Genomic DNA, 144,179 nt, shown 5'->3' on the forward strand with positions numbered 1-144,179 from the left:
TCCAATTGTACCACTTGCTTATCCTCCTCGAGTGCCGCTCCCTAGCTCTTATCCGAGTGGACCTATGCCCGGTTATGTTCCATGTCCTGCATCATCCACACATATGCCAAGACCGGTACCCGTTCCTCTCCCACATATGATTCCAAGAGTACCTCCACCGGCCGTGCCTCCTCACATAGGTGACTTGGCAGCGTTTGCTCAAACCATAGGTCGATCTATCGCGGAAAATATGCATCATGCATCTGATAGAGAGCCTAGAAGTAAGGCAGTACAAATTTCCAAACTCACGCAAAAATTCAATGGGGACGAAGATGCTAGAAAACACATTGAAGTGTTTGAACAAGTATGTGATTCCTTAGGGGAACGCAACAAACTACATAAGTGCAATGCCTTAAGCTTGACATTAAGTGGGAAGGCTGGAGATTGGTATAGGACCCTAAGGGTGGATGAGAAAACAATCTACCCTACCCTTCGAAGGTTGTTTCTAAAGGAGTACATACGAGAAGGTGTGCTTTGGGGTGTAGCATCTCAGCTACAGAAGGCCGAACGTAAGGAAGGAGAGTCAGTAAGGGACATCATTAGTCGTCTAAAGCACTTAAACTCTTGCTGCCCTGTAAATGAGCGCTTCAACAATAACCAACTGCTTGATCGATTCATTCGAGGGTTGAGGAATGAAGGAATCTATAATGGACTAGTGATTAGAGGTATCACAACCTGGGAAGATGTCATTGCCAATGCAATCCAACTAGAGGACAACTTGATGATAGCAGGCATGAGGGTGTCTACCGACACGAGATCCACTAGCTCACAAGCCATTGAGTATGAACCCATGACTGCAAAGCCCATTGCCAATGAGCCAAAGGTATTTGAGACATTCTTGACAGACCTCACCAAGGCAATCCAAGAGTCTCTTAAGGATAATCGACCCCCTCAAAATAGTCACATGTATCCAAGAAGGGAGCAACAATGGTGTTCCATTTGCTTGGGTCCACATAGCACTAGTGAGTGGCCTACGTTTAGAGTAAAATTTAATGGAACTTGCAACGCATGTGGTAGGTATGGTCACCAAGCTAAGGATTGTTTAATGATCAAACGTATGATGGCAAATAGACCACCTGTAGCCTGGACGGATGCACCTCGAGCTCCTGTATTGATGCCTACTCCACCTGTTGAGCAACTACCGCAACACATGGTCCCTAGATCTCAAAATGTTGTACAAGCTACACCGCTGCCACCTCTTGTGCTAGGACCGCAGCCCCCGCATCCAAGAGTCGCCCCTATGAACCAAGTGGGTTGCGAGCCATCAAATGCTTATCCAGATGGCTGTGAGGAGGAAATAGACACTAGTATTGCCTACGGACTTGATACATTGGAAGAGTGTCCTATATACTACATGGAAGATTGTTGGGGACACGTCAAGCCGGTTTATCAAGCTGCTGCTCTCGCATCCAGAGGTCAAAATATCAACACCCAGGCTAGGAGGCCACCTCTTCAATGCTACGAGTGTGGTGGACCACATCGAGCAGCGGAGTGCCCTATTAGGCTGCAAAAGAATGCTGCACAGATGCAAATGAATCAAGGGAGCACGTCTGCAATGCCAATACTCACATGTAATCGTTGTGGCATAGATCACTTGATTGCCCAATGCCCCTATAACCCAAATGCGCCTAAAATCACACCCCTGAATTTGGTCGAAATTGCTAGTGTGACATCGCCAATACCACCCGTCGCACCCGCTTATGCGATTACACGGTCCATGCTTCAAGGGCCAGGCCATATCCTCGAAGAGAGAGATACCGCGTCAGTTATCCAAGCAAAGAAAAAGAAGACACGAAGGAAGAAGTCGCAGAATACGGAAAATTCAAAGCCAAGTTCCAAAACAAACATAGGAACAGGAGATGACCCCGTGTATATGAATGACCTCGAGGATGATTCAGATTCAGTCGAGACAATGGAGACTAGAACCAATACCACAAAGAGAAAGACCGACAAAGAAAACCGTAACATGGAACCAAATGAAAACCGAATAAGAGAAAATCATAAAGAGCCTCTGAAAACACCACAAGTGTTTCCAAATCCAATCCAAGACCCCCAAGATAAACCGCAGGGGCAAAAAGGAAAAATCGTAAAAAGAAGATTGGGACGTACCCAAACCCAGTAGACGAGATTGAGCAGGTGAAACATCTAAGAGGTTTAGTGGAGGAGACTCAAAGGAAACTAGAACCAGAACCCATGCATGTCAAAATTCATGACACAGTGTTTCCCACGCAAGTTCATCCACCCCACATGAACCATAGACCGTTAGCCATATCTAGTATCATCCAAGAAGGGAGTGAGGACGGGACATCAGAAAGTGAGCATACACCCTTCTTGTTGGAAAGGATGTTTAACGAAGGAATACCTGATCCCATTGAGGAATATGAGATTCCATCCTCACCAGTTCCTAGTCAAGGACCTACACCCTGCAAAACGCCAATGAATGTTGCCAAACTAGTGGACTTCATGTCTTCTGAGGTCCGAACCACGATCATAGCAAAGCTGTATGGAGATCCTGAGTTATTCCTTGCACTTCGAGCATTCCTTAACGGAGAGCTACGAACGGGATTACCGCAGTTTGCGCAACCAAATAGGCCTGACTCGATTATGATTGATGAGGAAAATCATGTGCAATCACTTGACTTAGATGGACACGAGTCTGTGATCGAGGTACCCATTAACGAATTAGGGCAGTATTTTGAAGGCGACGAGTCTAATGCGACCCTACCCATCACTACCAAGGGATTAACTATAAAGGGAATTCTTGATGGTGGTGCGGGAGTTAGCATCGTTACAAAAGATTGTTGGGAATCCATGGGAAAACCCCGCCTCAGTGTTACTAACATTGTGGTAAAGATGGCAAATGGTACCATAGCCAAACCTATGGGGATGCTCAAGGATCTTAAGATCAAAGTTCTAGGACACAAGGTACGACATACGTTCATTGTAATGGATTTCTCTAAACACCTTATGTCATATGAAATGATTTTAGGACGACCATTCATGAGGGAAGCACAAATGGTTCATGATTGGTCTAAAAATCATGTCTATTTGCAATTCCAAGACTCTGTCCTTAGAGTGGATTTGGTGACTGGTAAGGTACACCCCTTAGGGAGTAAAACCATTATTGATCATCGCTCTGACACCACAGTTCACTCGGCCCCACTACAATATTGTTACACTTGTAAGAAGGATACAGACATTGGCCAAGATTCTCCTTATATGGATATCCTACCTGGGATGACTGAGTCGGACAATGTGGATTGGGTCCACCTAGCATCAACCATAGACACTTGGGGAAATAGGGGGACGACCTGGGTAACACCTGAGGGGGATGAAATTCCTGTACCCTTAAATATGCTACAAGCAATGCATATCGCTTTCGACAAGACTCATCCTAATGTAACGAAGAAAACATACAAGTGGGTCCCTAAAGCTTCTTTAGTGACCATAGCTAGTGCTAAAAAACAGAAGCCTTGTAAGAAACGTACCACTCGCTCCAAGAAAAGTAAGAAAATGTTGCGATGGATCCCTAAACGACTATTGGAAGCCCAAGGCTACTATCAAGGAAATGATCAAATCTGGGTGCCAAAACGTAGATTGTGCTCTTACCTATCACCTGACCAAGTGAGCCCAACCCGTAGCTCCAAAACGAATCAATGATCGTGGAAAGAAAAAATCACAGAATGCTACACACCCGCTCCCGAGCTAGTTTGGGTACCAAAGAAAGAACGATTTGTTCCACCTAGCTCAGGAAGGGGGGAGTCCCATGAAGCTTCTAGCTCCTCATGTAATACATCCATAGAGGTAAAAGCTTCTACACAGCCTCCATCTATAGTAGTGGACCTCCATGAAGCTACAAAAGAATCCACACCTCCCAATGTTCAAGAATCACATGATGAACCACTTCAAGTTCGATCGTGGGAGAGTACCTTACCACCCTTGCAACTCGACAAGGCGCCTAGGGTAATAGAAAACTAATGGCAAAAATCCTCACCTATTACCAATTGGAACAATTGGTTTCAAAGGGTGACAAGCTCATTTCAAACGGTATGATCTACCCAAGGAAGGGGGGAGTGTTTGCTGACTGTCATCATTCATTTGTTTCCCTCTCAACCTTTCTCCCTGACCTCTTAATCTCCAATCTTAGGGAATGTACACATAAAACTTTATACTCACAAAAAAAAAAAAAAAAAAAATAAAGAGCAAGAGCAATTAGCAAACGAGTATGCACAATAAAAGTCAAAACATTGACTCAGACCTACACATGTCACATCTGGTACAGTGAAACAGAAACCTATGCCATAAAACACCTTTGATCCTCATCACTTGGGAGGGTAGGTAAGATTAGTACGATAGGAGTGTTTCTGTTTTAAAGTTGAGTGATTAGCAAGATCTCTTTTCCCACTAATGTGCCTCCTGGAGGTATTCCTTTTGTTTCCTAGTGTGTACAGGAGCGTGTTGCTATTGATAGGATTTGGACCTTCATGGAACCTTTCTCTCGTTCACACTTCAAATCAAGCGCGACCATCGACACAAACAGGAGTTTTCTGTCCATTAGCATTGCCCTTATCTTTTTGCATCCATGTTTGTCTGCTTTGATTGTGATTGGTAGCATAATATTCACCGCATTTGCTTAGTATCAAACATTTAATTCAATGTAATGTTTTGTCATAATCACTTGTCTAGGTGTAAAAATCAAGCAGTCCGACTAAGCTAGTTTGACCAAGCTAGGTATTAGAAATCTTCTCTTAATACCATGGGGAATGCCTTCCTAATAAGCAATGGTTACTTAGGTTCTTAATCTGATTTAGGCAGCATTGTATGAAATGTACTAGGGCTTTCTAGTGGGCTTGACCCTATTGACCTTTAGCTTAAGTATTATAAAGGGAGTTTACTAATGTGATGAGCCTGGGGAGGGTAACAGTGTTATATGACCCCCCAAAGTTACAAAATTTAAATGTTGAAAATGAACAAACAAAAAATCAAAGTGCCACAATGTAAAATTTTAAGCTGGAAGAGAAATCTCAGCTTGATTTGGTACTTCACTCACATGTATCGCCTATGGTACTAGAGCCCTAGAGGTTCCCAGTGTGGGCGCTTTTCCTTGAAAAGCAAAAAACCCAAGGCATACAAAATAAGCACACACATCATAATTGAATCAATGTGAAAAGACTTTGGGGGGTCAAAGAAAAAGTAATCAATCAGGCGATGATTTCATGAGAAATTCCTTTTATGGTAGCTTAACTACAAGGTTTTCTAGATATAGCCTCTAGTCAGCCCTCGAACATGAATACTTGGCTCTCACGATTAAACAACTTAATTGACCACTGAAAATTAAGAAGCTTACCCATGGTATTAATATTCGATCTCTAGTGCCTTTCGACCGTCAAATTAGCGACCCCAGACTTGTTTAATTTTCTACCTGTACATCTGTTTTTGCATTTGATTACATTGCAATTTAATGTTCATTGCTACCAAATTGTTTGAAATTCTTTGACCAATCAATGTGTCTACCTAAAACTGCATATGCTTTTTAAGAGAATGCAATTACTGTGCCAATGTTGTTTGATTTTGCAGTGACTGAAGAAGGCTAAGGACATTCATCTCAAATGCTCTTCCACCTCGACGAACCAGCTTCAACTCAATAGCTTCCGAGGACGGAATCTACATCAGAAAGGGGGGCATGTTCACCCTCACGGCACATGGACACCCTATGATCTATAAACGTTGTATTATTTAGAGTCAGGTATCGGGCTTGTCGGACCAATAGGAAAAGGGTAAGAGTGATCGCCGATGAGAGGCGCACTCTAACTGGGACATTCAAGGGATTAGTTGGCTAAGCATGGGCGCCCAAGTGTGAATGGGGTGAGCTCATATAAAAGCCAACTAAACCTAATTTTTACTCATTCTCTCATTTGTGCAATAGAAGAGTTCTCTTGCTCCATCTCCATCTTCTTCTTCTTCACCTCCTCGTGTGTGTGTGTGTGTGTGTGTGTGTGAGAGAGAGAGAGAGAGAGAGAGAGAGGGAGAGTGTGTGTGCGATCGAGCATTACGAAGGCACGACGGCAGCGAAGCGGTTGAGCGCGGCACGACTGCAGCTTCTTCTTCATCGCGGCGAGGAATCCACCACGAAGGCGAGCGTAGAGTGGTGAGTGACACACCCTTTGCTCTCTTGAGCTTGCTAGTTTAGGCTTGTTGTGTGCTTGGAGCCGTTTGTGGCTCGCACACGGTGTATTGGCAAGTCCCTTGCTTCGACAGTGCGGCAAGGAGCGCACAGTCAGGAAAGGTGAACACTTTGCTCTCCCAATCTTTCTTAGCACCTTTCACCAAAAGCCATGGCCTACCCAAAATGATTGGATAAGCATTATTTCCTGCCTTCATCACAAAACAGTCTATCAGGCACTCTATGCCCATCACCTTGACCTTCACAGCCTGAGCCACACCTAGACATCTGGCCTTAGTATGGTTGGCCATCCTCATGCGCACATTAAACTTGACTATTGCGTGGACTCATGTCTCTTTCATGGCTGCTTCTGTCATGACGCAAACCTGCGCTCCACCATCTATGTAGGCCTGTACCTGCATCCTCTTTTCTATAACAACATCCACCAGCGGAAGAACATCAGTGGGGTTACCTACCCTCAAAGCCATGTTTTGCATTGCTTGCACATTTCCCTTAGCTCTTGGAAACCTGGTGCTAACACTTGTGGACCACTGTCTCCTTAACTTTGGATCCAAAGCTAACAATTGACCAAAAGTAATGTTTGCTTTCTAATTTTGAGCATCACTTACAAGATTGTACTCGAGATAGCAATGCCCCAATTGGAAATTCGGCTGCTTGATTTTACAACGTCTCCTTCTTTTGCTAGGCTCAGGCTGCTCTCTACCTTCGTACACCTTAGCTTTGCCTTTGCGAGCTCTGGTTTCCCACTCTATCTCTATCTCTATCTCTTTCTCTCTCTCTCTCTCTCTCTCTCTCTCTCTCTCTCTCTCTCTCTCTCTCTCTCTCTCTCTCTCTCTCTCTCTCTCAACTCTCACTCTCTTCTGGCCAAAATCTGGACATCCTGCCTATCCACCCCGATGATGTTCACTCTTGGGACCTTGCCTCCGTTTGGTGGAGCTGGCTGCACAGGATTCTCCACTGCTTGCTCTCTTGGACCATTGAATGTCCTTGACCTCGATCTCTACCAAAAAGCGGGTAAATGCCTTCTCTTTGTCTCTGTGGCTGAGGACGATCGGGTGCATAATGTCCCTCTTTCTCACAATTGTAACACCTACCTAGCAGCGGCCTTGCCCTGCCCTTTGCTCCTCTTAGCTATCCTCTATCCATGACACTGAGCCGCAACTCCTGCATTTGCTCGGACAAATCTTGCACCGTGCGTACCCAATTTTGCGGCACAACAGCTACACCTCGGTTCCCATGATTTTCTTCATGCATAGCCTCCATCGAACTTTGCGGTTGAATAGGGCCCATCGTCTCGTAGCCGGACACACCTTGCTCTATCTTTGTCTTTATCTTTTTGCTCTTTGACCGTGCAATGGCTACCGCACCATTGTAATTCTGTGGGCTCTCAAAATTGACTTTCTCTCTCACTTTGGGGTGCAGACACGCCATGCACTTATCTAGATTGAAGTAGTCTCCATTAGCCAATTGCATGGCCGTCGCTAATTCGGCCCATCATTCTTCAAAATGACCAAAAACAAATTGAACTCTTCACTTACATCTTGCTTAAGCGCCTTTAGCTTCGCATCCATCTCAACTGAGGATGCCTCCTTATGAAAGTCCTGAAGTAATCTCGCCCGTAGATCCGGCCATGCTTACCTCGGCTCAACTTCCAACGCTTCATACCATACTTTAGCTTTCCCACGCATCACCAAAGGAAAGGTCTGCATCTTGCTATCCTCGTTCGGCATACACAACCATAGCATATACAACACGAAATCTGACATCCACTTGTCAGGGCCCTCCTCGCCTGTGAAAATTGGTCCACAGCTTCTTGCCGCCATGACTTCCAACGCGAAAAATTGCTTCTTTTCAATCAACTGGGAGAAATTAGTGTGCTCCTTCATGGGGGCACTAGAAGATGGAGAGGGGGAATGGGGGAACACACCCGACACAACAACAAAGGACTCACTATAGCTCATAGTATCCACAACATCCCTATCCTCTCAGAAAACACCTTCAAAACACACTTTTCACTAGCAGACCACCGCCTGCTCAATTTCCATTGCTCACACACTCCACAAATCCATCGCACTACGCACACCTACTGCCACGTCTGTCTCCACTCTTACACATGCTCATAGCCACTCAATCTCACTCTCTCACACAAAACACCGTCGGTCCGGGGGGGCAAACACATCCAAGCTGCTGACACAGAGGGGAAACATGAAAGCAGGAGAAAGAGAAGGGGGGAAGGGGAAACAACAACATTATGGGGCAATAGCGGTTTGATTGCACTTCAAAAGGCATGTACACAGACTCGCACTGCCATCAACATGGCCATTTTCAAGAAAACGTTACAAAGGGGTTAGCTTGTCAGAGAAATCCACTTTGCAAGCTTAAAACGGCACCAAAAAAGCCCCTAATTTGATTAGAATTTGACTTTTATAGGGGGGGCTTCAACTTTGGAAATTATCCTTTCATAGCTCATTTGGCATCTTATTTTAGCATCTTTGGAGAGGGGGAACCGCTTTGCTTCATCTAGTCTCTCTTGCTTTTCTTGCACTTGGAGGGAGGGCATTAGCGATGTCGCTATTGCCCCCTAGGATTTTTATTTTTTTATTTCTTTCCTTTATTTTTTACCTCTTTAGAAGGTTTATTTTGCATTTCTTCTTTGGCCTAACTTTGAGCCTCTTTGTCCAACTCCCTCTAGCCTTCTCTCTTTCTATTTCTTTCTCCTCTTTCTATTTTTGGTCCGGCCTTGAAATGGCTCCCTTGGTCTCTTACACTGGGCGGCCGTCGGGCTCTTTCTCTCTCTCTTTTCATTGGTTGCGGGATTGGCCTCTTTTTCAGCTTTGAGATTCTCTCCCCCTCTCTGGCTCATTCTATTGCAGGACCCTCGCCTTGCTGAGCAATAGCGATGTTGCTATTGGGGGGGGGGGGGGGGGGGGGGGGGGGGGGGTGATTTATCTCCTAAAAATGGGGGTCCCCTTCAGGCGCGGGCACAAGGCCTTACAGAACTGTCACGTCATCAGGCTGTGGCCGCCCTGTAAGAACCGCCGATCACCTACCCTTCCTCCTCACGCGGGCACGCGCCCCTCGTCGGCCAAAACTGCCTCGAGTGCCGCCGCGCAGAGCTGCAAATGGCCTCATCACCAAACTCCATAGCCAACGGAGCATCAAGCCCCTTCGCCCTCTTCGATACCTTCTATGGGTGCCCACTCGTGGCCCTTATACCATGAAGCCTGCGGCCCTGTCATTGCATGTGGGACAATTCCGTCCACGTGGAAATCATTGGCCCCATGGGCCCTCGAGCTCACAAAAAACCCCCCAAAAGGGTATAAAAAAACCTCCATCTTGGGCCTTCTTTCCCCATGCACCCATGTACTACTCCAATGTCAGACTTCCAAGCCACATAGCTGGACCGATGGAGCTTGTTCTTGACTTTGGACTCCCGTACACTCACGGCACTCCAAATTCCCCGGGCCCGCGATTCGAGGCCGCAAAAAAGGTAAAAAACACCTACCAACTCCTTCCTCGACATTAGCTCCCGACTTCGTCCTGCTGTATCGTGTTGACCGAGTATTCGATTGACGTGCCGTCAATTTGTGCTAGCCCCACATGATACACACTATCACCAAGAACCTTGGAAAGGCCAAAAATATGCCAGATGGTGCATCCTCGGATGTGGTCAAGTGGGCTCATAGCTGGCCCCCGGAAACTCTTCAACTGATCACAACTTGCTATCTAGAGCTCCGATCCACAATCCGAGAAAACATGCATGATCCATAATTGGAGCTCTTTGCATGCATCCACTAACATCAGCATGGGCCATCTGTCCCTAGCTTCCCTACCTGTCAGGGATCTGCAACACCTTCTATCTTTGCACTGCGATATCTTGAGCACCGGGGCTCTGTTTGACAAGCCATTTGGATTGGCTTCTAGAGAACATTGAACACTACATTCTGGGGCACCAACTTGGCACTTTGGACACCTTCATTTTCCATCCCATCTGGACCATCCCTCAGCTAGTTTGGCCTACAAAACCGCTTTAAACATACACTTCCACCACCCTTTGGCTGCCCAGGACCTTGGTACCTACCTTAGCCTTTTGCAATACACCTGCCTGCAGCCTTTACATGACATAAACCACTTTCCACCTCGGACCAATTTTGGCTGCACCAACGCTGAATTTCATCCTTTGTCGACTCCGAAGTGGATGTCATGGCTTGATCTACAGATTCTTGTGTTCCTTTTCCTGTGCTGGTAGTGGGCACCTCTTCTTGATGAGCCTCAGACGTGGAAGGTTCAAATCCTCCTTCCTACTCAAATTCTATGGGGGACCTGCTGATGCTTTAACTGATTGGCCCTCAGAGTCTCTAAGTTCACTCTTGCCTCAGCCAACTGCGTCCTTAATTCTTGTATCTCTTCATCCTTGGCTCATTGTAGGGCTTTATGTCCTGCTCTCATGATCTGTCTATCATATTTTTCTTGAGCCAGGGCTTCTTTCAAATCTTTAATCTCTTGATTCGAGGAGGAAGATCTTGCAGTCGTTGTTGAGGAGGAGGGGTCTATTGTATTGCAAGGAGCTAAGTGAGAGATTTTCTAACCACAACATACAAGCCTTGCAGCTTCTCATTTTTCTCCCTTTCTTTGGTTAGCTCCTCCTCGAGATATTGCTGCTCGACTTGCAGTGCGGAGTTTGCCTTGTTAAACTATTGCACCTCTTTGTAATAATAGGCTGCATTTTCTCGTGACCTTTGCAACTCCAATTGTGCTTGGAGTTGCACCTTCTCTAATTCCTCTATTCTTTGGTTATCCTAGATGGAATTTGCTGCTATCCTAGATGCTTCTCTCTTTGTGTCTTCCAACTCCAACTCTCGCAGATTGTAAAGAGCCCTTTGACATTGAAACTGTAGCTTGATCTACTCTAAGTGAGCATCAATGCCAAAGGACTTGACTATTTCCACTCCTTCCTCCATTGCAGCTTATGATCGAGGCGATCTTGGCCTCTGTTGGTTTTTTGGCCCTAATCCGATTGTTCAGCCTCATAAGTTTGCTTTTCTCTCCATCTTTGATCTTCTAGAGCAGCAGAAGTTGTGGTGGGATTTGTTTGTGTAGCCTCCGTTTTTTGATCTACTTTCAATTCTGACTGCCTTTTCTCCACTCCTTGTTCTAGCAAGTCGTCAATTTCTTCTTTCCCTTTTTCCATAGTCTTTGGAGGTGCCCCAATGTCCTTGGAAGAACCAAACTCTTGACCTTGCTAGTCCTGTGTGTCTTGCCATTCCTCCCCTTGCGAGTTACTTTCCTCTTTTTGGCTTTGATTAGTTTCATCAGATGATTCGAGATCATCGACACATGGCTTCTTGATTCTTCTTTTTTCCTTTGCTCCATCTTTTCCTTGAGTTCATTATGGATTTGTTGCCACATGGCACTGGCAATCTCACGTTTTTCTTTAGCTTCCTGCCTCTTCTGCTGCTTGATCCTTTCTAAAGCAGTTGTTTGCCTGCATAGTAGTGGAATGTTTTCTGCATCTTCCTCCTCTTTCTCATCATTGGCTTTTGTTCCTTGGGTTTGTTTCTCATCATGCTTTTGTTGGCAGAGCCTTTTCTTGAATGCCTGAGCTTCTTCCATTGTCCTCCTGGCATGAGTAATGGGAATAGCCTCTGCCACATGCACAACTTTCTTTTGCAATCGTGTATATCCAAGCGTGTATTGGCTGTCATGCTCCTCCTCCAAATACTGGTACTCCGAAGGAGTCTCTCTGCTAGGACCCCACTTCCTGGATACTCCAAGCATCTGACTCTGTCTTTATACTGTCAAAATCTTTTAAAGGTGCACTTTACCTCGTCTGCTTAACTTCTAGCTTTGGCCTTGTGGAAGGTCCTACCACTGGTCTTACTGCTCTTTTGGATCTGTGGATCAGATCTATCTCCACGTAGATCATCGATCATTCCCAGTGCCTGATAGGCAATATGCGTCAGCATTGGTTCCCTGTTCATGTAGGCTTTGCTTCTTTGGCTTCCCTTTAGGTTTTCTTCGACAATATTGTCAAGAAGATAATTGCCAAAGTCGCAAGTGACCACTCTTCCCTCTGCCAAGCCTATTGCCATTACCATGGCCATGTGCAACAATGGTTGTGTATATCTGGGCGGCTTCTACACTTTGAAGTGTTGTGATATAAGGAATAATGGCAGTTCAATTTGTGAGTATATCAAATCTTGATACGCCATCTTGTCGCCTCGTTGCTTCAGGAAGGCTTTATCATATCTATTGCCTTTTTCTTTTGCAAGAGATTGTGCGTCCCTTGCGGTAGGTAGAGGGCTTCATTGATATATTTTGTAGTGATCTTTACCTTGACTACTACTCTATCCTTGTTAATTAGAGTTGCTTTCCCATTGTACTGAATTGAACTTATGAGCTTGTCTGAAGTTCGTTCTTCAAGGAGGCAATCGTAAGAAGCTGTCTAATTGTAGGCACCTGCCCCCTCCTTGCACTTATGGCTTTTGGTGCAGTGTCCACATTTCCTGTGCAAAGATTGTGGCCTTTACTATTTCTTCGTCTACTGCTTGAAACCTTCCGATGAAGATGTTAGCTGGAATTGCTTCAAGTACCTGTTTGGTGATGTGAGCTTTCTGTTAAGTATGGAGCCTGATTTACCCTTGTAATTTTCTGTGGTAAAAGCGCACATTTGTAAGGCCCCCATTATGAGGAGAAGCCATCGTGCATGAAGGAAAATCACTCACCGGAAACCAAAATTTTCACGGACAAGAATCAGGGGCAACTTTTTTTTTCGCCGGAATATTCCTTTTCGCCCGAATATTATGGCCGGACGGCGGCCGAAAAGTGGTCGGAAAACAACCGGTCGGTTGGCCGGTGGCCGGTAGTCAATGGCCGGTGGTCGAAAGTCAATGGCCGGTGGCCGGTGGCCGAATTCAAAAGCGGACTTGTCTTCTCAAGGGTGGCCACACATGGGCGGATTGGAGGGTCCGATTTGGACTTATTCGCACAAGGGCGGCTACACATGGCTGTCTCTCATAAGAGAGGGCAGCCCTTTTGGCCTGTAAAAGGAGGCCATTTCTACACACATTTCATAGTGTGAAGTTAATGCAACAAGGTGAGTTTGAGGTTGTGAGAGTGAAGCAAGGCGGGAGCTCTATCAAGGGTTTAATCCCTTTGTAAACTACTTCTTCTCTTGAAGTGCTAAAGCCATTGAGTGGCTGCTTTCCCGTGGACGTAGCCCACACTGGGTGAACCACGTATATCGTGTGTACTCTCTCTCTCTCTCTCTCTCTCTCTACTCTATAATCTCTTGTGTGTGAAATCTATCTCTCTCCATTAAGTAATCTACTCAAAAATCTATTTAGCTACGTCTTATTTCCTAACAACTGGTATGAAAGCAAGGTTTGCTCGTAGCTAAATTATCGCAAGGAAAGGATTCCTTGAATTGAGTGGGAGTTATGGCGGAGGAAGGGAAGCTCAAGATTGAGAAGTTCAACGGTAAAAACTACCAACATTGGAAGATGCAGATTGAACACTATCTCTACCAGAAGGACCTCTATTTGCCACTAGGCGGTCTTGCGAAGAAGCCCGCAACAATGGTAGATGAAGCATGGATTGTCCTTGATCGAAAGGCACTGGAAACAATCCGGTTAAGCTTGGCGTCAACGGTGTCCTTCAATGTTTCGGAGATGAAGACCACGGAGGACTTGATGAAGTCACTTGACGACTTCTACGAGAAACCATTGGCATCCAATAAGGTATTTCTTATGAAGCGCTTGTTCAATCTAAAGATGGCAGAGAATGGTTCAGTTGCAGAACACCTAAATGACTTTAACACAAACATAAGTCAACTTCAATCAGTGAAAATCAATTTCGATGACGAAGTGCGAGCTCTCCTTATACTATCATCTCTACCGGATAGTTGGGACAACCTTGTGATGGCTGTAAGTAATTCTATCTCTGGCACAAATACTCTTAAGTTTGATGATGTTGTGGGTGTTCTCCTAAGCGAGGAAATGCAAAGGAGAAGCACACGAGAATCATCAAGTGTTGCACTATCAGTGGAAACAAGAGGAAGGCCTAAGGAGAGGTTCAAAAACCAAAAGCGTCATGATCGCTCAAGGCAGAGCAAGTCACGCACAAAGTCAGTTCTTGAATGTTGGAACTGCGGCAAGAAGGGCCACGTCAAGAAGGATTGCTGGTCCAAGAAGAAGAAGGAGACAGAGTCTCAAGACAACAAGCCAACATCGGAGGCCAATGTGGCAGGTAAAGTAGAGCAAGATGCTCTAATTCTCTCATTAGACAATGTGTCTAATTCCTGGATAGTAGATTCCGGGGCTTCATTCCATGCGACACCACATAAGCAACATTTCCAAGACTACACCAAAGGTAATTTTGGGTATGTATACTTGGGAGATGATGAAGCTTGTGAGATTGTTGACAAAGGTACAGTTTCTGTCAAAACTGCTAACGGAAATGAATGGAAGCTTAAAGATGTTAGGCATGTTCCTTCTCTTCGCAAAAATTTGATCTCTACAAGACAATTGGACGATGAAGGTCACAACATTGCATTCGGAAACAAACGGTGGATGATCTCAAAGGGATGTTTGGTGGTTTCCAAGGGAGAAAAAGTCGGTACACTTTACTTGTGTACTGTTAGCACGCAACCTTCAGCTTGTGCAGCAACTACAGAAGTTGACAGTGCGGTGTGGCACTACCGACTTGGACATATGAGTGCCAAAGGAATGCAAATCCTTCAAACAAAGAAGCTTCTACCATGTTTGAAAGAAGTGGACTTAGAGTTCTGTGAAGATTGTGTTTATGGTAAACAAAAGAGGGTAAAATTTCAAAAATCAGGAAATGAAAGAAAAAATTAAAAACTTGAGTTGGTTCATTCTGATGTTTGGGGTCTTGCAAGTACACCATCGCTTGGTGGCTCATTGTACTATGTAACATTCATAGACGATACGACTAGAAAAACATGGGTTTATGTCATGAAGAATAAATCCTATGTATTTTCCATATTTCAAAGGTGGAAAGCCTTTGTGGAGAATGAAACAGGTACCAAGGTTAAATGCCTCAGATCCGACAATGGAGGCAAACATTGCAGCCAAGCTTTTGAAATCTTTTGTGCTAGCAATGGCATTCGGAGGCAAAGGACAACCCCAAGGACACCTCAACAAAATGGGATTTCGGAAAGGATGAACAAGACAATCATGGAACGAGCACGAAGCATGCGGTTACATGCAGGCCTACCGCTTGAGCTTTGGGCGGAAGCTGTAAGTACATCTGTGTACTTAATCAATCGGTCACCCTCAACGGAATTGGATGGGGGAGTTCTAGAAGAGGCATGGACAGGTAAACCGGTGAATTATGCATTTCTCAAAGTGTTTGCGTGTGAGGCTTTCATGCACATAGATAGAAGCCTAAGATCAAAGCTAGATGCAAAGTCCAAAAAGTGTTTCTTCATTGGCTATGGAGAAGGAGACTTTGGGTATCGCCTATGGAATCCTGAAGATGGTAAAATCTTAAGGAGTAGGGATGTAATTTTTAATGAACAAAATATGTACAAAGATTACTTAGAAAGAAAACAAACAAAAGAAACAGGTGATGAGTACATGGAGCTTGAGGACGGTGAAGACTCAAGGACTGCAAACGGTGACAATGTGCAACAACGTCAACCAAATGAGGAGCCTCAACCTATTCCCCGAAGATCTACAAGAGCAAGTAGACCTCCAGAAAGGTTTGTTCCTTCCTTCAACCATCTCTTGATCTCAGATTCTGGAGAGCCGGAATCATACGAAGAAGCTATGCAACATGAATCCAAAGAAGAATGGACGAAGAGCATGCAATTGGAGATGGACTCACTACATCGCAACCAAACATGGGAGTTGGTTGAGTTTCCTAAAGGTGAGCGGGCACTTCAAAACAAATGGGTGTACAAGCTGAAGGAAGAAGAAGGTGGGAAGAAAAGGTACAAGTCTAGGCTTGTGGTAAAAAAAATTTCTCAAAAGAAAGGTATTGACTTCAATGAAATATTTTCTCCTATTGTAAAAATGAACTCAATTAGGCTTGTCTTAAGCCTTGTGGCTACTCATGATCTAAATCTCGAGCAAATGGATGTAAATACGGCATTCCCTCACGGTGACTTAGAGGAGGAAATCTACATGCTTCAACCAAAGGGGTATGAAGTAAAAGGTAAGGAGAAAATGGTTTGCAGATTAAAGAAGAGCTTGTATGGTTTAAAGCAAGCATCAAGACAATGGTACTTGAAGTTTGATCGATGGATGTTGGATCATGGATTCACAAGATGCAACTCGGATCACTTCGTCTACACGAAGAATTTGAGAGATGGGAAATTCATCATCCTAATGTTGTATGTTGATGACATGTTGATTGCAAGTGATAACATGCAGGACATCAAAGACCTAAAAGAGGAGCTGTCCAAATCTTTTTCAATGAAAGATTTAGGTGCTGCAAAGAGGATACTTGGTATGAAAATATGAAGGGACAGGACGAAGAAGACAATAAAGCTATCTTAAGAGGATTACATCAAGAAGGTACTAGAAAAGTTTGCAATGCAAAATGCAAAACCAGTTTCTACACCTTTGGCTGGTCATTTTAAACTAACGAAGGATATGTGTCCAAAGACACAAGAGGAGATAGCCTATATGTCTAAAGTTCCATATGCTGTAGCGGTAGGTTCTCTAATGTATGCTATGGTCTGGACAAGGCCAGACATTGCACATGCAGTGGGAGTTGTGAGTAGGTTCATGGACACCCCAGGTAAAGAGCATTGGCAAGCTGTGAAGTGGATACTTAGGTATCTAAAAGGGACAACAACAAATGCTTTGCATTTTGGAGGAACTAATATTTTTCTAGAAGGGTATGCTGATGCAGATATGGGAGGTGACAAAGATACTCGAAGGAGCACTAATGGTTATGTGTTCACGGTTGGAGGCACAACAGTAAGCTAGGCTTCAAAGCTGCAAAAGGTGGTTTCACTTTCTACCACGGAAGCAGAGTATGTAGCAATGACGGAGTCAAGCAAAGAAATTCTGTGGCTTCACAGATTCTTAGAAGAGCTTGGATTCAAACAAGACAATTGTGTCTTGTACAGTGATAGCCAAAGCGCTATCCATCTTGCGAAGATCTCAGCCTTTCATTCAAGGACAAAGCACATTGAGGTGAGATATCACTTCATACGCACTGTTTTGGAAGAGGGACAACTAAAGCTAGGAAAGGTGCATACAAGTGAAAATTTTGCAGACATGTTTACAAAGGTGGTCAACAAGGATTTGCTCATCTTCAATCGGCATTCAAGGATAAGAAGCCAGAATGGAAAGCAGTCATAGGTTTGGTTTGGAGATCAGTCTCCAAGTGGGAGATTGTTAAGTATGGAGCTTGATTTACCCTTGTAATGTTCTGTGGTAAAAGCGCACAATTGTAAGGCCCCCATTATGAGGAGAAGCCATCGTGCATGAAGGAAAATCATTCACTGGAAACCAAAATTTTCACGGACAAGAATCAGGGGCAACTTTAGAATCGGAATATTCCTTTTCGCCGGAATATTATGGCCGGATGGCGGCCGAAAAGTGGTCGGAAAACAACGGGTGGGTTGGCCGGTGGCCGGTAGTCAATGGCCGATGGCCGGTGGCCGGTGGTCGAAAGTCAATGGCCGGTGGCCAGTGGCCGAATTCAAAAGCGGACTTGTCTTCTCAAGGGCGACCACACATGGGCGGATTGGAGGGTCCGATTTGGACTTATTCGCACAAGGGCGGCTACACATGGCTGTCTCTCATAAGAGAGGGCATCCCTTTTGGCCTATAAAAGGAGGCCATTTCTACACACATTTCATAGTGTGAAGTTAATGCAACAAGGTGAGTGTGAGGTGAACCACGTATATCGTGTGTACTCTCTCTCTCTCTCTCTCTACTCTATAATCTCTTGTGTGTGAAATCTAACTCTCTCCATTAACAAATATACTCAAAAATCTATTTAGCTACGTCTTATTTCCTAACGCTTTCTCCTTTGTGCTTTCCTTTGAGGCATCTTGTGATCAATTTTAGCATTGAAAATAGGTTTTAGCCATTGATCAGAACTATCAAAAAGTGTAAACTTGACCATAAAATGAAAATTGAGCATAACTTTGTCAAAACTACCCAAATTTGACCAAATTTCACCAGTCGATCTAGGATTACTATAGGTACAAGAATATAATGTAACAGATGAATTTTGGCAAAAAGGAACATGGAACGCGATCCATGTTGGAAAGAACTTTGAAATTCCAACTAGGGAAAATTGTCCCTGGGCATATGGGGATGCTATTGTGCAATTTTTTCTGGATTTAGAGCTAGAGGTACATGGATCGCGATCCATGTTGGGCAACATTCTGGAAATCTGATGATACCATTTGGTAGAGTTCATCTAGATGATGCCTTGGTCCAAAATTTTTGGGATTTGGATCAATGGGTTGACACTTGGACTAAAGTTTGGAAATCTTTTGTAGACTTAGAGATTTTTGGCATTTTGAAGTGGATTTGGGATTCAAATGGCTTGAAACTTCATGGCTTGGCTTTCTTGAACATACTGGGTTGGATGTCCTGGATTTTGCTTTGATTGGGTAAAAAGATACATGAATCACGATCCATGTTGGACAAAATTTTGATATAGTTCTTTTGCACATATGCTCCTATAGGTTTTCCTAGTACACTGGTGAAATATTTTCAAGTTTGGACATGTTTTTCCTTAGTTTGCTGCATTTCCTAGTTTATGGCCATGTTTTTTTCGTTTTGACCATATCTGTTTCTTGCAACCATTTTTGGACACATGTTTTACCTGAGATCTATCATTGTCTTGGTTCCCGATGATTTAGGTATGTAGTTCATAGCTTTGCTTGGCTCCATGTCAAATTCCATCAGAAATTGAATCCATTTGAGTGGACAAATTAATTCCTGCAATTTTCACCATTTTGCAAGTAGTCCTTTGCTTTGTTTTGATCTTACCACCATCCTTAAGTTACATTTGCTTGTTGATAGGCTCCGACGAGAGTGTGAAGTCCCCCAATTGGCTTTAGCAGCAATTTGGAAACTTGTCAAGAACTCTGTCTTTAGCCCTTCTTCATAAGTCTTGCTGGCATCCCAGCATTTGACCTCTCATGAGTTTTTTTCAGGGACCTCACCTTTTTTTTCCTTTTGAAAATGATCAAAGGACCATTTGCAGACTGAAGGTAGCAAACAAGGAGGATTTGATGATCTTAAGAGCACTTTTTGTGATCATTTTTGCAACACCAGTACTATTTTTGCATTGCCCAGCTAGTGAGCCACTTCTGCCCTGATTTTGGCAAAAAGGAACACGGATCGCTGTTAGCAGCGGCTAACACAGGCTACGCCAAATATGCATCAAACAGGAGATATCTATGGTTGTGCATAATATTTCCAACTCACCTTGTATAAGTCTTGGGATCACTTGGAGTTCCAAAGTTATATATGGTAGTTTGAGAGCTCAAGCTTAAACCCATAGTAGAAGGGATTGTGGTGAAAGCCTTTAAAAGGAACCTTTATGCAAGGAGGCTTCATTCTTGAGTATCCACTCTTGAGGATCCACTTTTGAGAGCTCCCTCTCTCTAGAGTGTTCACTCTATGGCCTAGCCTTGAGCTTAATGTCCATGCTTAAGGGGCTAATGCTAACCATTGTAATTAAAGTAAGCTATTCTTGATTAATCTAGTCCTTATTTTCTCTTTAATCTACTTCTTCTCTACATTTCATCTTGTCATGAAGTAGTATTACACTTTTATTATTCTAAATCTGAGAGATGTATGTACTTATTACTAGTAATCACTCCTATTATTCCATAAGCATTCGATTTGTGATATTTAGCATCACTAATTAGGTTGATTAAGTTGGGTCTTAATCTTGTAATTAGTGTGTGTGCCCTACTATTTGCTTGTGTGTAGATAGGGTTTATGAAGCTCTAGCACCATTCACCTTGTGTGTGTAGCTATTGATGAAGTGCCGTGATTGACATATGGTAATTAGTGTGTGCTTATCATTAGTGTGCTTGGGGTTTCTAGTTTATGGTAAGTTGGACTTTGGCGGACTTGATGTGTGTAGGAGTTGTTAGGTTAGTGATTAGAGAATGATTAGAGTTAGTCTTGCCATGGATAATCTCTACTTGCTTTGGAGAGGTGATCTCTTGAATCCTCTCTTTCTATTCATCCGATGCTCATGCTTCCATGCCCTAGCCCGGGTTGCTGATCCACGGATTTGATAATTTTGTGTGGGTTGTGATTAGGTCGTGCTACAATGCCTCCCAACAATTGTGATCTATGTTGGGATGCATTTTGAAAATCCAGTTATAGGAGTTTTTTCCTAGCCCTCTATGGTTGCTCTTGTAGAAATTTGTATGATTTTAGGGTCTGAGGAACATGGATTGCGATCCATGTTCCACCACCTTTTGTTGCTATTTTTATCCTGCTTGATTCTGTCAGCTATATTGGGGTCTACTGGTGAAATATTTTTGGTTTTTGATGGGTTTCGGACTTTCCCATTGGCCTGCTAGCTTGCCGATTTTGTGACTTTGTAATGCTCTGATCTGTTGTTTTGACAATGTTGATGCAGTATCGGGCATGCACACATGCTCTTGCAAGGTTAATGATCATACATGTCAAATATGGTGTAGTAAGATCCACCAAGGTGGCCGCAATGGTGGAGAGGGGGAATGGGGAACCACGCCCAGGCACAAACACAAGGGCCTCTCTATAGCTCAGGGTATCCACAACACCACTATCCTCTTGGAAGACACCTTCAAAGAAACACTTTACACTAGCAAACCACCGCCTGCTCAATTTTTACTGCTCACACACTCCACAAATCCACCACACAACGCACACCTACTACCACGGCCTGTCTTCACCCTTACACACACACACACACACACACACACACACACACACACACACACACACACACACACACACACACACACACACACACACACACACACACACACACACACACACACACACACACACACACACACACAACCACTCAATCTCACTCTCTCACTCAAAAACACCATCAGTCCGGGGGGGACACACACTTTTACACGACCGGCACCGAGGGGAAACACCAGAGTAGGAGAAAGAGAAGGGGGGAAGGGGAAACAACAGCAAGACGGGGCAGCTGTGGTTTGATTGCACTTCAAAAAGCATGTATATTGGCTTGCACTGCCATCACTATGGCCATTTTCAAGAAAAAGTTACAAAAGGGCTAGCTTGTCAGAGAAGTCCACTTTGCAGGCTTCAAACGGCATAAAAAAAGCCCCTAATTTAATCCAATTTTGACTTTTATAGGGGGGGCTTTTAATTTTGGAATTTACACTTTAATTGGTCCATCTGGCACCTTGATTTGGCATTTTTGGAAGGGGGAAACCGCTTTACTCTATCTACTCTCTTCCTCTCTCTTTTGCACTTGGTGGGGTGCAATAGCGACGTAGCTATTGCCCCTTGGCTTCTCTTTATTTTTTATTTTTTTCCTCCTTCATTTTTACCTCTTTGTGGGGGCCTAGCTTTGCACCGCCCTTTTGGCTCCTCTTTGACCCTTGGCCACCCTTTGTCCGACTTCCACTTTGCTCTTTCCTTGGCTTGCCTCCTGCTGGCCCTTGCTCGGACATGCTTTGGAATGGGCCTCTTTGCTTTGCCCGGATGGCCCTTGAAATGGGCTCCTTGCCGCCCTCGGGCTTTTTTACTATGTCTTTGGCTCACTTTAGTGCTTCGGGAACTGGCCTCTCTATCGGCTTGGGAATCCCTCCCCTATGCTGTGGCAGCTTCTTCCTCGCGGGACAGTCCCCTTATCTCATGTCTCGGGGAGGGGGGCATTAGCAATGCCGCTAATGCCTCTCCCACCAATGGCCTTTAAAAGGGTCCCTCCAAGGACCGTGGGATTGGGCCCCCTGTCGGGCGGCCACGTCAGCAGTCAACCCCACCGATCGCCGTCTCTAACCCACGCGGGCATGCCTGCACCGTCTCCTCGTCTGGACAAAATGCCACTGTCTCCGCCCTGCAGGGCCGCGTGACGCTCGTCAGAGCGCCCGCCGGTTTGAGCCACAGCCAGGCACCACGAGCTCACGGGGTGAAGGAGCTCCCCTCTCTCTCCCCCTTTGTGTTCTAATGGGCTCACGGTCCAGGTGAAGTAGTCATATTATCCATTCCTGACATTGCATGTGGGATGACCCATTGCCATGTGGCAACAACAGGGGTGTTTTCCTCTTAGAATGGCTTCCAAGGGCTCAAAAAGACCCCCCATTTTACTTTAAAAAACCCTTTTTTTCCTTGCATTGGATACCATGCCATACCCTGCTCAGTTGGCCTATGCATTGGCCGTCGAGCCCGACCGAAACCTTGCATTCCAATCTTCAAGTTCCCATACGGATCCCGCAAGGCGACTATTAAATTGACCTTGATCTGTGCACCCCAAAACTGGAAAAAAACATCTAACTCCTCATGTTTGCCAGAAACTTCTAACTTTGGATGAGCATATCTCCGTGCTCCGGACTTCGATCCACATGCCATCACTTCCTGTTAGCATCATATGGTGTATACTACGCACCAAACACTTGGGAAGCTCATGAAAATGCCAGATGGCACCTTTCCCAATGCGGTCAAGTGGGCACAGACCCGGCCCCCGGGAAAATTTCAATCGACCATATCTTGCTAACCAGAGCTCCAACTCGCAATCTCGAGCACTACACATCCATCCACTGACACTTCCCTGGGCCACCTGTCCCGAGATGCCCTGTGCATCGGGGATCTGTTACACACTCTACCTTTAAACTTCAGTATCTTGCACACCGGGGCTCTGTTTTACTAGCCGTCTGGACTGGATTCAGGAGCACACTGAACACTACATTTTAGGACACTGATAGGGCACTTCAAACATCTTCGTATACCACCCTAACTAAGCCCTCCCACAGATCATTTGTCCTAAAAAACCGCATGGAGCATACATTTTCGCTTTCCTTTGGCTGCCAAGGTCCTTGGCACCTGCCCTAGCCTTTTGCACTGCACTTGCCTGCTGCCTCTACCTGCCATAAACCATTTCCTATCTTAGAACAACTTTGGCTGCTTGCACCATCATTGCCCAACCCCCTCGTCAAACATTTATGTTCGACCAAAAGCATATGTACAAAACTTTAAAACTGACACACTAAATTGACGATTAAGAGCTGTGGCAAAACCATAATTGTATGTACAAGCTATGTACAAAAGCTTTATCTCTTTCTCTCGCACACCGCATGCTTTAGGTGGGTTGCCCACCCCACTTGACTACAATTTGCTGCACCTCGGGCACTAAATCCCTCTCAAAATACAGTTTGAGCCGCACACCATTTACCCTGTTCCTGAGAAGCTTGGCATTTGCTCTTACCAGTTGATAGGTCTCATTCGGAAAGGCCTTCTGCACTTTATACGGACTTGTCCACTTCTTCTTGAACTTCTTCTGGAATGTGAAATCTAGGTAGCTTTTGTACTTCATGACTAGGTCTCCTTCCTCTATCTTCTTGTCTAGCAGGTTCTGATTAAAGTTGGCAATCCACTTTTCTCTCTGCTTCACATAGTAGTCCACCGTTGCCTCTCTAACCATCTGCAAATCCTCCAAATTGGCTATCCGATCCTGTAGAACTTCTTGTTGGGTGGCATTGACACGCCACATACCCTTCAAAGCACCTAATTGTGCATGCACCGAAACACAGCCTCCTTACCATAGACTAGCTCGAATGGAGTGAAGTTTGTAGCCACTTTATAGGATGTTCTATACGCCCACAGACACTTCTCTAGATTTGCTTCCCACTCAGATTCCTGCTTGTACACGTACTTCATTAACATCTTGACGATTTGACCATTAACACTCTCGACTAGACCATTGCATTGGGGGTGATAGGGTGAGGAAAACTGATGCTGAATCTTTAGCTTTTCCACTAATGCACTCATAAGCTTGCTTGTAAACCCCTGACCCCTATCAGAAACTAACACCCATGGAACACTAAAATGGCAACATGTGTTATCAAACACAAACTGAGCCACCACATTAGCATTTACTTCCTTCATAGCTTTGGCCTCGAACCACCTTGTAAGGTAGTCAATGGCTACCACCACGTACTTGTTAGGAAATAAAACGTGGCTAAATAGATATTTGAGTAGATTACTTAATGGAGAGAGATAGATTTCACACACAAGAGATTATAGAGTAGAGAGAGAGAGAGTACACACGATATACGTGGTTCACCCAATGTGGGCTACGTCCACGGGAAAGCAGCCACTCAATGGCTTTAGTACTTCAAAACGAAAAGTAGTTTACAAAGGGATTATATCCTTAATAGAGCTCCTGCCTTGCTTCACTCTCACCACCTCACACTCACCTTGTTGCATCAACTTCACACACTATGAAATGTGTGTAGAAATGGCCTCCTTTTATAGGCGAAAAGGGCTGCCCTCTCTCATGAGAGGCAACCATGTGTAGCCGCTCTTGTGTAGATAAGTCCAAATCGGACCCTCCAATATGCCCATGTGTGGCCGCGTTTGAGAAGAGAAGTCCGCTTTTGAATTCGGCCACCGGCTACCGGCCAACCAACGAACCGACCGGTCATTTTCCGACCACTTTCCGGCCGCCGTCCGGCCATGACATTCCGGCGAAAAAAATATTTCGACGAAGCCAATCTCGAGCACGATTGGCCGTGAAAGTTTTGGTTTTCGGTGAGTGATTTTTATTTTCAGCGAGTGATTGTCCTTTACGCACTATGGATTCTCCTCATAATGGGGGCCTTACAAATGTGCGTTTTTACCACAGAAAATTACAAGGGGTAAATCAGGCTCCATACTTAAACAATCTCCCACTTGGAGACTGATCTACAAACCAAACCCATGACTGCTTTCCATCTTGGATTCTTATCCTTGACTGCCGATTGAAGATGAGCAAAAGCTCACCTTCTCCTTGTTGACCACCTTTGTAAACATGTCTGCAGGATTTTCACTTGAATGCACCTTTCCTAGCTTTAGTTGTCCCTCTTCTAAAAGAGTGCATATGAAGTGATATCTCACCTCAATGTGCTTTTTCCTTGAATGAAAGGCTGAGTTCTTCGCAAGATGGATAGCACTTTGGCTATCACTGTACAAGACACAATTGTCTTGTTTGAATCCAAGCTCTTCTAAGAATCTGTGAAGCCACAAAATTTCTTTGCTTGCCTCCGTCATTGCTACATACTCTGCTTCCGTGGTAGAAAGTGAGACCACTTTCTGCAGCTTTGAAGCTCAACTTACTGCTGTGCCTCCAATCGTGAAGACATAGCTAGTAGTGCTCCTTCGAGTATCTTTGTCACCTTTCATATCTGCATCATCAGCATACCCTTCTAGAAAAATATCAGTTCCTCCAAAATACAAGGCATTTGTTGTTGTGCCTTTTAGATACCTAAGTATCCACTTCACAGCTTGCCAGTGCTCTTTACCTGGGTTGTCCATGAACCTACTCACAACTCCCAGTGCATGTGCAATATCTAGCCTTGTCCAGACCATAGCATACATTAGAGAACCTACCGTTGCAACATATGGAACTTTAGACATATAGGCTATCTCCTCTTGTGTCTTTGGACACATATCCTTGGTTAGTTTAAAGTGACCAGCCAAAGGTGTAGAAACTGGTTTTGCATTTTGCATTGAAAACCTTCTAGTACCTTCTTGATGTAATATTCTTGAGATAGCTTTATTGTCTTCTTCGTCCTATCCCTTGATATCTTCATATCAAGTATCCTCTTTTCAGCACCTAAATCTTTCATTGAAAAAGATTTAGATAGCTCCTCTTTTAGGTCTTTGATGTCCTACATGTTAGCACTTGCAATCAACATGTCATCAACATACAACATTAGGATGATGAACTTCCCATCTCCCAAATTCTTCGTGTAGATGAAGTGATCCCAGTTGCATCTTGTAAATCCATGATCCAACATCCATCGATTAAAATTCAAGTACCATTGTCTTGATGCTTGCTTTAAACCATACAAGCTCTTCTTTAATCTACAAACCATTTTCTCCTTACCTTTTACTTCATACCCCTTTGGCTGAAGGATGTAGATTTCCTCCTCTAAGTCACCGTGAGGGAATGCCGTATTCACATCCATTTGCTCGACATTTAAATCATGAGCAGCCACAAGGCTTAAGACAAGCCTAATTGACTTTATTTTTACAACATAAGAAAATATTTCATTGAAGTCAATACCTTTCTTTTGAGAAAACCCTTTTACCACAAGCCTAGATTTATACCTTTTCTTCCCACCTTCTTCTTCCTTCAACTTGTACACCCATTTGTTTTGAAGTGCCCGCTCACCTTTAGGCAACTCAACCAACTCCCATGTTTGGTTGCGATGTAGTGAGTCCATCTCCACTTGCATGCTCTTCGTCTATTCTTCTTTGGATTCGTGTTGCATAGCTTCTTCGTATGATTCCGGCTCTCTAGAATCTGAGATCAAGAGATGGTTGAAGGAAGGAATAAACCTTTTTGGAGGTCTACTTGCTCTTGTAGATCTTCAACGAATAGGTTGAGGCTCCTCATTTGGTTGATGTTGTTGCACATTGTCACCGTTTGCAGTCCTTGAGTCTTCATCGTCCTCAAGTCCATGTACTCATCACCTGTTTCTTTTGTTTGTTTTCTTTCCAAGTAATCTTTGTACATATTTTGTTTGTTAAAAATTACATCCCTACTCCTTAAGATTTTACCATCTTCAGGATTCCATAGGTGATAGCCAAAGTCACCTTCTCCATAGCCAATGAAGAAACACTTTTTGGACTTTGCATCTAGCTTTAATATTAGGCTTATATCTATGTGCATGAAAGCCTCACACCCAAACACTTTGAGAAATGCATAATTCACTGGTTTACCTGTCCATGCCTGTTCTGGAACTCCCCCATCTATTGCCGTTGAGGGTGACCGGTTGATTAAGTACACATACGTACTTACAGCTTCCACCCAAAGCTCAAGCGGTAGGCCTGCATGTAGCCGTATGCTTCGCACTCACTCCATGATTTTCCTGTTCATCCTTTCCAAAATCCCATTTTGTTGAGGTGTCCTTAGGGTTTTCCTTTGCCTTCGAATGCCACTGCTAGCACAAAAGCTTTCAAAAGCTTGGCTGCAATATTCACCTCCATTGTCGGATCTGAGGCATTTAACCTTGGTACCTGTTTCATTCTCCACAAAGGCTTTCCACCTATGGAAAATATATCGGACTTATTCTTCATGACATAAACCCATGTTTTTTTAGTCACATCGTCTATGAATGTTACATAGTACAATGAACCACCAAGTGATGGTGTACTTGTAGGATCCCAAACATCAGAATGAACCAACTCAAGTTTTTTATTTTTTCTTTCATTTCCTAATTTTTGAAAATTTACCCTCTTTTGTTCACCATAAACACAATGTTCACAGAACTCTAAGTCCACTTCTTTCAAACCTGGTAGAAGCTTCTTTGTTTGAAGGATTTGCATTCCTTTGGCACTCATATGCCCAAGCTGATAGTGCCACACCGCACTGTCAACTTTCGTTGTTGCTGCACAAGCTGAAGGTTGCGTGTTGATAGTACACAAGTAAAGTGTACCGACCTTTTCTCCCTTGGAAGCCATCAAATATCCCTTTGAGATCTTCCACCGTTTGTTTTCAAATGCAATGCTTTGACCTTCATAGTCCAATTGTCCTGTAGAGATCCAATTTTTCCAAAGAGAAGGAACATGTCTAACATATTTAAGCTTCCATTCATTTTTGTTAGCAGTTTTGATAGAAACTGTACCTTTGCCGACAATCTCACAAGCCCTAGAATGTTAGAAATGTTGCTTGTGTGGTGTCGCATGGAACGAAGACCTAGAATCTACTATCCAGGAATTAGACACATTGTCTAATGAGAGAATTAGAGCATCTTGATCTACTTTACCTACCACACTGGCCTCCGATGTTGGCTTATTGCCTTGAGACTTCGTCTCCTTCTTATTACCTTGGACCAGCAATCCTTCTTGACATGGCCCTTCTTGCCGCAATTCCAACATTGTAGAACTGACTTTGTGCTTGACTTGCTCCCTCTTGAGCAATCACGACCCTTTTGGTTTTTGAACCTCTCCTTAGGCCTTCCTCTTGTTTCCACTAATAGTGCAGCACTTGATGATTCTCCTGTGCTTCTCCTTTGCATTTCCTCGCTTAGGAGAACACCCACAACATCATCAAACTTAAGAGTATTTGTGCCAGATATAGAATTACTTACAGTCATCACAAGGCTGTCCCAACTATCCAATAGAGATGATAGTATAAGGGGAGCTCGCACTTCATCATCATAATTGATTTTTGCCGATCGAAGTTGACTTATGTTTGTGTTAAAGTCATTTAGGTGTTCTACAACTGAACCATGCTCTGCCGTCTTTAGATTGAACAAGCACTTCATGAGAAATACCTTATTGGATGCCGATGGTTTCTCGTAGAAGTCATAAAGTGATTTCATTAAGTCCTCCGTGGTCTTCATCTCTGAAACATTGAAGGCCACCGTTGATGCCAAGCTTAACCGGATTGTTCCCACTGCCTTTTGATCAAGGACAATTCATGATTCATCTGCCATTGTTGCGAGATTCTTTGCAAGACCGCCTAGTGGCAAATAGAGTTCCTTCTGGTAGAGATAGTCTTCAATCTGCATCTTCCAATGTTGGTAGTTTTTGCCGTTGAACTTCTCAATATTGAGCTTCCCTTCCTCCGCCATAACTCCCACTCAATTCAAGGAATCCTTTCCTTGAGATAACTTAGCTACGAGCAAACCTTGCTCTGATACCAGTTGTTAGGAAATAAGACGTAGCTAAATAGATATTTGAGTAGATTACTTAATGGAGAGAGATAGATTTCACACACAAGAGATTGTAGAGTAGAGAGAGAGAGAGAGAGAGAGAGAGAGAGAGAGAGAGAGAGAGAGAGAGAGAGAGAGAGAGAGAGAGTACACACAATATACGTGGTTCACCCAATGTGGGCTACGTCCACGGGAAAGCAGCCACTCAATGGTTGTAATACTTCAAAAACAGAAGTAGTTTACAAAGGGATTATTGTAGAAATGGCCTCCTTTTATAGGCCAAAACAGCTGCCCTCTCTCATGAGAGGTAGCCATGTGTAGCCGCCTTTGTGTAGATAAGTCCAAATCGGACCCTCCGCCCATGAGTGACCGCCCTTGAGAAGACAAATCCGCTTTTGAATTCGGCCACCGGTCACAAGCCATTGACTTCCGACCACCAACCACCGGCCATTGACTACCAGCCAACTGACCAACCGACCGGTCATTTTCCGACCACTTTCGGGCCGCCTTCCGGCCATAATATGTCGGGGAAAAGGAATATTCATGCGATTGGCCGTGAAAATTTTGGTTTCCAGCAAGTGATTTCCTTCACGCACTATGGATTCTCCTCATAATGGGGGCCTACAAATGTGTGTTTTTTGCACAAAAAATTACAAGGGGTAAATTAGGCTCCATACTTAACAATACTTCTTACCGCTTGTAGACTTTGGAAGAGGTCCTATGGCATCCAGACCCCACTTCTCGAAAGCACTTTGTGCAATGATGGCGCCTTGTGACTCCGCTACTAGTCATCTTTCACCTATAGTTTGACACTTGTGGCATGTCTTTCACCAGTAATGCACATCCTTCACCATGGAAGGCCACCAAAAACGTGCTCTAAGCACTCGAAACAGACCCTTGTCTTTGCCCTAGTGTATGCTCTCTTCGTGGCATTGCTCTAGTACCATTCCTATCTCTTCTTTGTACAACACCCTTCTAAGCACACCGTCACGCCCATATTTTATGAGATCTTTACCTACCAGTGTGAATTTGCGGGCCTTTTGCACCACTCTTCTCTTTTGCAGCTTAGACAAACCCTCCGAACATTGCCCTGTACCCAAAAAAACCTTCAATATCCTTAGAGTCTCCCTACATGCAAAAGTGGTTGGGGCCACATATAAACTTGCAACATGCACCTGCACTCTACTACTTGCTAGTTGATCCGCCTCTTGGTTTTGCTCTCTTCTCACATGCTTGAATTGGACCTCTTCAAAAGAGTTTAGCATCTTCTTGATGGAAAAGAACCAATGCTTCAGTGAGTCTCGCTTTACCTGCCATTGGCCTAACAGTTGCTTGATGACTAGCAACACATCTCCCTTCACTACCAACCTTCAAATGCCGAACTCTATGCACTGCTTCAAACCGAAATGCAAAGTGAGATACTCTGCCTTGTTATTGGTATGGACATCCTCTAGATCATATGCCTTCAAAAATATAGCTTTGCCATGTGGGTCGTGTATCACCACACCTCCTCTTGCTTTCTGTACTACCCTTTGATATGCTCCGTCGAACCACATTGTAAAAGAATTCTCCAAATCCGGCTCCTCCTTAGTTCTGTCTCGCACCACTCTTGGATAGGCCGGCAAATTGACGTCCTTGCTGACAAGAATTTCCGCCAAGTGAGACCGACTCATGTGATCTACTTTGAGCTCAAACTCGAACTCTTTCAGCTCCAAAACCCACTCATAATCCTTCTTCCCGGCTTCAAATGTAACACTACCTCTGGCAATAGATTATTAGCTGTAAACACAAAAAACTTGCACACAATTAAATGCACCTTGAACTTCTTGCAAGCAAAGACTAGAGCCATTACCCATTGCTCTGCCTCGGTGTAGGTAGCCTCTCATGGGCTAATCACCCTGCTCTCGAAGTATATCGGCTTGTTGCTTCTCCGTACCTTTGGCAGTAGAACCGCTCCAATAGTAACTGTGCCCACTGTCATAGACACATAGAAGTTGTCCTCTTGATTGGGGGGACATACCGCTGGCAACTGACACAAAATCTCTTTGACCTTATCAAAAGCCTCATGAGCTTCTCCATCCCACTCATATAACCATGCACCTGCTGAGCTCTCTTTTGAAGAGGATGCACATATTGTGACAACATCCAAAAGAAACGTGATAGATACTTCAGCTTATGAAAAAACAAAGCCAAACCTTGAGAATTTGATGGAGGCTCCATCAACACCAACGCATTTACCTTTTTGGGATCAGCCTCTATACCGTTTTGCGACACCACATGACCTAACAGCTGCACTCGAGGCTGTGCTAGCTTGCACTTCTTGGGGTTTAGCTGACCTCCTTCTTCATCAAGCCTTTGAAAGCATAACTATAGCTTTGATAGGTGCTCCAATCTTGAACTATAGCAGCCTATATCATCCATACAGACCCTGATAAATCGGCCCAAGTATGGACCAAACACCCTGTTCATTTAATCTTGGAAGGTGGCATACACATTCACCAATCCGAACGGCATCCAACGGTAAGCAAAACAACCCCATGGAGATATGAATGTGTTCTTCAACTGATCTTCAAGTACAATCCCTATCTAAAAGTACCTTGAAAAGCCATCCATAATCGAGTATCTCTCATGCCTAGCCACCTGGTTTAGGATCTTGTCTTGAAACGACAATGGGTAATGATTCTGCTTAGTCGCGGCATTCAGTGGCTTTTAGATGACACACACTCTCCATTTCCCATTCTTCTTAGGGGTTATAACCACTGGTGAGACCCACTCTAACTCTTTTACAGGGAATATGATGCCTGCCTCCAACAACTTATTGATCTCCTGCCAAAGGCCTCCTTTTGGATTTCCCCTAGTCTTCTCAGCTTCTGTGCTTTAGGATTATGCCCCTCATTAAGAACAATCTTGTGCTCTATCCCCTTTGCACCACGCAAATGCTTGTATTCCGTTGAAAATAGATTTGGATAGGACTCACAAAGTTGAACATAACCTTCCTTTGGTTAAATCTTAACTCAACATGCTTGAAACCTCCTCTATGCTTAAACCATGATCTTGAGGCTGCATACCTTCTTCTTTAGGTGGGGAGTCATCTATGGTGACTCCGAATAGGTCTGCATCTATCTTCAGCATGTCTTCCTCGCTCTCCTCTTCCTCTGTGCTAGTGTAGCCTTCATCATAGCCCGTTTTCATCTTGTACTTGTAGCTCATCGTGTCGCCCTCATCTTCAACTACCATAGGATGAGAACTTCTCTCCTTGGTCTTCAGATCAAGCACAATCTTCCTTCCTCTCTCTTTGTCAGGCAAGGTGAACACTTTGCTCTCCCAATCTTGCTTAGCTCCTATCGCCAAAAGCCATGGCCTACCCAAAATGATAGGATAAGCATTATCCCTTGCCTTCATCACAAAAAAGTCTATCAGACACTCTATGAAGTCTATCAGACACTGTATGCCCATCCCATTGACCTTCACATCCTGAGCCACACCCAGACACCTGGCTTTAGTATGGTTAGCCATCCTCATGTGCACATTCGACTTGACTGCTGCCTTGAATCCTGTTTCTTTCATGGCTGCTTCTGTCATGACACAACCTGGGCTCCACCATCTATGTAGGCTTGTACCTGCATCCTCTTTTCTATAATTGCATCCACAAGCGGAAGAACATCGGTGGGGCTACCTACCCTCTAAGCCATGTTTTGCACCGCTTAGACATTTCCCTTAGCTCTTGGAAGCCTAGTGCTAACACTTGTGGACCACTGCCTTCTTAACTTTGGATTTAAAGCTAATAGCTAACCAAAAGTAATGTTTGCTTTCTATTTTTGAACATCACTCAACAGATTGTACTTGGGATAGCCACGCCGTAGCTGGAAATTTGCTTGCTTGACTTTGCGATGCCTCCTTCTTTTGCTAGGCTCGGGCTGCTCTCTACCTTCACACACCTTCTCTTTGCCTTTGCGAGCTCTGGTTTCCCGCTATGTCTCTGTCTCCCTCTCAACTCTTGCTCTCTTATTGACCAAAACTTCAATATCTTTCCAGGGTGTCTAGTCTCTATGATAGCTCATGGCCCGTCCATCCTAATTGTGTTGCCACTCTTAGGGTTTTGATTAGGAATTCCAATAATAGGATCACATTAATTCCCAATACTAGGTTAAAGGGAGTCGTATCGATGGAAGTTTTAAAAGCTACTCTATAAGCCCATAAGGCTCTGTGTAGCTTTTGATCCCAATCATTCCTTGAGTCACAGACTATTTTGGTGAGTACTGTGCATAAGATTTTGTTGATACTATTTGCCTACCCATTAGCTTGCGAATGATAGGGTGCCGATGTCGTGCAGCTCCGCTGCCATAATGTATGCCAGATGCGGCTTAAAAGGGCCTACAGATGCCTTAATGATGCCAAAAATGATTATGCTTGATGTGAGCATAGATGGAAGATAATGATCTAGGACTGCAGTGCTTGAAGTGCTCTATCGGCCTGTCTTTACGGCTCGTCGATTGGAGCTACGGTGAAGAAGTTATGGCAGTTCAAAGTTTGAGTCGATTGCAGATCCGTACCGGATTGGGCAACTGCAGCTGAGGTGACAGAATTGAAGTGAATGCGTCGGGCTGGAGTGCTCAATTTTTGGAGCATGTCGGTCTTTTCAGATCAGTGATCGGAGTCCCGATCGCCAAGTTATTAGCCATTAAAAATTCACCGGGGGCCGGTTCTGCACCAATCCGGTCCACTCGGTCGGTGTGCCATCTGGGAATTTTACAGCCTCGGCAAGGTTTGTATACGTTCTATGCAGTTTGAGAAGTTTACGGCTTGGCAAGCAGAGGCCGGTGTCAGCTGCCGGCACTGTGCTGAGCTCGATAATTTTGGCATTATCTGGTAATCCGATGCAAGCTATAAACAACCGAGTGCGAAGAGAATTCCTTTCGGCAAGTGCAATCACCTATGCGTGCATCTTAGAACCATGTGGCATTATTTGAGATGCTGGTATACACAGTAAAATTTACGAAGAAATTGTTAGTTAATGACTGTTGTGGGAAGATGTCGTGCTTGGCGATTTTTTTTTGATGTTAAGTTGTAGTTGGCAATGCTTCGGCCGGCATGCGTACCAAAGGAGGTGCCTTAATGTATGTTTAAGGAGGGGACTTGGCCGCCCAAACTCGAGACAAAAAGGGCTTGGCCGCCCAAAAACCAATGCCCGCCCAATGAGAAGCTTGGCAATGCCTTGGTAGAGATGTATGCCAAATATGGCCTTTACAAAGGCCGGCCGCCCAAAGGGTTTTTAATATGGCCGCCCAGTAAGGGGTTTAATAAGGCCAATGGGAAAAGGGAAGAAGGAAGAAAAAGCAAAGAGATGGCGTGCAGGCAGAAACGGGCGCAAGGGAGAAGAAGAAATCCGCTCGCGCTGGCTCGTAGACTGCTCGGATGAGCTCGGCGAAGAGACGGATTCTCTTCAGTAGGCCTAGGTGCCCCCTTTTGGTCAGTTTCCCCGGCGGTTTCCGCGCTACCTCCTCCAACCAGTGCCACGTCATAAATACGACTCCCACGCCACGTCACCGACGGCGCCGTCGTTGCAGGTTGTGGGTAAGTGAGACGGGGGAAGGAAAAAAAAAAGAAAAAGATAGGGTTACGAAGGGATTTACAAGCAAGGGAGGAGAGGAAGCTTGAAAGGGGAACAAGGCTCGTGACGAGGAGAAGCAAGAAACATAGGCCAAGCAAAGCAACGAGGGGTTTTGGTGGAGCCAAGCAAGAGGCAACGAAGAGAAGAGGAGGGATTGAAAGCAAAGGAGAGAGGAGGTAAGAAGAAGGTAAGTAAGAAGAGTTCATCAGGGAGGGCTTTCCGCTCTCTACCTCAAGGAGGGGTTGGCCATCTCTCTTGCTCTCGGCAATCAAGCTCCATCTCTTTCGAGCTTGTTCACGACATCTTTCAAGCTTGTTTACGGCAACTCTTCGGGCTAGTTCTCGGTTAGTCTTACGTAAGCAAATCAAGAAATGGAAGGGAGAAGAGGAAAATATAACGAAGCCGAAGGCAAGCTTGGCAAAGGAATTTGAAAGGAAGGCAATAAGCGAAGGAAGGGCAGAGGGAGGAGATAACGAGGATTGCAGAATTGGAGGCAACGAGGAGGTGAGGGGAATCAACAAGGACTCCAAGGAGGGCAAAGCTTAGCAAGGCGAAGAAGAAGAAGGCTATGAACAAGGAAGGAGGAGCGTGAGGGCAAGTGATGGCGAACATGGAAGGAGGGGGAAGAAGAACACAAAGCAAGCTCTAGCTCTCGAAGCTCAAGGGCAATATCTCTCATTCTCTCTCTCTCTCTCTCTCTCTCTCTCTCTCTCTCTCTCTCTCTCTCTCTCTCTCTCTCTCTTGTATGGGCTCTCTCCCTTAGAATTGGGGAAGCTCGATCTCTCAAAAGTGAGGACTTTAAGGCATCCTCTCTCTCGACCTTGGCTAACGGGAGAACGAGAAGAGGCGAGAAGCTCGAAGGCAGGAAGAGGTGAGGGTAAGCAAGAGAGTTCCCTCTCTCTCTCCCTCTCTCTCTCGACTATGGAGAGCAAGCTCGAGGCTTGAAACCGGTGAAGCACTTGGTAAGGGAAAAGATTCTTGGCAAAAGCAGGTAAGGCAGATCTTGACAAGGGAAAAGATGCTTGGCAAAAGCAGGTAAGGGAGATCTCGGGAAGGGAAAAGATGCTTGGCAAAAGCAGGTAAGGGAGATCTCGACAAGGGAAAAGATGCTTGGCAAGAGCAGATAAGCAGATTTCGGCAAGGGAAAGTTAAGGCGAAGGAAATTTGACAAGAGCAGATGTCAGAGCTCGACAAGCATTCAAGGAGTCTAGGATTAAGTAGCAAGATAAGGGAGCAGTAAAGCAAAAAGGAGAGAGGGTAACCTCGCTCTACCATAATTGGGATTTGCAAGGGCATCAAGCAGGAAATTTCACCAGATTGTAAGTCATGATCAGCTTCAAATGGCTCTAATGGCAGGCATAAGTGAGATATTTATAGTCGTGATCTAATTTGAGAGCATTAAACTCTCTTAACACCATCAGTGTCGTTAACGGCAAACATTTGTAATCAAATTTCACTTCGGCTGATCATTAGCAGCTTAAAACGTTTCGGTTGTCAAATATTAAGCATTTAAGGTGTTTTCAAACTCTTTTGCTTTGTGTTTGGCATCTAGTCTCTCGCACCTCCCACAGTCAGAGGCCCGGCGCCTGCCCGGCTCATGTTTCGAACACATATCCCCCAACATCTTTGGTGAACCTGACGCGAAACGAGCCGGGGTGGGAGGTGAAGACGGAGATGCCAGAGCAATTAAAGTAGTTTATTGAAGATTTCAGTGCCAATGGATTTGATAAAAATCTACCAGTTGAAGATTTGCCAAAAATGATGGAATTAGTTCAAGGATGTTCGCAGGAAGCAAAAGCCATGCATATAAAAAAGCAGATTGATGATGCTATAGAGCTAGCGCTTGATGCTGTTCGGGAGCAGTATTATAATTTTCACGGAAATGATCCAGAAGGTTTTATTGGATGCTACAAAGCTGAGATGAAGAGCCGAAATGTTCCAAAAGATCGGATGATTGCAGCTTTTGAGGAGGTTGTAAACTCGAATTTTAAGAAGCAAGTTCAAGAGCTGGTAGAAGAATATCCCACACGGTGGGAGTATTTTGCAGAGGAATTTATTTACGAAAGCTCAAGGATTCTAGATCGGGACATAAAGGAGATTACTGAACGAAATAAGGTTGTCTTCAGTAAAGGTGAAGGGGATCAGATGCATATCCTCAACTATGATGAATTCTGGGAGCATATTTCTACAAGAAGTAAAGCCAAAGAGAATGTTAAGCTGGAAGTAGCAGATTCAGTTTTAGAGGAGCTTAATTTGAGCAACGAAGAAAGGGTAAACAATGAATTTAATGCTGGAACAGATTTATATGAATTTTTTACAAAGATTGCTTGTATGGACGCTACCTCTAATAATGGTTCCAGGGAAGACATAGACAGTGCAGCAAGCGGTTCGCAAGCTGTTGATCTTGACATGGGTTATCTGAAAGAGTTTATCAAGCAGATGAACCTCTACAAGATGTTACTAAAGCTATTTGCACTATAGCTGCCGAGCAGGATGACATGTCTACTATAGATGATTGCATAAAAAAAGCTATTATATACACAGTGGTAGCTGATGAAGTGACCAAGATTGTGGACCCAGCACAGGATGAGCCTGAGGATGTCAATGAACCTATGATTGCTACTAACAATATGCTTGCAGATGTTGCTATCACAGAAGAGGATGCTATAATCGGTGAATTCTTGTCTAGATCTAAAGGAGATGTTTATGGCAGTATAGAAGAGCTTTCTGATGCATATACCTCTTTAGAGGGGGTGCCAGATGAGCCTTTGCAGCTCTATAATGTATTGCTAAGTAACATGGATGCAGAAGAGGAAGCAGAGGATGACATGGATGAGTATGAAGATTGCTTGGATCATATTGATTGTGAACAGGTTATCGACAGGGATTTTACTTATACGCTTGTACATGGACAGCATGAGGAGATAACTCCTACAACTTTCAATAATGTTGAGACTTCCAAGGGTGATTTTTTCGAGGATGCTATGGATAAAGATCTACAGGATAAAGCTGTTTTTCATGATCAAGATGAAATCCCAACAGGTGAAAATTCATTTGATGATACAAGTAGAGAGACTCCCACAGTTTTTGTTGATGGCTATGAAGCTAGAGGGGGTGATGATGCTAAATCATCCTTGCTATGGCATAAAATGCACAGGGTTTTTTATTTGCTTGGACAATGTGCCAGATGTGGCTGGATTTGGCTGCTATGCCTATTAATGCTTATGTCAGTGATGTCTTGGCTGCCAGTAAAAGGGAGTCAGATATCTTTAATGCTTTCTGGTAACGAGCTTAAGTTGCCAACAATTTACGGGATGTGGGTGTTGCACTATGCTTCAGGTGAAGCTGTAGTATATTGCGGAGCCCATCAATGCTATGTGATCTCGATGGTGTTTGATCCAGGAGATTCTAAGGATATTCATAAGCAAATTCAATATGGATGGATGCTGTTAAGTATGCATAGTAATTGCGTGCTATTTGAACCAAGGGCAGCATATTTTCACCGAAAATGCTTGATGATGATTGATACAGGATGCTGCCCTTGGTTCAAATAGCACGCAATTACTATGCATACGTAACAACATATTTTCACCGAAAATGCTTGATGATGATTGATACAGGAAATGTATGCTCATGTGGATATTATGATGCTTCAATGTGTGGGAAATTCCTTATTATCCCATTTGATCCTGGGAGTTACTAAAGTGTAATTTGCAGATGTAGAGGATACCAGATGCCTGATATAGCAGGCTACATGATGCAGGTTTTGTTTTCTAGATTATGCCAAGTTAGAAGAGTGTTTGGTTATGCATTCAATAAGATAACATGGCTGGCTTCTAGCTAACTTCTTTGGACAATTAATGAAGTATCTTCACATCTTTTGAGTTGGTTCTGCTAACAGAACTTGAAGTAAAGGACTTGACGACCATTCCATGTGCAGACAGACTAAGGCATACTTGAGCTTGATAGGGTTCCTTAAGAGAGAGCTTAATGGTCAAGCCGTGTACATCATTAACTAGAGCACTTGAGTCTGGCAGGGTTCACTAAGCAAGTTATCCATGATCGAATGATTTGAAGATACGACAGATACAATTCAAAGATTTTTGATGGACAACTACCTAATGATTAAGCTAGAACATTGATGATAGGGTATAAGCCTTATTTCATTTTTCATATGTTTATCAGTTAAGTGAGTCTGATGATGGTAAGGAGCTTAAGGTACCTAAAACAGATGCAGATTGAAGTGCAGTTGGCACAGACCGGAGGCTGTGCAGGTTCAGAGGGGGTGGATGTCGTGCAGCTCCCCTTCCATGATAAGAAAAAGAGCAGAGAAATGCAAGCTAAGCTTCTTTGAAGCCTACTTGATTAATGGTCAGTGATGAGGGCTTGTTAACAGGCCAAGTCTAATGATTAATGTATGCCAGATGCGGCTTTAAAGGGCCAATTGATGCCAAAAAGGATTATGCTTGAAGTGAGCACATATAGAAGATTATGATCTAAAACTGCAGTGCTTGAAGTGCTCTACCGGCCTGTCTTTACGGCTCGTCGATTGGAGCTTCGGTGAAGAAGTTATGGCACTTTGAAGTTTGAGTTAATGCAGATCCGTACCGGATTGGGTAACTACAGCTGAGGTGACAAAATTGAAATGAATGCACGGGCCTGAAGTGCTCACTTTGTGGAGTGCATCGGTCCTTTCAGATCAGCGATCGGAGTTATGGTTGCCAAGTTATTGGCCGTTAAAGATTCACCGGGGGCCGGCTCCGTACCAGTCCGGTCGGCTCGGTTGGAGTGCCATCTGGGAATTTTATAGCCCCAACAGGGTTTGTATGCATTTTATGCAGTTAAGAAGTCTAATGGGATTTACGGCTTGGCAGGCAGAGTGCGGTGTCAGTTAGATAATTTGTTGGCATGCTGGGCTAGATAATTTTTGCATTATTCGGAATGCATTTATGGGCAATAAGATTCTCGAAGATAATTGTTAGTCAAGGCTTACTGAAGAAAAATGTCTTGCTTGACATTGCTTGGCCGACATGTGTACCATATATGATGCCTTCTATTGCTTAACATTGCCTGGCCGAATTGCATGAGGTGCCCTTTGAGAATTGCCCGGAGATGTTATGCTTGGAAATGCTTTGGCCGCTATGCATGCCAAATGTGGTTCCCTTACAAATAACCGTGCCGCTTAATGGAGCATTATGGCCGCCCAATCTATGGAAAAAGGGCCGCTCAAAGGTCCAATAGTAATGTCCGCCCAAGGGCAACCATGTAAGAGGCCGCCCACTTAATCCATTAAGGGCTTAAGTGTGTAAGCAAAGCAATGGAAAAATAAAGCATGGCGTGAGCGAGCAGATGGCGGGCAGATCGCAGGAGGAGAAGAGCAGCTCGCGCTGGGGGCTGGAATGCGCTGATGACAACGTGCATGAAACGAGAAGTGATGAACTCAACAAGGCGCTACTGTTTGGCATCATTCCCGTCGGATTCTGTGCTGGCCATGGTACTCTCTGCCACGTCATCAAGAGGCGTTTTTATGCCTCCCTAGCAACGACGGCGCCGTCGTTGCTAAGGGAGGGGGCACTCTATATATAGAGGAGGACGCCTTTTTCATGCAAAGGGGATTGAAGAGAAAAAACGAGGACAAGAGGGGGGAAGTGCTTAGGTTGGCAAGTAGGAGACGAAGAGAAAAGCCGGATGGCAAGAGCGGGTCTCTCTCTCTCGTAAGCAAGAGAGGCTCGATCTCTCTCTCTCTCTCTCTCTCTCTCTCTCTCTCTCTCTCTCTCTCTCTCTCTCTCTCTCTCTCTCGTCCTCATACAAGCAAGACACTCTTTCTCTCATGCTTGAAAGAGCAAAGAGCCCAAGAAAGCAAAGCACGTGGGAGGAAGTCAAGGTCACCAAGCTATCTTTCTCTCATCCTCGGTAAGGAGCAAAAGCAATCTCTCTCTCGTTCTCGAGCTAAGGACGAGGCCGAAGGAGCTTGGACGAGGAAGCTTGTCAAAGCAAGCAAAGCAAAGATGAAAGAGCGCGAACTTTGGTCGAAGGAGCAAGAAGCCCGGAGGAACTTAAGCAAGAGAGATTGAGCAAAAAACTTGTTATGTCTTAAGCAAGCCGAGGAAAGAAGACATTCCAGGCGAGGCTAGAGCAAGCCAAAGAGGAGAAGGCGGATCTCGGTAAGGCGAGTAAAGCTTGGCAAGAGCAGATAAGAAGATTTCGGCAAGGGAAAAGAAGAGTGAAATTTAAGAAAGTAAACAGAAATTCCAATGGTAGGCTAAAGATGGTAGGCATAAGTGGAAATTTTACAGTCTTGATCTAATTTGAGAGCATTAAACTCTCCCAACACCATCAGTGTTGTTAACGGAAAACATTTGTAATCGATTTCACTTCGGCTAATCATTAGTAGCTTAAAACATTATGGTTGTCAAATTTTTAGAAGTTAAGGTGTTTTCAGAGTCTTTTGCTTTGTGTTTGGCATCTAGTCTCTTGCACCTCCCACAGCTAGAGGCCCGGTGCCTGTCCGGCTCACGTTTCGAACACATATCCCCCGACACCGATTTGCGATGGACTACCATGAATTCGTCAAGGAGGCTTTCAATGACTTCATTTAAAAAGTTTGTTTCCCTATCGCTTACTATTTTGATAGGTAGTCCATATCTCATAAAGACGTGTTGAAAAGGAATTGAGCTATAGTTCTTGCATCATTTTTTGGGTCGCTTTTGCTTTTGCCCATTTTGTCATGTAGTCTGTTGCTACTATGATGTATTATGTGTGCGTCTTGTATCCCGGAGGTATGATGGAACCAATGAAGTCAATGCCCCATTTGGCAAAATCACGTACCCCCATCATTGGCCTCAGTGGCATTTCATCTCTCCGTTGGGGTGGTTTTGTGCGTTGACATTCATCACACTGTTTGACATATGTCTCTGCATCCATAAACAGGGTTGGCCACCATATACCTGAGTGTAGCACGAGCTTTGCCATTTTATCAGCAGAGAAATGTCCCCCTGGCTGTCCTGAGTGTGCTTGATCTAAAATAACATAATATTCACTTTTTGTAGCACACAATGGTAGTTGTTTGTCCTTTCCCCACCTATACAGTTGGTTGGCAATGAACATATAGTGTTTGGCCTCTTCTTCTATAGTTTTCATTCTTGATTTGTCCCATTCCTCTGGGAAGGTTTTGTTCCTTAAGTACTCAACTATGTGAGTACTCCACTTGGGTGCTTATATTACTCTAAACAGGGTGGCATGTTCCGCTAGAGGTTGTTTTCTATAGCTATCGCATGATTTTTGCAAATGTATGGACGCTGTGTTTCATGTTTGGCCAGTAGACTCCCAATCTCTTTAGCCTTCGGCATGTCTATGTTTCTTCATTGTAAAATCCCGTATTATGTATATGAGCCTGTTTGAGGTAGTAGGTGGATTCTTTGGGATGTACACATAGTCTCAATATCCCATCTATTCCGTGTTTATACAGTCGTCCTGCTAAAAGCTGGAGAGTTTGTGTTTGATGTATAATTGATGGTTGTCTTTCTATCTGTAATGAGACAATTGTGAGTAGAGGAATGACCTCTTCGCTCCATCTCAGTACCATTTCGATGTCAAACAGATACGAATCTAGAAGATCATCATCGACACCCTCAGGTGATTCCCCATGAAACAATCGTGAAAGATGATTTGCTCGTGTGTGTGTGTGTGTAGTCCCCTTTTTCACGACTACCGTGAAGTCAAACTCAAGCAATAGTATAAACCAACGAACAATTCTTCCAATGTTGCAAGGTTTGATTATTAGATAGCTGTGCTTGGTGATCCATGAAGAAAACAAACTTGTTTGCTAGAAGGTAGTGTCTAAATTTTTTGACAGCGTATATCATCCCCATACCTTCTCTTTCCGGTAATGGTATAATTTTTCTCTGCATTGTTTAGCTGCCTACTAGAGTAGCAAATGGGAAAATCCATTTTCTTCTCTCCTCGTTGGGCTAATATGCACCCGATGGCATAGGTTGATGCATCTACATGAACATGAAAGATTTTGCTCCAGTTAGGGGCTTGCAAAATTGGATAGAAATTAATTGCTGCTTCAATTTTTGAAAAGCCTGCTCAAATTCTTCCATCCATTTGAGCTTAGCAATGAGGGAGTACAACGGCTTAGCTATTACAACATACATATATATGAACCACCTGTAGTACCCGCAATGCCCCATGAATGCTTGCACTTCTTTCATCTTCATTGGTCTCGGTAGTGCAACAATTATTTGTACCTTCTCTTGATCAGTTGAAATTTTGTTTTTGAACACAATGTGGCCCAAAATTTTACCTTGTCTTACCATGAAAACACATTTTTTCGGGTTTAAGCAAATACGATACGTTCTACACTATTCGAAGAATTTTCCTAGATGAGTGATGTGGTCACTTCTTCGATTATAATGAACATAAAGATCATCCATGTAAATCTCCAGAAATTGTCTGAGATATTCTTTGAATGCGTGGCTCATTAGTCTTTGAAATGTAGTAGAGGCATTGGTTAGGCCGAAAGGCATTACCCTGTAGGCAAATACCCCAACTCTGTCGCAAACATTGTCTTATGCCGATCTTCTGCTTTAATCATCACAATTGGTTGTAGCCTGAGAATCCATCCAAGAAACTATAGGCCTCTTTCCGTGCTACCCTCTCAATAACATGATCTGTTATCGGCAATGGATAGTTATCCCTGATGGTGGTTGCATTTACCTGTTTGAGGTTTACACAGACACATAATTTTCCATTCTTTTTGGGTACCACCACAATAGGGGACACCCAATCAGTGTGTTCAATCTCATAGATAAACTCGGCATCCTTCAGTTTGTCTATCTCTTCCTTAATTTTCTTGGCAAAAATCTCATTGTACGTATAAGGACGTTGTCTGCGTGGTCTGGCATCACTCTTAAGGGGTATTGTGTGCTGACAAATCTCAGGATCTATCCCCTTTAGATCTTTGTATGACCATGAAAAGACATCTTTGTATCGTTTAAGCGTATCGACTAGAAGTTGCTCTTCTTTATCAATAAGGTCCATGGCAATGTATGCCGGTTTAGGCTCCTCGCCTGGTTCTGCTAAGTTAATGCATTTGGCTTTTCCAGGCCCATCATATGAAGTTCCTTGTTCTTTGGGATCTCGTTTGGGTTTTTGTACCACGATTTTCCTATCCTGTATGGTATACTTCTTATAGTGGGAAGGTGCATCAAATTTATCATCATTCGATTCCTTGTTAGTTTCCATTTTTTCTGTCCAAACTTCTTTCAAGGCTTGTTTCAGTTCATTGTATTTGATTTTTCACTCCATTTTGGACAACTTCATTGATTTCTTGAAATTTCTTTCTTTTTTTGGTTTTTGTATGTTTGCCTTTTTTGATTTTGTTTTGGTCGAGTCGGGTTTCATGTATCTCTTTGATATCCCATCTTTGAGGTAGTCCATTGCTTCTACTAACCTTAAGTACTACGTTTTGTCTATTAACAGAGGTATAGAGTTCTCGTCGTGCTTGTTTCGGTTATTTTTGCGTTTATCTTGATATCTTCGTTGTCTTCGAGGATTTTGGTTCGGGAAGTCATAGTAGATCACCCATCGATCCTTCCGTTTGATGTTCTAACTTGAGCTACTAGACAGATCGTCGTCGCGTTATCCTCTAGCAGCTTATCAATCGAGTCTTGGAAATCTTCTTCATCCATTTGGTCAAGGTCTCTTACTGGAACTTCATCCACTATGGGTCGGCACTCGACAACCCCCTCCTTGTTAGGGATTTTCCACTTTGACGTTGGATTCAGGCTAACACCCAACATCTGGAATGGAATGATATCATATCCTTCCTCATTGTCGCAAAATTTGGTGAGGGTCACCTCGTTTACACAAACATCAAGAGTGGCTACTATCTGTTGCCATCCAAAAGGTTCAAACATCTCTTCTGAAAAAGGCTCTGGTATATATGCCTCATCTTGTCAGTCCTATCAAGAATGCAGTTTTCCTTTTTTAAACTTCCACCTTCGGAAGCTTGTCCCGTCAGCTTTGTTCTGTAGCCAAGCCGATATTCCCCCCTCTTGGTCAATTGTGGAGTTCAAGTCTTCTCTTGGGGTTTGTTCTACATCTCTATAGCTATGATCTGCGACAATAATTTTCATAGTGACATCCTTGTTCCTTAGATAGATATAGTCATAGCCCCAATCTTGCACCATTTTGAGCTGACGCATGAATGGTCTCCCCAATATGATATCGAAGTTGCTGCTCTCATCGAAATTCATAAAAGCAAAAGTTTGTTCATATGCAATTTTGTAAGAGGTTATCACAATCTGCTCCAAGATGCCAATGGGTCTTTCCATATACCCATCTGCCAATTGAAGTTTCATTCTAGTCTTTTGGAGAGCAGGTTTTTCCCATTTTCCCCACATTGCTTTGGTAGCTATGGCTATTCCAGCCCCACTATCCAATATTGCTATCGACTTGACCTCTTTGTACTCCACCGGCAGGGTAGTATTTACTTCTTCACCTTCATAATAATCCCCTAACTTGTTTAATGGTACTTGTTGAGATGTCGAGCTCTACACCTTGAGCTGGCATCCACTACGGGTCTTGGCCGCTTACGGCATTTACTCACTGGCGCGTTAGGTGACCGACACGGAGGATCTCTGCCAGTGATTCTACAGCTGGACTACACTTATAGTGCCAGCCTAGTACGCTTCTAACGAGTTCACACTTAGTGACCGCATGTACATATGTGCTAATTTTCAGCTTTAGCACTTAGTCATTTTGTACTCTCTTTTCTGTGAAGAAGAAGAAGCTTTCCATCTCTGTGTTCTTTGTGCTTGTCTTGTGTAGCTCTCTTGCATCCTCATTCTTTACATGGTATCAGAGCCTGGTGCAGGCAAGAGAGGCTAAGAGAGCAAGAGCATCACAATCCCTTCGTTCGCAATCTTTGTTTTTTCGCACAAGTTTCTGAACAGGTCTCCAAAGTGCAGTATACAGAGATTTACTGTATAAGTATAGTGGTTGTATGTACGCTTGATTGTGGACACTCGTTGAGTGTAGAAAGTGTTACAGGAACCACGATAGCAGGTTCAGCAGATTTGCAGGTTTTTGCAGATTGCAGCTATTTTGTCTTAGTGCTTCAAGATGTCTGACGGTTTCAGTCAGATTGTTACTGAGAAGCTTGAGAAAAATAACTACCCTGCATGGAAGTTCAGAATAACAAATTTCCTAAAAGGAAAAGGTTATTGGGACTATGTAGAAGGAGACAATGAAAAGGAACCAGAGATTCCTGAGGCAAATGCTACAGCAGAACAAAGGAAAGCTTTGAGGGACTGGCAACAAGGCCAGAGCAAAGTGATGTATTGGCTTTCTATGAGCATCACAGATGGCATGATGGGCTATCTACAGGATGCTGAAACCCTCGCCATTGCATGGAAAAACTTAGGCAGAGTGTTCGAGGTGAACACCAAGGCTAGGAAGCTTCAACTAAAGTCGGAGCTAAATCAGGTTAAGAGGAACAACCTCTCCATCAATGATTATGCTTTGAAGATCAAGAGTATCATTGAGGCTCTTGGATCTATTAAAGTCTCAGTGGAAGACGATGACATTGTCCGTGCATGCTTGGATGGTCTAGGAGATGAGTATGTACATTTTAGGTCTTCCATGAATACAAGAGACGACATCCCCGTGTTCCAAGATTTGAATTCTATGCTTATTCTTGAGGAGAAGAACCTTGACACATCTTCTTCTCATGGCAGAAATAATTCTGAATAGGCCTTCTATTCTAACTCCAACAGAGGTAGAGGTAGAGGTCGTGGTCGAGGCCCAAGGGGTTGCAGGGGCCAATTTCTGGAAGGTCAATCAAATCAAAACAATATAGGTGGCTGGGGAAACCAGTCTCAAGGCAGGGGGAGTCAAAGAGGTCGTGGTGCAGGATCAAGCAGGCAGCAACATACTCCAGATAGTAGAGAATGTTGGACTTGTGGTGAAAGAGGTCACATGTCACGTGACTGTCCAAAGGGAAAAGCAAGTAGAAAGAGAGAACAGGGCAACTATGCATCTACTAGCAGAGATGCAGATGATAGCAAAAACGAGCGCATGTTTGTTATGAAACATGTAATGAATACAATGACTGCAGAGAATTCCACCCAAGATGATGTTTGGTATGTGGATTCAGGTGCCTCTAATCACATGACTTCTCGTGGAGAGTGGTTTAGAGATATGCGCAAACCAGATGTGTCAGGCTATGTGCAGACAGGAGATGACACAGCTCACCCCATTGCTCATGTAGGGGACATACCTCTAAATACGAAGAGTGGGAAATGAAAGTACTTAGCAGATGTACTTCATGTCCCAAACATTACAAAGTATCTTGTTTCTGTTGGACAAATGGTTGAGCAGGGTTTGCAGGTTCGCTTCAATCCAAATGGCTGTTATATAGAAGATTTCCAGAATGGCTGTAAGTTGATCACAGAGGGCAAATGTGTGGGCAGAATGTTTACGCTGAATGTAGACATGCTTGAGGTAAAAGCTGCATTATTTGCACAGGGCATAGGTGTTGTGGCTGATGTTGACATTTGGCACAAACGCATTGGCCATGTCAATGAGCAGAGATTGCGCAGCATGCAATCAAAACAGATTGTAAAAGGTTTGCCCAAATTCAAGGTGGATGGTATGCATAAAGTGTGTGCAGCATGCCAGTTTGGAAAACAGTCAAAGGGCTCATTTCCACATGAGCGCAATGTATGTAAAAAGCCACTTGAGGTGGTGCACATAGATGTTTGGGGTCCAACCGATACTGCAAGTATACATGGTTGCAGGTATTATGTCTCTTTCATTGATGACCATACAAGGAAAGTATGGGTCTACTTCATGCGTAACAAAAGTGAAGTGTTTGGTCACTTTCAAGACTTCAAAGTCATGATTGAGAAGGAGACAGATATGCAAATCAAGACATTGAGGTCAGATGGAGGGGGAGAGTACTTCTCCAATGATTTTTCAGATTTTCTGCGAATGCATGGTATACACAGGCAGTTTACATGCAGATATACTCCACAACAGAATGGGGTCGCAGAAAGGAAAAACAGGCACATTGCAGAGGTTGCACGTGCATTGATGAATGAGAAGAACATGCCTCATCATTTCTGGGCTGAAGCTGTAAATACAGCTGTGTACATTATGAACAGGACACCTACAGCTGCGGTGCATGATGTAACACCTGAGGAAACGTTTACAGGTACAAAGCCTGATTTGGCACACTTGAAAGTGTTTGGCTGCATAGCTTACGTGCATGTACCAGATGAGTTGCGTAGGAAATTGGATCCTAAAGCAGAGAAATGTATTCTTGTGGGATATTCCCTTGAACAAAAGGGGTACAGGTGCTACAATCCTACTACACGAGAATTACGAGTGAGCAGAGATGTAGTCTTTGATGAGATGAGCAGCTGGTACAGTAATGCACATGGCACTATTGGGGCTGATGTAAAAGATGATGTGGTTGTACAAAATGTGAGGCCACAGTCACAGGTTTTGAGTGGACCACAAGAGTCCTCTTCTCGTGGCTCTGTTGAGAAACCATGGAATGGTAGACTACGTACGCAGGTTACTCCACCAACAGGTACAGGGAATGTATCACGAAAAGGAAAGGAAAAGGTTGATCTTATGGCTGATGCATCATCAGGTTTTGAACATGTAGACATGGATTCAGATGGTTCTGAACAAAGTCTTGATGAGGAATTTGGAATTCCGGCTGTCAAGACACCTGGTGTAAGGAAAGTACAAGAAGATGCTAGAGGGCAAAGGAGTGACCCAGGACCGCGCAGATCTAATAGAGTCAGAAATCTAGTTCAGAAATTGACTTATGATGGGTATCTAGCGCATCACCAAGCCTACATGGCTAAGGTGATACAGGATGTGGAGCCCACATGTTTTGAGGATGCAGTTGGAAATGTGCATTGGGATGATGCAATGAATGAAGAGATGGCTGCATTGGAAGCAAACGACACATGGGAGTTGGTGCCATTGCCAATTGGCAAGAAAGCTATTGGCTGTAAATGGGTGTATAAAACCAAGCATAAGGCTGATGGTAACATTGAGCGTCACAAGGCAAGGCTGGTCGCAAAGGGTTATGCACAGACGTATGGCATAGACTATGAGGAGACCTTTGCTCCAGTGGCAAAGATGACGACTGTGAGAGCTGTCATAGCAGTGGCTGCATCTAGAGGATGGATTATGCATCAAATGGATGTAAAGAATGCCTTCTTGAATGGTGAGTTGCAAGAGGAAGTGTATATGGATCAGCCACCTGGTTATGTCGATCCAGGTTACCCAGATTATGTATGCAGACTTCTCAAAGCTTTGTATGGTTTGAAGCAGGGCTCTAGAGCATGGTATGACAGGATTGCCAAGTATCTTGTCAGTATTGGTTTTAGGAGAGCTCATGCTGATCATTCACTCTATGTACGTGAGAGTGATGTGGGGATTGTGGTCATTACCATATATGTAGATGACCTTATTATTGTGGGTGACAATGCTATGGAGATTGACCATGTGAAGGGTCTTCTCAAACATGAGTTTGAAATGAAAGATTTAGGCGAGTTGCGCTACTTTCTTGGCATTGAGGTGATCAGGAATCCAGAGGGTGTATGGCTATCACAGAGACAGTATGCTTTGGACATGTTGTCAAAGTATGGTATGGCTGATTGTAAGCCAATTTCTATTCCCTTGGATGTGAATGCAAAGCTGAGTGCAGAAAAGGGTGATGTTGTTGAGGATGTCAACATGTACAGGAAGATTGTGGGTAGTCTAATGTACTTGACTATCACGAGGCCAGACTTGAGCTACACAGTAGGCTTGGAGAGTCAGTTCATGCAGCTTTCAAGGAAGCCACATTTGGATGGAGTACGACGCACACTTAGGTATGTGCAAGGTACTCTTGACTACGCATTGTTCTATGCAGCAGATGCACCATTAGCATTGTATGGGTATACAGATGCAGATTGGGCAGGTAGCATTGTTGATAGGAGATCTACGAGTGGCTTCATGTTCTCTTTTGGGAGTGCTGCTGTTACTTGGAGCAGCAAAAAGCAGCCTACGGTTGCTTTATCGAGCACAGAGGCCGAGTACAGAGGTGCAGCAGTTGCGGCGGGCGAGGTAGCTTGGCTACGCACATTACTTGAGGACTTGGGAGTGCAGGTGGACCAGCAGATTTTCATCCATTGGGACAACCTCAGCAGCATGCAGTTGGCTAGGAACCCAGTGTTCCATGCCAGGACCAAACACATAGAGGTCCATTACCACTACGTTCGAGAGCGAGTGTTGGCGGGCGACATCGACTTGGTCTACGTCAGCACAGAGGAGCAGATAGCGGATATCTTTACCAAGGCCCTCGGAGATGAGAAGCTTCGACATTTCCGGACTATGCTTGGACTCTGCGACATGCAGAGCTCGAGGGGGAGTGTTGAGATGTCGAGCTCTACACCTTGAGCTGGCATCCACTACGGGTCTTGGCCGCTTACGACATTTACTCATTGGCGCGTTAGGTGACCGACACGGAGGATCTCTGCCAGTGATTCTACAGCTGGACTACACTTATAGTGCCAGCCTAGTACGCTTCTAGCGAGTTCACACTTAGTGACCGCATGTACATATGTGCTACTTTTCAGCTTTAGCACTTAGTCATTTTGTACTCTCTTTTCTGTGAAGAAGAAGAAGCTTTCCATCTCTGTGTGCTTTGTGCTTGTCTTGTGTAGCTCTCTTGCATCCTCATTCTTTACAGTACTCGCTCATGTTTAGTTTGTTTCGAGGGTTTTGTCTTCAGTGTGTTTGGAGAAGCATTGGGTGGCAGAATTACCAACCCTATTTTTTCCAAAATTTTCCTGACCTCATCCCAAAGATGTGGTCCGATTTGCAATAACTCCAAAAGAGTTAGTGTATAACGGATAGGGGATGACATCAGATCGTGAAGAGTTTTAGTTCCATCATCTTAGGATTGGCTTTCCATTGAAATGGTACTTTATTCACCTCCGATCAAGTTTCATGGTTACCAATGAATGAAGGTAAAGTCTTCAACGACTGTAGTTTACTGTTTTTCGATATCGCTGTACCTGAATCTCCATACAGTGATCTGATGTCATTTGGGTAGAGCTCATGCTCCAAGTGAATCTCTGGGATGGGAAGTGTAGTACTTCTATCTTTTCTATTTCTGATCTATTCCCATAGCTCCTGAGACCATTGTTCTTCTACTTCTGAAATTGACAATGGTGCTTGAGAATACATTCCATCTGTTATATTGGCTGCCACCCTCGTATCCAATGGTGTTTTATCTACAAAATCTGGTCGATTTTTCTTTTCAATTCCCCGCCCCTCTAACTCTTGAATCTTTTCTTTGATTAATACCTCAGTTTTTGGAGCAGTAGGAACTGATGATTCCATAAGCGCTTGAGCAGCTTGGATGAGCTCCTTGCACATCTTTAGCCTCTCTTTCTCATAGCCCGGAAGATGGTACATTAACCACCTATCCTCTTTGGTTTGGTTAAGCTTTAACCTTGCCTCACAAGCTTTTAAAATTGCATTCAAAGGTTCGAACACCTTGTCTACCAAGACAAATCCTCCCGGTGGTATATCCGATGGTTTTTTATCTCGTTGTTTCCTTTAAGGTCTCTTTCCCTTTGTAGCCCTTCCTCTGTTTTCAGTAATTTGGTTTCCAATGATGCTTTTTCTTTTTCTCTTTTGGCTTTCATCTTGTCTTGTTTTTCCTCCAAGATTTCCTAGAGGTTTGGATAGACAAATTTTCTATCTCTATTTGGTTGGCTGGGGCGTTCCTTGCTGCCTCATGTGCGTGAGCTGTAGTGACCGTGTTTATCAAAATGTTCGGTTCTGTTTCTAATACACTTGAGCTTGGCACAATCCTCATTTTGATCATGGTTGCTTTCCCTTTGTTGTCAGGGTTTTTTGGACAGTGTGGAATGAGATGGTCGGTCGTACATCCATCACAGAATCCATAAAGTTTTACCCGTTATCCTTTGTTTGGACAAACTCTCACCCAATGATCACCGCCACATTCATAGCATGGTCCTTACAGGTGGTGGAGAAGCTTGTGGAGCCCCCATCGGTTGTCCTGCTCTAGGAGGATACCCCCTAGGTTTGTAGCCCTGATTTGCCATGAACATAAGCATATTCTCATCGACTAAGTAATGGTTTTTAGTTGGCTGTGCTATGTATGAGGGCTCTAGCATCTCTTCAAGAATCATCCATGGATTGTGTCCCTCTGGAGAATATGAATTCCCATCAAATCCCCTCTCATAAGTATTGTCTGAATCTTCTCGCTATGAGACTACTTGGACCATACTCTAATCAGAAGGTGGTTCTATGGGTTGAGAAATCCTTACCATAGCCCTATTTTCCTGGGGTAAGGGAGATTGATGTCCCATCATAGTTTGGGGTTTTTCTTGCCTAAGATTATGTTATTTGGCCCGACCTGGTACCTTGGAGGGGGTGGAAATTATTGCCCTCCATGTGGTCTGTATTGTCTCTCTCTAACATAGTTGTGATTATAGAAACACTCGTGAGTTTCATGGTTTGTCCAATTTTTTTTTGGTAGCACACCACTTCAATACTCGCTGCGCGTTTACTCCTGGCCTTTGTTGAAGGTTGCACCACTGGGTTGGATGATCTCCTCCACATGTGTCACATTTTTGGGTGGCCGGTTGTTGTGTGTGTGGGTTCGTCTTGTTTCCTTGGTTTATCCTTCTGATCAGTTCCTCAATCATTTGATCAACATCCCACACAGTTGGGTTTTGCCCTCTCAATTTTGTCGTTGACTCACTAATGGTTGAAGAGGTGCTACTCGTCCCCTCATCTACTATCTTCACTCACCTCCCCATAGGCCTTGCAGTTATCTACTAGATACAATGTCTCTTTCGTGACTTGCTCAAAAGTTACACATGCCTTCAGGTGCAAGTCCTTTTTGAGCATATCATTTTGCAATCCTTCTATGAAAAGGATTGACAGTCTTTCATCGCCGTGAGGTAGTTCTCAAACAGGGTATCTTTTTATGTACTTCTTGAAACAAAGCGATGCTTCCTTCACTTTCTCTTTCTCCTTTTGCCTAAATGCATAGATTTGGGAGACAGTGCTATGCTTGATCCCCCTCTTTGAAAATTCCTCAGCAAACTCCCGGAGAAATTGCTAGATACTTGGGAATTCCAAGTTGTTTAATGGTTGGAACCAAGTCAAACTAGTCCCTTCTAATGTCAGCCCAAAACCTTCATATTGAGTATGGAAATCAGTTACATGTTCCGCCCTCAACACTTGTTTTAAGATGGAAACATGGGCCTACGGATCTCCTGACCCATTATACTTTTTGGGCATGTAGTTTGCCACCTGAGATGGTCACATACGTTTGGTCTTTGCAACCATCCAAACAACACATGGTCCGCCTCGTGCGGCTTCTCTAGGTTTATAATCTCCTCTTGGCACTACTAGTGGTATCCTATCCACTATACGTTTGTCAAGTCGATCTTGTGTAATAGTTGGAGGGATTTTAGTGGTGTAAGTGATATCAAGAACAGTACTGACCCTATGTGTGTTCATGGAAGCCCTAGATGACGTTGATCCTAAAGGTCCTGTGTTTGGGACTCGTTCATTTCCAAAAGACTCCTCCACCCTGGTTCTCACTGGGCTCACATGTACAGTCTCCGGTCTTGTGTGAGTAGTCGTGGTTTTTACCTCTTCTGGATTTACATAATATTTGTGGAGTGGTCCTCCAAAATATGTATATCTCTCTAATTCCTAACAATCCATTGGAGAGTACTTTTGGCCATACTTGCCTGTTATGACCACCTAGATACTTCTCCCCTCCGTGTACGTGTAAACATACAAGATTTTATGGTCAGTGAATTCCTTGATGCAGGGCTCGTCACATCTGTAATAAAAGAGTGTTTGTTCTCCATTATTGAACTTATATAGCGGGCCCACATATGTGTTGACTGTATTAAGGCACTTTGTCTCATTGGTGTGTTTGAGTACTACATTTTGTTTCTCTATTTTGGGTGGTTCATGGGCCAACTCATTATCTACCTTGTCCTTGGTGCCTGTCATTCCCCATTTATCCACAATAAAAGGGTTATGAACCACTAGGTACATTATTCCCTCTTGATTGAAATATCTATCCCCGTCATAACCAACATCTACAAGGTCTCTGAACTCGCTCGGCTTATTTCCAACTTAACACAATAGTGGTCCATTCCATCTTTATAGATTTTGGTCTTAAGCACATTTTCCAATTGAAACTTCAAATACAAAAATTCTACATCAGATGCAGGCTGAGAAGGACCTGCACCCATCGAAGCTGTTCCCTTAGGGTTTGACTTGTTAAATATTTTATCGTGAGGCTATATGATCTCTATGACGAAGAGTCAGAGAAGCTCTCCTCTAACATGAGTTGTAAAGGCGGCAATGGTCTTTGATTCACACTTTCCTTCGTCAAGTGATTGCTCCCTTCGTCAAAGATGCTGAGATTCCTATTCTGGTACAATCTTCTTGAGTGCAAATTCATGAAGAATCCAAACCGAGTTACCTCATTAAATAGTTTGACTCTCCTGTTTGATCTTGCTTGCTGGGTAGTATCCTCTAGTACCTGCAATTTGTCAAAAATTTTCTTGAAAGCTATGAGCTTACATCCGTTCTTGTTAGTTCTTATTTTTAATCGACAAAATTTAGCTATGTTTTTCAGTAGCACACAATTCCTCCCACAACCTCAACAATTTAGGTACAATTTCAATTTTGAAAGAACCACTAGGATACTATGGACTAGCTCTTTCTGTGGTAAAATTCTGTTTTTGTTCTGACTCAGAGGTACATGGATCGCGATCCATGTTGGGAAGCCAAATGAAATTTTGTTGATACCATCAGGTTCAGCATGATTATGAGGTCTTATGGTATCAAAATTTTTAGAAATGACCCTCTGGATTGGAAGCTATGATGATTCTGTCACTTTGTCAGGGCTCTTGCCAGTTTTGGGTTTTTGGGATGGTTTTTTGTATCCAAATTCAATTTTGGAAGGACCATTAGACTCTCTGTGATGCTCTCTAGCTATGGTGCCAGTTTAATGTCAAAATGTGTCAGGGGAATATGGATCGTGATCCATGTTCCTTAGTGTCAGTATGCACTAAAACTTGGCCCACAGCTAGTCCTTGGCCTAGTGATGGTGGCTGTAAGGTTTTTGAATGTTTTGGAGTTTTTTAGGTAAGCCAAAAGTCAGTATTAGGGTTTGTTTCAATGGTTTCCTCCTTGATCTGTTTTTTACCCTCTTTTGCCCTCCTTTTGAACTTTTCTAATAAGGGTCCCTTGGGAGAAAGTGCTACAATTGTTATCACTTTTCTACTTGCCCGTTATCAACTCAAAATTCCAACAAGGTACATGGATCACGATCCATGTTTGGCAAGATTTTGGACTGATACTTTGTGAGCTAGTGACACAAGGTCTGCTGATGCTATTTGGGACAAGGACCAGAAAATTTTCCAAGAGATGAACACCGTGAGAGATCATCTAAAAGTAATGTTAAGAAACCAAAAATCACCTCATCAAGTAGAAAACCGGGTGACACTAAGGCCAGTCCAGGTCTACATGAGTCACTATTTCCAACAGACTCGTTTGAAGGACTCCAAATAGGACCAACTACCAGGAGATCAGGAGTTGAACCAAATAGACGCGTCAGACCAACTAATTTTAAAAAATGAGTCAAAAAATACAGTGGATCAGGGTATTCATATGACCACTTAGCAAGCTTTAAGCAAGTGCTAAGAGCAGAACGTATATTCGATTTTCATACTCAACTCGAGGGGTTTGAAATGACATTAGAAGGAAAATCATTGACATGGTTCCAAAACATTCCACCAAGGTCAATCATAGACTTAAACACATTAGCTTAAGGATTTGTAGTTGCTTGTTCTAAAACGGGGATCAAACATAATACGGTAGCTCAAATCTACAGCTTTAAAAAGAAACATGGTGAGTCTGTTAGGGATTGTGAAACTCAAATGAAATAATACATTGCCAAATGCCCAGGTCTAGAGATACCTATAGAAGAACGACTCGTATCTTTGTTTCGAGAGGCACTGCTAAACAAAGAACTTTATGCTATACTCTATAGCAAGAAGAATACAACCCTAGAAGAGTGTGTGTCAGATGCTATTGACTTAGGAGACAATTGTGATATTTTCAACGAAGAAGATGTCCCTAAGGATAACCAAAGTGAGAAAAAAACATCCACTAAACCAACACAAGTGGGAACGGCTGCTGTAGCACCGCTTTCAGCCATAGAAGACATGCTCAAAAGGATGAACGACATGATGAACAACATGCAAAAAGCACCTATGCGAGGACCAGGACAACGGATACCTCAACAAGGACAACCAATTAGGCCACAAAAATGGTGTGCAATCGAGGGTAAAGAGACCAACCATGAGGCCAACAAGTGCTATTTTCGACTAAAGTATGATGGGAATGTTCAGTACGTGTCTATGAGGCCACAAGAACAACCCATATACAGATATCAGCCTAATATGGCCCAAGCTCAAAGACCACCGATGGGTATGTAAAGACCTCAATCCATGTTGGGACAACAACCTCCGTATCCAGGACATAATGTAGTGCCTCTAAAGTACTTGCATCCAGACGGAGTCATAGAGGAACAAGAATTAGTGTTTGTTACACCCTATGCGGAGCCTAGTCCATCTACAATATTGGTAGAGGGAGATTGGTATAATTCACATCCACTACCAATGGAGGAACCTGTGACTTATGCTCCACCAAAGCTCGCACCAATGTATTATGTATTATGTAGCTAATCAAGGTGTTAGACCTCCTATGGTAAGACCCATGATTAAGCTCGCACCAATGTATTATGTAGCTAATCAAGGTGTCAAACCTCCCATGGTAAGACCCATGATTAAGCCAAGAACAAGAAGCTGTCATAACTGTGGTACAGATGATCATTGGAAAAATGAATGCCCAGAGTGTGACAAAAACCTCAAGCCAGTTGAAGCTTATTGCATACAATGTTGCAAAAAGGTATAACACTTTCCGGAAGATTGTCCTAAAAATCCTTTAAACAAGGGTAAAACAATAGTAAACGTAGTCCAAGTGATACCTAGTAGCTCATCTGAGAGTGAACCAATTGTTCCAATCAAAGTAATCACTAGAGCCCAGGCTAAGAAAAAGAAACATAACTCCTCTGATGATTTGGAGAACAGAAAAACTACCTCTCAAAATACCAAAAGAAGCAGAAGCAAAGGTATGAATTGAGAAAACAGAAACAACGGGCTGAAATCGAGGAGAAAGCAAAAAAGGTATTCCAGGAAAAGGTGAAAGAAATTGGAAGCGAAATCAAAGAAACAACCGTGAAATTTGGAGGATCAATTTTGGTTGACAAAATTTTTGAGACTATATATGCAGCCTTGCAAGCCTACCAAGCAAGACTTAAGGCAAGCCAAAACATGGAAAAAAAATGGAAAAACTATCCCTCTCCAGACATGGAAGGAGCTAAGCTTATAGCTTATCAAAATTTGGTAAGAATCACTCAAGAAATGCTGGAAAAACAAAAACCCAAGCTTGAAAGCATTGCAAAACCTAAAGAGCTTATTTGTAATAGACACTAAAGAAAAATCCAAAGTGGTGGTAGTACCTCACCTTGAACCAGAACTTATAGTGACAGACAACGAAGATGGCTTAGACGGAATTCCATTTGTAGAGGAAGATTGGCCAAGACACTTATGGGAAAAAGTTAGAGAGATCAATGATGGGAGCCTAACTCTAAAGTCAGCTCCTATTGAGGAAGCTTGGCTGGACAACCCACCTCTTGATATGAACATGGATGTACAATCCTTGTACGGGGATTACGGATCTGAAGCTTCAAGAATGTCTAAACCATTGACCTTGAAAACACTACCCTCTTACTTGGGAGATAACGAAGATGAATCCATAGTGTGTAAGACCACTCAAGTAAAAAGAGCTGAACAGACCCTAGAAGTAGACAACATTCATTAAATCATGTCTACACCCATCCAATGTACTCTTACTTTGGGAGAATTGTTAAAACTCAGACATATTTATGAAATGATCTACAAAAAACCCTAGAGAAGGTGGGGATAACGGGATTGATCGCAAAAAACTTGAGAAAATTGAAAAACAAAATAGATAACAAAGAGATTCGATATGTTCCAATGAATATTATGAAGGGAAAGAAGGAAACACCACCCTTTCATGAAATATAATGACATTGAAACTATGACAATACTGGATAGTGGAGCAGCATAGCCATAGCCACGTAAGCAGTATGGGAATCCTGGGGACAACCAGCCATTAGACAAACTCGAATGAAATTGCAATTGGATGACAGACACATTGAAAGACCATTAGGGCTGCTTGAAAAAGTGATAGTCAAAATTCCTATGGGACTGAATATCAACACACTTTTGCCATAGTAGACTTTGAAAAAAAACTCAATTACAAAATCACAAGATTGGGGAAACAACTATCTATACTTGAAGCAAGTGGGATCTATAAGAAGGGTTAATTTAAAAGATCGCACTTATAGAGATGTCTTGAAAACGCCCATACAAGAGTTTGATTTAGTCTCTTCGGCTGAAACTAAGCTTCCCTCTTGGTTAAACAAAGACACTTCTTTTTGGATGTGCAGAGCTTTAGAAAACGGAAGATAAAGCGAGAAGAATATATCTTAGAAAGGGATTGCACAGACGAAGCATATGTAACCAAATCCTTTCCGGAACATTTGTTTGAGCCATTTGAGTGGACTCAATTTTAGCGACTGTTAACCCTCACGGCTCACGGACATCCATCACCTACGATGGACGCGTATTATGTATTTGGTAGAGTCAGGTACCGGGCTTGTCGGTCCAATAGGGAAAGGTAGAGTGATCGCCGATGAGAGGCGCACTTTAACTTGGACATTCAAGGGATTAGTTGGTTAAGCATGGGCGCCCAAGTGTGAATGGGGTGAGCTCCTATAAAAGCCAACTAAACCTAATTTTTACTCATTCTCTCATTTGTGCAATTGAAGAGTGCTCTTGCTCCATCTCCATCTTCTTCTTCTTCACCTCCTTGTGTGTGTGTGTGTGTGTGAGAGAGAGAGAGAGAGGGAGAGTGTGTGTGCGATCGAGCATTACGAAGGCACGACGGCGGCGAAGCGGTTGAGCGCGGCACGACTGCAGCTTCTTCTTCATCGCGACGAGGAATCCACCACGAAGGCGAGCATAGAGCGGTGAGTGACACACCCTTTGTTTTCTTGAGCTTGCTAGTTTAGGCTTGTTGTGTGCTTGGAGCCGTTTGTGGCTCGCATACGGTGTATTGGCAAGTCCCTTGCTTCGACAGTGCGACAAGGAGCGCACAGCGACAATGGATGTATGTGTGAATACGTCTATGCCTCCTCAATTTTTCAATGAGGACGGCTATGATATAATTCCCATCCAGATGATTTTAACCCTCAACATTGAAGATGAAAGTGAGGAATCCAAGAACTTGATGAAAGCTCAACAAGCCTTTTCATTTTTCGGAGTTCTAATTGTAAAACACTTATTATTTTGATAACTCGGGAATATTGTAACTCCTATTTTCTCGGATAAACCTTGTAATTAATGAGCCAAGACTACAACTCTTAAAACGGACGGGTTGGTTTGTATAAAAGATAGATCGGGATCGGTTTCCCAAGCCCAAGCCCAAGCCCAAGCCCAAGCCCAGGCCCAGGCCCAGGCCTCAGTCCTCAGTCTTATGATATATACTAGACTCACTCTTATATATATACCCTACTCCCTCAAGAGAGAATGAGAGCATGTGGGACAAGTCCTCCACTCTCCTCCTTTCTCTTCCCACTTGCACCCTTAGACTTTCTAGTTTGGGCCTAGTTCCCTACTGGAAATTGACAGTTTTAGGGATTTCGAGGTCATAGAGTGACCAAACGGACGGCTGTAAAGCACGGCACGACCCTCTGACCGATACGCTCGTTTCGAGCTATCACACGGCCCATTCCACGACACGCTCTAAAAAATCTAGCAAAAAAACAAACAAAAAACACGCTAAAAACTAGTCACAAGGCCTCCTAGAGCAGCTTTTTGACACCTTAGGGTATCAAAAGCACATGCACTTACGCTCTGGGCGGGTGCTAGAACACGAGCACATTGGTAGTGCCTCTGGTCAGACGGACACCCATTACCCATCCACAATAAGCTCTAGACCCTCAGCGGGGACACAAGGTAGCACCACCCAAGACCCTAAAATAGCCGCTAGTGATTCCTCCTCCGACTCAGAAATCATGGAAGCATACCCTACCCAAAACACTGAGAGAGAAGGCCATGCACCTCCCGAAGCTCCACAGCCTAGTACTAGTATGTTTAGCCGTTTCATGGAAACATTAGGTAGAGCTACTCGCTCGGAACCTGATGCAAATGAAGCACACGAAGGGGGTGGGGAAGTGGACTCTCCTTTCACATCGCACGTGGACCCCACACCCCCAAAGAGTGTCCATGTGGATATCCTACCAACTTCTTACCAAGAAGGCCCTGTTGAGCTGCCTCCTTCAGAAGTTCCCTCTAGAGTACCGTTGGTGACAAGTAAAACCACGGGGAGCAACATTGCTTCTACCTCACAAGAAACCATTAACACGTCGAGTCTAGAAGGATTGTTCATTAATGATCATTGGACATACGACCTCCACGCTGAGGTGTTGACGGATCTACACTCTGGCCACGCCTACCATGTAGGATGGATAGAGATTGTACAATCCACCTCTAGTGCCACGAGCATCGAAGATCAACAGAAAATGATCTGTAATGTTATCCATGGCATTATTCAATTAGAAAGGCAAAACCGAGGGGTAAATATACTCTCAACTGGCCCCATGAGATTTCTGGATACGAGCAAGGCTCAACAGCCTACTCTATCACAAATGGAGACTCCTCTAATGAGCCCCATGGACCCATCTTACGTCATTTCACCTGGGGTCTCTATGCAATCTGAGCCTCCGAGCGAAAACTTTAGCTTCCCTAACTTGGCTCAACCCTCTATTAAGGAAAACACAGTGCTCACTCCAGGGATAAGCCTGACAGAGAATGTACCGATGACATCTACGATTAGCGCAGTGCCACTACCTAGTGTTGTAGTACCTAATATGGGGCCTCGACCGTATGTGCCTCTAGCCCCTTATGCACACATGGCCCCCACACCTCCAATTGTACCACTTGCTTATGCTCCTCGAGTGCCGCTCCCTAGCTCTTATCCGAGTGGACCTATGCCCGGTTATGTTCCATATCCTGCATCATCTATACATATGCCAAGACCAGTACCCGTCCCTCTCCCACATATGATTCCAAGAGTACCTCCACCGGCCCTACCTCCTCACATAGGTGACTTGGAAGCGTTTGCTCAAACCATAGGTCGATCTATCGCGAAAAATATGCGTCACGCATCTGATAGAGAGCCTAGAAGTAAGGCAGTACAAATTGCCAAACTCACGCAAAAATTCAATGGGGACGAAGATGCTAGAAAACACATTGAAGTGTTTGAACAAGTATGTGATTCCTTAGGGGAACGCAACGAACTACATAAGTGCAATGCCTTAAGCTTGACATTAACTGGGAAGGCTGGAGATTGGTATAGGACCCTAAGGGTGGACGAGAAAACAATCTACCCTACCCTTCGAAGGTTGTTTCTAAAGGAGTACATACGAGAAGGTGTGCTTTGGGGTGTAGCATCTCAGCTACAGAAGGCCGAACGTAAGGAAGGAGAGTCAGTAAGGGACTTCATTAGTCGTCTAAAGCACTTAAACTCTCGCTGCCCTGTAAATGAGCACTTCAACAATAACCAACTGCTTGATCGATTCATTCGAGGGTTGAGGAATGAAGGAATCTATAATGGACTAGTGATTAGAGGTATCACAACCTGGGAAGATGTCATTGCCAATGCAATCCAATTAGAGGACAACTTGATGATAGCAGGCATGAGGGTGTCTACTGACACGAGATCCACTAGCTCACAAGCCATTGAGTATGAACCCATGACTGCAAAGCCCATTGCCAATGAGCCAAAGGTATTTGAGACATTCTTGACAGACCTCACCAAGGCAATCCAAGAGTCTCTTAAGGATAATCGACCCCCTCAAAATAGTCACATGTATACAAGAAGGGAGCAACAATGGTGTTCCATTTGCTTAGGTCCACATAGCACTAGTGAGTGCCCTACGTTTAGAGTAAAATTTAATGGAACTTGCAACGCATGTGGTAGGTATGGTCACCAAGCTAAGGATTGTTTAATGATCAAACGTATGATGGCAAATAGACCACCTGTAGCCTGGACGGATGCGCCTCGAGCTCCTGTATTGATGCCTGCTCCACCTGTTGAGCAACTACCGCAACACATGGTCCCTAGATCTCAAAATGTTGTACAAGCTACACCGTTACCACCTCCTGTGCTAGGACCGTAGCCCCCGCATCCAAGAGTCGCCCCTATGAACCAAGTGGGTTGCGAGCCATCAAATGCTTATGTAGATGGCTGTGAGGAGGAAATAGACACTAGTATTGCCTACGGACTTGATACATTGGAAGAATGTCCTATATACTACATGGAAGATTGTTAGGGACAAGTCAAGCCGGTTTATCAAGCTGCTGCTCTCGCATCCAGAGGTCAAAATATCAACACCCAGGCTAGGAGGCCACCTCTTCAATGCTACGAGTGTGGTGGACCACATCGAGTAGCGGAGTGCCCTATTAGGCTGCAAAAGAATGCTGCACAGATGCAAGTGAATCAAGGGAGCACGTCTGCAATGCCAATACTCACATGTAATCGTTGTGGCATAGATCACTTGATTGCCCAATGCCCCTATAACCCAAATGCGCCTAAAATCACACCCCTGAATTTGGTCGAAATTGCTAGTGTGACATCGCCAATACCACCCGTCGCACCCGCTTATGCGATTACACGGTCCATGCTTCAAGGGCCAGGCCATATCCTCGAAGAGAGAGATACCGCGTCAGTTATCCAAGCAAAGAAAAAGAAGACACGAAGGAAGAAGTCGCAGAATACCGAAAATTCAAAGCCAAGTTCCAAAACAAACATAGGAACAGGAGATGACCCAGTGTATATGAATGACCTCGAGGATGATTCAGATTCAGTCGAGACAATGGAGACTAGAACCAATACCACAAAGAGAAAGACCGACAAAGAAAACCGTAACATGGAACCAAATGAAAACCGAATAAGAGAAAATCATAAAGAGCCTCTGAAAACACCACAAGTGTTTCCAAATCCAATCCAAGACCCCCAAGATAAACCGCAGGGGCAAAAAGGAAAAAATTGTAAAAAGAAGATTGGGACGTACCCAAACCCAGTAGACGAGATTGAGCAGGTGAAACATCTAAGAGGTTTAGTGGAGGAGACTCAAAGGAAACTAGAACCAGAACCCATGCATGTCAAAATTCATGACACAGTGTTTCCCGCGCAAGTTCATCCACCCCACATGAACCATAGACCGTTAGCCATATCTAGTATCATCCAAGAAGGGAGTGAGGACGGGACATCAGAAAGTGAGCATACACCCTTCTTGTTGGAAAGGATGTTTAACGAAGGAATACCTGATCCCATTGAGGAATATGAGATTCCATCCTCACCAGTTCCTAGTCAAGGACCTACACCCTGCAAAACGCCAATGAATGTTGCCAAACTAGTGGACTTCATGTCTTCTGAGGTCCGAACCACGATCATAGCAAAGCTGTATGGAGATCCTGAGTTATTCCTTGCACTTCGAGCATTCCTTAACGGAGAGCTACGAACGGGATTACCGCAGTTTGCGCAACCAAATAGGCCTGACTCGATTATGATTGATGAGGAAAATCATGTGCAATCACTTGACTTAGATGGACACGAGTCTGTGATCGAGGTACCCATTAACGAATTAGGGCAGTATTTTGAAGGCGACGAGTCTAATGTGACCCTACCCATCAGTACCAAGGGATTAACTATAAAGGGAATTCTTGATGGTGGTGCGGGAGTTAGCATCGTTACAAAATATTGTTGGGAATCCATGGGAAAACCCCGCCTCAGTGTTACTAACATTGTGGTAAAGATGGCAAATGGTACCATAGCCAAACCTATGGGGATGCTCAAGGATCTTAAGATCAAAGTTCTAGGACACAAGGTACAACATACGTTCATTGTAATGGATTTCTCTAAACACCTTATGTCATATGAAATGATTTTAGGACGACCATTCATGAGGGAAGCACAAATGGTTCATGATTGGTCTAAAAATCATGTCTATTTGCAATTCCAAGACTCTGTCCTTAGAGTGGATTTGGTGACTGGTAAGGTACACCCCTTAGGGAGTAAAACCATTATTGATCATCGCTCTGACACCACAGTTCACTCAACCCCACTACAATATTGTTACACTTGTAAGAAGGATACAGACATTGGCCAAGATTCTCCTTATATGGATATCCTACCTGGGATGACTGAGTCGGACAATGTGGATTGGGTCCACCTAGCATCAACCATAGACACTTGGGGAAATAGGGGGACGACCTGGGTAACACTTGAGGGGGATGAAATTCCTGTACCCTTAAATATGCTACAAGCAATGCATATCGCTTTCGACAAGACTCATCCTAATGTAACGAAGAAAACATACAAGTGGGTCCCTAAAGCTTCTTTAGTGACCATAGCTAGTGCTAAAAAACAGAAGCCTTGTAAGAAACGTACCACTCGCTCCAAGAAAAGTAAGAAAATGTTGCGATGGATCCCTAAACGACTATTGGAAGCCCAAGGCTACTATCAAGGAAATGATCAAATCTGGGTGCCAAAACGTAGATTGTGCTCTTACCTATCACCTGACCCAAGTGAGCCCAATCCCGTAGCCCCAAAACGAATCAATGATCGTGGAAAGAAAAAAATCACAGAATGCTACACACCCGCTCCCGAGCTAGTTTGGGTACCAAAGAAAGAACGATTTGTTCCACCTAGCTCAGGAAGGGGGGAGTCCCATGAAGATTCCAGCTCCTCATGTAATACATCCATAGAGGTAAAAGCTTCTACACCGCCTCCATCTATAGTAGTGGACCTCCATGAAGCTACAAAAGAATCCACACCTCCCAGTGTTCAAGAATCACCTAATGAACCACTTCAAGTTCAATCCTGGGAGAGTACCTTACCACCCTTGCAGCTTGACGAGGCACCTAGGGTAATAGAAAACTACTGGCAAAAATCCTCACCTATTACCAACTGGAACAATTGGTTTCAAAGGGTGACAAGCTCATTTCAAACGGTATGATCTACCCAAGGAAGGGGGGAGTGTTTGCTGACAGTCATCATTCATTTGTTTCCCTCTCAACCTTTTTCCCTGACCTCTCAATTCCAATCTTAGGGAATGTACATATAAAGCTTTATACTCACAAAAAAAAAAAAAAAGAGCAAGAGCAATTAGCAAACGAGTATGCACATTAAAGTCAAAACATTGACTCAGACCTATACATGTCACATCTGGTACAGTGAAACAGAAACCTATGCCATAAAACACCTTTGATCCTCATCACTTGAATGATGGAGGGTAGGTAAGATTAGTACGATAGGAGTGTTTCTGTTTTAGAGTTGAGTGATTAGAAAAGTTCCCTTTTCCCACTGATGTTCCTCCTAGAGGTATTGTTTGTGTTTCATAGTGTGTACAGGAGCGTGTTGCTATTGATAGGATTTGGATCTTCATAGAACCTTCAAATCAAGCGCGACCATCAACACAAACAGGTGTTTCTTGTCCATTAGCATTGCCCTTATCTTTTTGCATCCATGTTTGTCTGCTTTGATTGTGATTGGTAGCATAATATTCAGCGCATTGGCTTAGTATCAAACATTTAATTCAATCTAATGTTTTGTCATAATCACTTGTTTAGGTGTAAAAATCAAGCAGTCCGACTAAGGTAGTTTGACCAAGCTAGGTATTAGAAATCTTCTCTTAATACCATGGGAAATGCCTTCCTAATAAGCAATGGTTACTTAGGTTCTTAATCCGATTTAGGCAGCATTGTATGAAATGTACTAGGGCTTTCTAGTGGGCTTAACCCTATCGACCTTTAGCTTAAGTATTATAAAGGGAGTTTACTAATGTGATGAGCCTGGGGAGTGTATCAGTGTTATATGACCCCCCAAAGTTACAAAATTTAAATGCTGAAAATGAACAAGCAAAAAATCAAAGTGCCACAATGTAAAATTTTACGCTGGAAGAGAAATCTCAGCTTGATTTGGTACTTCACTCACATGTATTGCCTATGGTACTAGAGCCCTAGAGGTTCCCAGCGTGGGCGCTTTTCCTTGAAAAGCAAAAAACCCAAGGCATACAAAATAAGCACACACATCATAATTGAATCACTGTGAAAAGACTTTGGGGGATCAACGAAAAAGTAATCAGTCAGGCGATGATTTCATGAGAAATTCCTTTTATGGTAGCTTAACTACAAGGTTTTCTAGATATAGCCTCTAGTCAGCCCTCGAACATGAATACTTGGCTCTCGCGATTAAACAACTTAATTGACCACAGAAAATTAAGAAGCTTACCCATGGTATTAATATTCGATCTCTAGTGCTTTTCGACCGTCAAATTAGCGACCCCAGACTTGTTTAATTTTTTACCTTTACATCTGTTTATGCATTTGATTACATTGCAATTTAATGTTCATTGCTAACAAATTGTTTGAAATTCTTTTACCAATCAATGTGTCTACCTAAAACTGCATATGCTTTTTAAGAGAATGCAATTACTGTGCCAATGTTGTTTGATTTTGCAGTGACTGAAGAAGGCTAAGGACATTCATCTCAAATGCTCTTCCACCTCGACGACCCAGCTTCAACTCAATAGCTTCCGAGGACGGAATCTACATCAGGAAGGGGGGCATGTTAACCCTCACGGCTCACGGACACCCATCACCTACGATGGACGCGTATTATGTATTTGGTAGAGTCAGGTACCGGGCTTGTCGGTCCAATAGGGAAAGGTAGAGTGATCGCCGATGAGAGGCGCACTTTAACTTGGACATTCAAGGGATTAGTTGGTTAAGCATGGGCGCCCAAGTGTGAATGGGGTGAGCTCCTATAAAAGCCAACTAAACCTAATTTTTACTCATTCTCTCATTTGTGCAATTGAAGAGTGCTCTTGCTCCATCTCCATCTTCTTCTTCTTCACCTCCTTGTGTGTGTGTGTGAGAGAGAGAGAGAGAGGGAGAGTGTGTGTGCGATCGAGCATTACGAAGGCACGACGGCGGCGAAGCGGTTGAGCGCGGCACGACTGTAGCTTCTTCTTCATCGCGGCGAGGAATCCACCACGAAGGCGAGCGTAGAGCAGTGAGTGACACACCCTTTGTTTTCTTGAGCTTGCTAGTTTAGGCTTGTTGTGTGCTTGGAGCCGTTTGTGGCTCGCATACGGTGTATTGGCAAGTCCCTTGCTTCGACAGTGCGACAAGGAGCGCACAGCGACAATGGATGTATGTGTGAATACGTCTATGCCTCCTCAATTTTTCAATGAGGACGGCTATGATATAATTCCCATCCAGATGATTTTAACCCTCAACATTGAAGATGAAAGTGAGGAATCCAAGAACTTGATGAAAGCTCAACAAGTCTTTTCATTTTTCGGAGTTCTAATTGTAAAACACTTATTATTTTGATAACTCGGGAATATTGTAACTCCTATTTTCTCGGATAAACCTTGTAATTAATGAGCCAAGACTACAAGCTTCCAGATTGTATCAACCTGTCATTACCCATCTTTGGTAGAACTCCCAGATTATTAGTTTTGACTACCAAAAAACCTTGGATAAGGTATAAAAGCCACTTTTTTAAAGTTATTATTAAGTTTTTGGATAATGAAATACACAGTGTGAGCTAACGATGCTCACTCCTCTCCTTCTTGCGCTTCCTACTCCCTCCTCGATTGTCACATTGCAGTCGCGTTTGTTGCATTGCAACTGCAAGTAAGAGCTCTACGCATTGACGTAATCACATGACAGGTAAATCATAGCTTTTGGCGTCGCCTAATTTTATCATAACTAGGAATTTACACTTCAAAATAAAAAACTAAGCATAGGCGGGGTACTGGGGCATCATTGCTAAGCATTTAGATGCATTTTGGGTCGAAAACGATTAGGTAAAAAATCCACTGCTGTTAATAATCGTGATTTTGGCACTTGACCTAAAATGGGTTTTGAGACCATAAGCATGTGTATTTAGGTCTTATAAACATGTCCTAGAAGTTTTGTTATATTTGGATATCATTTGATGCTGCAATGGATGTGATCTGTTTGCCGATGAGCGATTGGCTTTTAGTGATTTCTGTCACTTGAGTGTAGCATGAGTTAGATGCGAGTTGTTAATTGTTTTCTGAGAGATTGACACCCTCTTGTAGCCTCTATGCACTAGTCGAGTCAGCTTCATCCCATGGATTGACAATTTAATCGTGGTTCTTGCTAATACTGCAATAAGATAGGATAGTGAGGTTAGACACGCGTCCCACACCAACTCTTCCTTCACATGCCTTGGCCAAAGCTTTGATGATAGGAGGATGCACTCTTTCGCTCTTTCCATTTCTTTTAAGGTTGTAAGCTGTAGTAAGAGAAATCTTGATTCATAGTCTAGAAAAGAACTCCCTTGCTTCCTCAGCATTCAACTTACCTCTATTTGCAGTGATCTTTCCCACACAACATAATGGAAAATCACTTCATCAAGAAGGAATTTGCATACAGCTTTTGTGGTTTTAGCTCTTAATGCTCTCCCTTCAACCTGGTTAGTTAGGTCCTCTTGTGGAAGAACTAAGTATCTCATCTGCCAGAGTCCTAAAGGCATTGTGACAAGATCTACAACCCATTTATAGTGCATGGCTAGTGGATATATAGGATACAATCCATCACGATGCCGAACATTTTAATACATTTGAGAAGTTACACATGAATCTACGATTTGAGATACATCTTTATACATATCCTGTCACCAGTATTTTCCTTTCAACTTGGAAAAGGTTTCCCACACACCCCTATGTCCAACCCATAGACTCTCATGAAACTCTTGCATGAGCTTTACTCAAGTCTCTTTTTTACATATAACCCTTTGCGGTGTAACACCTTTTTGTTTAGGATGCTTCCACAAGTAACCATCCCTCAAAAAGTACCCATATGATTTTTTGTGTATCCTCTTGAATTCTTGTTCAGACCAATCATCCTGTTTTTTTAGAGTACTCAAGTAGTTTCCAATATAGCGAATCACCTTCATAAAGCTCTTTCAAGAACAACTCAAGTGGATTAGTCATGTAGACATTGTTACCTTTGACGTGAGAGATAGAATAGAACTTTGTGTCCACATCATCTCCCTCGTCAATCATTTTGTGACTCATCTTCATACCTTGCCCTTGATAGCATATCTGCCATTGTATTGTCTTTACCTGCAATGTGCTTAAATGCAGGATTTAAGGACTTAATGTAGGCAATCCACCACAACATAGCAATGTCTGGCGTTAAGAAACTTGTAATCATCCCAAGAAGTGGTAGACAATCTGTTTCTACAACCACACATGCACCAATTAGGTACTCTTTCCCATTTTTCAAGGCTATAACCATACCCCATAATTATCTCTTTATCTGTGTATAGTTTCTTTGGTGAGCACTTAGTACCTTTGCTCCAAATCTCACCACATACCTGTGTCCTTCCTCATCATCTTGAACTATTGCCCATCCAATTCTTGTAGGACTGGTATCTACTGTGATAATTACTGACCTTTGACATTCATAGTCTACCTTTCTCAAAGTTGGTGCTAATTGGAGCAACTCCTTTAGCTTTTTCATGGCTTCTACATGTGCTTCTGTCCATTTAAACTTTTGATTCTTTCTAAGCAACTGATAAAGAGGATCAACTACATGTGCATAATGTGGAACTCAAATAACATAAAAGACACATGCTCCCAGAAACCTTCTAACATCAGTGATGCTAGTGCATGTTTCTTTCATTCTTTGGATGTCATTTACCTTTGTTGGACAAGGTTTCCTACCATATGGCCCACACATGTGCCCCACAATGAGCACTTCATTGTTGATACCAAACATAGACTTTTTCCCTGACAAAGTAAGATTCATTTCTTTCAACCTAGATAAATTTATCACAATCATTTATGTGATTTACCAAAAACCTGCGACATCCCTTGAGATCCAAAACTTCATCTTTCTCATTTTATTCACATCCTTTGATAGGAAAATCATCAATGAAAGGCATTGTGATTTGAGGAATAAAGTCATGTAAGACCTTATTCATCCCATTCATCATATATGAAACTGAGTTGGTTGCTCCCTGCGGCAAGGTACACAGTCTTACCAAACCTAAAGGTGTCCTCATGGTTGTCAAGTCTATGCTCTCAGTTGAAAGCTGCAATTGATCATACCCTGAGTAGAGATCCCCCATCCAGAAGATTGCCCTCCTTGTAAACACCTTTACAAACTCATCCGCGATCGGTCCTATACCTACATATCTAATTGTCACCTTGTTCACCGGTTGCATATCTTGGATGAAACGTAGAGAACCACTCTTCATTGAAACTGTGAACCACCTGTTTGAGTATGGAGCGCAAGAAGGCTCCAAAATCCCCATTTTGTTTTTTTCATTCAATAGCTCTACTAGCTTGGGCAAATGAGCCTTTGGAACCGGAATAGGCCGCAGATTCCAAGGCACATGAGGTATTGTAAAAATTACCATAGGAGCTATAGTAGAAGGATCAACACATCCTATCTCATGTGTCTCAAATGCAATATCCTTGCCATGCTTTGAAGCATTTCTTTGAAGCACTTTGTCTCCTCCTATGTTAGAAACTCCTTACAACCAATCTGCAACTCTTGAAAAGACTCCTTTATGAAGGTATGCCCAATCTTTTTAGGATTCCTCAAACTTGGTTGCAAAGAAGCCTACTCTATCTTTTCCCTGTTGTTGGGTGGTAAAGGTGAAGCTACTGGTTTTACCTTCTTTGCTGCACTCTTGTATTTAGTTTCAACAAGGACTTCTGGGCCAACTGTTTGGTTTTCTTTAAAGGCTTCTATTACTTGATACATTTCCATAGGGCATACTTCCACAACTTCATTTTCAAGATGTAAACTAGACTTCATTATAGCACCAAGCTCACCCATAGTATCTATAAAAGAAACTTGTTCACACAAACCCAAAACATTTTCAATTGGCTATAGCAACCCACTCTATTTCATGCCTATTTGTACATTATGTACATATTGCCTCTCACATCTCTTCAAATCTTCAAGTTTTGTAAAACATAATGATCCATTCCTTGTTGCCAAGGAGCGCATTGAGAAAGTTTCACCTATTTTTGGATCATGCAAGACCCTTTTTCTTTCTGTACCACTGCAATCCCGCTTTACACTGGTACTTGGCCAAAACCCAACATTTCCCTATGATCATGAAACTCTTTGCTCACCTTTGGTAGAGGATGATCTCTGAGGTTGTCACCATTTCTTTCATGGTTTACACAAACTGTGAGAAATTGAACATCACGTTTACCATCTTTGCTTCGTATCCTGGCATAAGCTGAACCATCATCCACTACCTTTGTTTCCATTCAAACTCCCACAATGTAGGGCTGCCCAAGGATAAGATGATATGAAGATGTGTCCTGTATAGAGAAGTTTTGTTTGACCTTTACATAACCTATTGTCACCTTTACACTTGGACATGCTACATACAATTCACTTGATGAATTGTTTGCCACTCTGACCATCCAACCATGTTCTGTGTCCATTGGCCATTTACATTTGTTGTAAAGACTTTTTGACATTATATTTATTTCAAAACCATGGTTAATTAAGGCAACAAATGGTTCTTCAAGATCACCTACCTTGATCAATGTCTCTGTAGTAGCCCGTGCCCAATGGCTTCTAGAATAGTGGCTTCTAGGAATACTTTGAGATTCTTTCCCATCATAAACAAATTTCACTTGCCTTACATTCCAAAAAAGCTGTTAGCATCCCACCATAACTTCATCACCTTCTTTAGCATGCACCTGTACTCCTTGTGTCTTCACAGTATCGCCTTCAGCTTGTGGGCAAATAGACTCTCCAAGTTTTTTCTTCTTTCTCTTGATGATGTCGATAATTTCTTCATGGAATTCATGCTTGGCTATGCCAAGCACCTCAACCAAAGTAAACTCAACCTTGCTATTCAAAATATTCTCCTCTAGAACTTTCTTCAAGTCTGTAGCAAGCTCAATGTCAGATTGTAGTTTGTAAGCTGGTCCCTTTGGCTTACCTTTTGTTGGCTCCTTTTTCTTTCCTGTTGTAGATTCCTCCATGGTCACTTCTGGCAAAGGTGCCTCCTATGTTGGTGGTGCTCACAAAGGTGCTGCATCATTCCTCCCTACACTTCTTGTAGCTCTTTTTGAAGGCCCTTCATCACCATTTTCACACCTACGCTTATATTCTACAATGGCTTCATGGCTTTGGCAGTTTGTAATGTAGGCATTGATATACATTGATCCACTGGATCACTCCACCCTGTTTCTAGTCCTATGAAATCTCCTGCTTCATGTAGAATCTCTTTGTAAGCTTTCCCTTTTTAGCTACTTCCATGAAATTTGGCCAAAGATGACCATGATGATCACTCACCTCTTCATCACTCACCTCTTCATCACTAAGATGCTCAATTTTTACTCCATAAGTAGCTACCTCAACTAAAGACATGGCATGGTTAGTTGCCATATCTTCAACTAAGATTTGCATTCCCCGTTTCCCAAAGTTAGTTCTCAAGAGTAGTCCTGTCTCTCTTAAGTGGATTTTACCATCCTTAAAAAAGACAACATCTTTTGTCAAAGCATCACTAAAACTGTCACAATCCCTTCTTACATGGTCTGTACTATCATGCCAAATACCTCTATTAACAAAACCTTCTTTGGGCTGTTGTCTTTGCCTAGGAATTGGCCCTAATGCCTGGACTTTTTCTTCAAGCTTTGCAAGATTCACCTTCAAGTCACACATTCTCTTCACAAGCTTATCTGGCATGGACTCATCAAACTTAGGAGCGATAAAAGTAGGCTTCACCATTTTTGTTAGAAGTTGAGGTGGAAGGACTTGTAGTGTTTACTACCATCTTGTCCCTTCTTCTTTGTCATTTGACAAGAAGTGAGAGAGCACCTTCAACCTCATTCCAATCGGTCTTTAATCCATGCTCGATATCTTTATCTTCAAGAAGAATCTCCAAATTTTCTTGAAACTCTTTACCTACAGCTTGTAACAAAAGATCTGTCTTCTCTGCATCTAGTGTGGCCCTTTTTGTTTTGGTGAGTTGTGCATAGCACGGCTCAAATTCCCTAAGTAGCTTTGTTATTGATAGTCCTTGCTTTGGATTGACTACCCATTCTAAGAATGTCCTTTTGGTCACTCTCTCAAAGTCCTCTATGAAATATTCCTCCTTTAAAGCTTCTTTGAGTTCTTCCCAGTTTCTCCCATGCCCATTTTTAATTCCCCTAACATGTTCCCTAATTTCTATAGTAACAACTAGCTCAAAGCTTTGAATCATCTCACCTTCTAACACGTGATGCAACTCCATCACCTTCACATACTCGCGTAAGTACTTGGTTACATCTTTGCCACTAAACTGATCCATTCTGTTGATGAATGGCTTTGGTTGCTGAAATCTCCCTTCTTTTAGTGGAATATTGTTTTTGCATGAACGTTGAAAATGCTTGAAACATTTGCATTGTTGCTGGGTCAAAATGCATACCTTGTTTCTCAACATGATCACCCATGGTTACCCAAAAACTCTCACCATGGTAGATTCACGTTGTTAGGAGTTTTTTGGAAGAAGTGATTGCACATATGTACATACACATGCATGGTGCATTGAATACAGGATTGCCCATTTTACAGAGCGAGGTGGTTATGTGAGGCCCACATGTGTACACGTAGGACAACATGTACATAGTACATCAATTGTTATCGTCACCAGTATTAGTGTGATTTTCTATAATAATGAGGAGTTGGTAGAGCATAAAACTTCTCATGGAAGCTATCCGCGGGCCGACACCATGAGGTAAGTAGGTACGTCAAGTGGCATCTAGTGGCTTTAGGAGGACGAATGGGATCAAGGCTTGCACGTGGATAAGCACAAACACAACGTGGGTGTTTTATGGTGATGAATTATGCAAAAAGTTCATCGTGAGGATTATATTTGGGGGCCACTTCACGTGATTCTGGGATGCATTATTGGAAAAAATTGAGTGCCAGGTGTGCGGATGGATGTAGAAGGGTGACAAAAATGCATTACGTGGCCAATTTTTGGCCTGTTCGAGGTTTGTTTGAGGTCAATCAAAAGGCCAAAGGTGCCCAAGGGATAAAGTGTAGTGTGGACACTAAAAAACCTAAGAAAAAACCAGAAAAAACGTGGAGAGAAGAGGAGGAACAATCGCAACTGAGTTTTTGCTGTTTTTCGAGCCTGTTTTGGCCATAAACTGCTCATCGGAGGTCTGATTTGAGCACTTTGACATTGTAGACTGCGGTTTTGGACCATTGCAGATGCAATGGCACTATCCATTTTGTTAAATTTCTCACTGTTGTTATGCTATTTTTGCTGTGTGAGCTTCTCCTGTGAGCGAAGCCTTTGCTCAAATTTGTAATTGTATCTGGCATATTTCATCCATATTGTGTGAGCTATTTCTTCATTGGTGTTGGCCCAAGCTCAATTGTATCTAAACATGATAAATATTCCTCTTTTGAGCTGAGTTTTTTTGGGGGTGTGTGTGTCTCTCTCTCTCTCTCTATTGAGTGGGCAAATGGATAGTCTCTCTCCTCTCACTCCATCGGTGCATTCCCTATCTCGGCCAGGTGGGTTGTGTAAGCCGAGTGGTGCCCCATAGTGTATGTGTGTGTGTGTGTGTGTATATCATCCCAAGAGTGTGTGTCGGGTGATTATAGAGGCGTTGTGTGTGTTTTCATCCTGTTCACATTCTCTTGGCACCCCCACGGAGGATCTTCTTCGAGTACCTTCAGCTTCACGATTACAGATTGCAAATCACAAATTATAGGTTACAGGTTACAGGTTACAGGTACATGTACAAAGGTGATTCACATAGGTACATGTAGCTAGAGTAGAGTGATATTTGGAAAGTGGGAGTCACTTGCAGTTGCCGTGGGTATGCATCATTGGTTGCATGTTTGAGTGCATTGTTTGGTATTGTATGTTACTTGTGGATACTGCCATTGTATGCCTTTGTGGAGCCATACTTGGTTTTATTTGGCAGTCCCAGTCATTTTTGAGACTTGATCTGGAAGATAGTCATTTCTGAGACTTGACTATACGATATTTTCATAAATCTATGTGAGAGGGTTGTGGTGAGATTTTATTGAGCTGGGGGATTCTCCAATGTGAGATCCTTTCGGTGATAAAGGTGACTGGAGCACCCTTTTTGTGATCTCGTAGTAGGCTATGTACTAGTGATTCCTACTTGATGCTCGGGTTACATTGTTGGAAAGTTACATATACAGTCTATATTCTGGGTTCTTACTGCTCTACTTCTGGGGAAACTCTACCAAATGTTTTCCAAGTTGTGATGGCTGGTTTTTTGGTCTTTTGAGCCATTTATGCTGTTATGCTGTTGAAATTTTGAAAAAATCATAGAATAATTAGTCAAGTGTGCTTTCTTGGGAGGGCATGGTTGGCCTTTAATGGATAATCACGATGGACCTCAATTCACTCCTTTTCATTTAACACTGGAATGGTAACCTAACAGGACATAAAAGTGTCCTTTCAGGGTTTTGGGAAAAAATTCCAAAACCATAGTAGATCCACTCATTTTGAAAAATCCTTTAACGAGCTTATATTTCAATAACTACTACATATGGAAAAAATGAGAAACTTGTAATTTTACTTATCCCTTGGTCACTACAAGCCTCCAAAGTTGATGGACCAGTGCATTTTGCCCAAAACAACAATTTCTTACGGTTGATTGCATATAAATAAGAGTGGGGATTTTTGTAGGACATGAGATAAAATGCCTCGTTAACTTCAATGGGTTGGTGACCAAAACATATGGTTGCTTTTACCACACTAATTTTTTTTTGGGCAAAAAAAATAGGTACAAAAAAGTTGCATTTTTGCCATTCTGCGGACCTATAGTCACGCTCAATACAGATACTATATACAAGTTTTCTTAGTTCCCTTTGGGCCTTTGGATCCAAAAGGAGCCATGGAGCATGTCAAAAGGATAATGGATCTCTTACAATTGGAACCTTGGGGGCAATGATAAAGTGCTAAATACAGCAAACATGAAAAAACTGGGTTTAGCATTATGACCTCTAGAAACCCATAGAAACCACTCAATATCTAGCCAATTTTGTAGTCTATGATTAGATATGGTTACTACCTACAAAATACACACAATTGGCCTAAGAAACTAGCAATATTGAGAAAGTTATACCTGCTACTCTAAAATGTATCGTATTCTTCAGCAATCAAAAAACTCAACCATCATCATATACTATGCTATATAGCATATTAGGTCCCCCAAAACTCAAGGAAGATTAGCTTTATGTTATACATTACACTTACACAATCAAAATTGAATTTGGATATCAAGAAAGTCACCAAAAAAATCATAAAAGTGCTAATTTTGGCCAAAAAATAGGATTATGCAATTCTTGTAAATTGGTCATAACTTTCAATTTTAACACTTAGCTCTCCCTACAAGCATCAAAACATGTTGAGAACTATGAAGGCATAACCTCTAGCTATCTAAACCTCACAAACATAAAGTTTAGAGTGGTATAGTTGCCAAAAATTGAAAAAAACCCAAAAACAGGACCCGTTTTTTCACATAGTTTAGGTTCAAAAATGTTGTGCATGAGTAAGGTTAATGGTGAGATTGATACTCCAAAAAAAATGCTAAGTTTTTTTCAGCTCATAAGGCAACTTTGTGGATATATAGCACCTAGAAATTCATTTTCATACTCTTCAAATAATTCAAGAAAAATGGTCACTTAACAGGACACAAAAGTGTCCAAGGACATAAAAGTGTCCTGTTACCATTGTAGTGTTAACACAAAGAATCCAGAAAAATGTTCATGTGTCCAAGAAGATTTTCTTCTAGCAACACATAGTCTTTATGTTTGGGCCAAGAAGATTAAGAGAGATACTGGAATCCCCTTTGCCTATTGTATTTCTGATGATGAACTATGAAAACTCATTTGATGTGCATGTGTTTGTCCTTATCTAAAGATGAGATCTGTTGAAGTTTTTGGGGATTGAGTCAGTAAAAAGTTTGGGTTCTTGCACATGTGTTAGAAGGGGTTCTCAAAGCATTAAAACTTGGGGTAGCCATGGCTTTCTCTTATCTGGTATTTTATAAAAGAAGCGATGAAGATGTGGAAGAATTTTTGGAAAAGATGGAGGTTGCCTGCATTAGCAATCAGATTCATGATCTAGCACAGATGTTACATCTCTCTAGATTTGTTTGAAGAGTGATGCACGAGTTTGGTCCAAAGCATTTGAAGAGGAGTTGCATGTGGCTGATCCACCAGTGAGATTGAGTTGGGACAATCTAAGGCATGGATTGGAAGTGGAGTTTGTGAAGAGAGAAGATCCTGACAAAGTGTGGCAAGAAGTACAGGGTTTGGTGCAAAGGGAAGGTGAGCCAGTAGATGCGTACATACGTAAGTTTTCAATGGCATGGGAACGCATGTGCAAGGCCGTAGCACCACAGGTACCTCTACCTAACATGATGAAGAAGGACATGTTTTTGGATGGTCTTTGGGAGAATATACGTTGGAGAGTGGAGCTAAAGAAGCCTAGGACATATGAAGATGCACTAGATATAATGAGGAACAAAGAGTGGAACCTCAGAGTAGAGTCTTTGCCCAGGAGGTTTGAATTTTAGCCTATGGATTCTTTGCAAGATCGCATGCCACGGGTTTATCATGAATGAGTGGTTTTTGTTACTCCTCAGGTTATGCCAGCACCCGGGGGATTCACTAGTAGTACTAGGAAGACGTCATCTGCGTGCACCAAAACTGCCATTTTACCCCCTATATACGGTACCCTCCTTTGTAAAATCTACCTTTTTGGCCTCATAACCCCCCCCTATTGTACACTCACGTGACACCATACGGTAATCCTTCGTGAAGACCCCGGGTGCCAGCAATGGTCACTACAACAGTGCAAGATGATGGGTTAAGACAAGACATGAGGCAAGTGGTAGATTTAATGAAGAATCTCAGCCTAAACATGCTAGGTAATGTGGGAAGTAATCGAGGCTGGGAGGTTTTCAAATCATCCACGAGGTGAAGAAAAACCCATGAATGGTGTTGGACAAAGCAATGGTAGGTTCTGGAAGCAGACACCCATGTGTTATAATTGTCGAGAGTTGGGCCACATCAGCCCGCACTGTGATAAGCCACCAAGGAGGGGGGAGACATGTATCCATTGCCAATGCATGTGCTAACTAGGTCAAATGATTATGGCATTGAAATTAAGGGAGAAGGAGGAATTAGTGGATTAACCCAAGAGGAAAAGGGGAAGACAAAAGTGATAAATGTGGTTACCTGGGAGAATGCAACAAAGATGGAGGATACATTAGTGATGCCTATTGGGAAGAGGACCACACATGATAAGGAAGGAAGAAGTGCCCCAGGTCCTAGTAAGAAGAAGGGAAAGAGCCATGAAGATGAGGATGTCAAGGAAAAGAGGAAAAGAAGGGCTCATTGCAAGTTTCATGTTTCAGATTTTCCACTAGGGGATGGCCAATTATGACTTGAAAGAGGATTTGGCAAGCAGAAAAGTAGATGTTACTTTTTGGCAGCTTATAGAGTGGTGCCTAAGATAAAGTGACAGTGGAAGAGGATGGTTAACCCAATGGAGAAAGAACCAGAGAGAGGTTCAGTGAAGGTATTGGTGATGGATGAACTACCAAATTTTTTTCCAATAGTAGATATGTGGCACAAAAGAAGAAATCTGGGACAAGGTTATGTTGATGGTGGAGCCCAAATATGTGTCATACCACACGCATGCGTGGAGAAGATGGATCTTACAGTGACTGGGGTATCAGGCTTTCAGATAAGATTGGAAAACCATCAAGAAGTAAAATGTTGGGTGTTGTAAAGAGCTTAGAAGTGGAGGTGTATGTTGATTTTTATGTGATGCCAACGGGGTTAATACAGGTGCCAAGAAGCTATATAATATAGAAGGAAACGATTCGAGGAAATTTATGAAGATGAGGATGAGTCTAGTGATGAAGACTATTCCACAGTGTTTGACAAGGACAAACATATTACTACTAACAATGATGAGGATGTTGATGTTGCATATCTTCTGATGGACAAAGAAATTCATAAGTCTGGTTTAGTTACATTTGCAAATGAGATTGAAGATGAAAGTGAAGGTCCTTATGAAGTGATTGAAGGGCTGATGCAAACCAAGGTTGAATTGTCAAAGAAGCAGGAGTTGATGACACTAATGATCAGTGGAGACCTCTCAGCTATGGAGAAGGAGATATATTTGCATATGCTAGCTAGTTTTCTTGATTTGTTCAGTACTTCATATGAAGAGATTAGAGGGTTCAAAGGAGAAGAAATGCATATAGAGCTGAAAGAAGGTGCTAAGCCAGTGCGGCAAAGGCTAAGAAGGATGACTCAAGAGCAGATGGAAGCCTTGCAAGAAGAGGTGGACAAGTTATTGAAGGCAGGGTGCATAGTCTCAGTGGAGACCACAAAATGGGTGAGTCCAGTAGTAGTCAGCCCAAAGAAGGATTGGAAGTGGAGGATTTGTGTAGATTTTAAACCCTTAAATGAAGCCACTAAGAAGAAACCATACCCTCTTCCATTCATTGATCAGATCTTGGATTCAGTGGAAGGTTATGAGAGGTACAATGTGTATGATGGTTTTTCAGGCTATTTTCAATTGAAGAGTGCTCTTAAAGAACAAACAAAGACAACTTTGATTACGCCATGGGGTTGTTATTGCTACACGGTATTGCCATTTGGGTTTTCAAATGGACCATCCTTCTATCAAGAGCGAGAAAATTGGGTATTGGCACCATTCATTGGTAGTTGTGTTAAAGATTTTATGGACAACTTTTGTGTCTACAGTAGTAGGGCTGAACACCATGAGAAGCCACAAATGGTATTGGCTCAATATGATGAATGTGGAGGACAACTAAATCCAAAGAAATGTCATTTAGCACAGCCAAGGGTGACGTTATTGGTCCATATGGTGTCAGAAAATGGAAATGAGGCTGATCTAAACAAGGTTAAGTCTATTATTCTTCTTCCATCACCTAAGAGTACAAAGCAATTGGAAACCTTTATACACAAAGTGAATTACATGGTGCCATTTATTCCGTTGTCTTCATAGCTCCTTTATCCATTACAACAAGTGGTGAAGAATGATCCATTGCAATGGGATGACAAGTGTGAAGAAGTGTTTCAAGAGGTGAAAGAAGAGGTGTTACGGGGGCTGCCAGCCATACAGGCTCCTGATTAGGAGCAAGCATTTTATGTGAATCCATCAGCAGGGGATGATGCCATTGGAGCCATGCTATTGCGAAAGGGGAAGACATCCATTATATGAGGCTAGTGTATTGTGCAAGCCGATTGAATTTGGTAGTAGAAAGAAAATTGTTGGAAGTAGAGCTAGTGATGGGCCAGTGTAATATTTGCTTGTCGACAATTTTGTCATTAGTTGCTACCATGACCTTTTGTTTTCTTAACAAGTTACACCTTTTTGCCACATTAATGGCACTAACATGTCAAATGTGGTCAAGAAATGGGTAGTTGAGCTGCAAGAGTTATTATTATTTTTTAGTGGAAGACAGTACAAGAGCTCCCCTAACTGATTTGGTGACTTACACGAGGAGAATCCCCTTCTTGTTAAGGAAGAGGTGGTGAGAACGGTAGTTGAAGAAGTGCCACAAATCAGCAATGTACATGTGTTGTTCTTTGATGGCTCATACAGAAAGAGTCATGATGCGGCTTCAGGGGGTATATAGCACTTTATGATCCAGTGGAGAAGCTAGTATGCAAGAGAGGGTTCATAGTAACAATGAGGCTGAATATGCTACTTTGGAGACTGGATTACACATTTGTTTGAAGCATGGGATTAGAAGGTTGAGCATAAAAGGTGATGCCTTGTTAGTTGTGAAGCAAGTGTTGGTTGTGTGTAAGAGCAAGAACACCTCATTGAAGGAAATGTGTTTCAGAATTAAAGGCCTGTTAAAATTTTTTGAAGCATGGAGCATCATACACATTAAACGTGCTCTAAATGAAGAGGCACATGAAGCATCTCAAAGCATGTTTGGAAAGCTATTTGTGTTAGGACCAATTTACCTTTATCATGGCCAGGAAAGTTTTTCTCAAGAAGAGGAGTTTTCTAACAAGAATCATTCTGAAGGACATTCAAAAGTCTAAGAAGTATGGTTTTGTGCGTAGAGCATCCATGTACAAATTGATTGGTGATGTCTTATACATGAAAGGGGATGATCTCGTGTTGAGACATGTACCTTGGCGGGAGGAGCTTTATAGAGTGTTGGAAGAGAATCATGAAGGCACATGTGGCATACATTTTTCTTTAAAGATCACCTTGCATAAGATCTTGCAGGAGGGGTAAGTATGGCCTAGTTTGCACAAGGATGTTCACCATTGGTGTAGGTCTTGCAATAGGTGTCAAGCATTTGGGAAGAGAGTATTGAAGCCAGAGCTACAAAAAACCATTATGGTGTTTGATGTGTTTGAAAAGTGGGGGATTGATGCAATAGGCCCATTACCTATCACAAGCAGGGGAAAAAACAACATGGCAGGCTTCACATACACAAGCCTTCAGTATGCCCTCATGGATTCCTGGCTTGACATGTGTTTCCACTCTCACCAGGCTAACTAGATTCCATTGCTGATTGAGCTGAAGGTGATGACAACAAAGAGCCTATAAGACCATCTACCTTTACACTGTTAAGTATGGAGCTTGATTTACCCCTTGTAATTTTATTTATTAAAAATGCAGATTTGTAAGACCCCCGTTATGAGGAGAAGCCATCGTTCGTGAAGAAAATCACTCGCCGAAAACCAAAATATTTGTCGGAATATTCCTTTTCATCGGAATATTATGGCCGGACGGCGGCTGAAAAGTGGTCGGGAAATGGCCGGTCCTTTGGCCGGTGGTCAGTAGTCAATGGACGATGCACGATGGCCGAATTCAATGACCAGTGGCCGATTTCAAAGGCGGACTTGTCTGCTCAAGGGAGGCCACACATGGGCAGATTAGAGGGTCCAATTTGGACTTGTCAACACAAGGGCTGCTACACACGGCTACCTCTCATGAGAGAGGGCATCCCTTTTGGCCTATAAAAGGAGGCCTCTTCTACACACAAAAAATGATTGTAAAGCATTGTGGTGCATTGTGAAGTTGATGTGAGGTGGTGAGAGTGAAGCAAGGTGGGAGCTCCAAAAGGGTATAATCTCTTTGTAACCTACTTTTTGTTTAAAGTACTAAAGCCATTGAGTGACTGCTTTCTCGTGGATGTAGCCCACATTGGGTGTTCCATGTGTATATGTGATCTCTCTCTCTCTCTCTCTCTCTCTCTCTCTCTCTCTCTCTCTACTCTATAGTCTCTTGTGTGTGAAAGTTATCTCTCTCCATTAAGTAATCTACTCAATTATCTACTTAGCTACGTCATATTTCCTAACAATTGGTATTAGAGCAAGGTTTACTTGTAGCTAAAGTATCACAAGGAAAGGATTCCTTGAATTGAGTGAGAGTAATGGTGGACAAAGGGAAGCTCAAGATTGAGAGTTAAACGACAAGAACTACCAACACTGAAAGATGCCGATTGAAGATTATCTCCACCAAAAGGACCTATATTTGCAACTAGGAAGTCTTGCAAAGAAGCTCGCAATGATGACAGATAAAGCATGGATTGTCCTTGACCAAAAGGCACTAGGAACAATCTGGTTAAGCTTGGCATCAATGGTGGCCTTCAATGTTTTGGAGATGAAGACCAAGGAGGACTTGATGAAGTCACTTCACGGCCTCTACAAGAAACCATCGTCATCCAATAAGGAATTTCTTATGAAGGGCTTGTTCAATCTAAAGATGGCAGAGAATGGTTCATTTGGCAGAACATCTAAATGACTTTAACACCAACATAAGTATATTTCAATTGGTGAAAATCTATTTCGATGAAAAAGTGCGAGCTCTCCTTATATTTTTGTCTCTGACGGATAGTTGGGACAGCCGTGTGATAGCTGTAAGTAACTCTATCTTGGGCACAAATACTCTTAAGTTTGATGATTTTGTGGGTGTTCTCCTAAGCAAGGAAATACGAAGGAGAAGCACATGTAAATTATCAAGTGCTGCACTGTCAGTGGAAATAAGAGGAAGGCCTAAAGAGAGGTTCAAAAACCAAAAGGGTCATGATCACTCAAGGCGAAGCAAGTCGTGCACAAAGTTAGTTCTTGAATGTTGGAACTGTGGCAAGAAGGGCCACGTCAAGAAGGATTGTTGGTCTAAGAAGAAGAAGAAGGAGTCGGAGTCTCTAGACAACAAGCCAACATTGGAGGCCAATGTGGTAGGCAAAGTAGAGCAAGACACTCTAATTATCTCATTAGACAATGTGTCAAATTTCTTGATAGTAGATTCTGGGGCTTCATTCCATGCGACACCACACAAGCAACATTTCCAAGATTACACCAAAGGCAATTTTGGGTATGTATACTGTTGAGATGTCGAGCTCTACATCTTGAGCTGGCATCCACTACGGGTCTTGGCCGCTTACGATATTTACTCACTGGCGCGTTAGGTGACCGACACGGAGAATCTCTGCTAGTGATTCTACAGCTGGACTGCACTTATAGTGCCAGCCTAGTACGCTTCTAGCAAGTTCACACTTAGTGACCGCATGTACATATGTGCTACTTTTCAGTTTTAGCACTTATTCATTTTGTACTCTCTTTTCTGTGAGAAGAAGAAGAAGCTTTCCATCTCTGTGTGCTTTGTGCTTGTCTTGTGTAGCTCTCTTGCATCCTCTTTCTTTACATGGTATCAGAGCCTGGTGCAGGCAAGAGAGGCTAAGAGAGCAAGAGCATCACAATCCCTTCGTTCGTAATCCACGACCAGAGTTTTTGAACAGGGTTTTTCGTACAAGTTTCTGAACAGGTTTCCAAAGTGCAGTACACAGAGATTTACTGTACAAGTACAGTGGTTGTATGTACGCTTGATTGTGGACACTCGTTGAGTGTAGAAAGCGTTACAGGTACCACGATAGCAGGTTCAGAAGATTTGCACGTTTTTGTATGTTGCAGCTATTTTGTCTTAGTTCTTCAAGATGTTTGACGGTTTCAGTCAGATTATTACTGAGAAGCTTGAGAAAAATAACTATCCTGCATGGAAGTTCGGAATAACAAATTTCCTAAAAGGAAAAGGTTATTGGGACTATGTAGAAGGAGACAATGAAAAGGAACCAGAGATTCCCGAGGCAAATGCTACAGCAGAACAAAGGAAAGTTTTGAGGGACTGGCAGAACAAGGCCAGAGCAAAGTGATGTATTGGCTTTCTATGAGCATCACAGATGGCATGATGGGCTATCTACAGGATGCTCAAAACCCGCGCCATTGCATGGAAAAACTTAGGTAGAGTTTTCAAGGTGAACATCAAGGCCAGGAAGCTTCAACTAAAGTCGGAGCTAAATCAGGTTAAGAGGAACAACCTCTCCATCAATGATTATTCTTTGAAGATCAAGAGTATCATTGAGACTCTTGGATCTATTAAAGTCTCAGTGGAAGACGATGACATTGTCTGTGCATGCTTGGATGGTCTCGGAGATGAGTATGTACATTTTAGGTCTTCCATGAATACAAGAGACGACATCCCCATGTTTCAAGATTTGATTTCTATGCTTATTCTTGAGGAGAAGAACCTTGGTCTTGACACGTCTTCTTCTCGTGGCAGAAATAGGTCTGAACAGGCCTTCTATTCTAACTCCAACAGAGGTAGAGGTAGAGGTAGTGGTTGAGGCCCAAGTGGTTGCAGGGGCCAATTTCAAGAAGTTCAATCAAATCAAAACAATACAGGTGACAGGGGAAACTAGTCTCAAGGCAGGGGGAGTCAAAGAGGTCTTGGTGCAGGATCAAGCAGGCAGCAACATACTGCAGATATCAGAGAATGTTGGACTTGTGGTGAAAGAGGTCACATGTCACGTGACTGTCCAAAGGGAAAAGAAAGTGGAAAGAGAGAACAGGGCAACTATACATCTACTAGCAGAGATGCAGATGACAAAAAAAACGAGCGCATGTTTGTTATGCAGCATGTAATGAATACAATGACTGCAGAGAATTCCACCCAAGATGATATTTGGTATGTGGATTTAGGTCCCTCTAATCACATGAAGTCTCGTGGAGAGTGGTTTAGAGATATGCACAAACCAGATGTGTCAGGCTATGTGCAGATAGGAGATGACACAGCTCACCCCATTGCTCATGTAGGGGACATACCTCTAAATACGAAGAGTGGGAAATCAAAGTACTTAGCAGAGGTACTTCATGTCCCAAACATTACAAAGAATCTTATTTCTGTTGGACAAATGGTTGAGCACGGTTTGCAGGTTCACTTCAATCCCAATGGCTGTTATGTAGAAGATTTCCAGAATGGTTGTAAGCTGATCACAGAGATAAAATGTGTGGGCAAAATGTTTACGCTGAATGTAGACATGCCTGAGGTAAAAGCTGCATTATTTGCACAGGGCACAGGTGTTGTGGCAGATGTTGACATTTGGCACAAACGCATTGGCCATGTCAATGAGCAGAGATTGCGCAGCATGCAATCAAAACAGATTGTAAAAGGTTTGCCCAAATTCAAGGTGGATGGTACGCATAAAGTGTGTACAGCATGCCAGTTTGGAAAATAGTCAAAGGGCTCATTTCCACATGAGCGCAATGTATGTAAAAATCCACTTGAGGTGGTGCACACAAATGTTTGGGGTTCAACCGATACTGCAAGTATACATGGTTGCAGATATTATGTCTTTTTCATTGATGACCATACAAGGAAAGTATGGGTCTACTTCATGCGTAGCAAAAGTGAAGTGTTTGGTCACTTTCAAGACTTCAAAGTCATGATTGAGAAGGAGACAGTTATGCAAATCAAGACATTGAGGTCAGATGGAGGGGGAGAGTACTTCTCCAAAGATTTTTCAGATTTTCTGCGAATGTATGGTATACGCAGACAGTTTACATGCAGATATACTCCACAGCAGAATGGGGTTGCAGAAAGGAAAATCAGGCACATTGCAGAGGTTGCACGTGCATTGATGAATGAGAAGAACATGCCTCATCATTTCTGGGCTGAAGCTGTAAATACACTTGTGTACATTATGAACAAGACACCTACAGCTGGTGCATGATGTAACGCCTGAGGAAAACAGGTACAAAGTCTGATTTGGCACACTTGAAAGTGTTTGGCTGCATAGCTTACGTGCATGTACCAGATGAGTTGCGTAGGAAATTGATCCTAAAGTAGAGAAATGTATTCTTGTGGGATATTCCCTTGAACAAAAGTGGTATAGGTGCTACAATCCTACTACACGAGAATCACGAGTGAGCAGAGATGTAGTCTTTGATGAGATGAGCAACTGGTACAATAATGCACATGGCACTATTGGGGCTGATGTAAAAGATGATGTGGTTGTAAAAAATGTGAGGTCACAGTCACAGGTTTTGACTGTACCACAAGAATCGTCTTCTCGTGGCTCTATTGAGAAGCCATGGAATGGTAGACTACGTACGCAGGTTACTCCACCAGCAGGTACAGGGAATGTATCACGAAAAGGAAAGGAAAATGTTGATGAACCTCCCTTTATGGCTGATGCATCATGAGGGTTTTCACATGTAGACATGGATTCATATGGTTCTGAACAAAGTCTTGATGAGGAATTTGGAATTCCGGCCGTCAGGACACCTGGTGTAAGGAAAGTACAAGAAGATGCCTGAGGGCAAAGGAGTGACCCAGGACCGCGCAGATCTAATAGAGTCAGAAATCCATTTCAGAAATTGACTTATGATGGGTATCTAGCGCATCACCAAGCCTACATGGCTAAGGTGATACAGGATGTGGAGCCCACATGTTTTGAGGATGCAGTTGGAAATGTGCATTGGGATGATGCAATGAATGAAGAGATGGCTGCATTGGAAGCAAACGACACATGGGAGTTGGTGCCATTGCCAAGTGGCAAGAAAGCTATTGGCTATAAATGGGTGTATAAAACCAATCATAAGGCTGATGGTAACATTGAGCGTCACAAGGCAAGGCTGGTCGCAAAGGGTTATGCACAGACGTATGGCATAGACTATGAGGAGACCTTTGCTCCAGTGGCAAAGATGACAACTGTGAGAGCTGTCATAGCAGTGGCTGCATATAGAGGACGGATTATGCATCAAATGGATGTAAGGAATGCCTTCTTGAATGGTGAGTTGCAAGAGGAAGTGTATATGGATCAACCACCTGGTTATGTCAATTCAGGTTACCCAGATTATGTATGCAGACTTCTCAAAGCTTTGTATGGTTTGAAGCAGGGCTCTAGAGCATGGTATGACAGGATTGCCAAGTATCTTGTCAGTATTGGTTTTAGGAGAGCTCATGCTGATCATTCACTCTATGTACGTGAGAGTGATGTGGGGATTGTGGTCATTACCATATATGTAGATGACCTTATTATTGTAGGTGACAATGCTATGGAGATTGACCATGTGAAGGGTCTTCTCAAACAGGAGTTTGAAATGAAAGATTTGGGCGCGTTGCGCTACTTTCTTGGCATTGAGGTGATCAGGACTCCAGAGGGTGTATGGATGTCACAGAGACAATATGCTTTGGACATGTTGTCAAAGTATGGTATGGCTGATTGTAAGACAATTTCTATTCCCTTGGATGTGAATGTAAAGCTGAGTGCAGAGAAGGGTGATGTTGTTGAGGATGTCAAGATGTATAGGAAGATTGTGGGTAGTCTAATCTACTTGACTATCACGAGGACAGACTTGAGCTACACAGTAGGCTTGGAGAGTCAGTTTATGCAGCTTTCGAGGAAGCCACATTTGGATGGAGTACGACGTACACTTTGGTATGTGCAAGGGACTCTTGACTACACATTGTTCTATGCAGCAGATGCGCCATTAGCATTGTATGGGTATACAGATGCAGATTGGGCAGGTAGCATTGTTGATAGGAGATCTACGAGTGGCTTCATGTTCTCTTTTGGGAGTGCTGCTGTTACTTGGAGCAGCAAAAAGAAGCCTACGGTTGCTTTATCGAGCACACAGTGTAGCAGTTGCAACGTGCGAGGTAGCTTGGCTACGCACATTACTTGAGGACTTGGGAGTGCATGTGGACCAGTAGATTGTCATACATTGTGACAACCTCAGCAGCATGCAGTTGGCTAGGAACCCAGTGTTCTATGCTAGGACCAAGCACATAGAGGTCCATTAACACTACGTTCGAGAGAAAGTGTTCGCGGGAGACATCGACTTGGTCTACGTCAGCATAGAGGAGTAGATACCGGATATCTTTACCAAGGCCCTCGGAGCTAAGAAGATTCGACGTTTTCGGACTATGCTTGGACTCTGCGACATGCAGAGCTCAAGGGGGAGTCTTGAGATGTCGAGCTCTACATCTTGAGCTGGCATCCACTACGGGTCTTGGCCGCTTACGATATTTACTCACTGGCGCATTAGGTGACCGACACGGAGAATCTTTTCCAGTGATTCTACAGCTGGACTACACTTATAGTGCCAGCCTAGTACTTTTCTAGCGAGTTCACACTTAGTGACCGCATGTACATATGTGCTACTTTTCAGTTTTAGCACTTAGTCATTTTGTACTCTCTTTTCTGTGAGAAGAAGAAGAAGCTTTCCATCTCTGTGTGCTTTGTGCTTGTCTTGTGTAGCTCTCTTGCATCCTCTTTCTTTACATATACTTGGGAGATGATGAAGCTTGTGAAATTGTCGACAAAGGTACAATTTATGTCAAGACTGCTAACAAAAATGAATGGAAGCTTAAAGACGTTAGGCATGTGTGCGCTCTTTGCCGCACTGTCGAAGCAAGGGACTTGCCGATACACCGTGTTCAAGCCACAAATGGCTCCAAGCACACAACAAGACTAATCTAGCAAGCTCAAGAGAGCAAAGGGTGTGTCACTCACCGCTCTATGCTTGCCTTCGTGGTGGATTCCTCGCCGCGATGAAGAAGAAGCTGCAGTCGTGCCACGCTCAACCGCTTCGCCGCCGTCGTGCCTTCGTAATGCTCGATCGCACACACACTCTCCCTCCCTCTCTCTCTCACATACACACACACACACAAGGAGGTGAGGAAGAAGAAGATGGAGATGGAGATGGAGGAAGAGCACTCTTCTATTGCACCAATGAGAGAATGAGTGAATTTTAGGTTTAGTTGGATTTTATATGAGCTCACCCCATTCACACTTGGGCGCCCATGCTTAGCCAACTAATCCCTTGAATGTCCCAGTTAGAGTGCGCCTCTCATCGGCGATCACTCTTACCCTTTTCCTATTGGTCCGACAAGCCCGGTACCTGACTCTACCAAATACATAATACACGTCCGTCGTAGGTGATGGGGTGTCCGTGAGCCGTGAGGGTTAACATGCCCCCCTTCCTGATGTAGATTCCGTCCTCGGAAGCTATTGAGTTGAAGCTCGTTCGTCGAGGTGGAAGAGCATTTGAGACGAATGTCCTTAGCCTTCTTCAGTCACTGCAAAATCAAACAACATTGGCACAGTAATTGCAATCTCATAAGTGATTAAGAAGCATATGCAGTTTTAGGTAGACAAATTGATTGGTAAAAGAATTTCAAACAATTTGTCAGCAATGAACATTAAATTGCAATGTAATCAAATGCATAAACAGATGTAAAGGTAAAAAATTAAACAAGTATGGGGTCGCTAATTTGACGGTCGAAAGGCACTAGAGATTGAATATTAATACCATGGGTAAGCTTCTTAATTTTTTGTGGTCAATTAAGTTGTTTAATCGCGAGAGCCAAGTATTCATGTTCGAGGGCTGACTAGAGGCTATATCTAGAAGACCTTGTAGTTAAGCTACCATAAAAGGAATTTCTCATGAAATCATCGCCTGACTGATTACTTTTTCTTTGACCCCCCAAAGTCTTTTCACAGTGATTCAATTTTGATGTGTGTGCTTATTTTGTATGCCTTGGGTTTTTTGCTTTTCAAGTAAAAGCGCCCATACTGGGAACCTCTAGGACTCTAGTACCATAGGCAATACATGTGAGTGAAGTACCAAATCAAGCTGAGATTTCTCTTCCAGCTTAAGATTTTACAGTGTGGCACTTTGATTTTTTGTTTGTTCATTTTCAGCATTTTAATTTTGTAACTTTGGGGGGTCATATAACACTGATACACCTCCCCAGGCTCATCACACTAGTAAACTCCCTTTATAATACTTAAGCTAAAGGTCAATAGGTTTAAGCCCACTAGAAAGCCCTAGGACATTTCACACAATGCTGCCTAAATCGGATTAAGAACTTAAGTAACCATTAATTATTAGGAAGGCATTCCCCATGGTATTAAGAGAAGATTTCTAACACCTAACTTGGTCAAACTAGTTTGTCGGACTGCTTGACTTTTAAACCTAGACAAGTGATTATGACAAAAAATTACATTGAATTAAATGTTTGATACTAAGAAAATGCGGTGAATATTAGGCTACCAATCACAATTAAAGCTGACAATCATAGATGCAAAAAAGATAAGGGGCAATGCTAATGGACAAGAAACACATGTTTGTGTCGATGGTCGCGCTTGATTTGAAGAGTGAGTTGAGATAAAGATTCCATGAAGGTCCAAATCCTACCAATAGCAACACGCTCCTATACACATTCGGAAACAAAAGGAATACCTCCAGGAGGCACATTAGTGGAAAAAGGTACCAACACTTATTGAACACAACGAAAAACATAAGGAACCCTAACCTAATTATTTGCACTTCCCCTAGAGAGTCAAGGGAATAGGATATTGTAGAGGTTGGGGGAAAACCCTAAGGCTAAACCCCTATCCTCGTCGTCAAGATAAACAAAGTCATCATCCATGAGACCATATGTGCCATCCGTGTAGTCATGTAAATTTTCTTCTCCATCATAGGTGCCCATGTTTACTAAGAAGGTCACTAGACTCCTATAGTCATCTTGGTCAAAAGGGTAGGCTTGTGCAATGGGAGAAACGCTCTCTACTAAGTATGGATCAGACGTGGTCAAGAGACGTATCAACCATTCTAACTCCTCAAAATTCCTCTCACATGCCAGCGTACCTATCAAATCCCATTCACATGCAAGCATTGGAAAGACCATGTGAAATATTTGTGAAAAGTAACGAGGGTACCTCTCACCCAAGGCAGGAGTGGATGACTCTAGCGTACTAGCCATATCTGTACACGCAAATAGATGATGGTTAGAGTGCTCTTGTGCATAATTTGTTTTTATGATTTGTGTTATGGCTCTTGCTCTTTTACTTTTTTATCTTGTTTTTGTGAGTATAAGGCTTTATATATACATTCCCTAAGATTGGAGATTAAGAGGTCAGGGAGAAAGGCTGAGAGGGAAGCAAGTGAATGATGGATGTCCACAAACACTCCCCCCTTCCTTGGGTAGATCATACGGTTTGAAATGATGTCATCACCCTTTGAAACCAATTGTTCCAGTTGGTAATAGGTGAGGATTTTTGCCAGTAGTTTTCTATTACCCTAGGTGCCTCGTCAAGTTGCAAGGGTGGTAAGGTACTCTCCCAGGATCGAATTTGAAGTGGTTCATCAGGTGATTCTTGAACACTGGGAGGTGTGGATTCTTTTTTAGCTTCATGGAGGTCCATTACTATAGATGGAGGCTGTGTAGAAGCTTTTACCTCTATGTATGTATTACATGAGGAGCTAGAAGCTTCATGGAACTCCCCCCTTCCTGAGCTAGGTGGAATAAATTGGTTTTGCCTTGGAGCCCAAACTAGCTCTGGACTAGGTGTGTAGCATTCTGTGATCTTTCCCTTCCCACGGTCTGCCATTGGCTTTAGCGTTACACTGTTTGACTCATATGGGTTTGTTGTCGATAGGGAAGGACACATTTTACGTTTAGGTACCCAAATTTGCTCATTTCCATCATAGTAGCCTTGGGCTTCTAATAGTTGTTTTGGAATCCATCGTGATTTGGTCTTGACTCTCCTAGGGCGCGCTCTTGGTTTTCCCGGGAAATTTTTTCTTGGAATGGATGGGAGGGTTGAGGTAGTTGGAAGTAAGGCCTTGGGGACCCATTGATATGTACTCTTAGGTCGTGCAGGTTGAGTACTTGCAATATTACTGCTTGCTGCAACTACAAGTGTTGAAGTGTGAGATTCATGGGTAGCCGGCAAAGACGAGTTAACAACCTTGGCTTGTGAATGTTGGCTATCCTTCAACTTTGCTAGAGTTTGCAACGTAGGTGACTTTGCTTGAATGATAGGGGTAAGAGTCGGCGGTCGCGTCGTGACACTACCAGTATCCCAATCAATAGTGCATTTGGTTGCCAACATCCACGTGCGTCCCAGGTTTACATTGCCTTCCATAGCTCCCGCGGGCATGACTAGAAACCTCTGCACTATGCTTCCATTGTCATAGACAACGGGGGTTTGAAGGACTCCAAGAATAGCAGTTTTCTTTTTATTAATGCCCTTGACTTGCATCGTACTCGGGGATAGGGTCGGTTTCCCTAATTGACACCAAACTCCATAGGACAACAAATTGTGTTTAGCTCCAGTATCTAATAAGGCATTGTATAGTACTTTCCCATAGGGGCTATTTAGCTCAATTGGGTATCGTAGGGGTGGCTCAGATTCTAATGAGTCGTCATCTGTGTCCTTGAAAAATGCTTGCATGATTCCCAGATTAGCCTCTCGTTGGAGTCTAAGACGTTGTTGTCGTTCTCGAGCCTCAACTCTTGCTTGGATTTTTTAAAACTCTGCTTGTTCCTTGGCAGCCTTCTTTTGATGGATAGCTTGCAACTCTTCCTGGCTTAGAGGATCATAATATCTTTTGAATTTACTCCCATTAAGGAATCCAATGGTTTCAACTCCATCTAGAGTCTCCACACGAATGGTACCTTGCGGGGTAATTTCATACACTCGATATGGTCCTTTACCAGCGTATTTCAATTTCTTCTTTTCATTACGTACCCCGTACATAAGAACTTTATCACCAACCTTGATGTATTTATCCTTTAAATGGCTATCAAACCCCTTCTTTCTCCTATCCTTCTCCACTAGAGCATTTCGCACAGCTAATTGCCTCTCTTCATCTAGCCTTTCCAGGATATATAATCGCTCCACTAAGGGGTTACCATCCCAACCTTCTTGAGAAGCTACTCGAAGACTAGGAATGACAAACTCCCATGGCATAACTGCTTCTTGGCCATACACCATCTTAAATGGTGTGCAATTAATAACAACTTTATACGCAGTACGATAAGCCCATAAAGCTGATGTAAGCTTTAGGTCCCAATCAGTGCGATGAGCCTCGACTGTCTTTGTCAAAATGGAGATGAGAGTTTTGTTGGTACTCTCAGCTTGGCCATTTGCTTGGGGATAATAGGGTGTAGACTTGTGGTGTGATATCATGAAGTTTGATGTGAGTTCTTTGATTACTTCATTTATAAAATGAGTTCCATTGTCACTCACAAGTTCAAAGGGGCATCCAAAACGTGTGATAATGTTCTCAAAGAGGAACTTAGCTGTTGTTTTTGCATCCGCCTTTCGTGTTGCTTTTGCTTCATCCCATTTGGTTACATAGTCGATAGCCACAATGATATATCGTGATTGCGTGTTACGTGCAGCCGGACTAATCGGTCATTCAAAGTCTAAGCCCCACTTTTCAAATGGTTGGGTTACCTTGATGGGATGTAGAGGCATCCTATCCCTTCTTTGTGGCTTGTTGAAGCGATGGCATTCATCACATCCATTTGCAAAAAGTGATGCATCCTTAAACAGAGTGGGCCACCAATAGCCTGACTATAAGATCTTTCGGGCAATCAACTTTCCTGAAAAGTGACCACCAGCTACGCCCATGTGTGCCTCTTGTAGAATATATAAATACTCATCCTCGCGGGCACAGCGTCTAAGAACATCATCTTTTCCTCTCTTATAGAGAGTTCCAGCCAGTAAGCAATAGGGTTCGCATTCCTTGATTAATTTTCGAGCTATATCTTTTCGCAGTTCTTTGGGTGGAAAACCATTAACTAAGAAGTTAACAATGTTTTCACTCCATTCAGGCATTGTCTCAACAATGAACAAAGGAGTATCAGGCAATTCATCATCAAACCCCGTAGGAGCTTCGCCATTAGGGATACGAGATAAATGATCTGCCATGACATGTTTCCTCCCAGGCCTCACAACAACGGTGAAGTCAAACTCAAGAAGAATTAACAACCATCGTGTAATTCGACCTGTGGAATACGGCTTGTTTACCAAATATAGCAATGCTTGATGATCAACATAAAACACAAACTTGGTAGCAAGAAGGTAATAGCAAAATTTCTTTACTGCGTAAATCATAGCTAGACCTTCGCGCTCTGTAGTAGTGTAGTTCATCTCGGCATCATTTAATTGGCGACTTGCAAAGCTAATAGGGTAGTCCAATTTATGTTCTCCTGGTTGAGTTAGAACACACCCAATAGCAAAATTTGATGCATCAATATGCACATGAAAAGGTACATTCCAATCAGGTGTTCGCAGGATTGGAGCACTTGTTAGGGACTTCTTTAATAACTCATAAGATTGATGACATTCTTCTGTCCAATGAAACTCGATAAGAAGCTTGTACAATGGAAGCGCTATCTCGGCAAAGTTTAAAATAAATCTTCGATAATAACCAACATGGCCCATAAATCTTTGAACTCCTTTATAGTTCGTAGGTGGTGGCAAATCGGCAATGGCTTTAATCTTACTCTCATTTGTGGATATCCCGTTATTGGACACTATATGCCCTAGAATGACTCCATGCTTAACCCAAAATTGGCATTTGAAAGGGTTCAATGAGATGCGATAAAATCTGCACCTTTCAAATATTTTTCGTAGATATAACAAATGCTTCTCCCAAGAAGAATAAACACAAAGGTCGTCTAGGAAAGCTTCACAAAACTCTCTTAGAAATTCTTTAAACGCAGTGTTTATTAATCGTTGGAATGTAGCAGGGGCATTTGTTAAGCCAAAAGCCATAACACGAAGTGCAAACACTCCAAACTCTGTGATAAAAGCAGTTTTAGCTTGGTCATTTAATGCAATTGTGATTTGATTGTAACCAGAGTACCCATCTAAAAAGCTATAAGCCTCCTTGCCCGCAACTCTTTCACTACAAGAGGCTCTTCATATTAGCGACGCTCACACAGCGACGCTCCAAAAAAAATTCCCGGCGTCGCTATAAGCGTCGCTATGAGCGTCGCAAATTTGTTTGTAAATTTGCGACGCTCATAGCGACGCCGGCTGGGGTAAAAAAATAACCGAGCGCGCCCAAAAACTCAGATCTCAGATCTGAGTTTTTCGGCGCCCTCAAGCAGGGAGCAGGTAACGCTCTCCCTCACTCTCTCTCTCTCTCTCTCTCTCTCTCTCTCTCTCTTTCTTCTCCACACACACACACACACACACACACACACACACGAGGAGAGGAAGGAGAGCCAGGTATGCTCCTTCCCTCTCCTCATTCTCATGTTCCCTTCCCCTCTTTCTCTCTCCCTCTCTCTCTCTCACACACACACACACATACACACACACACATAGTGTTTTTGAGAGAGAGAGAGAGAGAGAGAGAGAGTACAAACAAAAACAAAAACGCGCACACACACATACATAAACAAAGAATGCACACACACATTGAGAGAGAAAAAGAGAGAGAGAGAGAGCATGCATAAACAAAAAACGCACGCATTGAGAGAGGAAAAGAGAGAGAGAACATGCATAAACAAAAAACGCACACATTGAGAGAGGAAAAGAGAGAGAAAACATGCATACGATCCAAAAAAACGCACACACATTGAGAGAGAAAGAGAGAGAAACTAATTTAACGTCGTAGGAAACTAATTAAAATTAAAAGACCTAAAGATCTAGCCGACGAGGAGTTGAACTCAAGACCTATTATTCAAGAGGGAAATGGCATAATCAATCTATCATACTTGGCATGGGTGATAGAAAGGTTATACCATTTATCTCTTTTTATTGGCATACACATCCACACACGCGCACACACACAAGAAGAAGAGAGTTATAACGTCGTAGGAAACTATCTTAAAAGACGTTAAAGATTAGGTTATATGTAAACTTACATTAAATTAGATTTAGTTTTATTTTTAACTAGATTTACGTTTATTTAAGCTAGATTTAGATTTACGTTATATTAGATTAGATTTAGGTCTCCATAGACTGCGATGCCTGCATGAAGCGGGTGAAGAAAGCGTCATTACGTCATTACGTCATTGTATTTAATGGTCTTTGTATTCGTCATTGTATTTAATGGTCTTTGCGTCATTGTCTACTCTATTCATTCAATATTAAGTTTAAATATTCGTGTGTTTAATGCAGGTATGGATGATGAGGAGTTTCTTTCTTCTTTGTCACCGCAGCAGAGACAGTGGTACGTGGAGCGTCATCGCTCTGGCGCATCATCGCACGTTCCTACTCCATCCGCATCTCCCTCTCTTTTGGAGCATTCGGCGCGCTCCGAAGCTTCGGCGTCGACGAGACGAGCTTCACACTCGTCTAGACACCGGCGCTCTAGTGGTGGCGGTGGCGGTTGTTGTGGGAATTCCGCCACCGATGCCTCCACACCGCCTCGTGTTCGACAAGGCTCTTTACCCTCCCCTTCTTTGCCCGCCCCCACACCAGCCACAGCATCGCCATCTACGCCAGGTTTTGCACGGCTGACTATTCCTAGAAGCTACACACCTCTACCTACTCCGCCAGGAGCCACCCCACTCGACACTCCTCGCTTCGGGGCCCAGACGCCGGTGGAGACACCTGACGTCCGTACCCCCATCGACACGCCGCTAGAGACCCCTGTCGGGACACCCAGGTTCACGCGTCACCGGCCAGAGGGCTTGCCTTACTCCGTTGACATCAGCGGCGGCATCATCATGGATGATGACGGCAAGAAGGTGATCTCGCGCATGCGTGGTCTTTGCTCTCAGTTGTTTAGACACTACATACTAAACAAATGGAGTGAAGTACCAAGTGATTTAAAAAACAGAGTCATCAGCATACTTCATGATGAGTTTCCCATTCCAACACGGGATCAGCGCTTCAATGAAGACCTGATGAAGATTCGAATGCGCAAATACTGCAAACACAAGCGTTCCGAAGTGCAAAAAGCAATCAAGAATGGGTGGAACAGGCCAGATTGGCTGGCCAAAGAAGATTGGAAGAATGCGAAGAAAGCAGCGCGCGAGAATCCCGACAAGTGGAAGCAACAAAAGGATGCAGCCAGAGCGCGAGTAGAGGCAGGGAGCTCGCACCACTTGGGGAGCGGTGGATGGGCATCATTTGAGGCCGATTTTGTAAGTGTTTTCACCTTGCTCTTTATGCATGTTCAATAGTTTAGGGTTTATGAGTTTTTTAGTTCTAACATAATGAAATCTTTGTATGTTTTGACAGTGGTCGATGACAGGACGTGATCCCACACTGTACGAGCGCGAGTACGCAGGCAGGAAGGGCTTAAACGCCCTGATGGACATTCTCAGTTCTCGCGGCGGCATGGTTAGTATTAGGGTTTACTCTTTTTTATTTTTTGTATTGTTTTATAAATGTCGTTATATGTTTATACTTACTGAAAGCTGTCTTATTGTCTTTTTTTGCAGAATCCGACAGATACACCGCTTGGAAGCGATGAGACGTCTGACTAGACGACGTCAGTTTAGCCGTAGCTAGATAGCATTAGTTTAGGGTTTCTCATAGCTTATGTATCATGAGACGGATTTTATACGTCTTTTTGAACCATGTATATTATTACATTTGTCACCGCAGTTCCTTTTGCCAATCAATTCTTTATGCCTATGATGTTGTACAATTGTCATTATTACATTTGCCAATCAATTCATTTTGCTTATGATGTGTACAATTGTCAATTTTGCAAACAATGCGTCTTGTGGGTGACTATTTTGGGTCTATTATCTACCTTTGCACTTTTTTTAAAAAGTGAATCAAGTACAATATGGTTGATGGGTGGCAGGGCATTCAATGCCCTGCCACCAAAAAAAACTTCTCTCGGGCGTCGCTATAAGCGTCGCTATTTATGGCTCTGTAGCGTCGCTATAGTCTTCTGTGTAAACGTCGCTATATGCGTCGCTATATAGCGACGTATATAGCGACGCCTATAGCGACGCTCTCGTAGCGACGCTCGTAGCGACGGTTTTAGCGACGCCTGGGGTTATAAAAACCCAGTGTATTTCCGTCGCTAACAGCGTCACAAGAGCACACAACCTCTTGTAGTGTTTCGAGCACATGTTCTGAATATGGCAAGGGATAATGATCTCTCCTAGTGGCTGCATTAACTTTCTTGAGGTCCACGCACACTCTTAGTTTCCCATTCTTTTTTGGCACAATGACTATTGGAGAAACCCATTCTGAGTGCTCAATAGGGTAAATGAATCCACATTGGATAAGTTTTTCAATCTCCTCTTGTACAAATTTGGCGTACTTAGGATTCATTGGATAGGGTCGTTGCTGGACGGGTTTAGCAGTGTTGATCATGGGAATTGTATGTTGCACCACAGAAGGTGGAACGCCCTTCATGTCATGATATGTCCAAGCAAAGATATCCTTGTATTCCTTGAGGAGCTCCTTAAGTACAGCCTCTTCAGTTTCGGTAAGGTCTTGAGCAATAAAGACTGGTTTAGACTCCTCACCTGGTTCTGCTAATTCTATCTCTTTAACTACCGTTGGACCATCATAGACTCCACTACTTCCATTGGTAGGTATTCGTTGGGCTTTGGCATACACAACCTTTCGCTCCCCCGTGGTATAAGATTTAAAATGTTCAGGAGCCGTATGTAAGTCAGCACGCTCTTGTCCTAACAGAGACCTTTCTTTTAGTTCTGCCTCCTTTTGTTGTTGTGCTAACTCTCGGTTTTGACGTCTTCTTATAGTTCGACTCAATTTCGGCTCTGTAACCTCCAATTGAGCGAGGTCAATGGGTCGCGGGCTGCACCACATGACACTCTGGAGATGTTCACCCCAATTGTCTACTAGCTTTCGATGAGCATCACATGCCCCTAGATAGCTAAGCCATTCTGCAGTAGATCTTTCCTTGTTTATCCTAGCTCTCACATTTGCTTGATATCGTCGTCTCTTATATGACCTTTGTTTCTTGTTAAGGTTTTGATTTTGGTAAATGTTTGAACTCGACTCACTTGATAGGTCTTCGCTTGTATCTTCTTCACTCTCATATAAATTACCATAGGTGGTCGTACTAGACCTTGAGTGTTCAGTTTCTATACTTGGCTTACTCGATGTTTCCTCAGGTTCTGAATCCATTTCTCCCTGAGATTCGGTTTCTGATGTGTATTGGCCTGAAGCCTTTAAGGAATCATTGGTTTCACTCTCAGGTAGGTGTGCCTCTTTCTTATCATCGGATGTTACATGCGCTACACCTAACATGTTTACTGGTGCAATGTGTGGTATCTCTTCCACATCTGGTGTTACCCAGGTTGTTCCTCTAGCTCCCCATGTATCTATAGTTGCCGCTAGGTGTACCCAATCGACATTGTCCGACTAAGCCATTCCCGGTAGGATATCCATATAAGGAGAGTTCTCCCTAATATCCGTGTCTTCCTTACACGTGTAACAATACTGTAATGGAGTTGAGTGAATTGTTGTGTCTGATCGATTATCAATGATGAATTTATTTCCTAGAGGATGCGTTCGACCACTTAAAAGATCAACTCGAATGACAGAGTCTTGGAACTGTAAGTAGACGTGGTTTTTGGACCAGTCATGCACCATTTTTGCTTCCCTCATGAATGGAAGCCCTAAGATCATCTCAAATAACATAGGATGCTTGGAAAAATCCATAACAATGAAAGTCTGCCTTACCTTGTGTCCCAAGACCTTGATCCTGAGATCCTTAAGCATTCCAATAGGCGTAACAATAGATCCATTAGCCATTTTTACCACTACGCTTGTGGTTTCAAGGTGAGGTCGCCCCATAGACTCCCAACAACTCTTTGTCACCATGCTGACTCCCGCACCACCGTCAAGGACTCCCTTTACAGTTAATCCTTTAGTAGTGATTGGTAGAGTAGCATTAGATTCATCACCTTCAAAGTATTGCCCCAACTTGTTAACGGGTACTTCAATTACAGATTCATGTCTCGCTAGGTCAGATGGTGGTGCTAAATGTTCCTCATCATTCATTACCGAGTCATGTTTGTTCATATGTGCAAACTATGGTAATCCGGCCTGTAATTCTCCATTGAGGAAGGCTCGAAGAGCTGAGACTAGCTCGGGGTCTTTATATAGTTTGGACATGATGGTGGTTCTAACTTCTGAAGACATGAAATCCATCAATTTGGCAACATTGAATGGCATCTTGTGGGACGTAGGACCCTGAAAAGAGAATGGTGAAGATGGAATCTCCACTTCCTCAAGGGGGTCGGGCATTCCATCACCAAACATTCTCTCTAGTAGGAAAGGTGTGTGTCCACTTCCAGATGTCCTACCCTCACTCTCTTCCCGAATGATACTGGGTATAGCTAACGGCCTGTAGTTCTTGTGAGGTTGAACTTGTGTGGGAAACACTGTGTCCGACATCTGGATATGTTTGGGTTCAGGTTCTAATGTTCGTTGAGTTTCTTCCACCAAACCCCTCAGTTGTTGGACTCGTTCAATTTCCACTGTTGGGTTTGGATAGGTTCCAATCTTTCTCTTGCAATCCTCATTTTTCGTCTCTCGTGGCTTATCTTGGGGGTTCGCAACTGGGTGGTTTAACTTTGAATACTCTTTTGGTGTTCGTCGTAATTCCCTCTCGTGATCCTCCTCACTAGCTTTTTCCTTTGTAGTAATAGTTTTGGTCTCCGTGGTCTCTATCGAATCTGAGTCATCCTTAGGGTCATTCATATACACAGGATCCTCTCCTATCCCTATGTTAGTCTTTGAACTAGGTTTTGAGCTAGAAGCATTAAGGGATTTCTTTCTTCGTGTTTTCTTCTTTCTCGCTCGGCTAATGGATGCAACATCTCTCTCTTCGAGGATGTAATTTTGCTTTTGGAGCATCGACCGTGTGAGTGCATTCACTGGTGCTATGTTTATAGTTGGTGGTGTCCCATCAACAATCTCTATTAAGTTCAATGGTGTGATTTTCGGTGCGTTTGGATTGTTAGGACACTGTGCGATGAAATGATCTATGCCACAATGATTACAAATGAGTATTGGCATTGCCAATGCACTCCCTTGACTTGTTTGCATTAGTGCAGCATTCTTTTGCATTCTAGTGGGGCACTCAGCTACTCGATGTGGTCCACCACATTCGTAGCACTAAAGAGGTGGTCTCCTGGCAAAACTATTAATGTTTTGGCCTCTTGCTGCTAGCGCAGTAGCTTGATATACCGGTTTGATTTGACCCCAATGGTCTTCCATATAGTACATGGGACACTCCTCAAGCATGTCGACTCCATAGGTGATACTAGGGTCTATGTCCCCTTCGCAATCTACATAAGTACTAGATGACTCGCAACCTATTTGGTTCATAGGTGTAACTCTTGGATGAGGGGGTTGCGGTCCTAGCACTGGAGGTGGCAACAGTGTGGTTTGGACCACATTTTGGGTTCTAGGGACCATGTGCTGTAATGGAAACTGTTGCTCCATGGGTGGGGTAGGCATCAATGCAGGAACTCGAGGTGAGTCTGCCCAAGCTATAGGCGGTCTATTTTCCATGATGCGTTTAAGCATTAGGCAATCCTTCGCTTGATGGCCATACCTACCACATGCGTTACAAGTCCCATTAAACTTTACTCTGAAAGTAGGGCATTCGCTCGTAGTATGTGGGCCCAAGAAAATTGAGCACCATTGTTGCTCCCTTCTTGGATACATATGAGTGTTTTGTGGAGCACGATTACCCCTAAGGCTTTCTTGGATGGCCTTTGTGAGATCTGCCAAAGTCATCTCAGATATCGTTTTCTCTTTCATGATTGGCTTTATCTTCATTGGCTCATGCCCTGATGCTTGCGAGCTACTTGACTTCGGCTCGGCAGACACTCTTTCTCCTACAATCATTAAATTATCCTCCAATTGGATTGCATTCATGGTGACTGCTTCCCAAGTAGTGATACCTTTAATGACTAGGCCATTATAGATACTTTCATGTCGTAGTCCCCTAATGAATCTATCGAGAAATTGGTTGTTGTTGAATCGCTCGTTTGGATTGCATCGAGAATTCAAATTCTTTAGGCGACTAATGAAGTCTCTCACGGATTCACCTTCTTCTCGTTGGGATTTCTGGAGCTGAGAGGCTACACCCCAAAGTACTCCCTCTGGTATGTATTCTTTTAAGAACAGTCTCCTAAGAGTAGAGTAGATCATTTTCTCTTCTACTCTTAAGGTTCTATACCAATCTCCAGGATTTTCGCTTAGGGTCAAACTCAAAGCCTTACACTTATGTAGCTCATTGTGCTCTTCCAAGGAATCGCACACATGTTCAAAGACTTCCATATGCTTTCTAGCATCTCCGTCTCCACTGAATTTTTGTGTGAGCTTAGCTACTTGAACTGCCTTGCTCCTAGGCTCTCTATCAAGTGCACTACGCATGTTTTCCGCAATAGAGCGACCAATAGTTTGAGCAAATGCTGCCAAATCTTCTATTTGAGCAGGTATAATGGGTGTATGTGCTCCTGGAACCACATGTGAGATGGGAGTTGGCCTTGGCCTTGGCATACGTGTGGCTCTTGGGTCCCATATTTCGTATGGTGGTGTACCAGACGGTGGTCCAAAGTTTACAGGCGTGGCCCTAGGCATAGGGGGTGCCTGATATGGCATGTTATTATTAAATGGCATGGCTCCACTTGTATAAGAGCTTGGATAATTCCATTGTGGATTGTGAGCTCTTGGAATAATCGGAGGTGTAGGAGCTACATGAGGCTGAGGTACGACAGGTGCACATGATTGATACATACATGTAGGTATAGTTGGGGGCACTGTGCTACTAGGCATCGGCGCAGTGTTAACAAATGAAATCCATGGTGTATTTCTTGTCATGCTCACCACTGGGATATGCATGGTAGCCGTAGTGTCATTAAGAGAAAGATGAGCTAGATCTGGGAAGGTAAAGCTGCCACTTGTGGGCTCAGATTGTACTGAGGCTCCCGCCGAAACAACATATGGAGGATCAATGGGGCTCACTGAGGGAGTCTCCATTTGTGATAGGGTTGGTTGGTTGGCCTTTTCCGTATCCAAGAATCTCATTAGGCCTGTTGAAGGCATGTTGATCCCTGTGTTCTGTCTTTCTAACTCGACAATCCTATGGAGGACATCACAAACTTTCTGTTGTTGCTCATCTATGCTAGTAGCACCCGATGTGGATTGTAGAACATCTAACCAACCCACATGATAGGTGTGTCCTGTGTACCGATCAGTTAAAGCTTCTGCTTGTAGGTCATACTCCCAATTTTTGTTTAGGAATATCCCATCTAGGCCTGGCGTGCTGGAGGTTTCCCTTGAAGTGGAAGCATTATTGCTCCCCATAGCTTCCCCCTCCGTGACTGCTACCTTGGGAGCACTCGGTTGCTCGGCTAGCATGATTGTTGTCATAGGAGCCTTTGCTTTCAGGGCTCGACTTTGTTCTAGCCTTCGTAGGTTCTCAATTTCCCTCTCCCTTGTTGCTTGCATATAGCGTTCGATCTCTTGTGCTTCGGCAAGACTCCTACCATCGGGTAGTAAAACCTCAGAGGGAGATAGTCCTAAAGGATCTGGAGGTGCAGTCGATGGAACATTCACATGCACACTCTCAAGAAGCATAGGGTCCATTTTAGGCATGAATGACGAATTTACTTCCCCACTCCCTTCATTTATTTCATTAACCACATGTTCGGAGCGAGTAGCTCTACTAAGGGTCTCTTTTAAGCGGCTAAACACGCTGGACCCGGGCCGTGGGCCCATGGCATGCATGTCTTGACTTGAACTATCAGGGTTTGGTGTAGGATACCCCTCCATGACTTCGTAGTCAAAGGAAGAATCACTAGACGCGATATGAGGATCTTGGGTCGCGCTACCTTGAGTCCCGGCCGAAGGTCCAGAACCTAGGGTGGAGGAATAATGGGTGCCCGTGTAAATGGAGGCACTACCAATATGCTCGTGCTCTAACACTCGTCCAGAGCGTAGGTTCATATGACTTGGATCCCCTAGAAGTGTCAGTGAGGGCCCGTGAAGGCTGCTCACCTAGTAATTTTGGGTGTTTTGCAACCCAAGTCTTTTCTTATTTATTTATTTTTTGATTTTTTGGTCCTTTTTTTCTGACCCAGCTATAGAATAGAACGTATGATAGCTCAAAACGAGCGTCTCGGTCAGAGGGACGTGCCGTGCTTTACAGCCCTCAGTTTGGTCACTTTATGGCCTCGGAATCCCTAAAACCGTCAATTTCTAGTAGGGAACTAGGCCCAAATTAGAAAGTCTAAGGGTGCAAGTGGGAAGAGAAGGGAGGAGAGTGGAGGACTTGCCCCACATGCTCTCATTCCCTCTTGAGGGGGTGGGGTATATATATAAGAGTGAGTCTAGTATATATCATAGGACTGAAGCCTGGGCCTGAGCTTGGGCTTGGGCTTGGGGAAATGATCCCGATCCCGATCAAAATTTTAGTGTAGCCCCCCAGTCACTCACGCATAAATATTTTCGGTTTTGGGGAAATGATCCCGATCCCGATCAAAATTTTAGTGTAGCCCCCCAGTCACTCACGCTTAAATATTTTCGGTTTTGGGAAAATGATCCCGATCCCGATCAAAATTTTAGTGTAGCCCCCCAGTCACTCACGCTTAAATATTTTCGGTTTTTTTTTTAATTTTTTTTACTTTTTTAATTTTTAATTTTTAATTTTTTTACTTTTTTAATTTATTATTATTATTAAATTTTTTTTGAGGCAACGACCCCGCGCGGTTTTGGTGACCCTTTCTTGGCCACACACACTGTCACCTACCTAACCTCCTAGTCAACAGCTCACAGACAACTCACTACCTTATCTACTTACTAACAGTGCTGCTAACCACTAACTAATCTACTAACTAATCTGTTAACTGCTTACTGACAGTGAGCTAACTGTCCTCCTACTTCCTCTCTCACTACCTTACTGTGCAAAGACTGTGTGCAGGCAAACCTTGACAGAAAACTGTGTGCAAGCAGAAATTGCTAACTGCCTTCCTACTTATTCATTCACTGCAAACAAGCTAACGACTACTAATTGTGCAAAGACTGTGTGCAAACAGAAAACAAAACATTATGCAGAAATCACAGAACTTGCAGAATATACAGAAATTAACAACTTGCAGAAAAACAACTCATTCCTCTTCCTCTTCCTCTTCTTCCCTACTACAAACAACTCATAGGAGAAGCACAAAGTGCCTCTTGGGCTTAGTGCAGGGCGATTCCTCGGCAGGGGCGCCAAAAATGTGCGCTCCTTGCCGCACTGTCGAAGCAAGGGACTTGCCGATACACTGTGTGCGAGCCACAAATGGCTCCAAGCACACAACAAGACTAATCTAGCAAGCTCAAGAGAGCAAAGGGTGTGTCACTCACCGCTCTATGCTCGCCTTCGTGGTGGATTCCTCGCCGCGATGAAGAAGAAGCTGCAGTCGTGCCACGCTCAACCGCTTCGCCGCCGTCGTGCCTTCGTAATGCTTGATCGCACACACACTCTCCCTCTCTCTCTCTCTCACATACACACACACACACAAGGAGGTGAAGAAGAAGAAGATGGAGATGGAGATGGAGGAAGAGCACTCTTCTATTGCACCAATGAGAGAATGAGTGAATTTTAGGTTTAGTTGGATTTTATATGAGCTCACCCCATTCACACTTGGGCGCCCATGCTTAGCCAACTAATCCCTTGAATGTCCCAGTTAGAGTGCACCTCTCATCGGCGATCACTCTTACCCTTTTCCTATTGGTCCGACAAGCCCGATACCTGACTCTACCAAATACATAATACATGTCCGTCATAGGTGATGGGGTGTCTGTGAGCCGTGAGGGTTAACAGCATGTTCCTTCTATTCTCAAGAATTTAATCTCTACAGAACAATTGGGCGATGAAGGTCACAACATTGCATTCGGAAACAAATGGTGGAAGATCTCAAAAAGATATTTGGTGGTTGCCAAAGGAGAAAATCTTGGTACATTTTACTTGTGTAGTGTCAGCACACAATCTTCCACTTGTGCAATAGCTAGAGAAGTTGACAGTGCGGTGTGGAACTATTGGCTTGGGCATATGAGTGCCACGGGAATGCAAATACTTTAGTCAAAGAAGCTTCTATCAGGTTTGAAAGAAGTGAACTAAGAGTTCTGTGAAGATTGTGTTTATGGTAAACAAAAGAGGGTAAACTTTCAAAAATCAAGAAATGAAATAAAAAATAAAAAACTTGGGTTGGTTCATTCTGATGTTTGGGGTCCTACAAGTCCATTATCACTTGGTGGCTCATTGTACTATGTAGCATTCATAGACGACGCGACTAGGAAAACATGGGTTTATGTAATGAAGAATAAATTTGATGTGTTTTCCATATTTCAAAGTTGGAAAGCTTTATGGAGGATGAAGCAAGTACCAATGGAGGTGAATGTTGCAGCCAAGCTTTTGAAAGATTTTGTGCTAGCAATGGAATTCGGAGGCAAAGCACAACCCCAACGACACCTCAACAAAATGAAATTTCCAAAATGGTGAACATAACAATCATGGAGCGAGCACGAAGCATGTAGATACATACAGACCTACTACATGAGCTTTGGGCAGAAGCAGTAAGTACATATGTGTACTTAATCAATTGGTCACCCTCAACGACATTGGATGGGGGAGTTCTAGAGAAGGCATGGATAGGTAAACCGGTGAATTATTCATTTCTCAAAGTGTTTGGGTGTGATGTTTTCATGCACATAGATAGAAGCCTAAGGTCAAAGCTAGATGCAAAGTCCAAAAAGTGTTTCCTCATTGGCTATGGAGAAGGTGACTTTGGTATCGCCTATGGAATCCTGAAGATGGTAAAATCTTTAGAAGTAGGGATGTAATTTTCAATGAACAAAATATGTACAAAGACTACTTGGAAACAAAAAAAAGAAACAGGTGATGGTACATGGAGCTTGAGGATGGTGATGACTCAAGGAGTGCAAACAGTGACAACTTACAACAACGTCAACGAAATGAGTGCCTTAACCTATTCCCCAAAGATCTACAAGAGCAAGTAGACTCCAGAAAGGTTTATTCCTTCCTTCAACCATCTCTTGATTTCAGATCGTGGATAGCCGAAATCATATGAGGAAGCTATGCAACACAAATCCAAAGAATAATGGATAAAGAGCATGCAAGTGGATATGGACTCATTACATCGCAATCAAACATGGGAGTTGATTGAGTTGCCTAAAGGTAAAAGGAAACTTCAGAACAAATGGGTGTACAAGCTGAAGGAAGAAGAAGGTGGGAAGAAAAGATACAATCTAGGCTTGTGGTAAAAGGGTTTTCTCAAAAGAAAGGTATTGATATTTTCTCCTGTTGTAAAAATGAACTCAATTAGGCTTTTCTTAAGCCTTGTGGATGCTCGTGATTTAAATCTTGAGCAAATGGATGTAAATACGGCATTCCCTCATGGTGACTTAGAGGAGGAAATTTACATATTTTAACCAAAGGGGTATAAAGTAAGCCCGGGGGATTCACATGGAAAACTTACCACACCACATAAGTGCACATGAGCATCCACAAGGCTTTTCTTAAGCCTTGTGGATGCTCATGATTAAAATCTTGAGAAAATGGATGTAAATACGGCATTCCCTCATGGTGACTTAGAGGAGGAAATTTACATATTTCAACCAAAGGGGTATAAAGTAAGCCCCGGGGGATTCACATGGAAAACTTACCACACCACATAAGTGCACAGAAGGGGGGATTTTTTACAAGTTACCTAAGCGTATAAGTTAAGGACATGACCCCAATAATTTATCTCCCAAGCTTTAAAATAAGGGACAGGGTATCATATTTATGGGGGGGGGGAGGTCGAAGAAGTGAGAAAAGGGGAAAATGAGAGGAAGGTTTTGTGTTTCAAAATTATGGCTTTCCAAAAGATTCTGCCCTCAAACTTGTGAGTCAATAGCTACAAAGATACATACAAGAACTAACACCACTTTGTATCGATTTCTTGTTTTGTGATTATAGTTCATTTGTTGAGGGATGAAAGCTATAAAGAGTTTGTATAGATGCAAATTTACATGGAGAACCTAACACAACTCTATAACCATGTTTCTTGAGTAATTAAGATGGGTCAAAATTGGACGAGTAGCTAGAGTACAGGTTGAACGAGCACATAGTTTGAAAGTGAAACTAAGACACATTGAGGGTACATCTAGTTATAAAACAGAAGTGGTTCCTTAGTACGTTGCCAATCACTATACTACATACTCCTTGACTAGTTTTACTTACTTAGATCATGTTAGACCTAAATTTTATATGTAAGATAGTGGTATGATAGTTTTCTGCATTGATTGTCTTATAAGCGTAGAAAGGGGGGTCATATTCCCTAATATGAGTCGTATATAGGGGTTTTATCAAAGTTGTCCGCTTGCAGGTGGCGTCCCGTTTTGTATATAGAGTGAATCTCCCAGAGAAGTAAGGGGTAAGGAGAAATTGGTTTGCACATTAAAGAAGAGCTTGTATGGTTTAAAGAAAGCATCAAGATAATGGTACTTGAAGTTTAATTGATGGATTTTGGATCATGGATTCAGAAGGTGCAACTCAGATCATTGCGCCTACAGAAAGAATTTGGGAGATGGGAAGCTCATCATCCTAATGTTGTATGTTGATGACATTCTGATTGCAAGTGCCAACATGCATGACATCAAAGACCTAAAAGAGGAGCTATTTAAACTTTTTCCAATGAAAGATTTAGGTGTTGCAAAGAGGATACTTGGTATGAAGATATCAAGGAACATGACGAAGAAGACAATAAAGCTATCTCAAGAGGATTACATCAAGAAGGTACTAGAAAGGTTTGCAAAGAAAAATGCAAAAATGGTTTCTACACCTTTGGCTAGTCACTTTAAACTAACCAAGGATATGTGTCCAAAGACATAAGAGGAGATAGCCTATATGTCTAAAGTTCCATATGATGTAGCGGTAGGTTCTCTTATGTATACTATGGTCTAGACAAGGCCAGACATTGCACATGTAGTGGGAGTTGTGAGAAGTTTTATGGAAAAACCAGGTAAAGAGCACTGGCAAGCTGTGAAGTGGATACTTAGGTATCTGAAAGGGACAACAACAAATGATTTTTATTTTGGAGGAATTGATATTTTTATTCAAGGGTATGCTGATGCAAATATGGTAGGTGACAAAGATACTCGAAGGAGAACTATTGGCTATGTCTTCACGGTTGGAGGCACAATATAAGATGGGCTTCAAAGCTGCAGAAACTGGTCTCACTTTCTTCCACACAAGTAGAGTATGTAGCAATGACGGAGGCAATCAAAGAAATTATGTGGCTTCATAGATTCTTAGAAGAGCTTGGATTCAAACAAGACAATTGTGTCTTGTACAGTGATAGCCAAAGCTTTATCCATCTTGCAAAGAACTCAACCTTTCATTCAAAGACAAAGCACATTGAGGTGAGATATCACTTTATACGCACTCTTTTGGAAGAGGGACAACTAAAGCTAGGAAAGGTGCATACAAGTGAAAATCCCGTAGAAATGTTTACAACGGTGGTCAACAAGGAGAAGTTGAGCTTTTGCTCATCTTCAATCGACATTCAAGGATAAGAAGCCAGGATGGAATGCAGTTACAGGTTTGTTTGGAGATGACTCTCCAAGTGGGATTGTTAAGTATGGAGCCTGCTTTACCCCTTGTAATGTTTTGTATTAAAATGCACATTTGTAAGGCCCCCATTATGAGGAGAAGACATAGTTTGTGAAGAAATCACTCACCGAAAAACAAAAATTTCATTGGAATATTCCTTTTTGCCGGAATATTATGGCCAAATGATGGCCAAAAAGTGGTCGGAAAACGGTCGGTCGTTTAGCCGATTGGCCGGTGGCTGGTGGTCCAAAATCAATGGCCGGTGGTAGATTTCAAAGGCAGACTTGTCTTCTCAAGGATGGCTACACTTGGGTGGATTGAAGGGTCCAATTTGGACTTGTCAACACAAGGGGGGCTACGCACGGCTACCTCTCATAAGAGAGGGCAACCCTTTTGGCCTATAAAAGGAGGCCTCTTCTACACACAAAAATGGATTGTGAAGTTGATGTGAGGTGGTGAGAGTGAAGCAAGGCGGGAGCTGTAAAAGGGTATAATTCTTTTGTAACTTACTTCTCATTTGAAGTACTAAAGCCATTGAGTGGTTTCTTTCCCATGGACGTAGCCCACATTAGGTGAATCACGTATATTGTGTGATCTCTCTCTCTCTCTCTCTCTCTCTCTCTCTCTCTCTATCTTTTGTATAATCTCTTGTGTGTGAAAATTATCTCTCTCCATTAAGTAATCTACTCAATTATCTACTTTTCTACGTCATATTTCCTAACATACACATGGAACTAAAGACGAGGGGTATGCCCCCAGAGGGAGTAGGAAGATGCTTCTTACTAGGGTACACCTATTCAAAGACCCTTTTTTTAGGATGCTTACCAAGAAAGATTTGAGTAAACTAAATAAATATATTAATCTAGGAAAACCTAAAGCTTGGGACCTCTTTTCTTGGAGTATACAGAAAGCCATCAAAAGTGAGGGTCCTCAAATGAAAAAGACCGTGAAGAGCAGTGTAACTAGATCAAACAGGAGGTTGCTTGTCTAACTTCCAAAAAAGCTATTGGACTGGCATCCAAAGAAGAACAAAGAAGGTGACTAGAAGCTAAAGCCTACCTATAAGGGAAATGGCCTATGAGGTTTGAGAGTAGCGGAATTAGAAAACTTAGAAAAAGCATTTTTGTGAGATTACTTTGAGAGCATAAAGGGTGATGGTAGCAACATAAACATATTACTTAGTTAACTTGGCATGAACAATAATTTTTCAAGAGAGAGAGTTTAGAGAACATGAAAACAATTGAGGACTAGATTTATGTGGAGCCGCCCCCCCTTCCAATAGGCATTTGTATTATATGTTCTCCCATCAAGAGAGACTTGGTACAATACAATCTTTGTGTTCCTTGTGACCTAGGTGATGAAATAAAGATGGAAAACTTCATGCATCACGAGCATAACATAAAATTTGCAAAAAGCATTAACTATCCCAAGCCTCAGTCCCAAGGCCTCAAACACCTTCGAAGGTGGAGAGAGCTAGCAGGGAATGAGGGTAGGGAAGAGGAAGAAGAAACATTATATAGGAGAAAGAAGTAGTTCCTCACTTATCATCACTCTTATTGCTAGCATACATAATAACATAGTAATGAAGATGGAGAAAATGGAAAGATTAAGCATTGAAGCATGACTCTTGGTTGGATTTGCACTCCATAGCCAAGAGTGTGGGTGTGAGCCCCTCTCAACTTCTCTACTAGCTTGGAGAAGGAGATAGAGCTCTTGCACTTTGTACTTCACACAATGAGAGTGTGTGTGAGTATGTGTGGGAGAGGATACCCCCCCAAGCATCCCCTTTTCTTGATTTTTTTGAACCCCCCTTGTAGCTCACGCTTGAAGCTCATTGGACCCTTGCAAGCCTAGCCAATCACATGTAGGATGCATAACAAGCAACAAGGGTTGTCTTGGGACAAGTTTCCCCCTTTTCCTTTTGAGAGAGAGTACTTGATAGATGCAAAAACAATTAATTAAATTAACTAATTTATCATTAGACCCCTTGGGAGGCCAACCATTAGGCTTTAGGCACACCATGAGGTCAACATGGGTAGGGGCTTGACATGTGTTCTTGCTGCCTATTGAGGCTTGGGATTTCTTTCTGTGTGTGTGTGTGTGTGTCTTTGTGCACGCTCTCATTCCCCTAGCTTTAAGGCTCACCCCCTCTTGCGTAGGGATTGGATTTGACTTTTAGAACACCTTACCCTCAAGAACCTTAGTCATCAAGCATGACAAAGCACCTCAACCTTGGGTAGTATTCCCACAAGCACCTCAAGCTCCCTAGTCGTCGGCAAGCACGACAAGCACCTCAAGCATCTTAGTGAGCAATCATGACAAGCACCTCAAGCATCTTAGTCAGCAAGCACAACAAGCACCTCAAGCATCTTAGTCAGCAAGCACAAAAAGCACCTCAAGCTTGGGCCTGGTTCTCACCTCAAGCTTAGCCCTAGCTTACCTAAGGTCAAAGGACTTTTAACACTAACCTTTGGAGGTATTTAATGAAGCTAACCCTAAGGAATTTTAAGCTCCATTGGATAGCCTTGATCTTTGACAACCCATCTCTCATTTGGACCCCTTTATCATTGGCCGCGTGTAGAGATAGATTTGTAAACACATGTCTAAATTATAACCCTTGTTCCCATTTATTCTGCCACATTAAATGATCAATTTAATATGAGAAAGCCATTTGGGTTGGTTAGGTATTAGATTTTATGACATTACCTCTCTCTTGAAATCATAGTCATCCTCGACTATGAGGTAGAGGAGATAGAGACTTAGTCATTAGTCAATCTTTCTTAGCGGGTAGATGATTCCTTTTACCCTACGACATTGTTCCAAGATGGATGGCTAATCCATTTGGTGCTTGAGAGACATAGATGCCGCAAGCATGTCTGCTCTTTAGTCCATTTCATTATCCCAAGTAGAGTGACAAATTCTACTTGGTGTTTGAGAGACGCCATCATCACAAACATGTTTCTAAGCATGTATACTATTTAAATTTGTGCACGATAAAAAGAGAACTAGTCTTATAAGACAAAAACACTGGTCATTCAAAAGAAATTTGTACACTTGCTTACTCTAATGTAGAATTGTAAGCATTGACAAGGTTCATACTATCCTTAAGCTGTATCCCTTGCATCAATCCAGCATCTTCAAAGGGATAATTTTTGAGCTTAATAAAAAACTTTTGGATAATCTTACCATGTCGTAGTACCTAGCTTGTCTTCATGCCAAAGAATAGCTTTGGGTTTTAGCACCTCTTCTTGGTCTTCGATTTCGAGAGGGTCTTCAATAATTGGTTCACTTGGTGGATCTCCTTTGTAGGGCTTAAGTAGGCTTACATGAAAGAATTGGGTATGAGCCAATGGTTGGGAAACGTGAGTTGATAAGACATTTGATTGATTGGCTTCAAGATTTGAAAAGGACCATAATATCTCTTTGCTAATTTATCATAATACTTTTGATGGCCCGTAGGATTTTTTCCCATCATTTTCCTCAATTGCGCCTTAGGAAACTTAAGTAAGACCCAATCATTTTCTTTAAATGTTAAGGCACTTCTGTGCTTGTCAGCAACAACTTTCTATCTTTTTTGAGATATGGATATAGCCTCCTTAATCTTTTGGAAAGATTCTTGTAGGTCACGGCTATACTCATCGGCAACAAACATCTTCCCATGTACTTTGGGTAGCAAGGGACTTTTTCGTCTTCCCTCAATGATTTCAAAAGGTGCTTTTTCTGTAGAAGTATGTACAATATTATTATATGCATACTCTACAAGAGGTAATTAATTTTTCCATTGTGAGCGTTGATCTACTTTGATAACATAAGTCTTTAGTAGATCAAGTATTGTAAGATTGGCTATCTCACTTTGGACATCCGTTTGTGGGTGATAGGCCGAAGAGAAATTCAATCTTGTATCTAGATATTCAAAGAGTCCTTTCCAAAAATTATTGGTTATTCTAGAATCTCTAGCTGACACGATGGATGTTGGAAATCCATGGTGTTTGAAAATCTATGATATGAAGAGAGTTTCCGTTTGATGTGTCTTAATAGTCCTTTTGATAGGAATAAAGTGTGCTTGCTTGGTAAACCTGTTAACTATTGCCCATATTCCCATATTCCCAAGGATAGACTTGGGTAATCCAAAGATAAAACCCATGGATATACTCTCCCATGGTGAATTTGGGATAGGCAATGGCTGGAGTAATCTAGGTTGCTTCCATCTATCATACTTGATCTTTTGGCATACCACACATTTTGAAACATACTCTTGTATGTCCACTTTCATGGTAGGCCAATAGAAATATGTCTCTACTCCTCAAAGAGTAGGTTGAATGCCTCTATGCCCCGCATAGGGAGGAGCATGATATTCATACATAAATTTCTCACAAAGGGAGTGGGTAACGCATTGCCTATTTTCATGGAGAGGATAACCATCCTCCAAGGTGAATGGTTCCTCTTTCTTTCCCAAAGCAAACACTGACATTATCTCTCTAAAGTCAGGGTCAGTAGCATACTCATCTATCATAAAAGATAAATCATTCTGAGTGGCTATAGGCACGGCATTAACTTTTGGTCGTTGTGAAAGTGCATCGGCTACTTAATTGTGATTACCAGCAATGTGAGAAATATGAAAATTAAGTTGCAAAAGAAAATTTTCCCACCTCATTTGTTTGTTTGAAATCTTTGTTTGCGTCATGAAGTACTTGAGACTTTGATGGTCTGTTCATAAAATGAATGTAATTTCCAATAAATAGTGCTTCCATGTTTCTAGGACATGTAGAACAACTTGAATCTCTTTCTCATATATTCCTAACATCCTTTAATCCGTATTGATCCTCATATGCTATGGCATGTACTTCTTGGAGCAAGACTACTCCAAGGAAATCCCCACAAGAATCACATTGGACCTCGAATGGCTTTGAGAGATCCATAAGAATGAGAACTGGTTGGGAGGTAAGCTTCTCTTTGAGCTTGTCAAAAGCATTTTGCTCCTCAGCAGTCCATGAATACTTAATGTTCTTCTTGGTTAAGTCATGTTATGGTCCTGATATTTGAGATAAATTTTCTATGAAGCATCTATAGTATGCACACATACTAATAAAGCTTCTTAGCTCATGTAGATTCATTGGATTAGGCCTTGCTTTTATTACTCTAACTTTGATGGATCCAGACGGATATAATCTTGAGAGATAATATGACCTAAGTATTGAATCTCTTGAAGAAAAAAATCACTTTTCTTTTGGTGTTGAGAAAAATCTTGCTCTTCCTCAATGCTTGAAAAATCACTTGGAGATGTTGCTTGTATTCTTCCAAGGACTTGGAGTAGATGATGATATCATCAAAGAATACTCCAGTGAATTTACAGTAGGGTCTAAAGAGTTTCTCCATTAGAAGATTGAACGTGGCTGGTGCATTGGTCAAGCCAAAAGACATGACTAGATATTCATAAAGACCAAACATTGTACGAAACATGGTCTTTAGGATATCTTCATCCACTTATCTTTATTTGATGATATTTACTTTTAAGGTCAATCCTACTAAAGTAGGTAGAGCCTTGTAGCTTATCAAACGGATCTTCTACCCGAGGTGAAAATTTATTTTCTATAGTGATATGGTTTAGCACTCGATAGTCCACACACATACGGTATGTACCATCTTTCTTTTGCACTAAAATGACAGGAGAACAAAAGGGAGAGGAGATAGGCCTCACCCATTAGGAAAAATATGAACCCTCTAGGGGCACTTTGGGATTAAGGTTAATTAGAGGCTAACCAATGAGAAGAGGGTGGTGGATACACTCTATGGCCTCAAAAAAGTAGGGGGGCAAAGTAGTCTTATGCTTCTTAATATCCCTCTTACCTAGTGAGAAGGGGGGGGGGGGGTTTGGGTGTGGTGGACTGTATGGAACCTCCAACTTCCCTCCTTTTTGATCCGATTTTGAAAAAATCCCAAAATTTTAAAAACTCCCAAAACTCAAATTTTATCATCTTAAAATCTTCCTTAACATTTTTTATGGTCAAAAAAACATTTTTTGACCTCAAAAAGTCAAAACATGCACCAAAAACATTCATTTTTTTTCAAAAAATTTTGATTTTCTACTATCCAAAGCCCCCCCCAAAACAAGTCCTCAGGAAAAAGGTGATTTTCTCTCTCTAGAACCCCTTTTCCAACCCCTCTTTGGTTGCAACCATCACACTCACCCTCTACTCCAACACTCTCTGTCTACACCATCTCCATTGTTGCAGCAAGAAAGGTCCTCTCTCCTCCCCTATCACCTCCCATTGCCACACCAAGCAAGAGTTATCCACCTTCTCCTATCACTTCCACCTACATTTTAGCAACAAGCAAGGTCCTGCCCCTCCTCCTGGTGTGCAAGCATGGAGTGTGGACTCCTTTACAGAGTGTATACGATGCTATTGCAAGATTTGACATTGTAGTGAGGATGCCCAATGATGCTTTGGAGGCTTTCCAAATGAATAAACATTGTACTCTCATTAATGTGTGAGAACATTTGGCTATTATGGGTTTTGAGGCCCTTCAACACGCACAATATTGTTTGCAAGGTCACAAGGTGAGAATCCTTCCACCAAGTTTTCAATACATCATAGTTTAGCGATCATTGGCTACTTATTGTAATGAATGTCATGAGATTGGGAAGAGAATGGAAGACAAATTGAAGGTCGAGAAGGACTGGGGCATGGATGGAACTATGTTATTGCTCTTATAGCTTTGTAACTCTTGCAATTTTTGAAACAATATCCGATGTAATCAACATGATTTGCTTCAACAAATTACGACTTTTAATTTAATTTTTCACATTGAGATGAAAGTTCATTTTTTGGTGAAAGTGACTTTTTTTATATTATATTTGGGGAAAGTGCCTTCTTTAAAAAAGGGACCATTATAAAAGGGGGGCTGCATAACTCATTCACACTTTTTCTCTTTTGCAACACTTGAGCTCCTCCACTCTCTGTTTGCATCCCAGGCTAGACATGGACGCCTCCACAACCTTTGCATCTGCACCCACATACGCCCCTTTGTCACACTTGATCCTCTTCCTTGAGAACACCAATTACAAAGGGAAGTTGGACTTCCACACCTTCTTTACTCGTCTCCCCGACCTTGACGCCACAATTGCCCTTCACATGGATGCATTCACCAAAATTTCAACGTTCATGGAGGAGCACATCATAAAATATTCCGTATCTATCTCCCCACATGCAGAGATTTGGGTGCCTTGCGATCTTTTGTGCTATGTACACAAAGATGATCGCCCATTCTCCAAGCAGTTGAGACAATTCCAACAAATTGCCACCGCCGCATATGCCATTTCTTGGACGAGCAAGCTCTAGGGGTATCAACACTCAAGAAGCGCAAGTTGGGGGTGGAGTACCTTTCTTGACTGGCAACATTCATCTTCCTTGTGAGAGAGGAACCTGATTTGGAGGAGCTCCATCTACCACACCTTCAGGTTGGGTCCTTTATCAAGGACACAAAGGAGTAGAGGTTGTCCCCATGAACCTTGTAGTGGAAGGACATACACTTTGGGTCGGGTACCCCAAGGGGACAAGGGGAGGTGGTTGAGAAATTTATCATTGTGGCTGGCCCTAGTGACACTCTAGTGCTATTACCATTGACAGACATTAGGCAAAATTTGGACTCACAAAGGGGCCTTATAAGGAGTTTGACTTCCTCTCTCATGTCCAAAACGGGCGTGCGGTAAAATGTTTGCAAATCAACTCTAAACTTGGCGGAGATTTGACAGTTAGAATCTACTCTTCAAGCTCTTTCTATTGATATATAGCACGCCATGAGATTCCTCATATTTTGTAAGATTCTATTTTTGATTCTCTAGATTCTCTAGACGGAGTTGTCAAAAATAGAGAATCTAGAGAATCTAGAATAGAATAAAAAATAGAATCTTTCAAAATATGAGGAATCTCGTGGTGTGCTATATATCAATAGAAAGAGCTTGAAAAGTAGGTTCTACCTGCCAAATCTCCGCCAAGTTTAGAGTTTATTTGCAAAAATTTTACCGCACGCCCGTTTTGGACATGAGAGAGGAAGTCAAACTCATTATAAGGCCCCTTTTTGAGTCCAAATTTTGCCTAATGTGAGGCTATTCCATAGGTAGAAATCAACCGCTTCTCCTCAGTGGTAGTATATGGGGAGGAGTATGTGTTTATGCATGACTTAGAGAAAGAATTTGGTCTGCGCATGGATGAATGCTTGAGTGTGCTATACATCAGCGCCTTAGACAATGTGGCAAATGCCCTTGAAAGCAAGCTCTTGCTACTTGGGAACTCTGTTATCGACACTATTGCACTTGTTTGTGCAAAGGTCCTGGCAGTAGAGAAGTTGCATGTAAATGAGGAATAATTCCATGCTAGCAAGCCAAGGTTGAGGCCGCTGGGATGCCTACTCTAGTGCATAACCCCCCCTCTGATGATCCAAAGCTCGTAGGTGCAGTGCAAGGGAGCATTGACTTGGGTGGAAAGGGCAACAGGGAGGAGGGTGACAAGGCGAAGGAGGTAAACTCTACCCTAATTTTTATGTTATTTTTTTAACCTTTCACATCCTAGAGGTTGATGAGTTTGCATCAAGGACGGGGGTGACAGCAGGACGGGCTTTGGACCTCGGTCTTCCCTTGTACAATACCTAGGACAACTCCCCCCTAACGATGTTGCCATTGTACATAATGAATTCACTCCCCAAGGCCATTTTATGACATGGTCGTTGAAAGCTCTGAGCAAGGTTTTGTGTTTGTGCACCATTGCTCAGACTGCCCATCTTGTGTTCCTAGTGCGTAGATCCCTTGTATGCACATCATTTGGCACTGGCTTTTCTCGTAAAGTGCTTGCCGAGATAGGGATACATGCTTTCGTTGGATCAACTGACCCTAAGGCAATAATGCAGTCCCTCTTGACTGGGGAGTTGCCTTACGTGCAAGAGAGGCAAAAATTATGCGCTCCTCAGATGTATGATGTACAATCAACTTTTTAGAAGTAATAAAATATACTTTGAACGGTTTCTCTATCTTGTACATTTTTTTCAATGTGATCTCTCAATCTTGTAAGTTGATAAAATTGGTGATGTGTTTCAATAAGTTGTGTTTTATTTGCTTAAAGTAACAACACAATAGAAGTGGGATGCACGTGATATCTGCTTTCAACTTACCTTAATTTTGGGGACAGTACAAAAAAAATCTGAGTGAAAATAAGTGGAATTTATACTATCATGTTGCATTAAGATTTGCTTTCACTTAATTTAAACTTTTTATGGTATCCTGGGGGGAAGACAAGGCCCTAAAATGCAAAAAAAGGGTGGCCACAAGGACGCGCAAATGGCTCATTCAACATTTTCGGATGGCTGTCCTGCACGCCCTTGTGACTAGCCTTTTTTTTGCATTAGGGTGGCCACAAGGACGCGCAGATGGCTCATTCATCATTTTCGGATGGCTGTCCTGCGCGCCCTTGTGACCAGCCTTTTTTTTGCCTTGTCTTCCCCCCAACAACCTAGAAAAGGGTAGATGAACATCAGATTAAACGTTTCAAGTATATTATACCTTCCTTCAACTCAACTTTCTAGTTGCCTACACCAAAAAAACAAATCACATTGGACAGTATAAAAATCTAGTACCATGCTGCATAAACAACTAGTTTCACTATATATCAACAATTTTGGTAACCTAAGGGGAAAACAAAGCTAGAAAATGCAAAAAAACGGTGGCCACAAGGGTGCGCAGTCTAAAATTGTTGGATGGCTCATTTGCGTGCCCTTGTGGCCACCCTTTTTTTTGAATTTTCTAGCTTTGTTTGCCCCTTAGGTTACAAAAACTGTTGATACTTGATTTAAATTACCTCTTCATGGCCAGAACCACTTAACTTAAAACAGATGGATAGTTTGAAAAGCCAAATGACTATGGAGACAATAGACAAAGATAGTAGACAACTCATAATCATTTTGTCATTGCAAAATCAGTGATTATAAAGAGAAGGGTGCTCAATACAAAAAAGGACGTGTAACTTCGGCTAATGCTCAAAGTCCCATCGCAATCAGCGTGCAAACTGCATATCCTTTGGTTGTATTGTCACTCTCTTTGCATGTATGGCACACATGTTGGTATCTTCCAACACCGATATGATGTGGGCCTCTGCAGCTCCTTGAACAACCTTCAACACTATTGCTTGCATCCTATACTGATTTTCATAGCTTTGAAACACCTCCTTCACCGTGCGAGCAAAGGGGACGCGTTGAATTAAAAGCTCCATCGAGTTAATCATAACAATGTCATACAAATGCTGCACAAAACCATATATATACAAACAAAAATAAAACAACCTTTATACCAAACCGGATTGAGCCTGGGATTCCCTAGAAACTGGGAAGATCTAAAATGAGTTTCCAACCTCCCAAGAGAGGTAATGTACACAAACTAGGAGAGTGAGGGCACGGCTCTGTAGCCCTTCGCCTAATAGGTGTATCCACACCCTTCTCAAAGAACCATACGTGACACTTCCGCGTCATACGACTCCATCCCCAAAAACACAAGAATATTCAATTTCCTTTTCTTCAACTTGTGCTAAAAGGTAAAAGGAGGATCAAAGGGACGAAATCAAGCCTAGACAAAAGTAGCTCTCTTTACTTTAAAGAAGGCCAATGACAGCCCACTGTGCAAGAGGGAAAAAACCAAGCGTTGGATGTGTCAAGATCTACTTTTGGCCTCAAATTTATTGCATTTCCAAAATAATAATAATATTCAAGCCAAGTCAACTTGCATATATAGCGCATCTACACCAGGTCCTCCTTACATATTCCTTCCCGCATAATAGCTTAGACCCATAGTCATGTTTTTGGAATATCATATGTACATATAATCTAAGGTCTCGTATGCGTCCCCTTTGTTTAGACCCTTTCTCGTCAGGAACTCTGGTCTAAGCTTCCTAAGATCTATGCTATTAGGAAACTTGGCAAGGGTCTCGCCTAACTATATGCAAGTCTTTGGAGTACTTTGAGATTATTTCTCACACTGAGGATTTATATTTATAGGCAAGGGTAAATATAGTAGACCAACAAATCTAGTAGTTGACAATTGTAAATAGGCAAGGGTAAATATAGTAGACCAACAAATCTAGTAGTTGAAAATTGCTCAGACTTAGTGAAAGCTATCACGACATTTATAGTAGGACAAAAAAGCTCTTGTGATGCTTGAGAACCAATTGACAATGTATTCGTCATTGACCTCTGTTAAATGGGCCATTAGATTGGACATGCCCTTTTATAGCTAAGGATATCACAATCTGGAAGTCTCTACAATATTCTCCCAATTGTTAAAAAATAAGACGTAGCTAAATAGATTTTTGAGTAGATTACTTAATGGAGAGAGATAGATTTCACACACAAGAGATTATATAGTAGAGAGAGAGAGAGAGAGAGAGAGAGTACACACAATATACGTGGTTCACCCAATGTGGGCTACGTCCATGGGAAAGCAGCCACTCAATGGCTTTAGCACTTCAAAAGAATAAGTAGTTTAGAAAGGGATTAAATCCTTGATAGAGCTCCCGCGTTGCTTCACTCTCACCACCTCACACTCACCTTGTTGCATCAACGTCACACTATATAATGTGTGTAGAAATGGCCTCCTTTTATTGGCCAAAAGGACTGCCCTCTCTTATGAGAGGCAGCCATGTGTAGCCGCCCTTGTGCAAATAAGTCCAAATCGGACCCTTCAATCCGCCCATGTGTGGCCGCCCTTGAGAAGACAAGTCCGCTTTTGAATTCAGCCACCGGCCATTGACTTTCGACCACCGGCCATCGGCCATTGACTACCGGCCACCGGCCAACCGACCGGTTGTTTTCCGACCACTTTCCGGCCGCCGCTCGGCCATAATATTCCGGTGAAAAAAAAAAGTTGCCCCTGATTCTTGTCCGTGAAAATTTTGGTTTCCTTTGAGTGATTTTCCTTCACGCACGATGGCTTCTCCTCATAATGGGGGCCTTACAAATGTGCGCTTTTACCACAGAAAATTACAAGGGTAAATCAGGCTGCATACTTTACACCAATGAGCACCCAAATCTATATAAGTAGCTTTAAGAGATCCTGTCTATTTCTAGCACCCCCGTTTTTTAAAGATTTTTTGACCTCTCAGTGCTCTAAAAGTATCTAATGAAGATATCCAAACACTCGACAATTCGTCTAATCATAGGACTTCTTATTAAACATCTAATGGCACGTTGCTCCAACTTGGGCTATGCAAGATCTCTTTTGATCTTTACTAAGTGTCCCTGGAGGTCTTTTATAATACACTCCCTTAAGAACTGACCCCTGCCGTTTTCAGAGTCTCCGCTAGTTAAAGCTCTGCATCCTGTAAACTTCCTATTTCTTTTCTCTTCTTCGTTAGCTACCAAACTCAGATACTCTTTCCCAGGTCTTCTGACTTGGAATAGATAGCGGAGCACTAGTAGGGAGCTGTGAGATAAATATAATGCTTTATTCTCCAACGCTTCTCTAACCCTCACAAAAATCAAGTATTTGAAATCGGGACTCTCTAAACAATCCTACCAGGGAATTCCATCGTCCGTGCAACTATTTTTGTGAATTTTGCACAGCCTTTTCAGGGTTTAAATCAAATTATGGAAAGTGAGTGATATGTTGCTAGATTTTCATTATCACCTCTACAAGACCAACAATTCCCAGTCAGAAGTCGTTAGCATGTCAAACATACAGATCCTAATAAAGTCTAGGTCACTGGAGTCTATAGGGGATAGCTTTTGCTTGCAAGCCACGCGTCTATGTTCCAACTTGATAGCTAGTCTTGCCTCCTTATCTAACGTCTGGCCATGGTGGTTTCTCACTGTAGCTCTCTATCTTTGGCCTTTGTTCATTTCAAGGGGAAACCGTTGGCTTTACAAATGAAGGCATGAAGGATTTAATTTTGGCTCTGCCTCGGCTTAGAGGCCCAAAAAATGAAAACCGCCTCTTAGCGTTAGAAGAGGGCACGGAAAGGAAAAAAGGGAAAGGGCCGCTCCCCTCCCAAGTCAGGGAAGAAAGGGAAGCAAAAATGGGCAAAGACAAAAAAGTGCAAAGCAATTCCTCTAATTTTGGGGGTCTGGGATAGATTTTTGGTGAATCTATTGGACCTCCTGATGGAGGTCCGAAAAGAAACCGATTTATGTTATATGCATTTTATCTCCACGATGGCTTTGTTGCCTGGAGAGTCAGAGTTAGAGTCTGCTTCTATGCCATAGTTTATTTAGTTCTTTTGACTTGTTATTCCAAGAAAAACGATCTTTCTTTTTATGCCTTCGGAGTTTTCTGTTCCTACCGGATCCTTTCCATCTCCCGATCGGGCTTATATAAGTAAATATTGCACAATAGGGGTGATAGTACACTACCCTATGGGACCCTAGAGGAAAGGGCAAAGGGGAAAGCTGGCTTGCTTGCTTTCCGACCATCTTCTTTGTCTCCGTAAAGTCTAGCAGAAAATGGTTTGTAAGTAAGGCTAAATAAATTTCATGGGGCTCCCCTGTGTTCTTTGCAGCAACGATAGACACATTTCCACTATGACAACCAATGGAATTCAAGAGTGCCTTCACCCTTTCAATCGCTTCCTGGGACTTTTCCAATGGATTCATTGTGAAAGCATAGTCAACGTGGAGCTTCAATAGCCTATCAAAAATGCGCATGAATGTGTGTGATGTACAAAAATGTACATTCGATAGAGGAAATAGAAATATTGGATTCCAAGCTTGGTCCTTTTTTGCACTATCTAGGGCATTGAGCATGGGGCATCTCAAAATAGATGCTTCCTATTCTCTACCTTCATCTTTGACATCACGACAATCCAACCCTTGTTCTCCATCCCCTTGCCATGGAAGCATTGAACCGACCTTTGCAGAGCTCTTGTGTGATTTTTGTCCGCTAGGTTTGTACCCTCAAGTGCAAAATGGACAAGGCATGAGAGAAGAAGCCCCTTGTTTGCAACCAAGCAAACAATTTATGGTCTTCAAGTCTCCACCTAAGGGCCACTCCACATCATAGATACAAAAACCCTCAACCTCCAACTTCTCACTTGCAATTTGGGAGTGTATTACTTTTGTGATCCATGTAGTTCTCTCAAAAATCCACGAAAGTGCTCCATTAGTCTCTTTGGGGACCTCAATAGCACCCAACCACCAAATGTCTTTCTTTGATTTCACACTAAAAGACGGGTGGAAGACGGCGGGTGGAAGACGGCTCGACTAAATCCCTTTCCTTGGTTTGCAAAAGGGCCTCATTCATTACAGTGACACTTAGTCTCTCTAACCTTTGGCCTTTCACTATTTGACACTCATCGAGCTTTAGCACAAAAACGACCTTTGTGCCAAGCACTACAAAATAAATAGTGGAAATACCTTATACTTCAAAGTCTATGATAAGAACACAGCCAAAAGAAAGAAGTTTAGTGTGTCACCTTCTTTTGGTAACTCATAAAATCTAAGCATGACTTGTTCAAGCCTTCTAAGGTCCACAAAAATATTAATCCACATTGTCTAAGGGAAGTACTTTTTCAAAGGTCTTATGGAGTGTTTCTTACCTTTTCCCCTTGTCTTTGTTGTGCACGAAGCATAAAGTAAAGTTGGCATTGTGTCCTCAATGTGGAGATATGCCCCAATGCGGGAGAACAAATCTTCGTTTGTGGACTTCTTTGCAAGGTTTACCTTGTGCGGGATGGGAAATAGGTTTTCCACAATGCCACACTCTTTGAGGGCATCCATTAGGAGTTAAGAAATAGCCTGATAGGCTTTGGTGTTGATCCTTGCCTCGTCACAAGCTTGTTGCACGTTGGTGCACCCAAGTCATGTCGACACAGGAAATAGCCAGGAGCAGCTGCATAGCAGACAGAGTGATAGAAGGGTGCTTGGACACATGATAGGTGTAATTTTGAGCTGGTTTCCTTGTGATATGTATGCTATATGTGACATTATGCAGGTCAAGCATTGGTTTTTCTAGCCCGAGAAGTTGGAAGCAAGATCCCTGAGCAAGCGTATATATGCTCAATGTGGAAGACGTTGGTGCAACCAAAGTTGGTCCAAGCTAGGAGATGGTCTATGCCAGGCAAAGGTGGCACATGAGTGCAGTGCAAAAGGCTAGGGCCGGTACCAAAGCCCTAGGTAGCCAAAGGATAGCGGGGGTGTATGCTCGAAGCGGTCTTTTAGGCCAAAGGTGTGCCAAAGGTGTGCTGCAAAGAGCCAAGCCGGTTGGTGGACTTTTGTACCCAAGGTGTGGGCTTTATGTGCTAGAATGTGGTGCTCAGTGTGCTCTAGAAGCCAATCCAAACGGCTTGTCAAACGGAGCCCTGGTGCTCAAGATATTGCAGTTTAAAGTTGAAGTGTGTAGCAGATCCTCGACGGACAGGGCAGCTAGGGACGGGTGGCCCTGGATGATGTCACTGTACACGTGTGTAGAGCTCGAGTTACGGAGCATGCCTGTCTTTTCGGATCACAAATCGGACCTCTGGATAGCAAGATATGGTCAGTTGAAGATTTTTCAGGGGCCGGGTTTGTGCTCACTTGACCGCATTGGAGGATGTGCCATTTGGCAGTTTTGCGGCCTCGCCAAGGTTCTCGGTGGGAGCGTTCACCATGTGGAGCTAGTCGGAATCAACTGCACATCAATCGGATGCTCAGTCGGTCAGATACAACGAGATGAAGTTGGGAGCATTAGGGTGGTGAACAGTTGCAGATGGTTTTTTTTAGTTTTGGAGGCCTTAGTTCGAGGGCGCCGAGGGATCGAAATGCAGAGATGACAGGTGTAGACGGGGCCGGGAATGTGGAGTTTCAGTGGGTTTCTTATGCTTGGTAATCGGGTCTGGGAGCAACAAAGGGAAGCCTGTAGAAGGAGGCCAAAAGATTTGAGTGTTTTATATATTTTTATGAGAAGTATTTCATGGAGTTTGAAGGCAAAGGCATTGGAAGTTGCCACATGACGCAATTGAAAACCCACATGCGGTTGTGAAGCCGCAGACCGCGGAGTATATGGGCCAGGGCGCTAGCCCATTGTAAAGCATGGAAGCGAGCTCTTTGGAGCTTTGTGAGCTCGTGGGGCTATGGTGTGCGCTCAAGTGAGCGCTTCGCGTGGCGGCAGGCGGCCCGTGGGCGGGAGTAGATGGCGTTTTTGGTCGGAGGTGGAGCGGCGCGGTGGCGCGGGAGTTGGAGTAGCGCTGGGTGCTTGTGGGCCCGACGGATGACGTGGCAGGTCCGCAAGAGACTATGCCTGTGCCCGTGAGGGGAAAGGAGTGTTTTAAAGGGAGCTCCCCCACCCAATAGCGACATCGCTATTGCGAGACTAGGGGAGGGGTCCCATGGCGGTACAGAAATGGGAGAAGAGGGAGCCGGGAGGTCTCCAAGGCGGGCAAAGGGGAAGACCAAAGAAGCCGGACAAATCAAAGGTGGGCAAAGGCATGGACCAAAAAGGAGACCAGTTGGAAAGAAGGCTGGAGGAGTCATGTGGAGCAATGTAAGGTTGAGGACATAAAGGTAAAAAAGGTGAAAGATAAAAATAATAAAAAATGCTAGGGGGCAATAGCGACATCGCTAATGCCCCCCCCCCCCCCCCCCCCCAAAGAGCAAAAGAGAGCAGATGGAAAAAGGTGGTGCCCCCTTCCCAAGAGATACCAAAAAAAGGTGCCACATGGACCAATTAGAGGGAAATTTCCCAAATTGAACTCCCCACCCTATAAAAGTAAAAAATTGATCAAATTAGGGGCTTCTTCTTAGCCTTTGGAGCCCGTTGGAAGCCTGCAAAGTGTAGCTTTTGGACAGAGGAGTGCGCCTGTCAAAGCCCTTTGCATTTTTCTGGTGTAAATGGCCATGGTGATGGCAGTGTGAGTTTGTACAGGTGTTTTGGTGAGTGAAATTGAGTCGTTGTTGTCTCCCTTGCTGCTGTTTCCCCTTCCCCCCTTCTCTTTCTCCTGATTTCATGGTTCTCCTCGGTGCTGGAGTGTGTGGATGTGTGTGCCCCCCCCGGACCGATGGTGTTTTGAGTGAGAGAGTGAGATTGAGTGGTTGTGAGTGTGTGTAAGGGTGGAGACAGGCAGTGGTAGTAGGTGTACCTTGTGTGGTGGTTTTTTGGAGGGTGTGATCAATAGAAATCGAGCAGGCAGTAGTCTGCTGGTGTGAGTTGTGTGTTTGAAGGTGTTTTCCGAGAGGATAGGGGTGGTGTGAATACCCTGAGCTATAGAGAGGCGCTTTTGTTTGTGCTGGGCGTGTTCCCCCATTCCCCCTCTCCATCTTCTGGTGCCCCCACTGAGGAGTATGCTGATGCTCCTAGTTGAAGTTGAAGCAGTGATTTTGGTGATACCAAAGGTGCGACCTTTGAAGAGCAGGTGCTGCTAGTGATGGCTTGGGCAGGATTTCCCATTTTCACTAGGGTTGAAGATGCAGAAACTTGGCTTCAAGACTACGGATTGTTCGTGTTAGAAGGAGGTTTATCGAGAGAAGATGGTGCGATACAGGTGTTCCCGCTCCTGGTTCGCGGTAAAGCAAAGCTATGGTTAGATAGTCTTGGTGAAGAAGAAAAAGCAGATTGCGAAGCCTTGGAAGCGGATTTTCGAAGTAGATTTGTTGCCGATGCGCATCTAGATGAGGTAAAGCGAAAGCTGGATGGTTTGAAGGAAAGCTTGGAGGGAGATTTTCAAGCATTCGAGTGGGAGTTCGAAGCCCTATGGGGGAAATTAATCAAGGTAACTGTTGCAGAAAATGCCACTTTTTTGAAGTTGTGTAAATTCATGGATTGCCTGCATGAAGAAGTGCGAGATAAGGTGGAAATAGATGGCCCAATTTAGTATGAAGAAGTGGTAGCTCTAGCGAGAGGGCGTACCAAGAAGATTTTGAAGAAGCGTGAGGCTAGACAGGGTTTGCCAAATGCAATAAAGACAAAGAAGTGGGATGCGGTGGTAGCCGAGCTACAAGTGGTGCAAAGAGGAGTGCAGGTGCGAGAAGAACCAAGGGTTCTTTGGATGTAGAGAGACAAGGTGGTTCCTATGCCAAAGATGCTGGCTAGAGCAGCTCCAATTATGGAGGAAGTGCACGTGGTTCCGAAGTGGACAAAGAGTGTGCTTCCAAGTTCGAGTGAAGCTGTTGAAGATCCATTGAAGTGCGGTAAAGAGCAAGGAGTGCGGTTTGTAGATGAGATTGAAGTGGTGAAGCTAGAGGAGATTCCGGAGCTTGAAACCGAAGTGGAGACTGGGTCGAGTGATAGTAGCTCTATGGACGTAGATACGAGTTGGGAGATCGAGTCATCTCAATCCAGGTATGGTGAGTTCGACCTCTTGCATGTGAGTGGAGAGGCAGTGAATATGTGCGAAGAGCAGCGTGAAGTGCAAGCCGAAGTGCTTAGTGAAGACCGAGCGGAGCAATTTATCCCTACATGTGGTGAAGAGCATGTAAAACTGGTGTGCAGTGCCATGCTAATGGCCATGTTGGTGAAGGTAGCAGTAGAGTATGCCATAGTGGTGCAGCAGCCCAGAGGGATAGAGCAGTTGTACCTATGGAAGAGGAGGAGGAGGATGCGATAGAGAACCAGTTTCTTTCTTCCTTGGCAGAGATTGATGATGTAGCAGTACAAGAGAAGGGGGTTGAAATGGATAAGCAGGTGGTGCTTATTGACCTTGAAGGGCCAATTGACGAGGAGGAGCTTAACGATGCTGGAATTGAGTTCCTGGCAGGTGAGAAAGACAAAGCGGAGTCCAGGTTAAAGGTGCTTCCTATGCAGTTGGTGCCCTCTATGACAGATGATGCGGATTCCAAGGTGGTGTCCAAGATTTGTAAAAAGGTATGTGAGTGGTGGTTGAAAGGAATGGTGGTAAAAGCGGCTGTGCAGTATGCTGTTGAGCAGGTACAGGATCTGCTAGACGAGGATCTAGCTTTACATGGATGGGAGAGCGGGTCAGATGTGTTAGGTCTGTTTGATGCGAGTGATGGTACAAGCAGGTCTTTGGATGGTGAGCACAAGGGTGCCTTATTAAGTGTTCTTGGAGATGCTTTGTTGCGAGTGGGCAGGTTGCCAAGGAGGGCTTGGAGTGGTAGAAGCATGTGGATGGCAATTTGGTTATGCAGTGGGGTGGGTGCCTTGGTGTGGCACTATGCAAAGTTGTTGCAAGTGGATGGAAGAGACGAATACAAACTGTTCGTCCCAGGCGGTTGATAACAGGTAAAGCAGGGGGTTGGGCAACCCGCATGAGCAAAGATAGCGGGTAGCAGGTGCCAGTTTTGTACATATGTTAGGTGGTTTTGCTGTGTACAATGAGTCTGTTGTGGTGTGCAGTTTTTAGTGCAATAAGGCCATGCGTGGTTGAACATAAATGTTCAACGAGGGGGTGGGCAATGATGGTGCAGCCAAAGTTGGTCCGAGCTAGGAGATGGTCTATCCCAAGAAAAGGTGGCAGGTGAGTGCAGTGCAGAAGGCTAGGGCCGGTACCAAAGCCCTAGGTAGCCAAAGGATAGCGGGGGTGTATGCTCGAAGCGGTCTTTTAGGCCAAAGGTGTGCTGCAAAGAGCCAAGAAGGTTGGTGGCCTTCTGTGCCCAAGGTGTGGGATTTATGTGCTAGAATGTGGTGCTCAGTGTGCTCTAGAAGCTAGTCTAGACGGCTTATCAAACTGGGCCCTGGTGCTCAAGATATTGCGGTTTAAAGTTCAGGGCAGCTAGGGACGGGTGGCCCAGGCTGATGTCAGTGTACATGTGTGTAGAGCTCGAGTTACGGAGCATGCCTATCTTTTTGGATCGCAAATCGGACCTCTGGATAGCAAGATATGGTCAGTTGAAGGTTTTTCGGGGGCCGGGTTTGTGCTCACTTGACTGCATTGGAGGATGTGCCATTTGGAAGTTTTGCGGCCTCGCTAAGGTTCTCGGTGGGAGCGTTCACCATGTGGAGCTAGTCGGAATCAACTACACGTCAATCGGATGCTCGGTCGGTCAGATACAGCGAGATGAAGTTGGGAGCATTAGGGTGGTGAACAGTTGCAGATGGTTTTTTTCGTTTTGGAGGCCTTAGTTCGAGGGCGCCGAGGGATCGAAATGCAGAGACGACAGGTGTAGACGGGGCCGGGAATGTGGAGTTTCAGTGGGTTTCTTATGCTTGGTAATCGGGTCCGGGAGCAACAAAGGGAAGCCTGTAGAAGGAGGCCAAAAGATTTGAGTGTTTTATATATTTTTATGAGAAGTATTTCATGGAGTTTGAAGGCAAGGGCATTGGAAGCTGCCACGTGGCGCAAATGAAAACCCACATGCGGTGGGGAAGCCACAGACCGCGGAGTATATGGGCCAAGGCGCTAGCCCATTGTAAAGCATGGAAGCGAGCTCTTTGGAGCTTTGTGAGCTCGTGGGGCTATGGTGTGCGCTCAAGTGAGCGCTGCGCGTGGCAGTAGGCGGCCTGTGGGCGCGAGCGGATGGCGTTTTTGGCTGGAGGTGGAGCAGCGCGGTGGCGCGAGAGTTGGAGTAGCGCTGGGTGCCTGTGGGCCCGACGGATGACGTGGCAGGTCCGCAAGGGACTATGCCCAGGTGTGTGAGGGGAATGGAGTTTTTTAAAGGGAGCTCCCCCACCCAGTAGCGACGTCACTATTGCAAGAGTAGGGGAGGGGTCTCATGGCGGTACAGAAATGGGAGAAGAGGGAGCCGGGAGGTCTCCAAGACGGGCAAAGGCAAAGACCAAAGAAGCCGGACAAATCAAAGGTGGGCAAAGGCATGGACCAAAAAGGAGACCAATTGGAAAGAAGGCTAGAGGAGTCATGTGGAGCAATGTAAGGCTGAGGCCATAAAGGTAAAAAAGGTGAAAGATAAAAATAATACAAAATGCTAGGGGGAAATAGCGACATCGCTAATGCCCCCCCCCCAAAGAGCAAAAGAGAGAAAGAGAGCAGATGGAAAAAGGCAGTGCCCCCTTTCCAAGAGATACCAAAAAAAGGTGCCACATGGATCAATTAGAGGGCAATTTCTGAAATTGAACCCCCCACCCTATAAAAGTAAAAAATTGATCAAATTAGGGGCTTCTTCTTAGCCTTTGGAACCCGTTGGAAGCCTGCAAAGTGTAGCTTTTGGACAGAGGAGTGTGCCTGTCAAAGCCCTTTGCATTTTTCTTGTTTAAATGGCCATGGTGATGGCAGTGTGAGTTTGTACATGTGTTTTGGTGAGTGCAATTGAGTCGTTGTTGTCTCCCTTGCTGTTGTTTCCCCTTCCCCCCTTCTCTTTCTTCTGCTTTCATGGTTCTCCTTGGTGCTGGAGTGTGTGGATGTGTGTGCCCCTCCCGGACCGATGGTGTTTTGAGTGAGAGAGTGAGATTGAGTGGTTGTGAGTGTGTGTAAGGGTGGAGACAGGCAATGGTAGTAGGTGTACCATGTGTGGTGGTTTTGTGGAGGGTGTGAGCAATAGAAATCTAGCAGGCAGTGGTCTGCTAGTGTGAGTTGTGTGTTTGAAGGTGTTTTTCGAGAGGATAGGGGTGTTGTGAATACCCTGAGCTATAGAGAGACCCTTTTGTTTGTGCTGGGCGTGTTCCCCATTCCCCCTCTCCAACGTCCGTGATGACCATCATGGTTTTTTTTGCGACGAAGATATCATTGGTCGATGACACCACTTTAGTGTGTGTCAGATGAGACATCATGCAGTGTGGAAAGTGGAGAGATCGACCATGTGACCTCTTCGAGGATCGAATTGCTAAAGTTCAAGGATTAGGGCCATGAGGCGCGTGGGAAACAATGTCGAGCTCAATTTTTTTGACATAAAGCTGAAACTAGGAATTGCAAGGAAAAAATGGAAAGATGGCATGGAGTGCAGATCAGTCGGCGCGTTGCATGAAGGAAAGAGCCGCCAGATGTATGGGAAAGGGTAACAACCTGTAAAAGGCATGGAGGGCCGGGTGTGCACGGGCTGCAAGCCAATAGGGTGCTGGATGGTAGCTTTAGGGGGATGGGGTGTGCTTAATGAGGGCTGGCACCTACAGATTGGGGCCACCAGGGCTTGAGAAGGTAAGTTTGCAGGCAGGAGTGACATGCATATATATTTGCAGGAAGGTCTCGGGGGACAGGCCTCGTTAAGAAGGGAGAATGAGCACTACAAGGAGCACTTTGTGCTATGTAAGGGTGCAAGAAGTTAACCATGGGTAGGGCCGAGGATGCATCCACGAGCAAGGAAAAGGTTGCAGTGGTAGTTTGAGGTAGAAAGCAAGCAAGGAGGCCGCTTGGTGCGGCAAATAGGAGTGGTCATCTACAGGCAAGAGAGATAAGTCCGTGATCATAAAAAATAGGTTGCAGGAGGGCTTGCATTTGAGCTTGGCCGTGAGCAAGAGGAAGGCCACAGAGGCGCCAGTGATAGGAGGGGGCTCGCCAATTGCAAGGGCGGCTCCTGCAAGATCTTGGAGGGCTGAAAACAGAACTTAAGGGCTTATTTAAGAGGAGAAGTTGAAAGCGCATGGCGTGAAAAGGTCAGGTGAAGCTGAGCAAGTTGAGAGGAGCCGGGCTCTGCACGCAGAAGGCAGCACCATCACCAGGAAAAAAAACAAGGTGCTGGGTATACAGGGGGGGTCGCCATAGCAAAGGGTGGTGCTAAAGTAGAAAAGGGAGCAACCATAGGTTGGTGGCTCTCTTGAAGGTTGTGGTAGCACAAGAAGGGGCTGTTGCAGGTGCCAAAGACAAAGTAGGAGGAGACATAGCTATCAAAGGGCTAGTGTGTAAGGCCAAAATGAGTAGGAAGCCGCAACAAGGATTATGCAAAGAGAAGGGACTCCAGAGGCTTGGCAGTAAGCAGAACAAAGAGAGCTTGCCAAAATCAATCGCGGACTCACAGAAGATTACACCAAGGCCATTTTTGAAAAATTCCATCATTGTATAGTCTCAAAATTAGTCAAAGTGTCATGAGCCTCTTTATTTCCACTGCCTGTGAAAATTTCATCTCATCCTTCTCTCTTTCATGCCTATATGTATATGTCGTGTATGCATGAACTTTCAGTACAAGTATGTGAGTGTTCCGTATGCTCATAGCGGTGTGTGCCAATCTGAAAGCTCGAAGGAAAGTGGGAGGATGCAAGGGACTTGATAGAGTTTCGTGTATTTTTTGTTATGGAATTTTGCCTATAAGTGGGTATATAGTGCTCTGGAGAAAGCTATCATGACGTGATTTGCAACAACTGGGTTGGTGTAGTATGGGTTGGTCGGAACCGAGCTTGGACAATAATCGTTGCTAGATTGTGAGTATAGGTTTGTATTTATTAGGGGATAGGGGTGTCGTGAGATCACTGGGCTATAGAGAGGCATTCACTGAGTGTGTTGGTGGTTTTCTCGTTTCCCCCTTTCCAACGTCATCTTCACTAACCACATTTCTCAACTTGCACATAAGGTCCTTGGTGAGTGCATCCTTAATTTGCTTACCTCCAGGTGATTGTAAGATAGAAATCACATCATGGGTATTGAGATAACTAGTGAAAAGGTTGACTTGATCATGTTGGCTTATTCCACCGCATGCCTCCTAGATGAAGTTTCTAGCAACCAATAAGATAAATGTTAGAAAATAGTGTGAAGTAAGAATGTATCATTCAAGCAAAGACCAAATCACCTTGTGGCTATCACTTGTCATTTGTGTGCTCCACCTCCATGTGCAAGGGTTTCAATGGATGAATACGTGCGTTTGCGTTCCCTTGCACCAAGGGTGTTCCTTCCAATATGTGATGGTGTTGGAAAGCTTCATAATGTGGGAATCCTTATTTTGCATTTGTTGTTGAAGAGTTTCAACCTCCCTCTTGAAAGAGGCAATACTACCTTGTAATATCGCCATCTTGAGCTGAAGAGCTTGACATTTGTGAATCCACATATGCAAAGAAGCACATGCACCCATAAACAACCACTTGTAACAGCCTAACAAGCCTGCTTCTCCCCTCTCAAGATATTGAAGAAACGTCGAAAGGCTATTAAAGGATGAAAGGAAGTGGCTTATAGGATCGTAAGGGTACAAATGGCCGTCCACCCAAACATCAACATTCTCTCACTGGCGGTGCGACGTTCCTGTGATGACCTTTGATCACCCTCACATGCAGCCTTCGATGCAAATGCCATGGGCAAGCGAATGTGTATGCTTTTGTTGTGTGGAGTACGTGGTGGTGGAAGCAAACAATTTGTGGTGTTTGTAAGCACCATGGCAGCTGTTGCGCAAAGAAGCAAAGGATGAAAAGATAGAGGGCGAGGGGGAGGGAGAGGGAGGAAGATGAGAGAAGAGAAGGGTTGGGGGGGGGGGGAAGAGATTGGGAAGGAGGAGGAAGGTAAGGGCAGGAGGGAGAGAAAGGAGAGGGAGAGAGGAGGGAGGAGGAGGAGAGAACAAAGTATCTTTTACTTTTTTAAAAAAAATATTTTGAAGAAATAGACTTTCAAAGCTTGTAGGTAAAAATAAGGATCAAAAGATGATTTCTGAATATGTATATGTGTTGGGAGGGAGTTTTAAGTAAAAAATAAGTAAAAATGAGCTTTTTAAAAAAAGTCAAATTTTGGCTCTTAGTGACCCACGTTTTTGTTGATGTGGCCACACCCCTACACTTCCTTCACTTTCAAAAAGCTAGAGAGAGAAAGTAACCTCTTAGGTCCACATCCTACATTTGTCCAAAAAAATGGTTAGAAAAGCCTACTCAAAACTACCTTCTTCAATGCCCTTGTCCCCTTAGCCTTACACAACATTAGCCTTAATCCCTAAAAATGAGGATTCCTTACAAGACCCATGCAAAGTCCATATTTCTCTTAATGCATCCCTTTGTTTATCAATTCTTGTACTTGCCTCATGATCTCCTCTTGTTGAGCTTGGGAAACTCGATAAGGAGGCTTGTGAGGCGGTGAGCTTCATGATAGGAGCTCTTTTTGATGATGATCATCCCCTCGTTTTGGAGGTAAGTCCATAGGGATATCATCGATGAGCACATCTTGGAATCCTTTAAAAAAATTAGACAAGCCTAACTCTTCTTGATTCGTGCTATTTACATTTGATGAAACATTAGGATCTTTTAGGGACTCGTTCACAAAAGTCATGTAGTACGCAAAGATAGAGTTCTTCATTGATTTATCAAAATCAGGTGAATTTACAAGTGGTATAGTACGACTAGACTCACTAAGATCTATATACATGTTCTTTCCTTTGTAGGTGAAGTAGATTTTCCTTTCAGGGAACTTCATGTTGGCAACCATGCGGTTGAACCATGGTGCCCCTAGGATAGCATCCTTATGCTGGAGAAGAGAGATGAAAAGGTCTTCTTTGTCGACATAATTTTGGACATGAAGCCTCAACTTCCCAGTCAAGGGAGTAATGGAAGCTTGCACTCCCTTATAAACAGTGTCAGCCATTATAGTATCTCCCATCTCAAAATCTTGAATGCCCAACTTGGTGGCCAACTTCATTAATATGAAGTTGTGAGTAGAGACAAGGTCAAACAAGATGAAGGTATCATGGTCCCTTACCTTTCCCCAAGCATAGGACAGAGGTGATCCTTTGCAATAAGCATCCTATTTTGGAGCTTCGATTGTGGAAGCTCTAGGAGTCACATTGCAAACATTTCTCTTGGGACAATAACAATAGCAATGTCCTTGCTCCCCACACTTTAAAAACTTATGGTCCTTGAGAAAGCTTCAAGCACTTTAGGAGAGATTTTGTTTTTACCTTTGTAAACTCCCTTCTGCTTGGATTGATTTTTGTTGTTGTTGTTGTTGTTGGAATTACCTTGGGAAGACTTTTGGGCATTGGTTTTCCCCTTTGCATCACTTTTGTATTTTTTTCCCATGGGCTTGACATTCCGTCTAGCCTCTTGTTGAAAATTGATGCAAGAAGCAACCATGGTGTGGTGGATTAATTTGGTGTTAGAACTAGGCGGTTGGGAGTTGATGTTCTCGGCCATCTCTTTAGGTAATCCCGCACAAAATTACCACCTTTTTTGGCAAAGTCTATCTTTTGAGACAGTAGCTTTGAGATGTAAATCCCAAAAATTTTCTACATATTTGTGAATAGACTCATGAGTGAGAACCTTCAAACTGCACCATTCAATAAGAACTTTGTCCTCTGCATCGCTTGCAAGGAATGGCTTCATGATGGAAACACGTAGAGTTTTCCATGTCTTTGGGGCTTTGCCTTTGCCACGAAGGCTAGCCCACCATTGACAAGCCAAAATCTAGAAGTGCATAGCTACATGGTGTAGCTTGGAGGACTCTATGAAGCCCTCATCTCCAAAGGCCGCATCAAATTTCTAGATGAAGGCCAATACTTTGTCGGTGGTACCAAAGGTGCCATCATAGGTGAGAAAAGAGATACTCTTTCCTCCCTGTTTAAGCTTCTTGAGCTTTTTGACCTTTACCTTGCACGATAAGATTTGCAATGTCCTCCCCTCTTGTATTCTCTAGGAGAATAGCCATAGATTTCATCGAAAGAGGATGAAGGTGAAGAAGAAGGAGAAGAGGGCGATCTATTTCTTGCCCTTTTCTTAATTTGTTTCCTTTCTTCGCTTTTGGAGTGACAAGGACAAGGACCGTGGGTTGCTTGTTTTCTCTTGGGAGGAGTTGGCGATCGTCTAGAGTGCCATCTTTGTGGAGCCACATCTTTAGAGGAACTTAAATATTCATTACTTTCTTGATGTTTGGATTACTCCTCTCGTATGGGAGAGAGTCTTCTTTTGGGGGTCTCTTCAAGAGGCCTCCTAAGCTCTCTCCCTCTTTGAGAGGAAGGGAAATCCCATTAGCGCGAAGTTGTTGAGTAAATTTGGCTTAGAAAGCAAGGTTGCCCATAGCTTGTTGCAACCTAGTAACAAGATAATTGACAAACATGCGGGCATCATCATTAGCACCTTCATGTGCAAAATCGAAGTTATCAATGTTCATTCTACTCTCTTGATTATTGTCAGCCATGTTAATTAAACTTTTGTGTTTACTTAGTGTGTTCTTTGGAAATTTTAAACCTTAGTTGCTACTCCTCTTAGCCTTTGAAAATCAAAACTTAAGTATCTACACCCACGACTCGAATTGGTTAATTATAGAGAGTAGTGGAGTGGGTATAATATTGCAAAATGGGCAAGGGCTAGATCCTTTTGGAATTCTTATGGCTCAATAATGGTAAAACCATAATCAAGTCTAAAAAGATCCCATTATTAAGACCAAAGATCCCGAGGTGTGTACCATATCCCACATATTGGGCTCAACAAATCCAATAATAGATCCCAGTCCCAATTACCCTAATATATATAAAAAAAAACCATTGATAGTCTGCTTAAGGAACTCTCTTTTTAAGAAAGAAAAGAGAAACCAAATGCTCTGATATCAATGTAATGTAAGTGGCCTATGAACTTTGAGAGTAGCAAAATTATGAAACTTAGATTTTTTTTTTTGTGAGATTACTTTGAGAGCATAGAGGGAACTTGATTGATGGTAGTGACAAGCGCAAGATGAAAAACGGACCCCAACAGTCTCTACGCCAGGACCGTGCATGCTGAACTCATCACGTAGAGTGAACAGGGGACACCACCTAGCTTTTGAGCGGCTAGGACGCGAACAAGAGCGGTACAAATAACACTAATCACAACACACCGCAAAGAGAGAGAGAGAGAGAGAGAGAGAGAGAGAGAGAGAGAGAGAGAGAGAGAGAGAGAGAGATTTGGCCACTTGCAGACAAACAAGAGGGAGAGAGAGGGGGTGGTGATAATGGAGGAGAGAGAGAGGGAGGGTGGCACTAGGCTAGGGGGAAGAGAGAGAGAGAGAGAGAGAGAGAGAGAGAGAGAGAGAGAGAGAGAGAGAGAGAGAGATAATGGAGGAGAGGGAGAGGGTGATGCCAAGGAAGGGCAGCCCCTTTTGTCGACAAACGAGCATGGAGGGGTGGCGGTGCTGCAGCAGCAAGGAAAAAAACTGTTTTCTTTTGTATATTTTTAAGTCTTCCCCCAAGTGGGGTTTGTTCCCATGATTGTGGCTCTAAAATCTGGTCGTCATTAGCCATCCCCTTCTGGTGGCTAAAGGCATTCATGCCTCTAGCTCTGCTTTTTATTCTCTAGTAGTGCAGTTGAAGGGTTCTGCCTCCTGTGGAATATCTTCCACAAACTCCGGATCAAACCTTAAGAAGCACCTTTTGAGCCTCCATTCTTTGACTCTGGTTTTGTGAATGCAACCATATGCTTCCATCAATTTGTAGCTACCATTGGTGTATCGCCTTTTGACGATGAATGACCCTTCCCCTCTTGGCTGAAACTTGTTATCTTTCCTAGTGTCAAATCTGTTGTTGTATCTCAATATTAACACGCATTTCTTCAGACCCTTTTCCTTAAGCCCTTGATTGAATGTGAGTCGGTGTTGTTCTGCTTGTGTTGCATAGTAGCTGATAGCATCTTCCCTGTCTAACTGAAGCCTTTCTAGATCCAAGATGTGGTTGCGGAGATGGGCAATTGGGCATTGTAACTCACTAGCCATGAATCACAAGCTGGCTATCTGTACCTCGATGGGTAGAATGGCCTCTTTTGCATATACCAGATGGAAAGGGGTATAACCTAGTGATGTTTGGAATGTCGTGCGGGAGGCCCAAAGAGTGGCCATGAGATGCTTATCCCAATCACTTGTGTGGTTATTCACTTGCTTTGTGATGAACTTATAGATCATGACGTTTACCTTTTCTACTAGACCATTGCACTGTGGGTAGTATGGAGTGGATTGTCAGCGTGTGATACCCTTTTCATCAATTCTCCTACCAAGTCACCTCTGAAACCTCGCCCTCTATCAAATATCATCTGGAAAGATGTGTCAAAGTGGCAACAGATGTGCTCAAATATTAACCTCGCCACTTCTTGGGCTGTAATGCGTGTGGTGGCTACTGCTTCCGCACATCGGGTCATGTAGTCTACACCAACTAGAATGCACAGTTTACCCGACTGAGCCCTTGGTAAAGGACCAATTGCATCTATTCCCCACTTCTCAAATGTGCCATATGAGATGATAGGAGTGTGGCTCATAGGTTAATGTTCGATCACTGGATACTTGACAAGCTCTACATGTTTTACTCCAATGATGCACATCCCTGTTCAGACTAGGCCAAGAGAATCCTGCTTGTAGAATGTTCCTACTAGTAATATCTAGATCAAAGTGGCCGCCGCAAACACCATCATGGAAACTTGAGATCACCTCCGTGATTTCACTGAAGATTGGCACTCGCTTGAGGATCGGGTCTTTACCTTTGCAGTACAAGGTTTTGTTTATAAGGTGATATCTTGTTTCCTTTTAGACATGCCATTGCTTCTGGCCCTTGGTATACCCTTCAGGACATTCTCCTATATCTAAGAAGCTGGTGATATCAGGCATAGCATTGCTACCCTGAAAGAGGGGCAACTTCAGTTTGATTTCTCCTATGGGTACATCTTGTATTCTTTTCTTGGCTAGAGTGTCTGCTTCTTGATTTTTTGCCCTACGGACATGAAATAGTTGCACCACTTCAAACTTTCTTAAAAGATCCTTAACTTGGCATAATTGGCCAAGTAAAACCTGATTTTTACAAACCCAAGTGCCATTTATCTGCTTAATCAAGAGCATGGCATCATCAAACACATTTAGGCACTGAACCCCTTGCAAAATGCATTGTTTCAATCCAAGAATAAGGGCCACGTACTCTGCTTCATTGTTGGAGTGGGAGTGTAGTAGCTACCAATAGAGAATACCTTTTCCTTTGCTCATTAGAAATGACGATGCCAGCTGCAGCTTGGTCCACTATCCTTTTGTAGGCTCCATCAAAGAAAAGAGAGTGAGTTGCTTCTAGCTTAGGAACTTCCACCACTAGGGTCACTCATTTTCCTTCTGCATTGACCTTTAGCTTCTTCTCATAGTGACAATGAGTAAGAATGCCTGCTAGACTAGCTTTGGTGGAGTTCTCCACTTGCATAGTGTAATCAAACTCTTGTAATATAATGAGCCACTTAGAGATTCTAGATGATACATCCATGTGTTGCATTACATACATAAATACTTTTTCCATTTTTAGAATTAAAAAGGTTCTAGGCAATCGATAAGAGTGGAACTTTGTAGTGGCGAACATCAATGCAAGCACCATGTGCTCTACCGTGTTGAATCCCTTTTCTGATGGGGTCATGACACAACTAGAGAAGTAGATAGGATGCATGAAAGAGGTTTGGGGGTCCTTCTGCGTTAGTAAGGCTCCAAGTGTATCACTTCCTACACTAGGGTTAACATAAAATGCCTCATCCTATCTAGGGGGTGCAATGGTGGTAAGTGAGGCCAAGATCTGTTTCACTTCACTAAATTGTTGCTCATTTTCTTCACTCCAGAGGAAGACATCTCTATGGGTGACTTGTCGTAAAGGGAGAACCACTTGAGAGATCAAGTGAATGAACCTGCCCAAATACCTTACGTTCTGAAGGAAAGAGACCAATTGCTTAGCTGTGGTGGGAGATGACAAAGACACTAAAGCTTGAACTTTGCTTGGGTCAGCCTCAATTCCTTTGGCTGAAATTACATGGCCAAGAAGAGTGACCTTGCTTTCACCAATATGACACTTATTTATGTTAAGCTAGACACCCAAGGTTTGCAGCCTAGTGAGGCCATCATAAACCTTGCTCAAATGGAGGGAGCGAGAACTGTAGATGCAAAAATCATTTATCAAACCCGTATTGACTTACCAAAGTATGGCTGGAAGAAAAAAATTACATAGCATTGGAATGTGGCCGGAGCGTTGGTGAGGCCAAAAGGCATCACTCTGTAAGCAAAACATACCCATGGTGTTATGAAGGTTGTTTTTTTCTAGTCTTCTTCTTCAATGCTAATCTGGAAGTAGCCTGAGTAGCCATCACATACTGTGTAGCACTCATGACCTGCTACGTCAATTAGAATCTTGTCTTGGAATACGAGGGAAAAATGATCCCTTTTTGTTGCTGCATTGAGAGGTTTGTAGTCTACACAAACCCTCCACTTATCGTTCTTGTTTGGCGTGACCACCCACTGGAGAGACCCACTCCAGCATGACCACCCACTGGAGAGACCCACTCTGAGTCTTCAACGAGGTAAATGAAACCTCTTTGAGCAATGCCTCTTGCTAAACTACCCCAAGCCTTCTGAGATTTTTCACTACTGGCTTACTTCCTTCCTTGAGTCTTATGCAGTGCTGCACCACTGTGATGCCTGTGATCTTGTCATAACCATCAACAAAAAGTGTGGTGAAGTTACCTAGCATAGAGAAGTACTCTTCTCTCTCTTCACTAGATAACTCACTGGAGAGCATCTGATGTAACTTACTTGTATCCACCAAGGGTTGTATACCTGATGGTCCCTCTTGGTTCTCTGCTGATGCTTTAGATTGTGTCAATCTTTTGGATCTTTGAGGATGAATCCCATCACTTTGATTCTACTGTTGCTCTCCTCAGTCGTAGTCATCTATTCTCCTGAGGTGGTCAAAGAGTTACTATTGAATTCATATTTTGATGCCTCCAAGATCATGTTATGTTGCTTCCTAGCCTTCATGTTGTAGAATATGGGCTTTTCTTTTGCATCCTTCATCTGTATCATTCTGGTAATCCAGTCCTATTTTGCCTCCATAGCCATGAGCCATGGTCTTTTGAGAATGATAGGGTAGCCCTCCCTTTGTGTGGCATGACAAAAGTGTCTACCTCTACATTTGTGTTGAATGCCTTCACCTTGACTTCATTCACAATGCCTATGCACTTCACTTTGATGCTATTTATGATTTAAGCTCGCTCGGCAGGTTGCCATCCTACTTACCTCTAGGCCTAGATGGTGCATCATTTTTTCACTCATGATGCAAATTTGTGCGCCACCATGTATGTAGATGTTTGAGATACGCTCCCCCTTGATGTGGGCATCCATGATAGGTAAGATGCCATCTAGATTCCTCCCAGAGATAGCCCCAGCTATTCTTGATCTTGACTTTCTATTACTTACCATCTTCGTCCATTGTCTCCTCATCCTTGGTGCAAGATGGATTAATTGGGGCCAAGTTATTTTCAGACCTTGCATCAAAACATCTTCAATTAGGTCATATGTTTTAGCATACTCACCCAACAAAAAATCCATGATGTCGATCTTTCATCGGGGCTTAGATCCATGCTTGCTAGACTCTCCTTTTCCTTTCATCTTTTCCTCCCTTTGTGAGGCCTCTTTGTTCCTATCATGCTTCACTCCCATGGCATCTACTTTTCCTTTTTGTTTGTCCTTCTTTTTGATACACTCTTCTAAATTTTCCTTTCCTTTAGCTTCTAGAATGATGAAACTTACTGGTTGGTTTCCAGCAGGTGGTGGAGGTAGCGGTGGAATGAGAGGTTGCAGTGGTGGTGGTGGTTGTATGGGTGGTCGAAGGATTTGGACCCGTGGAATCTGCTCTGGTTGCCTGGGTGGTGGTGGTCTCACCATTGGTGGAGAGTTCTGATTCTTCCTTACTCCTCATTGAAGTTCTACCTTCTGGGATGAGGACAATAGTACATGCCATGGCCGTCCTCTCCCATTTGTAAACAATGGTAGTCCTGATTTTGTCTTCGCTTCCCTCTTCCTTGCTCTGGATTTTTGATAGGTGCATGCACTTGCTGCACCAGATGTACTGAAACATTCTCTAGCTACTTGGTGATTTGATTGAGCAGCTCTTGTTGATCCTCAGCCGGTTCTTCTGGCTAATTCCTCTAGACGGGTGTTGCAGGTGCGGCTAGGTGTGGTCGGGCCCTTCCCGATTCCTCTTCCTCGATAGTCCGGGCTTGTAGATACAACTTGAAGGAGTACGAGCGGAAGTGCGACGCGAGAGAGAGTGCGAGAAGAAGAGCACGACGATATGGTGAACTCGCTCTACTGTAATGTGTAGAGCATAGTGAGTTCTTATTAGGTTTTTACAAAAGAATATGTGTACATACCTGGCGGCCCGCCCACTTACCTGGGTGACCACATTGGGCTTTATACCCCAACAACCTCCCACTTAAAGTCCAATGTGGTACTTTAAGTGTGAGAGAAGCTACTATACAAGCTAATATACAAGAGATGTAGAGAAGTGATGTACTACCCTACACCTAACTGCTTGCGAAAATGCGCAAAGCTCTCTGAGGGAAGTCCTTTTGTAAGTAGATCAACAGGATTTTCTGTGGTGTGAACTTTGACAAGCTGAAGTTGCTTATCCTTGAGCATTTCCCTGATGAAATGATACTTCACATCCACATGCTTTGTCTTTGAGTGATAAACTGGATTGCGAGCCAATTGTATAGCACTTTAACTATCACAATATAACACAGGCATCTCTTCTTTGATTCCCAAATCTCTTACTAGTCAATTAAGCCAAATTGATTCTTTGCATGCCTCTGATGCTGCAACATATTCAGCCTCTGTAGTAGACTGAGTAACACAATCTTGTAATCTAGAACGCCATGATACTGCTCCACCAGCCAATGTAAAGACATACCCTGACGTAGACCTTCGGTTGTCTAAGTCACCTGCATAATCTGAGTCTGTAAAACCCTTTACACTTAGCTCCTGACTCCCATAGCATATACGCATACTCTTTGTAGCTTTCAGGTATCTCAATATTCCTTTCACTGCCTCCCAATGTTTCTTGCCTCGGTTTGACATGTATCGACTTACTACTACCACTGCAAATGCAATGTCTGGGCGAGTAGCAATCATTGCATACATCAAACTACCCACTGCAAAGGCATATGGAATCTTATCCATTTCAGCCTATTCTTCCTCAGACACAGGACAATATTGTTTGCTAAGTTTCACATATTGTGGCAATGGAACACTCAATGCCTTTCCCTTCTCCATATTGAAACGTTGCAAAACCTTGTCAATATAATCTGTTTGAGATAACCAAATCAACTTCTTTGATCTGTCTCTCTCAATGCGCATACCAAGTATATGACTTGCCTCACCCATGTCTTTCATGTCAAACGATTTTGCCATCTTTGACTTCAAAGCTGAAATTTCTTCCAAGTGCTTGCCAGCAATCAACATGTCATCCACATACAAAATAAGGATCAGCCAACTGCCATCCTTAGCCTTCTTTGTATATAGACAGTGATCGAACTCACTACGTTTGTAGCCTTGAGAAAGCATAAACTTGTGGAATTTATGGTACCATGCCCTCGGTGATTGTTTTAAGCCATAAAGACTCTTTAACAACTGGCATACCCAATCTTCCTTGCCTTTCTCAACAAACCCTTCTGGCTGCTGCATGTAAATTTCCACATCTAAATCACCATGCAAGAACGCTCTCTTGATATCCATTTGGTGCAACACCAAATCTAATATGGCAACCAATGCAAGAAAGCATCTCAATGTAGTCATCTTGACCACCGGAGAGAAGACTTCATCAAAGTCAATGCCTTGTTCTTGCTTAAAGCCCTTGGCAACAAGCCTTGCTTTGTACTTTTCCTGACTATCATGAGCGGTGATCTTATACCTG

This window comes from Adiantum capillus-veneris, chromosome 8 (assembly GCF_014529385.1).
Source record: "Adiantum capillus-veneris isolate H3 chromosome 8, ASM1452938v2, whole genome shotgun sequence".
NCBI lineage: Eukaryota > Viridiplantae > Streptophyta > Polypodiopsida > Polypodiales > Pteridaceae > Adiantum > Adiantum capillus-veneris.